At 36.9% G+C, this 144,179-nt stretch overlaps 1 protein-coding gene across 1 annotated transcript; it reads right to left on the bottom strand.

Annotated features, from left to right (window-relative positions):
- Positions 1-76,022: 76,022 nt before the first annotated feature.
- Positions 76,023-124,307, bottom strand: LOC131164585 (histone-lysine N-methyltransferase ATXR2). The gene is made up of 15 exons (XM_058121881.1): positions 124,094-124,307; positions 123,758-123,833; positions 98,649-98,734; positions 97,703-98,076; positions 96,892-97,004; positions 96,694-96,725; positions 89,340-89,491; positions 85,880-85,967; positions 79,959-80,007; positions 79,805-79,859; positions 79,548-79,617; positions 79,406-79,475; positions 77,948-78,024; positions 76,437-76,493; positions 76,023-76,369 (listed from the first exon to the last, which is right to left on the bottom strand). Exons 1-15 carry the CDS (start codon positions 124,175-124,177, stop codon positions 76,256-76,258), a joined length of 1,497 nt encoding a protein of 498 aa, XP_057977864.1. The 5' UTR covers positions 124,178-124,307; the 3' UTR covers positions 76,023-76,255.
- Between the last annotated feature and the right edge of the window lie 19,872 nt (positions 124,308-144,179).

The following is a 144,179-nucleotide window of genomic DNA, read 5'->3' as shown; positions in this document are numbered from 1 at the left end:
AAGAAACATGCAATCATAATATCATAAATAAAAAATCATCCATCGAAATACTAGAATTACTACAATCACTATATTTATATACACACAGTACACAACCCAAAAGGTATCTTAGGGCCATCCCACAAAATACATCCGACCCTATCAAACACTTACCCTTTTGGAAGGGTAGATCAACAGTACTAGATCAGTGGGGCTTTACTCGCTCTCTTATCAGGAGCTCCTGAAATGTTTATGAAATTCAAGGTGAGACACGTCTCAGTAAGAGAAATAAACTAATACTAGTGTGTGGCAACATGAGTATTTCATGTTATACATATATCATATAGAAACATATTTAGTAAACTGTCATGTCATATATGGGAAAAACGTATATATATCATCATAGCATGACAGAACATACTGCATTTTCATAATTATATTTCATCTCATAAAATATAATACAAAAACATTCTTGGTAGGTTAGCTGGCTATTGTCATGTATTACTCCTACATGACTGGGTTGCGTGGCCAGAAGGCGGGACCTGACAATGGTTGGCCGACCACTGCTAAGTCAAAAGTACACTCTATAAGTCCGATGGGTCTACTAGACTTGGTCCATACACAAGGGGCGCTCACACACTTCTTAAAAACCACATCGACCATCCAATCTTACACCACTCCATATAGCGGCATTAACACAAATATCATGATCATGATGACTATGGACACATAACAACGACACCGTGCAAGTGCTAGACGAGACCAAACCAACCAAGTTTTGATATCATATAACATATACTGAAATTGTGATACATGGATATTTCATATCATTAATTATCAAATCAATCATATCATTTTGCATATATACGTATATCATGAAAATCATTGGTTCGTACGTCGATATTTCACATTTTACTATAGCTCGGCCCGTATGCTGGCAAATCATATCCATAGCTCAGGCCGTACACTAGAAAATCATATCCATAGCTCGGCCCGTACACTGACAAATCATACACATAGCTCAGCCCATATGATGGCAAATCATATCCATAGCTTGGCCCGTATGCCGACAAATCATACACATAGCTCGGCCTGTATGCCAGCAATCATATCAAAATCTCGGCCCGTACATTGGTTTTCCATTATAAAAATCCGTATCATTAATACATTCCCAGAAAACAGTATTTCATAACAATTTCTACTCATGCCACACGAAACAGATTTTTCATATATCTAACATACCATCATTTTTAGCAATATTTCCCAAATATAAATCATATATAAATATATTTATTTTCCTGAAATCAAATGCTATAATAATATATATATTTTTTCATAAAATACTAGTTTAGTTTATCCCCTTACCTGAGTCCTGAAAAGCTCCTAAAACAAACAGCCCCACACCCGTAGGATTCCCCATTTAACACCCTGAAAACAGCATTCCCCAGAACTAAAGGTTAGTATTTCTACACATACTACACTTTCTACAACTGTCAAATAGACAAATATTGAGTAGAAAGCCTTACCCTGGATTTGGGATTTTTTCCAACACAGCCCCATCGACGATCCGCTCCGGCAGACTTGCAAAGAACTTTTCCAGGAGCGTTGTGGTGGCTTCAAATCGTCAAATTGGAGGAAATACGACCCAAAAACTTAAATAGAAGGAGGAGAAACCAAAGGATGAGAGAAAGAGGTTCTGCGCAGGAAAATGAACTGAAAAATCACGTTTAACCCTATTTATACTATGGGATTCGTCGACGAGCCATGTCACCTCATCGACGAGTCTTGTAAAAAGTTCGTCAAAGAACCTCAACCCTCATCGACGAATTTCAGGCTTCCAAAAATCCTCTCTTGGTATCTTCTCGTTGACGAGACGGAACTTCTTCAACGAGATCCTGAAGAACCCTCGTCGATGAAACCCCTGTGTTCATCGATGAAGTTGATTGCCTCCTTCTGTTCCTGTTTCCATTTCCATTTCTCTTATTATTTAAATACCATTATTCTTCAGGTCATTACATTCTCTCCTCCTTATAAAATTTCGTCCTCGAAATTTACTGTTCACGTAACTCATCATCCCTTAACAGGAAAAGGGTCTACTTATTTTATTACTTACCCTCTCTTATGGCGGAGGAATGCCGTGGTTACAGTCCGAGTCCTGGGAGATTACATATATAAAAGAAAAATTCTCCCAAAACTAAAATGCTACACTAATTAAACCATTACATGTACTTGCAAAAGAAATATTACCTAACTACTTAAGTTTCTTGAAATAGTTGTGGGTACTTTTGCTTCATTTGCTCCTCGGACTCCTAAGAAGCCTCTTCAACTGTATGATTCCTCCACAGAACCTTTACCTGAGGAATATCCTTGTTACGTAACTCCTGCAATTTCCTATCTAGAATTTGTATTGGAACCTCCTTATACACCAATGAATCATTGAACTCTAATTCACCATAATTGATGCTATGAGAAGGATATGGGACGCATTTCTTCAACATAGAAACATGGAATACGTCGTGGATCTTGGACAACACAGGTGGCAAAGCTAGCCTGTAGGCTACCGGTCCCACTTTCTCTAGAATCTCAAACGGACCGATAAACCTAGGGCTAAGTTTACCCTTCTTTCCAAATCGCATAACCCCTTTCAATGGAACTATTTTAAAAAACACATGGTTACCCTCATCAAATTCCAAATTCCTATGGTGATTATCATCATAACTTTTCTGTCGGCTTTGAGTTACACTGATTCTGTCTCTGATAAGCCGAACCTTGTCACACGCTTGCTGAACAAGCTTTGGTCCCACTACTCGCCGCTCACCTATTTCATCCCAAAATAAAGGAGAATGATATCTCCTACCATATAGAGCCTCAAATGGTGCTATGCCTATATTGACCTGATAACTGTTATTATACGTGAATTCCACCAGTGGCATCAACTGAGTCCAACTACACCCAAAATCTAATACACATGCTCGAAGAATATCTTCTAATATCTATATCATCCTCTCAGTCTGCCTATCTGACTGAGGATGAAATGTTGTACTGAAAGACAATTGAGACCCTAGTGCTTCCTGCAGAATCTTCCAAAAACGTGAAGTGAAACACAAGTTTCAATTTGACACAATAGATACCGGAACCCCATGAGGATGAACTATATCCTAAATGTAGATCTCTGCCAAACGATTGAGGGAGTAGCTGATCTTAATAGGCAAAAAGTGAGCAGTCTTAGTCAAACGGTCAGCAATCACCCAGATGGAATTTTGGTCATGCAACACCATCGACAATCCTAACACGAAGTCCATAGATATATCACCCCACTTCTACTTTGGGATAAATAATGGCTGCAACTACCCTACTGGCCTCTGGTGCCTAGCTTTTACCTGCTGGCATGTCAGACACTGGGCTACATACTCGGCAATCTCTCTCTTCATACCATTCCACCACTACGACTCTTGCAGATCCCTATACATCTTTGTACTATCAGGATGAACTGTATACAAAGATTTGTAAGCCTCATATAAAATAGTCTTCCTGATCTCAATATTGGTAGGAACACATAATCTGGGTCAGAACCGCAAAGCTCCATCATATGAAATGCAGAATTCCTACCCTGACTAGTCTGCACTCTATCTATCACCTCTGCTAATTCTGGGTCTTCTTTCTGAGCATCTCTAATTCTTTCTTGCAAAGTAGGCTGCACCACTAAATTGACAATGTGAGCTTGAGAACCATTTCCAACTAATTCAATGCCGAGTCTCTACAGATCCATCATGATTAGATTCTGGATCTCCACAGCCGCTAACACTGGTTCCCTTGATTTTCTGCTCAATGCATCAGCTACCACGTTTGCTTTCCCTGGGTGATAACTAATGGTACAATCAAAGTCTTTAATAAGTTCCAACCATCTTCTCTACCTCATATTCAATTCTTTCTATGTGAAAAAGTACTTCAAACTCTTATGGTTGGAAAAGATCTCACACCGCTCGCCATACAGGCAATGCCTCCAAATCTTCAATGCGTGTACAACTGCAGCCAATTCAAGATCATGGGTAGGGTAGTTCTTTTCATATTATTTCAATTGTCTAGATGCATACGCCACTACCCTACGATGCTACATTAATGCACAACCAAGTCCCTTCAATGATGCATCACTGTAAATGACATACCCTGACCCCCTGACGGGATGACCAATACTAGTGCTGTGACTAATCTTTTCTTCAGTTCTTGAAAACTATGCTCACAACTATCGTCCCACTCAAATCTGACATTCTTCCTCATTAGTTGTGTCAAAGGCCCCGATAATGCCGAGAATCCCTCTACAAAATGACGATAATACCCAGCTAGCCCCAAGAAACTCCTGATCTCCTGGACGTTCCTTGGTCTAACCCAATTCACTACCGCATCAATCTTACTGAGATCCACAGTAATTCTATCTCCAGATACAACATGCCTCAAGAACACGACCTTCTCAAGCCAGAAGTCATATTTACTGAACTTGGCGTATAACTTCTTTTCCCGAAGCATTTGCAGAACCTTCCTCAAGTGTGACTCATGCTCCTTATAGCTCCTCAAATAGACCAATACATCATTAATAAAAACAACAACAAATTGGTTTAGGTATTAGTGGAAGACTCTATTCATCAAGTCCATAAATACTACAGGAGCATTCGTCAAACCAAACGGCATAACAAAAAATTCGTAATGCCTGTACCTGGTCCTGAAAGCCGTTTTCGAGATGTCTTATGCTCTCACTTTCACTTGATGATAGCCAGATCTAAGGTCAATCTTCGAATACACCCATGTACCGTGGAGCTGGTCAAACAAATCATCTATACGAGGTAGAGGATATTTGTTCTTGATCAACACTTTATTAATCTCCCTATAATCTATACACATCCTCATTGACCCATTTTTCTTCTTCACCAATAGAACTGGAGCTCCCCACGGAGATACATTGGGTCGTATGAAGCCCTTATCAAGCAGATCTTGCAACTTATTCTTCAACTCTGCTAACTCTGCTGGCGCCATCTGGTATGGTACTTTAGAAATCGGCATTGTACCTAGAAGTAGATCAATAAGGAAATCTACCTCACGATTCAGTGGCAAGCCTGGTAACTCATCTGGGAAAACATCTATAAATTCCTTTACTATAGGCGTGCTAGTTTGAATTTATTCTCTGTCATCTCCTTTACAATTGCCACAAACCCCTGACAACCACTAAGTAGTAGTCCTCTGGCCTGAATAGCTGAAACTAACTGAGGTGGGGATTGCACCTGCGATCCTACAAACCTGAATTCTACTTTCCCTGGAAGTCTGAATATCATTTCTCATGCTCCGCAATCTATTCTGGAAAAATTAGCTACTAGCCAATCCATGTCGAAGATCACATCGAATCCATGCATATCTAGCACTATCAGATCAGCAGACAAAATTTTCCCTTGAACATCAACCGAACAATCCTGGAGTACCCTACTACATCTCACTATAGATCCAGTCAGTGTAGACACCAACAATTCAGTATCTAACAATTGCGTTTCTACCTTACATAATTTAACACACCCCGAAGACACGAACGAGTGTGTAGCTCCTGAATCAAACAATGCAATAACTTTAAAAGAAAGCATAATAACCATACCTATCACCACGTCACCTGCCATCTCAGCCCCACCCGGCGTCAGAGTAAACACCTTGGCTAGAGCCATATTCCTCTGCTAGTCCCCATATGGTGCCTGATAACCTCCTCGGTATGGTTAGGGAGCTGAAACTGCATCTGGTGGGGTAGGGCAGTCTCGCACCATGTGCCCCGATCTACCGCGTTGATAGCAGACCACTCCACCTACTCAACACTCTCCCTAGTGTCTCCTACCACACATCTGACAGATTGGAGGACCCTGCCCTGCCTGCACCTAGTCCTCTAGTCTCCTGTCTCCGCCCTCTGCCATGGTTTCCTCTCCTCCAATGATTCTATCTAGGACCCTGTTGGTAGCCTGTAGATGCAGATCTCTTCCTCTGTCCCTGCTCCTCTGCATTGAGACGCTTACCGATCTCTACCAAGGCTGCCCTGTCGACTAACTCAGTAAAGTCCTAGATCCGTAGCACCACCACCTGCTTAAATATACTCCGCCTCAAGCCTCTCTCAAACTGCGTCGCTTTCTTCACCTCATCAGTGACAATGTACAGGGTGAAACGAGAAAACTCGATGAAACGTGCCGCATACTGCTGGACGGATAGCTGTCCTTGCTTCAGACTCAGGAACTCTTCTACCTTAACCTCCCTGATAGTAGCTGGAAAATATCTATCAAAAAATAATTCCTTGAACCGGTCCCATATCATGGCTATCAGAGTTGCCTTATGCTGCTCCAGCAGTCTCATCGCAGTCCACCACCTCTCAGCCTCTCCCGTCAGTCTATAGGTGGCAAAGAGGACCCTCTATTCTTCAGTATACTGCAATAAGGCCAAGACCTTCTCGGTCTCCTACATCCAGTTCTTAGCAGTTGCAGGATCAACTCCACTTGAGAATGCCGGAGGATTCATCTTCATAAACTTATCTATGGTGCACCTATGGCCTATAGATGAACCACCCTGCTCCCTTGAGCTCCTAGCGATCTCAGCCATAATCTGGTGAGCCACGCTACGTAATATCATGTCAGAGTTAGTCCCAGCTGCACTTGATGGCCCTGCTCCATCACTGCCACTCACATGGGCACTACTTGCTCCTAGATCCATCCTGAAAAATAACAATTGCAGCTCAATAATCCTATCCTTATAATTTACCCACCTATCCTCACCACTTATCTTAACATTTCCAACTTATTTCTAATCCCCAGTCCTACATTCTAAGAACAGGACCCGACAATAACTTACTATGATTTTCCTGAAATCGTCACCCCAGGAAAAACAGAAAAACTACCATGGAAGTCTTCTCTCCAAATTGTAGAACAAAACTTCAAATCTTTTCCTATACTCTGGTATCGTTTCTGCTGCATTCTAAAGTCTATAGAACCTAGCAACCTAGGCTCTGATACCAAACTGTGATAACCTACTTAATTTCCATATTTTTTTTTCATAATATAATAAAATCCAGCAGATCATAATCCACCTTGACCCGTGGGTACTAGGGATACATCAGAACACATAACAGAAGCCTAAGCAGCAGAAACATGCAATCATAATATCATAAATACAAAATCATCCATCACAATATCAGAGTTACTACAATCACTATATTTATATACCACAGTACACAATCCAAAAGATATCTCAGGGCCATCCTACAAAATACATCTGACCCTATCAAACACTTACCCTTCTGGAATAGCATATCAACAGTACTAGATCAGCGGGGCTTTACCCGCTCTACTATCAGGGGCTCCTGAAATGTTTATGAAATTCGAGGTGGGACGCCTCTTAGTAAGGGAAATAAACTAATACTAGTGTATGTGGCAACATGAGCATTTTGTGTTATACATATATCATATAGAAACATATTTAGTAAACCGTCATGTCATATCTGGGAAAAACATATATATATCATCATAGCATGACAGAACATACTACATTTTTATAATTATATTTCATCTCATAAAATATCATACAAAAACATTCATGGTAGGTTAGTTGGCTGTTGTCATGTATTACCCCCACATAATTGGGTTGTGTGGCCAGAAGGCGGGACCTGACAATGGTTGGCCGACCAATGCCAAGTCAAAAGTACAGTTAATAAGTCTGATGGGTCTGCTAGACCTGGTCCGTATACCAGGGGAGCTCACACACTTCTTAAAAACCACATCGACCATCCAATCTCACACCACTTCGTATAATGACTTTAACACAAATATCATGATCACGATGACCATGGACACATAGCAACGGTACCGTACAAGTGCTAGCCTAGACCAAACCAACTAGGTTTTGATATCATATAACATATACTGAAACTGTGATACATGGATATTTCATATCATTAATTATCAAATCAATCATATCATTTTGTATATATACGTATATCATGAAAATCATCGACTCGTATGCCGGTATTTCCTATTTTACGATAGCTCGGCCCGTACGCCGGCAAATCATATCCATAGCTCAGCCCGTACGCTGGCAAACCATATCCATAGCTCGGTCCGTATGCCGGCAAATCATACATATGGTTAAGCCCGTATGCTGGCAAATCATATCTATAGATTGGCTCGTACGTCGGCAAATCATACACATAGCTCGGCCTATACGTCGGCAAACATATCAAAATCTCGGCCCGTACATCGGTTTTTCATTATAAAAATCCATATTATTAATACATTTCTAGAAAACAATATTTCATAACAATTTCTACTCATACCACACGAAACAAGTTTTTCATATATCTAACATACCATCATTTTTAGTAGTATTTTCCAAATATAAATCATATATAAATATATTTATTTTCCTAAAATCAAATGTTATAATAATATACATATTTTTCATAAAATATTAGTTTAGTTTATCCTCTTACCTGAGTCCTGAAAAGCCCCTAAAACAACCAACCTTGCACCCGCAGGGTTCCTCGTTTAACACCCTAAAAACAACATTCTCTAAAACTAAAGTTCAGTATTTCTATGCATACTACACTTGTAGTGATCCAAAAATAAATAAATAAATAAATAATAAAAAATTAAAATAAACTATAATAATAATAAAATAAATGAATCAATAAATAATTAAATTAAATTAAAATTTTTTAAAAAATTAATTAAAATAATTAAATATTTTATAATTAGTTAAATTATATAATATAGTATAATAATATAATAATATAATATATTATGTTATATATATATATAGTAAACTTCTTGAAGCAAAAAGCTTCATGAAGAAGTTTGTAGAGAGAAGCATGCCAACCCCCTCACCTCTGAGTTTTTTTTTTTTTTTTTCCTGTACCCAGTTGCCGCTCCATCTCCTGCTCTCTCTTTCTCTCAATTTTTCGATGGATTTGCGACGAATTGGGAAACGGAAGGTGTCGTTGGATTCTTGGTTCCGTTGCCAACATTTTTATTAGAGCAGATTTGTCGTGGAAGCGGTTTAGGCACCATTCTTGGGATAAGACAAATTTTCCCTAATTTCTCAATTTCTCATTAAATCTGCTGTTAAATCGACGATCGGGCACCACCATGTGGTCCTAGTCGCGATTGTCGTCATTTTGACATAAGTAAAATTCCAATTGGGTCTTTCTAGGCCCCACTCCAAAGCGAGAGTGGGATTTGAGAAATTTGACAAATTGGTTATACTTGCGGGTATAACTATTAATTTGGAAATTATGGCCCTAGGAAATATTTAAATAGTATTTTATTTAGTATTAATTTAATGGAACTAGGAATTTAATTTCAGGGTCCGGCTGAGCGCCGCATGCATCTTTTCAGGGTCCCTGTTGGTGTAGTGCAAGAAATCATGTAAGGGGAAAAATATATTTTAAACCAGAATTTTTATGAATTTAATGAAAAATGAATTGTGGTATATATACGTGTATATTTCTCGGTGTGAGTTTAAAATGCCAACCATTTAAATTATGTTTTTACGAATTTAGGGTTGTTTATTAGATACGTATATGCGAAAATGAACTGATGAAAGTGGAGAATATTTTCAGGATAATTATGTAAGAAATGAAAGGTATTTTCAGTATATAGACTTTAAATGATGGTTGGCTTATTTTGCAGGCAGTGTATGAATTTTATTGCTAAATTGTGTGGCATAAGTAAATAAGAATGCTGTGTGGAAATATATGTTAAATGTATGAGACGCAGGTTAAGTAAGTAATACATTGACAATGAAATGTGATATGAACTATGCTGCTTGTGTGTGTTAATGAAACCATGTTAACAATTGAAAAATGTTGGGTAAATAGTTGAAATATGCTAGGTAAAACGGCTGAAATATGTTGGGTAAAACGGCTGAAATATGTTGGGTAAAACAGCTGAAATATGTTGGGTAAAACAACTGAAAGATGCTGGGTAAATGTATGACACTGAAAAATGCTGGGTAAAACAGCTGAAAATGCTGGGTACGTAATGAAATGAAATAAAAAAGGAAATGAATGAAATGGAAATAAAATGTGAAATGTGAACAATGTAAAATGGGAAAGAGTCACGTAAAGTGAATTGAAATGAAAAGTAAAAGATGAGAACATGAACAGTTGAGAGATGCAGAATAATGGCAAACAAAATAATGTATTATGGTATTAGCAGTATTTATGCTAGTAGAACATGTTACATTTGGGCGATGCCAACTCTTCGCCCGAGGGTTTGCTGAGAACGGTGAGTGCCCTGGTTATATCATGTGTAGCAGTAGGCTGCATAATGTGCTAGGGCAGAGGGAAACTACTTGTATGGGCAGGTAGATTTCCCTATTCTTGGGAGCCTTCACCGGTAAACTTTTGTATGAACTGTGTGAGTATGAGATCAATTTATCACTTAAGGGCTTATTGAGTAAGGTGAGTGACCTCGTATGCTTCAGTTGTGACCTTTGGGTTGCCTAGATATCAGAGCAGAGGGGTGCTACTTGTATGGGTGGGTAATCATCCCTATTCTTGGGTAATCTCATGGGTTAAATCTTTTGCATGTGTTTGGTTAGGATCAGAGAATGATTTCATAAATTATGTTAAGGATTTTCAAATGTTAAATTTTATGTTGTTATATAAACTCATGTTAGCCACACACTGTTTTAATATATTGTTTCTTCCCTTACTGAGATGTGTCTCACCCAAATATGAACTAATCTTTTTCAGGAACTCCATGAGATCGAGCTTAGAGAGCTCGAGTTGTTATAGCACCTTTGAGGAAAAGGGTATAATTTTGATGTTTTTGGGAATGTAAATATTTTATGTATTATGTTTAAGTCTTCTGAGTGATTGATGGTTGTGAAACATACTGAAATTTAGGGATTATGTTTTGGAGATATGTATTTATGTGAATACAGGTGGATGTATGATGTATGTTAGAACGTAGATGGATGTAGAAAACTCTGGTATTGTATTTGTTGAAATATTTTAGTTATATTTTCCACTGCATAAATGATATTAGAATGTGAATTATTAGGTAAATGAATTGATTAGTTGCACTCCGGGCCCACTTAGGGGGTTGGGGCGTTACAACACTTTCTACAACTGTCAAATAGGCAAATACTGAGTAGAATGTCTGACCCTGATGTTTTCCAGCTTAGCCCCACCGACGATCCGCTCCAGCAAACTTGTAGAGAACTTTCCTAGGAGCGTCTTGGTGGCTTTAGATTGTCAAATCGGCGGAAATTCGGCCCAAAAACTTAGAGAGAAGGAGGAGACCCCAAAGGATGAGAAAGAGAGAGAGAGAGAGGTTCTGCGCAGGAAAATGAACTAAAAAATCACGTTTAACCCTATTTATACTATGGGATTCATCGACGAGCCACGTCACCTCGTCGACGAGTCCTATAGAAAGTTTTTCGACGAACCTTAACCCTCGTCGATGAAATCCCTGTGTTCATCAACGAAGCCTAGAGAATTTCTCGAGATTATCCCATTCAAAATGCAACGTCATCGACGAACGCTTCGCATTCGTCGATGAAGTTGACTGCCTCCTTTTGTTCCTGTTTCCATTTCCCTTTCTATTATTATTATTATTTAAATACCATTATTCTTCAGGTTGTTACAATGCTCCTCTCTATGTCTTCCTCCTCATAATCATCATCATCACCATTTTTGGAATCCTCTTCATCCCTTCCATCATTACTAGCAGGAACGGAACTAATATCCATACGATCAGTGGGATAAGAGGAACTGGCTAAGTGTTTCTCGATGCGACCCAAACGGTCATCATGGGAGGAATAATTAGCTTGAAGAGCTAAGAAGTTGGTTTGAAGGGATTGGATTCCTGTTTGCATGTTTTGGCCGAATCTTGTGAATTGTTGGAAAAATGTATTAAACCATGCAGGAGGATAGGTAACAAGAGGAGGACGGACTTGACCTCCGCTACCCTTAAGAATCCATCCATTATTATACTTTTCATACCCCATTAATTTAAGAGTTGTAGAATTGAAAATGTCATAATGGGTACATTTTACAAAGAAATTAGAGGATGAGAATATTTGAAGTTTTACATAAAGCATATTTAGGATGCCTCCATAGGGAATGGTAACTCGCTGTGCCTCTACACGTGATAGCATACATTTAAGCATGCAAAATGCAACGTCATCGACGAACGCTTCGCATTCGTCGATGAAGTTGACTGCCTCCTTTTGTTCCTGTTTCCATTTCCCTTTCTATTATTATTATTATTATTTAAATACCATTATTCTTCAGGTTGTTACAATGCTCCTCTTCTATGTCTTCTTCCTCATAATCATCATCATCACCATTTTTGGAATCCTCTTCATCCCTTCCATCATTACTAGCAGGAACGGAACTAATATCCATACGATCAGTGGGATAAGAGGAACTGGCTAAGTGTTTCTCGATGCGACCCAAACGGTCATCATGGGAGGAATAATTAGCTTGAAGAGCTAAGAAGTTGGTTTGAAGGGATTGGATTCCTGTTTGCATGTTTTGGCCGAATCTTGTGAATTGTTGGTAAAATTTATTAAACCATGCAGGAGGATAGGTAACAAGAGGAGGACGGACTTGACCTCCGCTACCCTTAAGAATCCATCCATTATTATACTTTTCATACCCCATTAATTTAAGAGTTGTAGAATTGAAAATGTCATAATGGGTACATTTTACAAAGAAATTAGAGGATGAGAATATTTGAAGTTTTACATAAAGCATATTTAGGATGCCTCCATAGGGAATGGTAACTCGCTGTGCCTCTACACGTGATAGCATACATTTAAGCATGAGGCTTGGTAGGTCTAGTTTCTTGCCTTTGAGCAAGCACCAGAGGACAAAGCAATCAACATAAGATATATATGCATGGGATCCAGCTTGAGGGAGGATATTATACATAATTATTTTTTGCAAAATTTGAACTTGAAGATTCAAAGCTTATATAGTGGAGGATTATCAAAAGAAATGGGCATGTGGTCTAATACCAAAGGAAGAAATTCTTCCAGAGTGAAGTCTTGTTCTAGAATTCAAGACGTGCCAAAAGTAGGACATTCAAAATCGCCATTGGTAATTTTAAAAATTTTGGTAAGGGATTCGGGAGTGAGAGAGATAGATTTTCCCATCACTTTGGTCGAGAGCCCATGTTCCTCTCTAACAAGATTGGCATAGAAAATTTTGACAAGGTTCGGGAAGTGTCCCTTAGTTTGATAGAGTACAAAATTTTTCCATCCTAGTGCTTTGAATAATGAAATAATATGTGGGAAATCAGATGTGAAGAAGGAAGTGTCAAGAACTTTACCTAGGAGTGGTTTTGTCATACTTAGATGATTATGGTAGAAACTTTTGGTGTGTGGGGCCACAAGCCATTACTCAATGGTTGGATCTTCAATGGTTTGAAAAGAAGTGGAAGGTTTCTTACTTCCAACTGATTTGATCCTCGACATTTTGAAGTTTCTCAATGAAAAATGAAGGTGGTAGTGATGGATTTCGAAAACGGAAGATAGGGTTTGGTGATTTTGGAGGAGAAGGAGCTAAGGAAAGGAAGAGGACGAAAGCAAAGAAGAGTAGAAACCCTAAGTTAGTTAGCTGACAACTTGAATGACTCGTGTTTTTACAAAAGAAATTAGAGTTTTCCCATTAGTCAGTTGGCTGACTACTTTTGGTTTCAGAAATCGCAGCTCAGTCAGTCGGCTGGGTCTCAGGTTAGGCAGCTGACTGCAATGCTTCTCTTAATTTCTTTGTTCAGTCAGTCAGATGGGCCTGTAGTCAGTCGGCTTACTGTGCAATCTTTCTTAATTTGAATTTTTACTCAATTTCTCTGCTGTGCAATAGGCCAAGCTCTCTTCTAATGTTTATAAATCTATCTTATGTGAGAGGTTTAGTGAAGATATCGGCCCATTGATCACTTGTATTAATAAATTCGAGAGTTATGTATTCTTTTTTAATATGGTCTCTTAGAAAATGATGTCTTATGTCAATATGCTTGGTTCTTGAGTGTGAAATGGGATTTTTAGATATGTTTATCGCACTTGTGTTGTCACACTTAATTGGTATTGTTTGATAATCTAGGTTGAAGTCTTTTAATTGTTGTTTCATGTATAGTATTTGCGCACACCACTACATATTTAGCCTCGGCGGTTGATAAGGCCACAGAGTTTTGTTTCTTAGAGAACCAAGATACTAAGGATCGACCTAATACGTGACATGTGCCACTTGTAACTTTTCTATTAATTTTATATCCGGCATAATCAGTATCTGAATAGTTTATCATTTCAAAATCAGTGTCCTTTGGATACCACAAGCCTAGATCAAGTATGCCTAGCAAGTACCTAAGTATTCGTTTAACTGCTATTTGATGTGATTCCTTAGGTGCTGATTGAAACCTAGTACATATGCATACACTAAACATGATATCGGGTCTACTAGCAGTTAAATATAGTAAACTACCTATCATTCCTCGATAATGTTTTTTGTCTACTTGTTTTCCCTTTTCATCTCTATCAAGGCTTATTGAGGTACTCATAGGGGTTCCTAGGGATTTTCTTTGTTCTATATCAAACTTTTTAAGCATATCTTTAATATATTTAGTTTGACTTATGAATGTTCCATTTTTGGCTTGTTTAATTTGTAACCTTAGGAAATAATTTAACTCCCCCATCATACTCATTTCAAATTCTTTTTGCATACATGTGGCAAAATTTTTACAAAGTTCTTCATTTGTATTACCGAATATGATATCATCCACATATATTTGAACAATTAGCATTTCTTTGTTTTTAGTCTTAATGAATAGAGTGTTGTCTACCATTCCTCTTGAAAAGTCATTTTTGAGCAATAATTTACTTAGCCTCTCATACCTAGCTCTAGAAGCTTGTTTTAATCCATATAAGGCTTTGGTTAATCTAAATATGTGATCGGGATGTTTTAGATCTTCAAAACGTAGTGGTTGTTTGACATAAACCTCTTCATTTATATACCCATTTAAGAACACACTTTTTACATCCATTTGATATAGCTTGAATTCCTTATGGGTTGCATAGGCTAGGAGCATTCTAATTGCTTCCATTCTTGCTATGGGGGCAAAGGTTTCATCGTAGTCAATGCCTTCTTCTTGATTATAACCTTGTGCTACTATCCTAGCTTTATTTCTAACAACTACCTCATTTTCATCTTTCTTATTTCTAAAAACCTATTTGGTTCCTATGATTGAATGTTCTTTGGGTTTAGGTACTAGTTGCCATACTAGACTTCTTTCAAACTGATTTAGTTCTTCTTGCATAGCCATAATCCAAGATTCGTCATTTAAGGCTTCTTCAATGTTCCTGGGTTCATCTTGAGATAAAAATGCATAATGGTTGCATGTATTTTTTAATGATGCTCTAGTGGTTACTCCTTTTGATGGTTCTCCAAGAATTTGATCTTTGGGATGACTTTTAACATATTTCCACTCTTTTGGTAGTTCTTGGTTTTTTATGGAGTTTTCATTTGAAGTTTCATCATTGATTTCTTCTTTTATTTCAAGATTTTATTCTTTTTGTGAGATATATTCTCTTTCATCATTCTTAATTTCTTTAACATAGTGATTTGATTCATCAAAAGTTATATGTATGGATTCAACGATAGTAAGTGTTCTTTTATTATAAACCCTATAGACTTTACTATTGGTGGAATATCCTAAGAAGATACCTTCATTAGATTTTGCGTCAAAATTAAACCTAAATCATCTTTATTATTGAGAATAAAGCATTTATATCCAAATACATGGAAGTAAACTATGTTGGGTCTTCTACCTTTCCATAGTTCATAAGGTGTGTTATCTAGACTTGGTCTAATAGATACCCTATTTATAACATAACAAGCTGTATTTACAGTTTCAACACAAAAGTATTTAGGTAAATCATTTTCATTTAACATGGTTCTTGCCATCTCTTGAAGGGTTCTATTTTTCCTTCCAACTACTCCATTTTGTTGTGGAGTCCTAGGTGTTGAAAAGTTATGGTTTATACCATGATCATCACAAAATTTATCAACATCTTTGTTTTTGAACTCTCTACCTTGATCACTCCTAAAGTTAGTTACGTTATAGCCTTTTTCATTTTGTAGTTTCTTGTATAGAGTGATTAACATGTTACAAGCTTCGTCTTTATTTGCTAAGAACAATACCCAAGTATCTACAATCACAAAGGCATATTTTTTGCCTCCTAGGCTTTGTGTTCTAGGAAGGCCAAATAAGTCTAGGTGCAAGAGTTCTAAGGGTCTATTAGTTGATATGTACTTCTTCTTTTTGAAACTTGTTTTGACTTGTTTTCTTTTTTGGCATGCATCACAAATCTTATTTTTATAAATTTTGTATTTGGTAATCCTTTTACTAAATTTTTCTTGGATAGTTTAGATAATAGGTCCATGCTTGCATGTCCTAGTTTCCTATGCCAAAGCCAACTAGTTTCATTCATGGCAGCCAAACAAGTCACATTTTGATTAACTAGGTTGTCAAGATTTATACAATATATGTTATTTACCCTATGAGCTATGAATAAGGTTTCATCATTCTTAGGATTTTGAATAATGCATTTGTCTTTCTTAAAAATTATTTCAAAACCTTTGTCACTTAATTGACTAATACTCTAAAAGATTATGTTTTAAACCATTTGCCAACAACACATCATCAATTGTAAGAGAGAGTTCTTTACCTTTTTTACCAATGCCAACAATTTTACCTTTGGCATTGTCACCGAAGGTTACGTATCCTCCATCTTTTTGTTTTAGTGTGGTGACTTGGTCCTATCTCTGGTCATGTGCCTTGAACACCCGTTGTCCAAGTATCACTTTTCCCTTGATGGTGTTGTCCTAAAGTAGACCTAGAATGAAATATTCATGGTAGTAGTTTTTGGAACCCAAATTTTCTTAACTTTCTTTGAATTATTTCTAGTTCCATTGTTTACTTTCCATTCACCTTGAACTTTAACATATTTTCTTTTGAGTGGGCAATTAAACATCACATGTCCTTTATTCTTGCACATGTAGCAAGTAGTATGTTCATGTATATTGGTTGAGGAAGTACTAGCGTAGTACTTTGCTTCTTTAACAAAATATCTCACGAATAACTTCTTACTTCTTTTATTTTTTTTCCCATTATATCCGATTCTTTCTCTATTTCCATGTAATCTTTGTTGTCTAATCATTTTTTTCAAAATTTTATTTACCTTTGGTAAAGTTATAAATGATTTTCTCTTTATCTTCTCTTGACTTCTTAAGTTCAATTATTTCTAAATCCTTCTTATTTAGATCATCTACTTGTATTTTGCCTATTTCTTGAGTCATATCTTTTATTTTCTCTTCTAATTTTTCAAAATGAGATTCTTTCTCCTTTTTAATAGATTTAGAAGATTCAAGTTGTTTTATTAGTTTTTCATTTTGTTCTTTCAAAGTTATGTTTCTTTTGGAGACTTTGATAAACCTTTTATGTAAGGCAAATAACTCAGCTTGTAGTTCTTTATAGGAGGGCATGCTATTGCAAGATTCATCAAAAGATTCATTACTAGATTCCATTGATGAGGAGTTGTAAGAATTTACCTCTTCATCATTTGCCATGAAGCACATATTCACTATCTCTTGTCCGCTTGACTCGTTCTCCGTTTCGCTTAAGCTTGAATCATCCCATGTAGCTTTCATGGCTTCCTTCTTCTTCTTTTTATCCTTCTTGAGTAAAGGGCAGTTCGGCTTAATATGTCTTGGTTTCTTGCAATGATAACATTTAGAAGGGTCATTTTTACTTTTGTTTTCTTTCTTACTTGTTTCCCATTTTTCAGATTTCTTTTTACTAAACTTTCTAGGGAACCTTTTATTTCTCCTATAGAACTTTCCAAGTATTTTTGTGATGAATGCTAATTCATCTTAGTCTAGGTCACTTGATTCACTTTCATCTTCACTTGAGCTTTTATTAGATGCTTTTAAGGCAATGGACTTCTTATACTTAGGTTTAGGGTTTCTTTATTTTAATGTCACTTCATAAGTGAGTAGTGAACCTATAAGTTCATCTAGTGAGGTAGTCTTAAGGTTCCTACCTTCTGCTATTGCAGTGACCTTTTGTTCCCATATAGAAGGAAGATCTCTTAGTATTTTTCGAATCATTTCATAGGTAGTGTAGGTCTTTCCTAAGGCAATTAGAGAATTTATTATGTGAGCAAATCTAGTATACATATTAGTGATTGTTTCATCTGAATTCATTTTGAACGCTTCATACTCACTGGTTAGCATACCAATCCTATTGTCTCTAATATCTACCGTTCCTTCATACGTTACTTCTAACTTGTCCCAAATTTCTTTGGCCGTTTTGCAAGACATGACTCTATTGAACTCATTAGCGTCTAAAGCACAATACAAGACATTTATGGCACTTGAATTTATTTGAAGCATTTTGTAGTCTATATCGGTCATATCCTTTTTCTCTTTAGGAATTTGTTTTCCATCCACTATTTTAGTAGGAACTAGATCTCCATCCATGACTACGTGCCAAGCTTCCCAATCCATATGTTGAAGATATATTTTCATTCGTTTTTTCCAAAAAGTATAGTTGTGTCCACAAAAGATTGGTGGACGGGTTAAGGATTGGCCCTCTCCAAAGGGAGCTACTCCTATATGTGTCATTAGATCTTTTTATAGCTTCTTGTTAAGATTTACTATAACTAGGTTCTGATACCAATTGAAATTAGAATAGCTTTCCTAGGAGAGGGGGGGGGGGGGTGAATTGGATTAATTAGAAATTTAACCTCTTTTCAACTTCTTACTTGTTTTAATGCAACAACTAGAAAGTAAATCAATCAGCTTATGATCATGACAAAATCACACCACAAAGTACTGAGAAATTAAAAACACAATCCAACTAACCAAAGTATGAAAATCAATCAATCATTCAACAATTTTATGCTTTTTGGTAGCAGCCCTGTAGTTGTTTGCAAACCCTGCTTTGAATGAAATTTTATTGCGTTTCTCTTAATCAAGATTTCCACAAATTAACCAACGCACTCCCTTGTGGGTTTCCGCAAATGGTTAATTAAAATGTACTTTCTAAAATCAAGAATTTTCTTTGAATTTGGATTTTAAGCTTTGCAACTTGCACTTAGCATACACAAGAATATATGGTGCAGAAAATAAAAAGAGTAAGGATGAGAAGAACACTAAGATTTACAAGGTTCTGCTTATCCCTAGCCTACATCCTCGCTTTTGGTCAATTCCACCAAAGGATTCCACTAAGTATGCTCCTTTCTAGGTGGAGCAAGCCTTTTACAATATTCCCTCTTTTTTAAGAAGAGAAATCACTCCAAGTGATCAATCCCCGCTTGGTACAATGATCCAAAATAGGTTTGAACCATCAATGATGCAATGAGAAGGCTACTATAATCCGAGTACAAAGAAACTCTCAAAACAGAGTAGAGTTGTACAAGTTAGAGCACGAATTATACTTCAATCAAATAATAATAAAGAAAGTATGAAGCTTAAGTATAGAGATCACCAAAGGTTCGTTGATTGAGAAAACTTAGTGTAAGAACTATAGTTTGATGATTCAGCAGCGATTTCAGAAGTTATCTCCTAGATGGAGTGTAGGCAATAGAGAGCTTTGAGAGATATTGTAAGCTTTGAATGCAAGAGTGCTGTGTAATTGCTTGGTGTTTGAATTATTAGGATTAAAGGAGTATTTATAGGCTATTTAGGATTAGTTTCCTTGTTCTCCAAGTGACTTGGAGTGTCCACCAAGTTTTCATAACGTTCATATTTGGAAAACTAATTTTTGAAACTTTCCCGTTGGAGTTTAAAAAATCAAAACCCATGGAGTTAGTCGGCTGACTAGGCAACTGGGTAGTATATTTCCACAGGGTTAGTTGGTTGGACAGGTGACTAACACCCTTCTGTCTGCTAGAATTAAAATAAGGAAATTGTCAGTTGGCTGGCGTGACATAATTCAAAATGGGTCAGTCAACTTGGCACTGTCAGTCGGTTGGGTGTTTTCAGTTCATTGAGTCAGTCAGCTGGACAGTTAATTTGATTGTTGTTTTTCTATCATTTGGTTGAGTGAACCCAGAGTATTTCTGGTCAGTCGGCTGACCAGTCGTTTTTTTGATTTTTCATTTTTGGTTTTCAAATTTAATTTTGCTTTCTTGTTTTGATCTTTCAGAAAACATTTTTAGGGGTTTAAAAATAGGTCTCTAAGTCTATGTATCTCCCCTAAAGAACTTCATATTTTCTAAATTATATTTGATACCAAATACTTACAAACAAATTTTATGAATATGGCATTTGAGTACTAAATCTTCAAGTCTCTTGATGATCCTCTTGACTTCAAGTCCCTTCTTAGTCTTTAAGCTTTTTGACTTGTAATGCTCAAATACTTGGTGAAGCTTTCACTTGATTTGACTTTGATTTCCGACTTGCATCCATGACAAATGTGAGTGTTGAGTTATGTATTCCTGAAATAAAGTCACTCAACAACACATGTTAAAATATCTTCATTTGTTATCATCAAAATAAGATTGAAAAGCCTAGTTAGGCCAATAAAAATAATATTGTTGGCCTTAATTAATGAATGAATCATACAAGGCTTAACTTAGAAAGTATTAAGTTTTGAAAAGAAGCATGAATATTGAGAATCCATATGAAAGAAAAGGTAAAATCAAGCTTATTGCATGAATATTTGAATTAAGAAAAGATATTTGAGAATGAGAACAAATTGAGCAATATTGTAGTACAATACACATGATAATGATATGCTCCATCCTTAAATGTTATGTTGATATGCTAAATACTTAAATGCTGATATCTTGATAATGCCAAAGACATGAAAATGATTGATGATTTATGGCTCACTATATATTGAAAATATGAGCATGAAGTTATTGAGCATGATTTAGAAACATGAATTTTGATATGAATATGAAATTAATTATTGACCATACATGCTAATGATGGATCACATGGATAAATTGAAAATTTTGCATCTAAATAATTTAGTATTCATGAGCAGTGCACAATGTGACATTAGCATTGGTATCTATAAAGTATATTGGTATCCATGAATATATAAATTAATATTTGAGCATGACAAGCATAATTATTTCCATGAGCATGTTATGACATTGACATGATATTGGTATTTGATATTAGTATCCATGAGCATATACATGATATGAATCAAATGTTTGAACCATGGATGATAAATTTAGAAAGCATAATTGGTATCAAAATTGAATGTATTAAATTCAGGGGGAGTATTATGACTCATTGCTTGTATTATGATTTTTCCCTAATTTTTCAATTGATATCATTAATGAAAATTTTCAATTGATATAATGAATTAATGAAATGTTCAATTAGTACTATTCTTTAATGTTTTAATTGGTATCACAAATTCAAAAGTTCAATTGGTATCATGAATTAATGAAATTTTCAAGGAAGGATAATGTTGTTAGTAAAGATGTTACAACACATATATGAATTACAAATATAAAAAATACATGATTATTTGACTATTAAAGCACACTACATATACTACATTGCAATATATTGGGAAGTGTGTGTTTATATGTTCATATGCTCAAAATATGATTTTATTTGAAATTAATTATTTTTGATATCTTACTCTTTTTGATTGATGTCAAAAAGGGGAGAAGTTTTGAGCAAAAATTGAGCATGATATTGAAAAGTTGAACATGATATATGTATCAAAAAGGAGGAGAAGTATTTGATGTTGAATGATCTTGAACTTGAAAGATGTAATGAGCATGATAGTAAAAGAGTTTTTGAAATTGATCTTGATATTGTTAAGTTTGTTGAGATGAGACTTATTAAAATGGGGAGTCTTTTTAAGGCTTACTCAAAATTTTTGCTCCTTATTTGTCTTCATCAAAAATTTATTTGTCTTCATAAAAAATGGGGAGATTGTAAGCCTTACAAGGCTTAACATCCTGTTTTGATGCTAACAATCAAGTGGAACATAATATATTTAGTTAAGTGATGACATTTCAGGGCTCCACTATGAGAAAGTAAGGTCAAGTGTTCAGAAGGAGTCATGAAAGCTTATATTTCAAAGAAGGATGATCATATGAAGTTTAAAGCATGGATTCAAGGATGATTTGTTAAATCTTGAAGAATATGAGAGCATGGATGTTAAAAAGCTTAAAGTATATCAAATGCAAAGAAAAGTAAAGCAAGAGAGCTTAAAGAAAAACAAGCATGAAGACTCAAGAACTTAGAATGTCAAATGTCCTAAGAAGTCTTTATGTAAGTGCTTCATATTTTAAATATCTTTTAAAATGTGTTGAAACTCATTAGGATGCAACAAAGACTTAGAGACCAGTTTTTTAAAACCCTCGAAAATGTTTTTAAAAAGTCATATTTAAAATTTTCAAATAAAAAAAGGTTTAAAAGCTTAAAAAAATAGAAGTTTTGAAAAAATTGGCTAGTCAGTCGACTAACTAGAATGATTTAAAATTTCTCAGTCGACTGAAAAAAATAACAATTGAATAAACAGCCCGACTGACATTTTTTGAACTATGTTTAGTCAGTCTACTGAAAAATTAATGGAATTAATTTCTGGTAGACAGAAAAGTCTCAGCTGTCTGTCCAGCCGACTGACCTGTATAAAATACTTATCTAGTTGCTTGTTGAGCCGACTGACCCTATGGTATTTTAAATTTTGAACCTCAATGGAAAAATTCTAAAAATTAGTTTTTAAAAAGTGAACGTTATAAAAACTTGGTGGACACTCCAAGTAACTTGGGAAATAAGGAAACTCATCCTAAAAATTCTATAAATACTCCTTTAAACCCAAGAAATCAAATCACCAAGTATACAATCAAGAAATCAAGCATCCTACCTTCAATCTCTCACAAAGCTCACTCTTGCTCGCACTCTTGCTGGGAGAATTCTACTGAACTACTGCTAATATTCATCTATAGAAGGAATTGGTGATATTTTATCTTGAGCTTTAATTCTATTTCATCTTGATATTTAAATTCTTGAAGTACATAGTGTTGAATTTGTACTAATTTACTCTGTTTGAGAGTGTTCTTGTACGCAACGTTTATTTCGTATTTCTTGTAATTCTTGGATGATTCAAGGTGTTTGGATTGTTGACCAAGTGTGGGGTATCGCTTGGAGAGGTGCAGCTTTAGCCTATTGAAGGATTAACCGAGTGTGGGGTATCACTTGGAGAGTCGGTGCTTTAGCCTATTGAAGGAGTGTGTAACGGTGTTGTTCTACCCGAAAAGGAACAAGTATAGTGGAATCCTTAGGTGGTTTGCCCAAGGCGAGGACGTAGGCTGGGGATAAGCCAAACCTCATAAAAACTCGATGTTACTCTCTTTAAATTCTAGCAAACATATAAACTGTGTGGATGTTTTAAATTTCTTAATCATAAAAATTATGTGGATTGGAAATTAAAATAAACCAAAGTTTAATTTTGATTTGGGATTGCGAAAACCGAAAGGGAGTATTGTTGACTCTATGGGTCATATCTTGTTTTGATTATGACAAATACTCAGGTATTTAATGACTGCCGAGTTGATGTGTAAGTTTATCTTGGTAGTATCCTATGATGGCACTCGGAGATCCAGAGGAAATCGAAGACTCTGAAGACCCTAGATATAATTTATTTGTTGTAATTTATAATCGGATCTGTAATATTTAAGTATGAAAGGTTTGTAATAGTAAATAGGGCTTTGATTGTAATAATTGCATGCATCACTTGCATGACTTAATACGTAAAAATCAAAATGAAAATGACCTTAGACAGACCTTAGGGATTCAGTCGACCGACACCAGACTTTTTCGGTGTCTTCAAATTGGACCCCAAGTGACCCTAGGAAACACACACTTGCACATATGTATGTTAGGCATTTAAATAGGGTTTGTATGTTTCAAAACTGGACTGAAATGCACACATGGTGCACTTTCGGTCGACCAGCCAAGTCAGTTCATTTTGGCCTGGTTGACCGAACCAAACCTGGGTCAACTGTTGACCAAGGTCCTGGTCGACCGAACCTATGTAGTTCAAAAAGGCCCGGTCGACCGAAATCCTCTCTAGTCAACATTTTGACCATCTGGTCGACCGAGCCAGGTTTGTACACCAACTATCTGGTCGACCGAGGGTCTTCGGGAAAATTCCCAGCGGTCTGGTCGACCGAACCAGCCAGTTCAAAATGGTCGGGTCAACCGAACCTTGGAAAATTGAAAAATCACTCTCTCCTAGTCGACCGAGCCCTTAGTTCAAAATTCCCTTGGTCGATCGAACCATATGAGACTTAGTCGACAGAAACATTTCTGGTCGACTGGACCTCTCGGGTTGCCCTGATTTTTACCGTAGTTAAATATTTTTTAAACAGGGTTAAAATGCTAAAAACATCATTAAACTTCCTTAATAATACCTAATAGGTCCCCAACGTTCATATTTTCTCTCATACCTATATATATGAGATCATTTGTGAAAATGAAGCATGGATTAGCCACTTTGATTAGGGGAGAATTCTCTGAAAAATCAAAAGCCTATACTACTCATTCTTGAGCCTCATTCACTCATGCTTATCGTTCATTAGAGCCCACATAATTTGTAAGTGGATGGAGTGTTTGTTTTCATAGGTTTGCTCTCCTTACCTTGTTTGATTGATCTGATTCTACTGAGGGCTAAACCTTAGTATTCTTAGGGGACTTTATTAATAAGTCTCTTCTAAGAAGGCTTTTATAAAACTTCTGAGTATTGCACACTCATTACAATATCTCGAGAAGTTTGTATTTGTTTTGGATTGCAAAAACTTCTCAAACATTTTCAAATATCTATTGTGCTTTCATCTTGAAAAACATTTGAAGAGATATTTTTTTGTGTGATAAAATCTTTGTTGTAATATTCATCAACTCACATATCCTTTGCTGAATACAAAGATTGAATATCTTTTGCAAATCGAACATATATATTATTGGAGCATCATATGATTGAGAAAACTAGCTCATTGAAATATACATATATATATATATATATATATTATCTTGCTAGTATCTTTATGTGAACTATTAGATTGAAAATATCTTGTGATATAAAGATTGCTTGTTTGACACTCTTACATAAGTATTACACTGATAGAAAACATCTTTGAGAGTTGAACTACCTAGACCACACTGAGCTTACATATTGAATCATATTGTGGTGTTTGTTATTGCGCACATTTGGGTACACGTCTGTTTTACTTGAAAGCAAATTCATTGTACCATTTGATTATAATACACATCTATTGTATTTCTAGGCACAGGCCTGAAGAGGGAGATTAGCCTTGGAATAGTCCTAGATTGGCTTAGACCCAGTTAGGAAAGCTAGGTGCATCGTCCTGTTAAGATGTGTAGGTTGAGGTCAGTCTCGCTAATTGACCTGGTTAAGGTTGAGGTCAGCCCTATGTTAATTTGACATGGTTGTAAACGGTGTCGTTCCACCCTTAAGTGAGCTATTAGTGGAATCCTCAGACTTGTGAGCTAGAGGCGCGGACGTAGGCACAGTTGGCCAAACCCTGATAACATATCATGTGCCTTGTTTATATTTCTGTACTTTATATTTACCGCACATGTATGTTATGGTGTGAATGATGCGTTTGATTTAATTTCCACATCATATTTATCTACGCATTTGGAATTGCATACACAAACCCTAGGTTGTATATATATTGTTGTTGGATAGATTAACCTAGGAGAAAAGTTTAAATTTTCAATTCACCCCCCCCTCTTGGGAATACACCAATTCTAACAAGTATGTTGGTTGATCAATACTTTGCAAAAATCTCAAAGGGAGTACGTTGATTGGTTAACACCCAAAGAAAAATTAACTAAGAGTTTATTTAAATTCTGAATTGTTGGGAATTTGAGTTGTGGTTTGAATTGAAGAAATAAATTTCATTACTACAGGGCTTGAATCAAATTTCATATACACATGGCTGCAAAAGCTGAAAGCTGAATATTACATCTCGTTTAATTATATTGTGGTTAATTGGTTTGGTTGATTGATTGAATGATTGTGTGGTTGTGGAATGAATAAAAGAACATTGAATTTTGTGTGACTACTAAATCAACAAGAAGTCAAGAAATCTTTGAAAGAATTTAAAAGAGGTCAAGAATTCATAAAAAGATTTAGATGAAATTTTAATAACCCAATTCACCCTCCCTCTTGGGACTACACCTTAGTTTTCAAAAAATCATCCTTTCAGTAATCAAAATTAGAGGCATCTACTAGGGGATTTTTCCCCTTGAGTTCAAAATACAAATCCTCTAATCTTGGTTCACCTATCTCCTCCATATGGAATCTTTACCACACCATGATCACATTCGGTAAAGAGTCCCCTATTCCTTGATTCGTATCCTTGCTTTAATGTGATTAAATTTATAGGATACTTTCCATTCTCCGAAGAGCATTGTTCAAGAAAATTCAGATACTCATAAATGCTCTTTGCCTAAGTGGTTGGACATCATGCAAATATCTTGAATCATGTCCATTTATAATGAATACTCTTCGAACTTAGCAGAAATTTAATTGTCAAGAGTATTTATCCAAACTCACTTCACAAGCTCTCAAAACTTTAAGTCAAACCATTTAGAGCTTTATTTCCTTTTGAATTTGATTGAATGGCTAAAATGATTGCTATAGGTTTTAATATATATGGAAACACAAATAACCAAGAAACCTATGCATGAACAATAAGACTCCAAAGCCATTCTGATCTTGTGCCTCTTACGCATTGAAAATCATAAAGAGGTAGAAATAGGCTTATCACACCTAAAGAAATATACATTGAGACTTTTTGGTCCAATAAGCCTAAAACATTCATCGCGAATATTAAATCATTGAAAATCTTAAAACACTTGACTAAAAATTTGAAAATTCAAAAAGGCATAAAATGAATAAGTGCATAACTCAGGGGGAGCATTTCCATTTCATGGCTATATACTTTGAATGCTCTCATGATATTTATATCCATGTGCTCTTATAATAAATGCATTGCAAATTACTATCCATAACATACTGATTGGTTAAATATCTTTGATGGATAGCATTTTTTTTTTTTTTTTTATGAACTATTGATTACTATTGGATTGCATGCTTGTATTGAAAGCCTCCTACATAGTGAATGCAGTGACGTAAATTGTATGCTCGAAGTAGAATTTAGGTTGTTGCATGCTTTATATGAATATTTTGTTGAGACCAACCATCTATCTGATATAGGTTTTATGGAAAAATGTCAAATTTACAAACGACATGTCGCCAAAATTTTGAATTTTTTTTCAAAATAAAACCTTGTACAAAGATGATTATGATAGAATAAATGTTTAAATATTTTTGAAAGGATGAGTGAAAATTAAATTAAAATTAAACTTCATCCTGACATAATCATTGGATATTTAGAGAAGCTAACCACCATCCCTATAAAAAGAGCATAAAGGACCCATATGCATCATTTTCATTCCTTTTAAATGTTGAGGCTCTTCTGAAAAACCCTGAACATTATATCCTACGCTTAAAGCTTTATAAGCTGATATGGAATGTTCCTAGGTCATGAACTACATAGCATACCTTAATATACATTCTCTGATGCATCTATGGTCTATAGGGACAACTATACTAATAAGGTGATAAATATAGTTGACAAATATTTGGTATAGTTGATTTAAGAAATGCAAAAATGTTTGCTTATTCTTTTGACATACTTAGTGAAATTAATCTTGATGAGTATAAATGGTTTATTTCATGTAAGCACAAATTCAAATCGAAAGGCGAAGCATCCAAAATCAAATTTATATCATATTATGCTCACCAATATGTTTAGCTTAGATCTTGGATAAACTTATTGTGGCATGTGCTAAAATGTATTGATTTTATTGAAAATCTAAAATTGAAATGTGTTGTCTAGCCACACTCACTTGTTCTATTATATGATTTTGTACTTAAAATTGTCTATCTTTAAGTTCATATGGTTGTAATTTTTCTGGTCACAAGTTGTTTCGTACTTAAATGTTCACCAGAAAAATTCTGCTTGCCTGAGCATGATTTTCAAAGTTTCTTTTTCAACAAGCACACCCCCCAATATCTTTTGAAAACATCAAAGGGGAATTCTTTTGTTTGTTTGGGTTGTTTAATTTTTTATGGAAAGAAACATTTTCCTAAACTAAAATTCTTTATCTCTTGCCTTATTATTTATATATATATATATATATATATATTTTTATTGCATGATTGGTTTATAATCATATGTAAAAATGCATGTTAACCTGTTAGACCCAATTTATGCTCAAACCTACATTTGCCATCATATGCCGTACATTTTTCACTTCAATCTTTTTATGGGTCTTATGATGTGTTTTTGAACGGCAAAAGGTTTGTGGATATTTCTTGTCTAACTATGTTTATCATGTGTTTTTAATCTTTGGTGACCAGTTATACTATTTTGTGTACTCAATTGCCATATTTTTTCAAAAGCAGTTATGTTTTTTTTGGTATACCCAAATTATTTTTAAATAGGGGGAGTTTTCTTAAGTTAAGAACTTCTAAAATGCCCAAATTTTATATTAAAAAAGGGAGAATTTTATTGTGCCTAAACGCTAAAAAGGGGGAAAGTTTTCAAGAAAGGGGGAGTTCTCTTAGCTAAGGGAGTTCCTTATACTCAAAATTTCTGCACTTAGCCTAACCCTTTTGTTGATGAAAAAAGGGGGAGAGGGAGAGCAAAATGATAAAATTCTGAGTGAGCTATATTGCATGCTACATGTTTGTGCCTTATTGTCAAAACTAAATGCATATGATTTGAAATGTCTTCTTTTCTTAATATGCCTGAGCTATATTGTCTATCTTTTAAATTATGCATATTCTTAGGGAAGCCTTTTCTGGCTAATTCCATTTTTCTCATGTGTGTTTGTCATCATCAAAAAGGGAGAGATTGTTGACTTTTTGAGTCCGATCCCTGTTTTGATGCTGACAAAGCACATGTATCTTATGTGTGTAATTAGTGTGTGAACAGGTTTACATGACTACACAGACATAAGATATAGGTGAAACGGAAGCCTAAACGGAACTTAAAGCTCACATCATCTTAGAAAGATACAAGAAATTATATCACAATATAAATATAAATCATGCACAAGATATGAAATAAAGAGTGTAAGGGAGAGAAAGAATAACACCACTATTTTTACATGGTTCAGCACCAAGCCTATGTCCACGCCTTAGCACCAAGCCAAGGATTTCACAATCCACTATGATCTCCTTCATCGGCAGAGAAGCCTTACAACTTGGGTACCAAACCCTACACTCGGGAACAAATCCCTACCGTGCTCACCAAGAGACTTCTCTAAGCGGTTCACCAAGAACCTTCACAATAGTTTACAAAGAACCTTACAACCAAGAAGGTGATTTACAAAGAGAAGCTCCTCACAATGAGTTGATTACAATACAATACAACCTCACACTACTCTCTCGAGGATTGAATCAAACACAATTAGAGAGCAAGAGAGAACTTGAGCACTTGTGAATGAATAACTATAATGCAAAGTGCTTAGGTTTTGGATTGAAAGATATTTTTCACTAAATGCTTGTAATAATGAATAAAAACTATGTCTAAACAAGCCTAATAACTTGTATTTATAGACAAAACACCCAACTAGCCTGTTGGAATTGGTGTATTCCCAAAATGCTTGTAATAATGAATAAAAACTATGTCTAAACAAGCCTAATAACTTGTATTTATAGACAAAACACCCAACTAGCCTGTTGGAATTGGTGTATTCCCAAGAGGGGGGTGAATTGGTATTTTAAAACTTTTTCCTAGGTTCAACTAAATTCCACAAGTAGTATTACACAGACCTAGGGTCTTTCTATGTAATCACAAACCCAAACAAATATTCAAACAATAAACATAAATATACAGGTGCAAAAAGTAAATTGCGAAAAATAAAACTAACACTAGATATGTTATCGGGGTTCGGCCAATACTGCCTACGTTCCCGCCTCTAGCTTGCAAGCCCGAGGATTCTACTATGACTCATTTAACGGGTGGAGCGGCACGTTTTACAACTAGGTCAAATTAAAGCAAGGCTGACCTCAACCTTTATACACTCTCCTTGCGGGGCGAAGAAGGCCCTAACAACTGATCCTTACGTGTTAGATCAAACCCCCTCAGACCATGTCTAGAATACAATAATCAGTATGATTTTTACGTACAATTCAAATGCTTCTTAACTAAGCAGATATTTACCGATACGCACAAGCAATAATCAATGCACTTTTATATTATAGGAAATATAAGCTCAATGAAGATATGTGAAACTACTCTCAATATTATGTCAATGTGCAATCAATGTATGAGAGTGAGCTAGCAAAGTTTCTTTGAAACAATCTATATAAATATATCAAACACAACTAATGTTTCAAAGATTTCCAAGAGCATAATAAAATATCTCAAAATGATTTTCAAAAGATTTAGCACAAAAGATATTTGCAAAGCAAGCTTGTCTAGAAAATGTTTAAAAAAAAAACACAAGCAATCTCAAGAGTCTTGCAATACAGTGCAAAGACTCACAAGCTTAACAAGTTTCCCCACAAAACGAATTTATAGATTAAATCTATGGGGAGAACTTTTGAGCTTAACTCTCCTAAAATCAACAATCAATATAAGAGTTTAAGTTAGTCTAAACAGTGTAGGATCTCTCAAAAGACTCACACCAAGTATGATTTTTCAAGGGAATGGAAATATGTGGAGTATATGGGCTTGTTTGTGGAAGTGAAGCTCTAGAAATTTTAGAGAAGAATTTTTTTTAATCAAAAACCCTAATCTCTACTTTATCTTTGTAAATGAAGACATTTTTATAGACATGGAAAAAATTATAGCCGTTGGGGACATGTTGGGTATTTTTAAAAAAGATTAATTGAGTTTAATTAAAAATAAACCAGTTTAACCTCGATAAAATTTGAGCAACCCGAGAGGGTCGGTCGACCATTTTTAAGGTTTGGTCGACTAGGTCACTCAATTCGGTCGACTAGGTTGATTTTAAACTGAAGAGTTGGTCGACCGGACTTGAGACGACTTTTGAACCATTTAGGTTTGGTTGACTAGGCTAGGTTCGATTGACTGGATTGGGATGTTCGGTCGATGAGGCCATTTTTCTTCTTCAAGTTCGGTCAACAAAGGCGTTGGGATTTCACACATGTCAGTTCGGTTGATCAGGGCATTAATGTTCATTTTAAGGACGGTCGACCAAATGGTCAAATTTTTTACCTTAGGGAGGTTCAGTCAATTGAAATGCTATGTGTGTTTAGGTTCGTTCGGCCAATTGGTCAATGGTTGACCCTAGGGAGGTTTGGTCGACCGAAGTGCCCCAAGTGTTGGGGTTTGGTCAATTGAACATGCCAACTTTGTGCATTTCGGTCTTATTTTTCTTTTGAAGTCACCCCTATTCACATGATAATTATTTCTAAGATAATGGGGGACTTTTTTATGCAATATATTGGGACCTATGGTCAGTCTAAGATCTTTGAGCTTTTTAATTAGTCCCAAAAATCTAGCGTTAGTCGACCGAAATCTATGGTTTTGAGCTTATAGTCCCTACCATGCATAACATGCATTAATTATTATAGACCGATAGATAATTAATATTACAGACCCTGAATGAATGAATATAAATTACAACAAATAAATATACTGGGTCTTTATCTTCTTCAAGTCCATGTGCACCATATGATATTGCCAATTTGATCCTGCATACAAACTCAACAAACATTAAATACCTTGTATTTTTCATCATAAAAAATGAGATCGGACTCAAAAAGTCAACATAGCCGTTATTGGAACGTTGGGAGCAATTCCCAAAAAAAACTAGCCGCTTTTGCTTGTTAGCGTCATTCTGCCTATTGGGCTCGTCGACTAGTCCCTTGCACTCGTCAACTAGTGAGACACTAAGACTCGTCATAGTACCCTACACTCATCGACGAGTGTCTTGAATAAAAAAAAGTCATAAGAATTGTTGGCCTAACATGGCTTTTGAATCTTGTTTTGATGATAACAAATAAAGGTTAATTTAACAAGTTATTGTTTAAGTGATGATATTTCAGGAAACCTAGTATGACAAAGTTCAAAAGGATCAAAGAAATGAAAGTCCAAGATCACAAGTACCATAATACTTCCTCAACAAGGTGATCAAAAGAAAGCTCAAGAGGACGAAGATGTTCGAAACATGTGGAAGCTTAAAGAATATTGAAGCTTAAGTCTATGAGGATTCAAAGCAAAGATATACATGAAGACTTCAAGCTTAAAGAGTTTTTAAGTCTTTAGGAATTCTTGTGTAAGTTCTTCATTATAAATATCATTTTGAATGCTGTGAAACTCATTATGGGTTGATATGGAATTAAAGACCTTACTTTGAAAACCCCATAAAACCCATAAAATGATTTTTAAATGTATCAAAGCAAGATGGCTAAGGATTTTGGAAACAAACCTTAAAAACAGATTTTATAATTGTTCAAGCAACTGACCTGTGTTTGGTCAGGCGATTGAAGATTTTCCTGAATTGATTTTGAATATGTAGGGAAGGATCAGGCGACTAACCCCTGAATCCTCAGGCGCTTGACCTTGTTTTGAACTAAAAACTTGTACTGTGTTCAAAAGGATCAGGCGAATAACCCTGAAGGGCTCAGGCGACTGACCCTCGAACGGTTAGTTTTTAAAATAGCTTTGTAAGTTACAAAATCTGACTCAAAGTATAGGAGGAAAGCAATATGCTTTTGTCATTGTAGATAACTGCTCCAGGTTTACCTGGGTACTCTTCTTAACCTCAAAATATGAAGCATGTAATACCTTAATAAACTTGTGTAAAAGACTTCAAAATGAAAAGGGCCATGGTGTCTTAAATATTAGAAATGATCAATGAAGAGAATTTAATAATAAAGATGTTGAAAAATTTTGCAATGAACATGGAATTAGACACAACTTTTCAGCACCTAGAACTTCACAACAAAATGGACTTGTTGAAAAAAAGAATAGAACTCTTCAAGAAATGGCTAGGACAATGTTAAATGAAAACAAACTACCTAAGTACTTTTGGGCTGAAGTGGTTAACACCGCATGTTATGTAATAAATAGAGTGTCCATTAGATCAAGCCTAAATAAAACTCTGTATGAATTATGGAAAGGAAGAAGGCCTAACATAGCTTACTTTCATGTTTTTGGATGTGAGTGTTTTGTACTTAATGACAAAGATGACTTAGGGAAATTTGATGCTAAGTTAGATGAGGGCATTTTTCTAGGATATGCAACAAATAGTAAAGCTTTTAGAATCTATAGTAAGAGAACACTAAAAATTATTGAATCAATCCATGTAACCTTTGATGAATCAAACTCTTCACAAAAGAAATTGAGAATGAAGAAAAAGATGATACTTCACAAAAACTAGAAGATCTAGAAATCAAAGAAGAAAAAGAAGAGGAAATTGAAGAAACTCAAAATGATGATGGGAAGGTTTTGATAGAGAAATGTGCACATCGATGCATCGATTCTTTCAAAATAGTTAGAAACCAAAGTGGACATTTGGAGGCCGTCCATGTGTCACCATGTCGATGAAGGAAAGTGGTAAGGCCTGCTGATCCCCATCATCTCTCCTGGGTCTAAAAGAATTCTTCTCTGAAAAATGAGAGGTGAAGTACTGGGAGTACAATTTCGAGTTAAGACGAAGGAGGTCTTCTTTCAAATTCTAGCCACGCTTAGAAAGTGGTTTACCTCTCCACTTGACCAAGAACTTTTGGTATGAACCTGCTCGTGTGAATGTTGTCTTATCATCCAAGATTTCTTCTATTTAATCAATGTTCTTGGGTATGGGTAAAGGTGGGGGTGAAGGTAATTTCGGGATTTTAGGTTTGTGAGGAGCGGAGAACGAAGTGGGATCACCTACAAGGTTAGAACTGGAGGGTTCCACAAAACAAGACGCTTCAAGAAATGGGGTTAGATCCTTAACATTGAATACATTGCTTATGCCAAAATAAACAAGAATATCACGCATGTAAGCATTAGAACTTATTTTCTTTAAAATTTTGAAAGGACTCATTGTGAGAACCCAAACCATAGTATGTGGGTTTAATATTGAAAGAAGGGTAAAAAGGTAATTGTACAGACTTCATCGACAAGGCCATCATTCGTCGACGAAGGTTGAAGGCTCCTCGTTGACGAAATTCAGAGGCTCGTCGACGAGGGAATGCTGAGAGGTCTAGAAAAAAATTGGAAATATCTGGCTCATTGACAAGGACGCCAATTCGTCAATGAATCCACCCGAGTCAAAGGCCTTTAAAAGATATTTTGCGGATTACTTCTTAGCTAAGATTGAAAATTCTCTCTCTCTCTCTCTAGAACTCTCTCTCTCTCTCTCTCTCTCTCTCCTCGATTTCTTTGTCGTTTGTCACCTGATTCGTAAATCCAATGTTACTGTGAGGATCAGAGAAGGATTCTCTACGTGCCTAGCGGATCGGAATCTCGTTTTGAGTGATTTCGGGTTTTGAGCTAAAATCAAGGTAAGAATCGATTTTCATTTCTGATTTAAAATATGTATAGTAGTACGAATTGTAACCATGTATTGTTTTGTGGTTTGTAGGTTTTGGAGTCTCAGTTCGTAGTTTTGGGGACCGTAGAGTTCGTAGTTGGAATTCGAGTTAAGGTAAGGGGATTCAGTTGATATCAGTTTATTTTCAAAATCAAGATCGGTAAGCTGGTAGGCTACAATTGTATGCATGTTTTGGTAACTTATTTGAGGAAATTTATCGGGTAAAATACGAGATTTTCGGGTTACAGTTTTCGTGAAAATTTTGGGATTTCGGGTATCATCTCTACTTTGTTTGGAAAACTGTTCGCTTTGTTTAAACTGTATTATTGAGATGACTGTTATCCATATTTGCATCAACTGTATACTTGAAATGGAAAATGATATGATTTACCGTAAACGAAATAAGTGTGGTATGTATGGTTGTATGTAATTGTTCCAGGTATTTGTGAAATAGCTATGAGGCGGCTAATTACCGTACGCTGAAATGTATAGGAACGTGAGTTCCAAAATGATTCCAGGTTTTGTGAAATCGGCTAGGGGCAGCTAATTACCATACGCCGAAACAGCTATGTGGCGGCTAATTACCATACGCTACGCCATGTACCGGTTAAATACCATGGGTGAGAGTGGCCGTCTCTATATCCGGGGTGTGAAATAACAATAGTATGTTTCGGCTGGTCATTAATGGGTGTGTTCTACACTGTATGAAGCAATGTAATCACTGTGGGCCTCGATCGTCGCAACGTAGTTGCGTATGTAGCAATGTAATCGCTGTGAGACTTAGGTGACCTTGTGTAGTTGCGTATGGAGCAATGTAATCACTGTGGGCCTCGGTCGTCGTAGCATAGTTGCGTATGTTAGGTACGAATTTTGGTATCCGAGTTGTCGGGATGGTTTTGTAGACACCTGGGGTATGTTTGGTATTATGGGAATGTGTATCCTAGCTTGTATAGACTCTGGTATGATACTGTATATGTATAAAAAGATCGTATTCTGCTGCATATTTTGATGAGTATGGATGTTTATGTGTATATATATGGGGCATCTGTTCACCCCACGGGGTTGAACCCTTTTTCTATGTTGTATCATGTATGTTTTAATTGATACAGAGACAAGTTAGGTTACTAAATTCACACCTGGGATCCATCTGCGGGTTCGGGGCGCGACAGCTTGGTATCAGAGCTAACCAAGTTAGTAGGTCTTGTAGACTTTGTTAGGAGTATTGATGTGTACATACCAAAGTATAGGACGTAGGAAAGGGGTAGTGTTGGTTGAGGGTTGTTCTGTTGCTAGACCAGGATTTGTCGGCGGTATTTCGTATTTTTACTGGGATGACGATTCCAGTAAAGGCAGGGCAGACCATTGATGACTTTCGTGTCGGTGTTATGGGACAAGCTTAGACCTGTGAGAGTAATAGTTGACATGATTAGGTCTATGATTGTGTTAACTGTATACAATATAGGAATTCTAACCTATTCCTATTATGTTTTCAGAATGGAGCCCAAGGATAATAACTTGGAGAGTGGCTCCGAGGAGACGACAAGTGATGAGTCTCCTTCTGTGTCTCGTGGTTTGGCAAGACAGGTGATCCGAGAGATTGGGCGGAGTGTTAGGGGACGCGAGAGCTCTCCTACTGATGTAGGGTGTACCATCGAGAGGTTCACATGCATGCACCCTCCAACATTTACGAGAGAACCTGATCCGATAGTGGCAGAGGACTGGGTCGAGAAGACCAAAAGGATTTTGGAAGTCCTCCACTGCACTGAGAAGCAGAAGGTTTTGTACCCTACCTTCTAGCTAATTGGGGAGGCAGGGCGATGGTGGACGGCGATGAGTCTGCTTGAGAGGCAGAGAGCTAGTCCATCTGGGATGATGTGGTGTTGCTTCAAGGAGGTATTTTTCGAGAGATACTTTCTGGTATCCACTTGGGATGTGAAGGCTGATGAGTTTTCGGGCCTGACGCAGGGAACTTCGATGGTGCAGAGGTATGCTTCCGGATTTATCAAGTTATCTCGATTTGTGTCGTACTTGGTTCCGAATGAGCACGAGAAGGCTCGAAGGTTCGAGAGGGGTCTAAGGAAAGAAATCCATCATCTTGTGGGGATGCTGCAGATCCATGAGTTCTCTGTCCTGGTGGATAAAGCCACCATAGTTGAGACTGACCTTCGGGGAGATGAAGTAGTGCAGGATCAGGGGAAGAGGCCAGTATCTTCTGGTCCTCATAGTGGTCCTTGGCAGAGTCAGTGGAAGAAGGAGAAAAACTACAGCTCTGGTTATCGGTGGAACACCGAGCGGCCGAGTTCTCAAGGGGATCTATCCTCCGCACTGTGCGCCAAGTGCTGTAAATGGCATAATGGCGAATGTCAGCCATTCTGGGGGGTCTGCTACAACTGTGGCAAGTTGGGTCACATGGCTAAGAGCTGTCAAGAACAAAGGAGAGTTATGCCTGCACAGAGCCAGAACCGTGGGAGTAATCAGATGCCTTGGGGGAACTACCAGGAAATCACGGCTCTGGTGAGAGTGTATTCACTTACTCCAGTAGATGCGGAACATGCTGGGAACGTGGTGACAGGTACCATGTTATCACTTTTGAATAGAGCTATTTTTTTTATTTGATTCGGGGGCAACCCATTCATTCATATCTGCTAGTTTTGTGAAGTTGTGTGGGGCGAAAATCGGTGTGATGAAAAGGATGTTGTCTGTGACTACGCCGACTGGGAGTGTAATGATTTGTAGTAAAATATTAGGAAACTACCCAGTTGTGATTCAGGAGAGACTGCTACCAGTGAATCTTGTAGTATACGACATGTCGGGTTTCGACGTCATACTAGGAATGGATTGGTTGTTCTCCAGCTATGTGGTGATTGATTTTTGTAAGAAGGTAGTAGTGTTTAGACCTCCTGGGAAGCAAGAGTATGAGTTTGTGGGATCGTGCGTGCGTTTGATGCCACATATTCTATCGGCATTACAGGCGAGGAGGTTACTTTTGGATGGTTGTCAGGGATACCTAGCTTGCGTGAAGGAACCGCCGCGGGAGGAGTTAAGGCTTGAGGATATTCGGGTGGTCAACGAGTTTTTAGATGTGTTTCCTAAAGATTTACCTGGTTTACCTCCAGATCGAGAGGTGAAGTTTGCGATAGAGTTGCTGCCTGGCAAGGCACCGATTTCTAAAGCTCCGTACCAGATGGTTCCAGCAGAACTTTGAGAGTTGAAGAAGCAGTTGGAGGAACTACTGGACTAGGGTTTTATTCGACCGAGTGTTTCGCTCTGGGGAGCTCCAGTTTTGTTTGGGAAGAAGAAGGACAGGTCGATGCGTATGTGCATTGACTACCATGAGATAAACAAAGTGACGGCGACAAACCATTACCCTTTGCCTCGTATAGATGATCTCTTTGACCAGTTGGAGGGAACTCATGTCTTTTCAAAGATCGACCTACGGTCAAGGTATCATCAGGTGAGGGTTAGGTCTGAAAATATAGCGAAGCCTGCTTTCCGAACCAGATACGACCACTATAAATTCTTGGTTATGCCGTTTGGGTTGACCAATGCACTGGCAGTATTCATGGATCTGATGAACCGGGTTTTCCATAAGTACATGGATCAGTTCGTAGTGGTGTTCATCGATGACATTCTAGTATACTCGAGGAGTTCAGAAGAGCATGAGAACCATTTGAGGTTGGTGCTACAACATCTACGAGAGAAGAAGTTGTATGCTAAGATGAAGAAGTGTGAATTCTAGTTGAATTAGGTCGCTTTCTTAGGCCATGTGGTGTCTAAAGGCGGTATCTCCATTGATCCTAGCAAGATTGAAGCTGTGGTTGACTGGGCGAGACCAAAGAGTGTGCTGGAAGTTCAGAGTTTTCTAGGACTGGCGGGTTATTATCGTCAGTTCGTGGAGGGGTTATCTAAATTGTTTGGACCTCTGACTCAATTGACCAGGAAAGGAGTTCAGTTTGAGTGGACCAGTGATTGCGAGCAATGCTTTCAGGAGTTGACACACCGGTTGGTTGCTGCTCCGATTTTGACCATTCCTTCGGGGGATGATGGGTTTGTGATTTATAGCGACGCGTCCCTGAAGGGTTTGGGATGTGTGCTTATGCAACAGGCTAAGGTAGTAGCTTATGCTTCTTGACAACTTAAGGAGTATGAGAAAAATTACCCTACGCATGACCTAGAGTTAGCTGCTGTTGTTTATGCCTTGAAGATCTGGCGACACTATCTGTACGGTGTTCAGTGTGAGATTTTCACTGACCATAAAAGCCTCGGGTACTTTTTCATGCAGAAAGAGTTGAATATGAGGCAAAGGCGGTGGCTAGAGTTGATTAAGGACTACGATTGCACGATCAGTTATCACCCGGGAAAGGCTAATATGGTAGCAGATGTGTTGAGTCGGAAGTCAGAGCATATAGTAATAACTACAGTTATAGCTCAGCATCATGTCAGATGGGATCTGGAAAGCCTTGGCGTGGAGTTGGTGTCTGGTGATCACTAGGCTTTCATTTCTAGCTTGGTAATCCAGCCAACCTTGTTGGAGCATATTAGAGTCGCGCAGGCTGGTGATGCGGAGTTAGCTGAGATTATGGAGAAAGTGCAGTAGGGTTTGGCTGCGGATTTTAACATCTTTGACAGAGGTGTGTTGAGATTTGGGACCAAGCTGTGTGTTCCAAGCGACAATGAGATCAGAAGGATGATTCTGGAGGAAACGCATCGTTCTTTGTATACGGTGCATCTGGGTAGTACGAAGATGTATCGGGATTTACGCGAGTCCTTCTGGTGGAGCGGTATGAAGAGGGATATTACCTGGTTTGTGGAGCAGTGTCTGACGTGTCAGCAGGTGAAGGCTGAATATCAGAGGCCGGCAGGGCCGTTGCAACCCTTGCTTATTCTGGTGTGGAAATGGGAGCACATTTCCATGGACTTTGTTACTGGATTGTCATCAGCGCTTTACGGGCAGAATGCCATTTGGGTAATCGTAGACTGGTTAATGAAATCCCCTTATTTTGTACCGATGAAGGTTAGCTATCCTTTAAGTAGACTAGCGGACCTATATGTGCATGAGATAGTGAGAATGCATGGCATACTAGTGTCCATTGTTTCAGATCAGGATTCGAGATTTACTTCTCGATTTTGGAAGAGCTTGCAGGAAGCACTGGGGACAAAACTTACTTTTAATATAGAGTTCCACCCCTAGACTGATGGACAGTCGGAGAGGAAAATACAGATCTTAGAGGATATGTTATGGGCTTGTGTATTAGACTTTGGTGGTAGTTGGATTTAGTTTCTACCACTAATGGAGTTTGCCTATACCAATAGCTTCCAGGCTAGTATAGGGATGGCACCGTTCGAGGCTTTGTATGGTTGGAGGTGTCAATCTCCTTTGTATTGGGATGAGGTCGGTGAGCGTCAGGTGTTAGGATTTGAACTTGTGTAGCAGGCGTCTAAGAAGTTAGGTTTGATCCGGGAGAGGATTAGATCGGCTCAAAGTCAGTAGAAGAGTTATGCGGATGTTCACCGCTGTGAGTTGGAGTTCGAGGTAAGGGGTAAAGTATTCCTTAGAATCGCTCTGATGAAGAGAGTAATAAGATTCGGAAGGAAGGGCAAGTTGAGCCCGAGGTATGTCAGACCATTCGAGGTCATTGAGCAAGTGATCCGGTAGCCTATAGAGTTGCACTACCCCTAGCACTCTCGAGGGTCCACGATGTGTTTCACGTATCCATGCTGAAGAAGTACGTTTTGGATCCATCTCATGTTATCAGTTATGATGAGTTGGAAATTGAAGATACTTTAGCGTATAAGGAATTACCTGTTCAGATTCTGGACCGTGAAGTTCAAAAGTTTCATACCAAAGAAATACTGTTGGTGAAGGTATTGTGGCGAAACCATGAGGTTGAGGAAGCTTTTTGGGAACTGGAAATGGAAACACGTCGGAAGTATCCGCAGTTGTTCTGAGTAGTAGTTGGATAGCAGGGTGGTGTGAGTATGTATATATGTACGTAATCCTCTGTTATTGTATTGTATTTGGTGGTTAGTCTCTGGGAGGGTCCTGTTGTATTGTAAACTCCCAAGACCACGTATGTATGTAAACACGGTATTCCTTCACCATAGGTGAGGGAGAGTATGTATGTATTGTAACGAGGCTGCGTATAAATGGCCGCCGTATTCTCTAGAGTATGTATGTATGTATCTTGATAGGGCTGCGTATAAATGCTCACCGTTTCACTTCAGAGCGTATATGTATGTAGTAGTATGAATGTGTTCGTAATAAAAGATTGCAAATTTCAAGGACGAAATTTTTGTAAGGAGGGGAGGTTATAAATTCAGCCATCGGAAGACACAAATCCTATGAACATATGTCTCACCTACTAAGCATCTTAATAGGTCACCTAAACTCCTATTAACAACCTCAGTTTTCCCATCAGTTTGGGGATGGTAAGCACTAGAAAACTAGAGTTTAGTACCTAACATTGCCCACAATGTTTTTTAAAAGTAACTTACAAACTTTACATCCCGATCAGAAACAATGGTCTTGGGAAGACCATGTAGTTTTACAATTTCTTTGAAAAAGATGGATGCAATTTTTGAGGTATCATGTGTTTTGTTACATGGAATAAAATGGGACATTTTGGAGAATCTATCCATGACAACAAACACAGAATTATTCTTCCTAGGGAGACCTAAAAAAAAAAATTCATGCTAATATCCTACCAAGCGGTATAGGGTACAGGTAAGGGAGTGTATAGTCCAATGTTATGCTTCCTACCCTTTGCAGATTAACATGTTCCAAAATGAGATACAACTCTAGCAACATCCCTTTTTAGACTAGGCCAAAAGAACCTATCCTCTACCATAGTAATGGTTTTATCCCTACCAAAGTGACTTGCAGCACCACTTGCATGCAGTTCCCATATTAATTGGTTATGTAGAGACGTAGAGGGAATACACAATCTGGTTCTTTTGAATAGGAATCCCCCTTGGATCACAAAGTTTGTATGGGATCCGAATAGTCCTTGTAACAGATTAGAAAAGATGTCACAGAAATCTGGACATTGAGAATATTCTTTCTTGATACTCTCGAAGCCTATTACTCTCACTTCCTAAGTTTATAAAGTGTCCACAACTCAGCTTAAAGCATCAGTAGTTTTTTTTTCAATGTCGGCTTGGTGTTTGAGCACAAAAGTGTACTGCTAAATGTACTCAATCTACTTTACATGCCTATGAGTTAGTTTCTTTTGAGTGCTTAGGTACCTAAGGGCTTGGTGATCAGAAAATAGTACAAACACGTACGAGGGTAAATAGTGTCTCTAGTGCCTTAAGTATTGGAGCATAACATAGAATTCCTTATCATAGGTGGAGTAACGCTGTTTGGCATTATTCAACTTTTCACTAAAGAAGGAAACAAGATGACCTTCTTGACTCGGCACTCCTCCTATGCCAACACCTAAAGCATCACAAGCTACTTCAAACAGTTTTTGAAAATCAGGGAGCTGTAGTATAGGGGCTTTTGTCATCTGGTCTTTAATGTCTAAGAAGGCTTTGGTTGCAGCTTTAGGCCACACAAACTCTTTTTTCTTTAGAAAATTTGTAATGGGTGTCATGATAGTACTAAAATTCCTAATGAATCTTCTATAGATTGTGGCTAGGAAAGTAAGGTCAAATATTGGTTCTCCTCGATTATTTGTTGTCTTGTGGTTACTAGGTTAGTGTTTGTTAACCTAGTAGGTGTCCATAATATGGGGGTTGGAATTGAGTTCCTTCCTTGCTCAACCCCTTCTCAGGGGTTATCCTAACCAAGAGTGCCATGGTCTTTGTGTTCAATGGTACTAAGAAGGGTAGCTTGGGGGTTGGTGTCACTAAAAACACCCTTTCCACTTCCTCCAACAACTGATAGCGTAATGAGTCCTACTCGAGCATGGTAAGAACAATGTTTAACCACAATAGTTATGAAACACCTTTTAAGATATAGAGTGGGTCTTTGGTTATGGAAATCTATGGAAGTTGGGTTGTTTGCTAGCCCTTGTTAGAGGTGTATGAAATTTGTCCAATCATAAAAACAATACCTTATGGAATAGGTGTTTAGAGTCATAGATATTATAGAAATTCGTAGAAAGGAGGGAGATGAATAAACTCAAATTAGAAGAGGTGAGAAGGAGATAAAAGGAAATAGAATAAAGATAGAAAAATAATGAAGAGAGAGAGAGAGAGAGAGAGAGAGAGAGAGAGAGAGAGAGAGAGAGAGAGAGAGAGAGAGAGAGAGAGAGAGAGAGAGAGAGTTAAAATGGAACTGGCCATTTAGAACTAGCCCAATTGTATTAATATGTTGAGTTGATTGAAGATGCTTTATGAGATAGAAATTACACATTTTTATCCATTTCCAAATCAAATTTGGAATTACTTATAATCCCTAGATTATGCCCCTTATAAAGTGTGACAACCCGGGTAATTTTTAAATAATTTAAGATAATAAGGAAGATAGAAGGGGAAGGAAGAACAAATTCTAAATGTGGTAGCAAACATTCATTGACGAATAGACTAGTCTCGTCAAAGAATGTTCTTCTTAGCTCATCGACGAGGGTACATGTCTCATCGAAGAGGAATTACTGAGAGGGGTTCTTCGCATGATTGAAATTTGTCGACGATTTGGTTGTCTCGTCGACGAACTGTGTACTAGGACTTGTCGACGAATCGACGTGTCTCGTCGACGAATTCTTGAGTATAAATAGTGGATTTCTTTCATTCCAGCGCGAAATTTCTGCATGTTTCCCTTCTCTCTCTAAAGCCTTCGGCTTTACCACCTTCTCTCTTCGATTTCGGGCCGAATTTAGCTCTGTTCGATAATCAGAAGCTACCACGAGACTCTTGGGAAGATTTTCTACAATATAGGTGGAGTGGATCTTTGAATTGAGTTGTTTGGGAAACATCCCAAAACCAAGGTAAGTGATTATTTTTGAATTTCTTTAATAAATATTGTCCCTATTCTCGGAAATTAACATTAAAATATTGATGGTTATGGGTATGTGATTGGATGAAAAAGACGTTGATCTTGTGTGATTATGGGCAGTTATCTGGGCTTCTTGGATACTGTATGTACACTTTAGATGGATATTTTAATTGTATAATAAACATTTAATTCACACACTATTGTAAACTATTTCTTCCTTACTGAGAGGTGTCTCATCCCGTCTTATGTTAAATCTTTTTAGGTTATTCATGAGATCAAGCTTAGATAGCTCCAGGGCAGGTAGTTTTGTGAGTGAAACTAGAACGGATATGTATTATTTTTTATAGTTTTTTTATATTTCTTTTAGGTTTTGTAGTATGGTAAACATGGCTATATGATATAAGTTTGGTTAATGTGTAAATATAGAACTCCGGTATATTATGTTTGAGGTTATTTTTATTATTATCTTTTTCGCTGCGTGAATGGTATCAGAGACGTGTGTCAGTCTCTTGACACTCTGGGCTCCACGTGGCGGGTTCGGGGCGTTACAATTGGTATTAGAGCATAACGGTCTTGCGGACTTAGGAGGATTAATACCAGAGTATAGGTTTCAATTGAATAAGGGTAGGAATGGGTAGAATAGGGTATTGATAGGAGTTTGAGGTTGTTTCGTAGCTTGGAGGCAGAAATCCTTTGACGGACTTCTGTGATTTTCTGAATCAGTCTACGGTTTCAGAAAACCTTGGTAAATCCATCGACGGTGATATTTCCGAGTTGTGAAACTGAGATTTGGAATGTAAATTTGAAAGTTTAGATGATTGAAGACAAATGGATGTTGGATGTTTAATTAAGGATATGTATATTAATTTGGATTTTACATTTTGGTGTTTATGTCAAATATATAAAGATGTGGAGATTCTAAATTGCTTTTTTTTTTTTAATACATACATATATATATATATATATATATATATATATATATATTCAGGGATGGATTCTAAAGGCAAGGGTGTGGATGAAGGAGGAGGAAGCGAGATGGGAGCTTCCAGCAGGGACGAGATTGACACCTCTCGGCTGTTACAAGGAATAGCTCGTCAGGTTAAGGAAGAAATGAGACAAGATTTTTGGGGAACAAGTTATCCATCGGTACACCATGGTGGTACCATTGATCAGTTTACACGTCTAAAACCCTCGTCTTTTGAGGGTGGCACCGATCCAATTAAGGCTGAGATGTGGATGCAAGAAATGGAGAAAATTCTTGTTGTGTTGAATTGTATCGAGGAGCAAAAGGTCCTCTTCACCGCTTTCAAACTGGATGGAGAAGCTGAACGGTGGTGGCATGCGATAAAACTATTAGAGGATCAGTGAGCTGTACCAATAGCAATGACCTGGGTTCGCTTCAAGCAGGTTTTCTACGACCGATATTTTCCCACCACTACCAAAAATGCAAAGGTGGAAAAATTCTTCAGCTTGACTTAGGGGCGCCTCACTGTTCCAAAGTACACTACAAAATTTCTGGAGTTATCCCGTTTTGCACCTTTTGTGGTTCCAAATGAATATCTGAAGGCGAGGTGGTTTGATAGGGCCTGAAGCAGAGGATCCACAAGCATATGGCATGTTTGCAGATTCAAGATTTCACGGAGTTGGTGGAGAAAGCTACGGTGGCAGAGTCAAGTCTGCAAAGAGGTATGGAGGCATCATAATGAAGGAAGAGGCCTACGTCTCCACGATCCCAAACAAATGTCAGACATGGGTCGTGGAGGGGAGACAGAGCTGTAGTAGGCCAGGGGTCAAAAAGACGTGATCAAGGTCGACAGTGTGACTCGTCACTCCCCCATTGTCCTAGGTGTAATCAACGGCATTGGGGAGAATGCAAAGGTAGGAGCGTTATATGTTATAGGTGTAGAAAACAGGGACATATAGCTCGAGAATTTCAAGAAACACCGAATAATGCACCAGCCCTGAACCAAGACTAGAACCAAAGGAACAATCCGGTGCCTCACAGCGGCGGAGGCCCATCGCGCGTCTACATGTTGGGTACACCTGAGGAGGAAAAGACTAAAGGCCCAGGTAATACGTTTATGTTAGTATGTGTATTAATGTTATTTGACTTTATGTGATTTGATGTTGCATAAATTTTGTGAGCTTTACTATGATCCCAAGAAGGGGGGGGGGGTGAATTGGTATTTTTAAACTTTAAGTCGTAGGTTAATCTCCTAACACCAGTATATTTACAACCCTATGGACAATCTAGTGCAAGCAATGTAAATGTATACCAGAAAGTAAATAAATCAATTTAATCAATCACACATGCACTAGAAAGCAGTAAAGTAGGAGTGACATGCACAAATGTTATCAAGGTTCGGCCAATTGCCTACGTCCCTGCCTTGGCTAACAAGCACAAGGATTACCACTATAACTTGCTCACTTAAATGGGTGGAGTGGCACCTATACAAACAGGTCAATTAGCACAGGGCTGACCTCAACCTTTACAACAATCCTTACCGGGTTAGATTACCACCCCCTCAGGCCACCCTTGGAATCACTCAGATTTACAATCAAATGATACAGATAAAAGTGCTTTCAAGTAAAGCAGATATGTACCCAAATGCGTTTAGCCACATACACCACAAATGGTTTAATACGTAAGCTTGGTGTGGTTCAACAGTTCAACTCTCAAATGTATTTTCTATTAGTGTAGTGAGTATGTGAGAGTGTCAACAACAATCTGTTGACTCTATGAGTCCAATCCGATTTTGATAATGACAAATCACTTGTTATTTGATCTGTGCATTGAGTTTGTGAACATGAACCATATTAAGCATGCACGGAAAGATTAAGAGTCATGGAAACCTTCAAGTAAAGCTTACAAATCTTGGAAAGTATCATGGAACTCAAAGAGTACGAGAATCAAGATGCAAGTGGCAAAGTTCAAGAATATCTTGGGAATGGGTATTTAGAACTCATTACTTACATTTTCGTATGATTTAATTTGAGGCTCAACATAACTTAGAATGATTTTAGGATTCATGCATTTCATGTACATCATTAGGGAACTTCCATGGACTTAGAAATGTTTTTAAAATCATGGAAAATTTGTTTTATAAAAGACCCAAGAAAAGAAGCAAAGCAGAATGTTAAAATGGAAATGAATAATTAAGAAAAAGGGGACTTCGGTAGCCTGAACTCAACCTTAGTCGCCTGAAGAATTTCTTCGGCTGCTTAAAGATTAAGTTCGGTAGCCTGAAGAATTAAATGGGAAAATAGAACCTAGTAGAGGTACTTCGGTCGCCTAACTCTGGAACCTCAAGCGCCTAAAGTTGTCACTTCAGGAGCCTGAACCCCACTTTAGTTGCCTAAAGTCGCGGGAAAGTCTTAAAATCATATTTTTATTAAAAGGACTCGCGAGCTATTTTATTGATCCAACGGCTGAGATCAATTCTAAGGGTTAAACACCATATATTCTGAATATCTAAACCCTAGAACAGATGTTAGACACACAAGAAAGAGAAGAACACACATTGTTGAAAGAACGTTGAAAATCTGCTCCTAATGCTATTCGATTGCCTACACTTCAATCTCTAATCTTCAAGCTTGGGCAAATCAACTACGATTCTCAAAGGGAACTTGTTTACTCAATTTTACTTCAATCTAGTATTGAGGTTTGATCTTTCAAGTTATTATTCTTAAGAACATCTCATCTCATCTTATTATGTGCTCTTGACTATCATTAGAAAAGGTTTGATCTTGAGTGTGCATATTCGTATAAAAATTGAGTTTTGAAAAGATCATTACTTAAGAAAACTTATTTAACTCGGTTGATTGATTTTTTTATTCAAGTGGGTGTTTTCTAAAGGATTTATATTTTAGATATATTAAAGCTTGATTAAATATCCTTGGTACTTATAACTATACATTTAATTGAGGGATATTTTTTGAAAAATAATATACTCAGTTTGTGTTTGAATACATGAAATAAAACTTTGTGAGTTTGATTGAGTTTGTATTCAAGACAAATTTTTTGTTAACTAGTTCACATCAAACATACTTGTGCATTTTTGCAAAGTGAACCAAGAACCCTAGTTGACTCCAAAACATTTTAAATATATCTTTACTTGGGAGTTCTGGTTAAATAGGGAGTTGTGTGTTGAAGCATATTATACATAAAACGATTGTATCATTTTTCATACATTCATGAGCTTCAAGTTATATCATATGTTAATGTATTAGGATTTTGAATTGTACTCACCAGATTTTGTTAGAAACATTGTTTTGAGTGTTAATTTTCAGATTCTATTGTATACACGGTTCGGTGTGTGAACCGGTGTGTGAGGAGAGAGTTGTATCTCTTGTAAGCAACAGAGTAGGAGGAAGTTGTGCCTCTTGTAAGCAACGGATTGTAAGGGAAGCTCCGTCCCACTTTAAGGAGTAGGGTTTTAGTGAATCCTTGAGTGGTTGCTTAAGGCGAGGATGTAGGCCAAGTCGACTGAATCTCATAAAACTGTGTTTGTCTTCTCTCTTCCCTTTACTATTTATTTTCAGCATTGCATTTAAATTGTGTATATTGCATGCATAGGTTGGATAGTCTTACACTTAAGTAAATTGAGTAACAAGATTTTATTGGTAAATAAATAAGAAGGGTTTAAGGGGTAAATAAGTGTCAAAGATTTTTTAAATACCCAATTCACCCCCCCCCCCTCTTGGGATTACACCTGATTCAACACAAGCTTTGTATCTCAATATGTTCTCAATCAAAGTGCTCAAACAAAGATATTACACAAGTTTCAAATATTCCAAAATAGCAGAGTATGTCAATCATGCAAATAGTGTATATGCTTGGTTTGCAAAAAATATGCAATCTTTGTATTCATCAAATAATATGCGAGTGAATAAATATTGCACAAAGATTAATATCACCAACACAAATATCTCTTCACAAATATATCAATGTAAATCCCACAAGATATTTGAGTAAGATTTGAAAAACGTTTTGCAACCCAAAACAAATATAGACTTCCTAAGTTATTGCAACGAGAATGCAACACTCGGAAGTTCAACACAAGTCTTCTTAAGATAGGCTTATAATCAAAGCCTAAGAGTACTTAGGTTATGCTCTCAAAAAAATTGATTCAAACACTTAACAAATAAGAGAGCAAAGCTCTTAATACCAACACTTAATACACTTACAGATGATATATAGAATTGAAGAAGGTAAGTTTGAGTGGTTTTAGAGAGAGTATGAGCAGTAGGAAGATTTTTGGCTTGAGAGAAGTTTTTCACTTTGTTTTGCTAATCTGTACTAATTTTCCCAAATGAAGGGGTATATACAGACACCCCAAGAATTACAACCGTTGGGGATAGGTTTGGGATTATTAGAAAAGATTAATGATGTTTTCATTATTTTAACCTTGATTTAAAAAATTAACCATGGTAAAAAATTGAGGGCAACTTGAGAGACTCGGTTGACCAGAACACTTTTAGTCGATCGAAGTTCATATGGCTCGATCGACTGGGACATTTTTTAACTGGGGACTCGGTCAACCGGACGTACATGTCCGAGGTGATTTTTTCATTTTACCGAGGTTTGGTCGACCATGCTATTTTGAACTGAGTGATTTGGTCGACCAAACAGTTGGGATTTCTCTTGAGGACCCTCGGTCGACCAGACAGTTGCAATGCAATTTGGGTTTGGTCGACCAGGTGGTCAAAATGTTGACCTCAAGAGGTTTCAGTCGACCGGGGGGTTTGAACTATAATGGTTCGGTCGACCGGGTTGAGGTCAAAATGTTGACCTAAACCGATTTCGGTCGACCGGGGCACAATGAACTGCCGAGATCGGTTACCCAAAAGTGCACAAAGTGTGCATTTCGGTCCTAATTCAATACACTTTCACCCTATTCAAGTGTCTAACATTTATGAGTGCAAAGGTGAGTGTCCTAAGGTCATTTCTGGGTCCTTTTGGAGACACCAAAAAAATTCGGTGTCGATCGACCGAACGGTAAACCCTAAGGTCTTTCTAAGGTCATTTTTAGTTATTCTTGGTTTGAGCTTACGTAATAGACTATGCATGTGATGTGTGTGCTTATTACAAACCAAAGACGCTAATTTACTATTACAGACCAATTACGCAAGAGAAACATATATTACAATCATAAATATAATTTGGTCTTCATGCTTCATTTACTTTACGTGCATCTTGATCTTGACGATTAAGGTTCCTGCACATAATCTCATATACTCATTAGATATTATGAGTATTTGTCATAACCAAAACTGGGCGTAACCTATGAGGTCAACATATTTGAATTGTTTGAAATTCGTAAAAATGTGGTTAATTAGCTTTTGGTGTATAAACGGGTGATTAATGAATTTCGAGGACGAAATTCTTTTTAGAGGGGGAGAATGTAACAACCCGGGTAATTTTTAAATAATTTAAGATAATAAGGAAGATAAAAGGGAAGGAAGAAAAAATTCGAAAGATGGCAGCAAACATTCGTCGATGAATAGACTAGTCTCATCGACGAATGTTCTTCTTAGCTCGTCAATGAGGGTACGTGTCTCATCGATGAGGAATTACCAAGAGGGGTTCTTTGCATGACTAAAATTCATCGACGAGTTGGCTATCTCGTCAACAAACTGTGTACTAGGACTCGTCGATGAATCCTTGAGTATAAATAGTGTATTTCTTTCATTTTGGCATGAAATTTCTGCATGTTTCCCTTCTCTCTCTAAAGCCTTCAGCCATACCACCTTCTCTCTTCGATTCCAGGCTGGATTTAGTTCAGTTCGACGATCAAAAGCTACCACGAGACTCCTAGGAAGATTCTCTACAATATAAGCGGAGTGAATCTTTGATTTGAGTAGTTTGGGAAACATCCCAAAACCAAGGTAAGCGAATTATTTTGGAATTTATTTAACAAATATTGTCCTTTGGAGCTTAGGAAGTACTATAGGAGTATTATACTAAGATTTGAGGAACCTGGAATGGATTCCAAGGTCTCGTTTTGTTAATTTTGGGTTGAATTTCGAGGAGCAGGTAAGGGAAAATATTTTATAATGGCTTTTCAATAATTTTAAATAACTAATTTCGATTATGAAGTTCTATATATATACAAGTATAACTTTCTAAATTTTATTGGTATTGAAAACGTTGTTTTTAGATAGATAAATTATATTGGGAAAAATCGTGTGGTTGAAATCATTTTTGATAAATAAATAATTTTGAATAATGTGGAATGAGGAATTGTTGAGAATGTGAATATTGATTGATTGTGAAATTCTGGTTGATTAAATATGCTGATGTTGGGTATATTGTGGTGAAATCTTGGGTATGTTGAACGGTTGATTCCTGTTGATTCGGTTGTGGTTCATGTAAATTATGATATAGCGTTGGCAGTGATATGAGGAGGTTGTTGTATCGTACCTAGTATAACCATCATATAACGTTGGCAGTGGTATAAGGAGGTCGATATGGACGCTTATATTAGGAGGTAAACGTTGGCAGTGGTATGAGGAGGTTGTTTACCTATTTACCATGAACGGAGTGTTGTCTTGTATCCTATGTGGTTTGTATAGTCCTGTGTGGACATTAATATTGTGGTTTGATTTTTCTTGTGTGGACATTGATGTTGTGGTTTGATTTGTCCTATGTGGACATTTATGCTATGTTTGATTCTGTGTGGATTGGTTGTGTTATGTTATATGTCTGGAGTCCTATGAAACAAATATGAACGACAATGTGAGATATTAAATTAATTAAGTATTTTGGGTAAGGTAGATTACTCCACTCGAAAGCTTGTTGAGGAAGGCGAGTACTCTGGTAATTATTTGTGGATACTAGAGTAGAGGGAAGCCACTTGTATGGGCGCGTGATCTTCCCCATTCTCGGTGATTTTACCTGGATACATAACCTGAGGGCTTACTGAGAAAGGTGAGTGCCCTAGTGTTAGCACTAGAACAGAGGAAACCTACTTGTATGGGCGGGTAGATTTCCCTATTCTCGAAAATTAACAATAAAATACTGATGGTTATGGGTATGTGATTGAATGATAAAGATGTTGATCTTGTGTGATTATGGGCATGTTATCTGGGCTTCTTGGGAACTGTGTGTACACTTTAGATGGATATTTTAATTGTATAATAAACATTTCAGCCACACACTATTGTAAACTATTTCTTCCTTACTGAGAGGTGTCTCACCCCGTCTTATGTTAAATATTTTCAGGTTATCCATGAGATCGAGCTTAGATAGCTCCAGGGCGAGTAGTTTTGTGAGTGAAACTAGAATGGATATGTATTATTTTTTATAGTTTTTTTTATATTTCTTTTAGGTTTTGTAATATGGTAAACATGGCTATATGATATAAGTTTTGTTAATGTGTAAATATAGAACTCTGGTATATTATGTTGGAGGTTATTTTTATTTTTATTTTTTGCTGCGTGAATGCTATCAGAGATGCGTGTCGGTCTCTTAACACTCTGGGCCCCACGTGGCGGGTCCAAGGCGTTACATAAAGCTAATCTTAATTTTCCAAGCTTTTGGCAAACATTGTTTATATAAATAGAAAATTTTTAAAAATGTGGACACTTTATTGCCATTGAGTTTTTACTTCCTTTCCTTTTTTAAGAGCCAACTTTATTTTGAATGTGTCCAACGCTGGTTCCTTTGTAATACACACACGCACAAAATGAATATGGAAACTTTAACATATATGGAAAGTTACTATCACTACCTTAGCATACACACACATTAAAACTTTCTTCTTAGGTTTAAATGAGATGTTGTCACATGTGATATGCACTAAACTATCTAAGAGTCATATGCAAATAGCATATATGGAAGCTTTAACATATATGGAAAGTTATTGTCATTGTCTCACTGTACACACACGCACGCGCGCGCATGCATTTTAATTTTAGGTTTAAATGGGGTGTTATCCCATGCAATATATGCACACAAAACTATAATTGGTTTAAAATCTTACATCCTCCCCCTTAAACTAAGTTTTTCAAATGTATTCGTACCTATCAATTCTTTGACCTTTAGTTAGGTATTCATATTAACTGGTTTTGTAAATATATCTATATATTGATCTTCAAAGAAATAAAACTTAATTGCAGTTTCTTTGTATTGTGCTAAGTCCCAAATATAATAATATTTAATGATGTTGTTGAAAAAAATTGAATGATATTTGGATACGTTCTTCGATCACGACCACCTAAAAAAGAGAGAAATAATGAATGACTTGTAGGACCCGGAGGTGTTCTCCGGGGGTCCACTCCGATGCCACAGTAAGGGATTTTATCGAGAGGTTTTATGCAACAGTAAAGAGTAGGTTGGAATGATATGCACTTACTTCTTCTTGGAGCCCCCTTTTATAGTGGTGGAGTCTAACCTTGTGGTGATACGTCATTTATGAGTACATTATTGTGCAGGCATAAATCGCTATATCCTTTAAGAGCATTGACCCGGGTGACTTGGTAACTACTCCATTAATGGGTGCTTTGGTCTTCTGCATATTTATGGAAATAATGATTGAGTCAACTTTGAGGTCTCCCTATTAATTAGGATATTTTTTTAGGGTATATCAGTTGCGCCCCCCCAAAAAAAATTTGGACTTTTGAAATTGGTTTTCGAAGTTCAAAGTCTTGGTGATTGAAAAATACATGTCTATTGTTTTGGCATTCCAAGTCGTTTTGGGATCATCTGTGGCTTCAAACACATATTTGATTTGTATGTCCTATTGACGAACGGTTTTTCTTTCACCCAAGCCATCTTGGACTAGTCTATGGCTCCACTGACTAATTGGAGCCGATGATAATGTTGAAGAGCCATATTGTACTAGTTTGTGGCTCCACTGATTTATGCAAGCCGATTACAATGTTTTTACTTCATTTGAGTCGATTGTAACTCTAACGAGTCATTTTTCTTTTATTTGAGCCGTCTGTAATGTTGATGAGCCATTTTTCTTTCATCCAAGTTGTTTGTAATGTTGATGAGCTGTTTTTCTTTCATATGAGCCATCTGTAACCGTTTTTATTTCATTTGATATGTCTGTAATGCTGACGAGCCATTTTTTCTTTCATCCGAGCCATCTTGGTCTGGTCCACGGCTACACTGACAATCTGAGTAGCTTAAATTTGAATAGCTCTACCTGAGTGGCTTTTTTAGGCACTCTTTATGCCGAGAAGCCCTTACAAGGGTCCCTCATGCTGCGCAACTCTTTGGGGGGGGTTCTATGTGCCAAGCAGCTCTAATATGAGTAGCTCTTTTCATGTCGAGTTGCTCTAATATAGGCAGCTCTTTGAGATGATCTTCGTGCCAGGAAACTCCCATCCAAGTAGCTCTTTTAGATGCTCTTCGTGCCAAGTAGCTCTTTGAGATGCTCTTCATGCCGAGCAGCTTCAATCCGAGCAGCAATTTGAGTTGCTTTTTGCGCTGAGTAGCTCTCTTTGTGTCAAGCAACTCTAATTCAAGCAGCTCTTTGAGATGCTCTTCATGTTTAGTATCTCCAATCCAAGTAGCTCTTTGAGATTCTCTTTGTGTCAAGCAGCTCCAATTCGAGCAACTCTTTGAGATGCTCTTCGTGCCAAGCAGCTCCAATCTAAGTAGCTCTCTTCATGTCGAGCAACTCCAATCCAAGCAGCTCTTTGAGACACTCTTCATGTCGAGCAGCTCTTTGAAATGCTTTTTGTGCCAAGCAACTCCAATCTGAGCACCTCTTTAAGATGTTTTTCGCATTGAGCAACTATTTGAGATGCTTTTTGTGCCGAGCAGCTCCAATCCAACCAGCTCTTTGAGATGCTTTTCATGTCGAGCAGCCCAAATCCAAGTAGCTCTCTTCATTCCGAGCAACTCCAATCTAAGTAGCTTTTTGAGATGCTCTTCATGTCAAGCAGCTCCAATTCGAGCAGCTCTTTCAAATGCTCTTCGTGCCGAGCATCTTCAATTTGAAGGCCTTATTAGCTTGGCTCATTAGTTGGGTTGATTTTATTTCGCCTTATGAGATGTGCTCATTAGTTGGGTTGTCTTGAGGCCTTATGAGCTTTGCTCATTAGTTGGGTTGGTTTTCTTCTGCCTCATGAACTGTGCACATCGGTTGGGCTGTGTCTTGGGGCCTCATAAGCTTTGCTCATCATTTGGGCTGTATTTGCAAGATTCCGAGATCTTCTTTGAGATGCATGCTTGTTTGAGATATGCACCTTTCTTGGGATGTTTGGCTATTCAGGAAGCATGTCTATAAGTACCTGTTAGATATACATACCTGTTTGGGAAGTGTGTCTGCTCACACCTATCCGATATACCTACCTATTTGGGAAGTGTGTCTGCTCACACCTGTTTGATATACATACCTGTTTGGGATCTGCATCCTTCCTGGAATGCGCGGTTGTATATTTTTTTTTAGGGTTCATACCTCCTAGTGATTCCCACCTTCTTGCGATGTGTGATTTTTTAGATTCATGCCAACTTTGCTCTATAAAAGGCACCTTCTTGTTTATTCTTTCCTTGTCTCCAACGAAAGTGTCTCTTGCACCTGCTAGATATGCCCTCCTATTTTTGAGTTTCTCTTTTGTTTGTTCTTCTTGACATATTGTCTTTGTGTGTGTATTTTATTATGCCTTGGTTCTTCATATGTTCTTCGCGATCTTTATGTGTTCTTTGTGTTCTTCACGTGTTCTTCAAATGTTCTTCATAGTTTGTTGAAAGTTTGCTTTTTGATTCTCCTCTTCCAAAAGCACAAGTTGTTTTTCCTTTTTCCCTTTAAAGTCTATCTCCCTTTATCGAGTCCTCTGAGGCTCAATACGCGCCCCTACTAGTGTAAGTAATGCTAGGTCGTACCTAACCCAAGGAGATTTGCATGACCTATGCCGATTGTATTATATTCCAGACAATATCCACCTTAGGCTGCCTACCAATTCTGAGTCTGTCCAATAGTCAGGCCCCAATGAGATCTGCCTATATATGGACTATATTGATCTTGGTCTATGACTACCTTTCCTCCCTTTCATTCTAATGTATTACAATTCTATAACATAGCCCCTTGCCAACTGGCCCCAAACTTGTACTTGACCCTAGTGTGCTTTGCTGCGCTTCTCGTCCAAAGGGGCTACCAACCCACAGTTGCCTTGTTTTGGTGCTGTTATCAAATGAGAAAACATACCATAGAAAAGGAGGTGTTCTACTTCAACTGCCTCCCTGATTTCAAACTGTTCACCCCTGGTAATTCGTCTATCCACAATTGGAAATTCAGGTTCTTCTTCGCCTCAGGGGAACTAAATTTTCATGGGCCCCGCATCTAGTTGACACCTCTTGATGGTGATGTCTATCGTCCTATCCTCCCCTTGATTTATATATATATATATATATATATATATATATATATATTACTCCCCTACTCTCTATCTAACACTATAATTCCTTTTCAGCCTGACAGCGCCACTTCCTTCCTTCCTTATCTCCCCTGGAGCAAGCCATCCGTAAGGAGCTTTAAGTTAGTGCCCAGCAAGGGATTGTTCCCCACTCCAAGCTGCTCAAGGAGCGAGTCTTTGTGAAGTGTAAACTCAACCCCGTTTCACCTGGTCTTTGCCTCTCATAAGCCTTTTGGTAATCTATATTCCTTTTTTATCTGGTCCTAACTTCCTTTTCTCATTAGGTATGGATTGGAATCATTTTTAAGAATGTTATTTCTCAAAAGAAAAGGCAGAGGGCGAGCAAGAGGAATAAGAAGGGCTCACCAGGTAGGTCATCTTAGGTGGAAAATGTCCCTGCAACAGATGATAAGCAACTTCCAGTCCTGGCACCTCCATCCGTTGCTGCTGCATCTGAGTTGGGGCTAATTTCGCATGACCCTTTGCTTTCTCGTCATGCTCTTTGACATGTTGTACCTTCATAGGATGCTTTGGAGTTGAAAATGATGCTCCCCGAAAGCCTTGCAACTTCTGCTCGACACACTGCTTACTAGGTGACCTTTGATATTGTTTAAAAGTTCATTTTGCTACTCTCTACTACATGCTTATTGTTTTATTGTTATTTTTAGCTGGTAGTCATAAACCTTACTATGGAAGATAAGGTAGCCAAGATGCATCGGGTCTCCAAAAAGGCAAGGGAACAAAACCTGGCTTTACAGAAAGACCTAAACGATGTTGTTGCCCAAGAGAAAGTTCTTCAAGAGAAAATTTTTCGGATCAATAGTGAAGAGCTTCTTGCTGGCAATGCTGCGGTGTCAGATTACTTCAACTCTGACCAGTTCATGTTGGACAACTCCTAGTTGTACCAAATGGGCTTCTATAGGTGTTGAGAATAGGTCAGGACCATGCATCCTGACCTTTGCTTGACCGACGTCTCTTCACTTGGTTACGGTAGTGAGAGTCCTCCGTCGGGGGAAGATATCGAAGGGAATGATGAAGACGGTAGTGAAGCCGGTGACTAAAAGATTCATGCTAGAATTTTATTGCTATGTAATTTTATTTTGAAGCATACAAATTTATGAATAGTATTTTTTCAACATTTCAAAGTTCCATGTGTTTTTAATCTCGTTCCCTTCTAAGTCTCTCAATGTGCATGCCTTTGGCTTGATTTTCATTGCTATATGGTATGACCCCTCCCAATTAGGCTTCAACTTGCTCAGTCCGGGTTTTGTAGGGGTTTTTCATACTTTTCTTAGGACTAACTCTCCTACCTTGAATGTTCACGCTTTTTACTCAGGTGTCATAGTATCTAGCCACCTTCTGTTGATAAGTCATAACTTTGATTTGTGCTTAATCCTACTTCTCTTCTAATAGATCTAACTCTACTTTTAGTTCTTCATTATTCCCTTCTTCGTTGAAATGTTGTATTCTCCAAAAAGGGATTCCTATCTCTATTAGGATGACGACCTCTGTTCCAAAGGTGAGCAAAAAAGGGGTCTCTCTCGTAGTTGTTCGTTGGGTTGTATGGTATGCCCATACGACTAACGGGAGCTCTTCTACCCACCTACCATGTGATGACTCCAAATGTGTTTTTTAGGCCTTGCAGGATCATTTTGTTCATATTTTATACCTGCCCGTTACTTTGTGGGTGTGCTATGAATGCAAAGAGCAGTTTTATACCAAGATCAGTGCAAAAGGCTTTGAAACGGTTGTTGTCGAACTATCTCTCGTGGTCTATCACTATGGCGGTATTCTGAATCTGCAAATCACCAAAGTCCATACAAACTTAGTGATGTTATGCTCTATTATATGGGACATAACCTCAACTTCTACCCATTTTGTGAAGTAGTCAATGGCCACTAGTTGGAACTTCCGTTGTCTAGCTACTTGTGGTAACAGCCCCAAAATGTCAAGTCTCTATTGGGCAACGGGACATGGACTTGTTAAGGGTGATAGCGTTCTGGCAAGTAGGTGTGGTATGCTGACAAACTTTTGACACCTGTCGCACCGCTTTATTAGTTCGATCGCATCTTTTCTCATAGTGGGCCAATAGAACTCTTGTCGAAGAGCCTTATAGGCCAGGGCTCTCCTGGCTAGATGGTTCCCGCACACCTCTTCGTGAATTTCCCTCAGTATGAACCTCCCTTCCTTGATACCTAAGCATCGTAAATAGGGTAGCATCAAGGATTTCTTGTACAACTCTTGGTCTACAAGTGTGTACCTGGCTTCTTTCCTTCTTATCCTTGGTGACTGCTTCCTATCATCTAGTAGAGACCTTTCTCAGAGATATTGCATCAAGTACAATCTTCTTCATTTCTTCTACTACCACCACCTTAATGCTAATCTCCTCGTAAGTTGGTCTCCCTATTCTTTCCAGGTAGACAGAATTCTCCTAATTTGGTTTTGAAGCTAAGGCTAATTTAGCTAATGCATTAGCTTTAGTAGATTCTGCTCGGGGTATGTGTTGGATATTGAACTGAAGGAACATTTGGATGTATTCCTTGCCCTTACCAAATATCTTTTCATCTTCTAATCTCTAGCTTCTAATTCAATTTTTACCTGCTCGACCATAAGTTGGGAATCATTTGATACTTGAATTCATTCCACTCCAAGAGATGCCGATAACCGTAGCCCTGCTAGCAAGGCTTTGTATTTAGCATCGTTATTGGTTGTCGTGAACTCCAACCGCAATGCATACAAGATTTTAGAGCCATATGGGGCCGTGAGGATTAATCCCGCTTCTCCTCTAGTTTCGTTGGATGATTCGTCCATGTGTAGCATCCTAACATCTAACCCCTCCAAATTTTCCCAAAATTGCTCCACCATGAAATCAGCTAAGACTTGGACTTTAATTGTAGGTCTTGGCTTGTAGTGGATGTCAAATTCTCCCAATTCAATCGACCATCTTATCATTCTTCCTAAGGTTTTCGGCCACTAAAGGATTTGCCTTAGTGGCAAGTTGGTCAGCACAATCACCTCGTGTGCCTGAAAGTATGGTCTCAAGCTTCGGGTTGCGTAGTTGATATCAAAAGTTGCTTTCTCTACTATTATATATTTGACCTCTGCTCCACATGACACTTTGCTTGTATAGTATATAGGCTAGTGTTGCCTGCCTTCTTCTCGGACTAGGACTGCACTTACCGCATGCTGAGTAGAGGCCAAGTATAAGTAAAGGTATTCTCCAGTTTTTGCCTTCGTCAAAACGGGTGGAGATCCAAGGTATTACTTAAGTTTTTCAAAAGACTTATCTTTCTCTTCTCCCCATTTGAATGCTCTCACCTTTCGCACTGCTTTAAAGAATGGCAGACACTTATCTCTCTAACAAGAGACAAACTTGCTCAGTGAAGCAATACTCCTTGTAAGGACGTGAACCTCCTTTTTCGTTTGAGGAGCTCTCATCTCCATCAACACTCATATTTTGTCAAAGTTAGTTTCTATCCCCCTATGGGTCTCCATAAACCCTATAAATTTTCCTGCAGAAACACCAAACACACATTTAGCAAGATTTAATCTCATTTTGTACCTGCGCAGCAGCTTAAATGCCCCACTCAAATATCTGCAGTGGTTCTTCACCTTTAAACTTTTTACTAGCATATCATCAACATAAGCCTTCATGGTATTTCCTATAAGATCTTTGAATACTCTTTTCACCAGCCTTTGGTATGTTGCTCCTGCATTCTTTCATCCAAAAGGCATCACTTTCTAGCAATAGAGCCCCCTTTCGGTGATGAATGAAGTTTTCTCCTCATCATTAGGATGCATACCAATTTATTTGTAACCTGAGTATGCCTCCATAAAGCTTAGGAGGTCATGTTCAGATGTGGAGTCCACCAACTGGTCGATCTGTAGAAGGGGGAAACTATCCTTGGGGTATGCTTTGTTCAAGTCTGTGAAATCAATGCAGGTCAACCATTTTTCATTTGGCTTTTTTACTAGAACAACGTTGCTGAGCCATTTTGGATAGTTGACTTCCCCGAAAAAGTTAGCTTTCGAATTTTTTTTTTCACCTCTTCATCAATTACCTTGACTCACTCAATGGTGAAGCTCCTATTTTTCTACTTCGCAGACCGATGGTTTGGGTCCACTTGTAATTTGTGCTTAATGATTGTGGGGTTGATCCCCAACATATCATCGGCTAACCAGGTGAAGATGTCTTCATATTCGCCCAATAATCGGATCAGTTCTTCTTTTAGGGACTCTAGTAAATGGCTTCCAATTTGGACGCACCTCTCCTGGTCGCCCTTTATTGGAACACTCATGAGATCCTCATCTAGCATGTTGATCTGTGAGTATTCTCCTCTTATCTCTAGATCCTCAATGGCTAGGGTCTCACGTGCCTCTGTCTTCCCCTTTAGTGCCTTACATAGCAGTTGCGAGTCGTTGTTGAATCCACTTTCACCACTCCAACTCCATGTGGGATAGGGGATTTTACCTTCAAGTGATAAGTGGAGGTCACGGCCTGGGCTGCACTGAGTGTTGGGCGGCCTAGTATGATGTTGTAGACCAAAGGGTGATCAAACAGCAGGAAGTATGTCATCAAGCTAATCTACTATGGAGATGCCCCCATTGCTAAAGGGAGCATTATTGTGCCCATGGGATGGACTACGTCTCCTCTGAAGCCTACCAAGGGTGTGGAGATTGGTTTTAGTCGCTCTCTTCCAATCTTTATCTCCTGTAGTACCGACCAGAAGATTATATCGGCTGAACTCTGGTAATCCACTAGCACCCTCCTTATTCTATAATTGGCCACCAATAGTGACACTACCAAGGCGTCATCATGAGGCTGTTGCACACCTTCTTCATCTTATCTAATAAAAGTGATAACATCCTTTTGCCTCTTTTTTTTTTTTTTTTTTAAATTCTCATCCTTTCCTTCCGTCAAGAGCACCTATTGTGCATACCTTTTTCGGGCACCTCCACTATCTTCTCTGTTGGCTAGTCCTCCAAAAATCACAGCAATCTCTCCCACAATTTGCTCTCCCTTTTGTTCTACTTTTGGCATTTTATGCTCGTGAACTTTTGTTCGGGGGTCTTCTCTTTTCACAAACCTAGATAGATATCCTCTCCTTATCAGAGCATCGATTTTGTTGTTGAGGTATATGCATTCCTCCATGTCATGCCTATGATCTCTATGGAACTGACAGAATTTGGACATGTTTCGCTTATGCGATGGTGCATGCATAGGCTCGAGCCATGAGACATGCCCTCTTTCTTTGATATGCATTAGGATGTTGGCTCGTGAGACATTTAAGGGAGTGTAGGACTAGAACTTAGTTTCATGTCCTAACCCTTTGGAGCTACTCTGCAGCTTGCCACTCTCTTGCTTTTTTCCTATTCTAGAGGTTTCCTCCATATCCCTTGAGCTTTTCCTTTTCAAGTCAGTTCGGTTTCTCCATGTGTCCATCACTTCCTCCAGGTTGATGTATTTTTGAGTTTGTGCCATCAATTCTCCTATATTGGCTAGGGTTTTCTTCCCCAGTGAATACAAGAAGTCCCCTAGCTAAAGAGCCCTTGTTAGGGCCACCACTGTCACCCTATAATCCAAGTTTTGAATCTCCATGGTTACAATGACAAAGCGGTGTATGAACTTCTTCAACATTTTCCTTTCTCCTTGTACCAAGCTTATTAGATAAGCTGAGGTTTTGATTATCCTGCAGCTGTTGCTGAAGTGTCCTGTGAACTGTTGCCCCATTTTGAAAAAGGAACCGATAGAACTAGGCTTCAGGTTCCGATACTATGCCCTGGCATTCCCTTTAAGAGTGGCTGCAAATGCCCGACACATGATAGCATTTGGTGCACCTTGCATTTGCATTAGCACTATAAAGGTATCCAGGTGGTCAACGGGATCGAACGAGCCTTCATACCTTTCAAAACTAGGCATTTTGAACTTACTAGGCAAGGGGACACTCATTAGTGAGGACTCCTCAAAGGATAGGTTGGTGTGAGCCTCCTTTATCTTATTTTCTAGTTGATAAATCTTCTTGATCATTTCCTCTAGTTCATTTTATTGCTGCTCATTGATTCCTACACTATTTGCATCTTCCAACTTCTTTTTAGGGTCGACCTTTTCGTCGATCTCCTGCGGGTTTACAACATTTTCATGTGACTTAGGATCTACTTGCTTATGGTGGAGAACAAGTTCTTTATGATCCTTTTGTTGCAGGATCATATTGAACATGTCCTCTATCTTATTTTGGGAAGCCACCATGTCTTTCACCCTTCTCTAGAAAGCAAGGAACTCACCTCTTGTCATGCTAGAATGGTTGCCTGGCGCAAAGTATATGGATTGGGGCGACTCATCACCCATGGCAAGCTCATACTTTGAATTATTGGACATGGTCATGATCGAAAAAAGAAGAAACCTCTCAAGAAAGTTCCCACAAATGGCGCCAACTTCTGGTGAACAAAATTGAATGATTTTTGGAGATGTTCTTTGATCACGACCACCTGAAAAGAGAGATAAGAATGAACGGCTTGGAGGACCTGAGGTGTACTCCAGGGATCACTCTGATGCCTTAGTAAAGGATTTTATCGAAAGGTTTTATGCAACAGTAAAGAGTATGTTGGAATGAGATGCCCTTACCTCTTCTTGGAGCCCCCTTTTATAGTGGAGTTTGACCTTGTGGTGATACAACGTTTATGAGTGCATTGTTGTGTAGGCATAAATCGCTATATCCTTTAAGAGCATTGACCCAGGTGACTGGTAACTGCCGCATCAATGGGTGCTTTGGTCTTCTCGCATATTTATGGAAATTGTTATAATGAGCGAGTCAACTTTGAGGTATCCCTGTTAATGAGGATATTTTTTAGGGTATATCAGATGAAAATGTGCTTTTTCCTAACATGAAAATTAGATTCTTTGTCAAAGTAATAATAGACTTGTTATAAAAAAAAAAAATTATAGGACTACCTTTGTGTAATATTGTAGTATGCCAAGCTCCCCCGTGAAACCTATCCATAGTTACAATGCCAATGCACTTATCTGCTGATAAATGTAATGAAACTAATTTAATTTCAATCTACCTTTAAAACTAAAGAAACTTGTGTCACTAACAATGTATTTTATGTTATATCATATTGTATCACAAAATCACCATAAATGTTAGTTGGTGGGGTCCATTTGACTCTAGAAAGAGATGAATTTGGTGTGAATCATGTACAGAAACTTTCATGTTCAAACAAATTAAAAACATGAAGTTCAATAATGATCATAAATATTAACAAAAATAAACGAGAAAAAATAACAAAAAAATTAAGAGGAAGAGAGTGAAACTAGATTTATACGATCACTAATTGACCTACATTCACTCCCATGAACATGTCGAGATTCATTGACAATTAAGTTTATTAACACATACATTGAAAACACATATCTTCAATCCTTTAAACAAGTTACAAATTCTTGATCCAAAACTCAAGCCAAAGTATATCTTTCATACACATAATGTGCATGGACTTTTGCACAGTTACACTATTCCTTGTACAAAAATATTGCAAAATCAACATAAATTCAATTCCAAGGCTTCTCCTAAACACGGTGTTAGCCTTAGTGACTACATAATCATATTTATTGTGTTTTGATAACATTAACCTAGTTGTGGTTCCTAGTGTATTCCATCTTTACAGATCATGTTTAGTATAAGTTCCAGTGACGAATAAATGAAGTACTGGATCAAAGGCAAAGATCGGACTGAACAGACATCGAGTAGGAAAGATCATACAGACACTCACTCGAAAAGGATTCAAACACACCCAAGGAAGCTTAATGTAGAATTTTTTATTTGTAATGGGGAGTGTTTGAGGTAGTTTATTTTATAACTCGTGCGATTTTGTTTCTTGTATGATTTTTTAGCAAGAGTTGAGCAATTTGAATATGCATATTAGGATACTTGAGTTTATAGGTTTTCACTAAGTCACAAACTCAACTTTCATAGTTTTCAAAGTTAAAATCAAAGAGTTTACTAAAAGAATCTATTGGAATTGGTGTGATCCCAAGAGGGGGTGAATTGAACATTTAAAGCATTTTGGATAAATTAAACAATTATGCCGATTCACCACATCTCATATCTCATTCGAAATAAAATATGTATGTGAAGTAAGTGAACAATGTGTGCATACATACACGTGTGCTGCATATCTCATTTAAATTAATTTTGTGTGCATGTAAGATGGTTATAATAAAACATTAACAGGCATACACATACTGAAATTAAAGAGCAAAAATTAAATGAGATAAGGAGAGAGTGACACACGATATTTGTTATCGAGGTTCGGCCAAACCAGCCTACGTCCCCGCCGTGGGCATACTCCCCAAAGATTGCACTAAACCTGCTCACTTAAACGGGTGGAGCAGAATCCGTTTACATCATCTCCTTACGGGGTGAGGAAAACCCTAGCTCAATTACAAGGCTAAGCCCAACTTGTCTCACTTATAGGGCTGAGACTTCCCAGTTCAAATTCTAGGCTAAACCCAACCGGTCTCACTTACGAGGCTGAAACTCCCTAGTTCAATTAATGGGATGAACCCAACCAGCACAATGAAAATATTTTTGTACATTATAATGCTTTTGAAAATACAAGCAAAGATGTACACGTTTATGTAACGACCTGAATAAAAATGGTATGTAAATAATAAAGAAAGGGAAATGGAAGCCGAAAACAGAAGGAAGCAGTTGACTTCGTCGACGAACGTGACGACATTGAACTTTGGAAGGAATAATGGAAAGGGAATCGGCAGAGTTTTGTAAATGAATATAGGGGATTCGTCAACGAAGGCTTAAGAAAATTCATCGACGAATACATGGATTCGTCGACGAAGAAATACCGAGAGGGGGGCTTTGAGCCGACTGAATTTCGTCGACGAGGATTGAATTTCATCGATGAAATTAATAAAGGATTCATCGACGAATGACGCTGCTGATCGACGAAATCCCTTGTTCTATAAATATGGGAAAATATGGATTTTACTTAATGATTAAGAAATTTATCCTCTCTCTCTCTCTCTCTCTCTCCTCTTCGGTTCTCCCTCTTTCTTTCATCAATTTTGGGCCAGATCTTTGCCGGATCGACAATCCGAAGTCACCACGACACTCCTGGGGAAGTTCTCTCCAAATCTGCAGGAGCGGATCGTTGGTGAAAGTTAGGTGGAAACCATTCCAAATTCAGGGTAAGGCTTTTTACTTATTATTTGGAGTTGTGACAGTTGTAGGAAGTGTTATATGCTTAGAAATACTAAACTTTAATACTGGGAGTTTTCATTTCTAGGGGTGTTGAATTGGGAATGTAGGAAATCATCCCTAAGTTGAGGTAAGGCTTTTAAGCCGAATTTGACTTAGTGGTAGTTATAGAAAATGTTATACGTACGAAAATACTGAACTCTAATACTGGGATTTTTCGTTTCCAGGGTTGTTGAGTTGGGAACCCAGCGGGTGCAGGGAAGATTTTCTTAGGGGCTTTGCAGGAATTAGGTAAGGGAATAAACAAAGCTAATTTCGTTTTGAGAAAACGCATGTATATGTATATATAGCATCTGGTTTCAGGAAAAAATAAATATATTTATATATATATGATTTATATTTGTAAAATACTGTGAGAATAATTGTATGTTGAATATATGAAAATCCATTCGTACATGAGTAAAAATGTTGTGAAATACTATTTTCTGGGAATGTGGATGATATGGATTTTTATGATGGAAAAACTGGCGTATGGGCCGAGATTTTATATGATTTGCCGGCGTACGGACCGTGCTATGTGGATGTGATTTTCCAACGTACGGGTTGTGCTATGATTTGCCGGCGTAGGGACGTGCTATGTGATGTGATTTGACAGCGTACGGGCTGTACTATGTTTTGCCGGCATACGGGCCGAGCTATGATAAAATATGTAATATCGGCGTATGGGCCGATGATTTTCATGATACACGTATATATGCAAAATGATATGATTGATGTGAAAATTAATGATATGAGATATCCATGTATCACCGTTTTAGAATATGTTATATGATATCAGAACCTGGTTGGCTTGGTCTAGGCTAGCACTTGCACGGTACCGTTGCTATGTGTCCATGGTCTTCGTGATCATGATATTTGTGTTAACGCCACTGTACGGAGTGGTGTGATATTGGATAGTCGATGTGGTTATTAAAGAAGTGTGATGTGATCACCCCTGGTGTACGGACCAGGTCTGTCAGACTCATCGGACCTACAGACTACTGTTTGACTTGGTAGTGGTCGGCCAACCATTGTCAGGTCCCGGCCTTCGGGCCACACAACCCAGTCATGTGGGGGTAATACATGACAACAGCCAGCTAGCCTACCAAGGATGTTTTTATGTTATTATTATTATGATATGAGATGAGATATGTTTATGAAATGCAGTATGTTCTGCCATGTTTTGATATACATATGTTTTCCCAGATTTGATAAATAGTACTGAATATATTATATATGATATATGTAGAACACAGAATACTCATGTTGCCACACACTGGTATTAGTTTATTTCCCTTACTGAGAGGTGTCTCACCCCTAAATCTTATAAACTTTTCAGGAGCCCCAGATAGGAGAGCGGGAAAAGCCCCACTGAGCTAGTATTGTTTACCTACCACTGCGAAGGGTAAGTTTTGTAGGAACAGTTAGATTTTGTGGGAAATGTCCCTAGATATGATTTTTGGGATGTATATATAAAGAAATACAGTGGTATAGTGACTCTGGTATATTGTAATGCATGCTATGGTGAGATGTATATGATTATATGCTTTCTGCTGCTTAGGCTTCTGCTATATATTCTGTTAAATCCCTGGTACTCACGGGTCCAGGTGGATGGTGACCTACTGAGCTAGGATGTATGACGTTGATATTATTATTATAAAAAAAAAAAGTGGAAAATGAGCAGGTCGTGACAATTTAAGCTCTATAATGCACTCTCTAATATGATATGAAATTAATGCTCAGTAGAGTAAGAGTGTTTTCAAAATAATTGTGCAATCTTTTAGTATGATGTATAAATGAAATTTTTTGCACAAATGAAAGGTATATGATCGATTTAAAATAGAGTATGCAATAAAATACTTCAAAGATCTTAAAGCCTATAAAAAGTTTTTCCGAAAATATTTATCAGGAAAATAATCAAGAGAAACCAAGATTTACTCTCAATAAGGATTTTAAAACAATGAAAGAATTTATGAGAGTAAAATGCTTTTCATAAAATAAATGCCCAATCAAAAATGAATACTCTCTTTCAAATGATTTTCCAAATAGTAATAAAGAGAGTTTGGAGAGTATTAAAATTTACTGCATAAAAGATTTTGAAATAGAAATTGAAATGGGGGAACTTTGATTAAAAAATATTTGAGAGAATTTTAAAGTTAATCAAAGTTACTAATTAAACAACTGAAAGGGGTATTTATAGTTTTTCTCAAAAATATGACTGTTGGGGACCTATTGGGGATTTTTAAAAAGTTTAATTAAAATTTAACCCTAATTACCATAGTTAATTTTTGGCAACCCGAGAGTTTCGGTTGCCCGGTCCTTAGGGGCGGTTTCTCGAACAGAGACAAAGAGAAAAGGTGAGTTATTGGGTTCGAGTGCCCGAGGGTGAGTTCGGTTGGCTAGAGCCATGGCGATTCTCCAAACGTTCGGGTTCGGTCGCCCAGCAAGTGGTTCGGCTTGCCGAAACTCATAATTCAGTCGCCCGGGCCTATTTTGAACTACAAGTTCAGTCGCCCGGGGACAATGGGAAAAGTTTACTTTAAGGTTCGATCGACCATGGACGGTTAGTTCAAATATGGTTCGACATCTGAGCTTTAGTCAACTTGTTGACTTCTTACTAGTTCAGTCGACTGAGGCATTTATAATCTCCTAGGTTTGGTCGCCTGAAGCTCTTTCAAAGTAGATTTAAGTCCAGATTTTGATTAAAAGTTTCCCCTTTTCATATAGGTATGGCATTTTAGTTCAATGGATGTTTCATGAAATGTTTGGGGACCTAAGGTCACTCTAAGGCCTACACTTTTAAAATAAGCCCAAAGAATCTAACATCGGTCTACTGGCCCTAAGGTCAAACTATGGCCTTTTTTTCCCTTCCATCAGTTTACAGTTCTGTCTGATCATTCAAGTCATATCATGCTGATGCATGCATTATTACAGACCAAATAATGAAAAACAAATGCATATACAATTAAAATATATATGTCTTCTTTTCCTCTTTGCTCTTCATTTTCCATGGAATTCACCAGGAGGTGTGAGCTTTATGTTCCTGCTGGCTTCCATTTTTCGATATCTTATGTTCATGCTGAAATGATAACCTGTTCACACACTAAATGCACACATAAGATACTGGTGGTTTGTTAGCATCAAATAAGAGATCGGACTAAAAAAGCCAACAGAATCCTAAACTCAAATATGATTTGCTAAAGGGACAAGTTTTCAACATCTTAGTTTTATGAACTTTTACTTGATCTCGGTTTTATCAAAATGAGTCTTAAGTCTAAAAGCTTCATAAGTCGAGCATATTTTCATCAAAGGACATATTGACATATAAGATATCAAAACAAGCTTCAAATGTGTTTTCATTATTCCAGATATCTTATATTCAAAGGGAAACTCTCTTGGATAAGTTTTGAACTTCATTAGACTATATATTTCATATACTTTTGTCCAAAAATGTTTTAAGTCATTAAAATACTTTTTGATAAGGAAAAACAAAGCACTCGACAACTAGTGCATATCACTCATTGACTAGAAAATCCAATAGCTAGATCCTATCTCGCAGCCCAGGTGACTAGTCGACTAGTGCAGGGCACTAATAGACTAGTGGGTGGGACTAGTCGATTAGTGAGTGGGACTAGTCAACTAGTGAGTGGGACTAGTCGACTAGTGGTCTTGAGCCTAGCGTAATAATGGCTATAAAACGACTAGATTATTTTGGGATTTACTCCTAACGCTCCAATAACAGCTAGCAAGGGTTTTTGACTATAAATACAAGTCCATAGACTTGTTTAGCATGGTTTTGATTATTATTACAAGTTCTTAGTGAAAAATATCTTTGAATACAAACCTGGGCACTTGTATTTTAGTTTATCATCCACAAGTGCTCAGTCTCTCTTGTTCATTTATGTTGTTTGAATCATTCCTTGAGAGAGTAGTGTGAGATTGGTTGATATTAGCTCATTTGAGGAGCATTGTCTTGTATTATCCATCTCTTTGTAAGGTTATTTGTGAACCATTAAGTAAAGGTTCTTGGTGAACCGAACGTGCAAGGTATCTTGGTGATCCTTGTGGCTCTTTGTGAGCACGATAGAGATTTGTTCCCGAGTGTAGGATTTGGTACCCGATTTGTAAGGCTTGCTCCGCCGGTGAAGGAGTTTTATAGTGGATTGTGGAATCCTTGGCTTAGTGCTAAGGCGTGGATGAAGGTTTGCTGCCAAACCACATTAAAACTCTGGTGTTAAGTTTTCTCTCCCTACAAATTATTTTATTATGTGTTGACTCTACGAGTCCAATCTTGTTTTGATAATGACAAATCACTTGGTATTTGATCTGTGCATTGAGTTTGTGTACAGGACCTATATTAATCATGCACGGAAACATAACAAGTTATGGATGCATTCAAGTAAAGCCTACAAATCGTGGAAAGCATCTTGGAACTTAAAGAGTATGAGAATCAAGATGCAAGCGGCAAAGTTCAAGAAACTCTTAGGAATGGGTATTTAAAGCTTATGTATTTACATTGGCATATGATTTATTTTGAAGCTCATTATAACATAGAATAGTTTAAGACTTATGCATTTCATGCACATCATTAGAAAACTCTCATGGACCTTGAAATGATTTCAAAATCATGAAAAATATATTTTATGAAAGACTCAAGAAAAGAAGCCAAGCAGATTTTTTTAGTTAGAAATGAAAATTTGAGAAAATTGTGAGTTTGGTCACCTGAACTCAAACCTCAGTAGCCTGAAGAATTTCTTCGGTTGCCTGAAGATTAAGTTCAGTCGCCTGAAGAATTAAATGAAGAAGACAGAACCTGGCCAAGGCTCTTCGGTCGCCTGACCTTGGAACCTCAGGCGCCTAAAGTTGACACTTCAGGAGCCTGAAGTTGAGTTCGGTTGTCTGAACTCATGGGAAAGCCTAAAAATCAGCTCTTTATTAAAAAGACACGCGAAGTATATTATTGATCCAATGGCTGAGATTATTAATATAATATATATTATGAATATCTAAACCCTAGAACATAAGCTAAGGGATACAACAAGAAATACATACTTCTCATTGCAAGATTTTAACCCTAGAGCCGGTTTTCTGCACTTCAATCTTCTTCCATATTTGTTTGGAAAAATCTCTACTGAAATCAAAAGAGCATTCATTCATCCAACTAAACTTTGATCCAGTATTAAGGTTTGATCTGTCAAGTTATCATTTTTTTCAAGAATCTCTCATCTCTTTACTTGTTCATCGTTTGAGAGAAGTTTTGATCTTGAGTGTGTATTCACATATAAAAACTGAATTTCGGGAATATCATGTTTTGAGAAAATCTTGTTAGCTTGGTTGATTGATTTGAACTTCAAGAAGTAGATAAACACATATTCATATATATTGTTCATTGGGCTTCTTATTGAAAAACCTATTTTGATTAAATACGAATTTATGTGTTGACACATAGCATACATCAAACGATTGTATCGTTTTTCATACATTATTGAGCTTCAAGTTTTATCATATGTTAATGTACTAGGAAATTGAATTGTACTCACAAGCTTTTGTTTAGAAGCATTGTTTTGAGTGTTATTTTCAGATTTCATTATAAACACGGTTCAGGTTGTGAACCGGGTGTGAGGAGGAAGTTGTACCTCTTGTGAGCAGCGGATAAGGAGGGAGTTGTACCTCTTGTAAGCAGCGGTTTGTAAGGGAAGCTCCGTCCCACTTTAAGGAGCAGGGTTATTAGTGAATCCTTGAGTGGTTGCTCAAGGCGAGGATGTAGGCCAAGTCGGCTGAACCTCGTAAAATCGCGTTTGTCATCTCTCTCCCTTTTACTCTTTATTTTCTGCATTGTATTTAAATTGAGGATATTGCATGCATAGATAGGATTGTCACACTCACACAAAATTAAGCAACTAGAAGCATTTGGTGAACTTATAAGAAGTGTGTGAAAGAATATTAAGTGGTTTAATTTTTTTTTAATATCCAATTCACCCCCCCCCCCTCTTGGGACTACACCTTAATCAACATTATGCATGATTTATATTTTGTATATTGTAATTTAATTGCTTGAATATTGCCAAGAGTTTTATTTTGTAGAGAAAATCAAAATACGCGAAAAGAGTCCATTCACCCCCCCCCCTTGGACTCTATATACTCTCGAGTGGGACGATTAACAAGTGGTATCAGAGCAAGGCACTTGCATTTTTGGAGTAAAATCCAGAGCATAAAGATCAAATGGAGTATTTGGTGGGCACTTCTTCGCAAGGACAATCCGTGACCAAGCCACCATTGTTCACCGGCTCCAACTACTCAACTTGGAAAAATCGAATGACCATCTTCATCCAAGCACACAATCTCAAAATTAAGTGGGTCATCACCAAAGGAGATTATGAGTTCAAAAATGCCAAAGGAGAACCAAAACAACTTGAGGAGTAGTCAGACACAGAAACAAGGTTAATTGAGCTTAACTTCCAAACCAAAAATTTTCTTTATTGTGCTTTGAGTGGTAATGGATATAATTGGATTTGTGGTTGTGAAACTAGCAAAAAAATTTGGGACAAACTTGAAGTTACATATGAAGGTACTTCTCATGTTAAGAAGTTCAAAATATATAAGCTAGTTAATGAATTTGAAATGTTTAAAATGGATGGGGGAGAATCCATCACATCCATGTTCACTCGGTTCACACACATCACAAATGGTTTAAAAGCACTTGCTAGAACTTATTCTATGGAGGATAATGTTCAAAAAGTTCTCCGATTTTTACCCGAGTCATGGCATGCAAAATCAACCGCCATTGAGGAAGGAAAATATTTAACCAAAGTCACACTTGATGAGTTGATTGGGTCACTTATGACCTATGAAATTAAGAAAAACTCGACTTTGGATCTGAAAAAGCCTAAGAAGAATATGGGTATGACATTAAAATAACCTAGTTTAAAATATAAAGAAATGCTAGAAGATGATGAGGATGGTAAAGAGGAACCAAGCAAAAATGATAGCATTAGGTGTTACAATTGCAAAAAAGTAGGGCATATTATAACAAATTGTCCCTTGATCAAACACAAAGGGAAATTTTAAAAAGAAGATTATAATGTTATGAATGCTACTATTTGCAATGAAAGTGATGATGAAGAAAAAGCACACTTGTGCTTCATGGCTAATGAATAAGAAGTGATGAGATCGGATGAGGAGGATTATGCACCTTCTTATGATGAAGTTATCAAAAATTGTGTTAAATTATTTAAAGAATTAGTTTTAGTAAAGAAGAAGAACAAAAATTATGAAAAGAGCTTACTTTGCTTAAACTAAAGGAATCCTCTTTGAATGAAGAAAATGAATCTTTAGTTGTAAAAATCAAAGGCTTAGAAGATAAATTATCAAAATCCAAAGGAAAAAAACCTTGCCTTTGTTCAACTTTAAAAGGAGAAAATAGTTCATTGAAAAAGGAAAATGAGGAGCTTATTTCAAAAGCTCAAAAAGACCATGATGCTTTTCAAGATGAGGTAGGAAAATTGAAAAATCAAATTGCAAATATTTTAAAAGAGAATACTCTCTTGAAAAAGGAAAATGAAGATCATGGAAAAGTCATAAGAGGAAAAGAAAACTCAAATAATTCTTTAGGAGTTAAAAGAAATATTGTTTCCAAAAAGAATTTAAAATCCTCTTATAAATCACAAGATCATGCCTCAACAAGCAAAAATAATGGAAATAAGTCAAGACCCTCACACGAAAACAAAATTTGTTTATATTGTGAAAGAAAGGATCACATAAGATATTCTTGCCCTTTTAGAGGAGTTAGAGGCAAAAAAAGAAAGATGGAATGGGTAGTAAAGAAAGACCCCTTGGCACCCAAGGAAGAATGGGTACCAAAAGGAAACACATGAGTTCTTTGAATTGAGCTTCGTTAGAAGCTAGGATTAGGAATTAGGCTTAGGTAGACCAAACCTAGGAGAAATAAAATAAGTGTTGAACAAGTGAATTTATATTGTGCTAAAATAGAAACACTTATTTTGTGGATAGAGCTCAAAATGAAAAAAAAAAAAAAAAAAAAAATTTAGTTTTTTTAAATTTGTTTAAATTATTTTGATGGGAATTTTAGAGAATCAAGCCAATGTTGATGAGTTCAAAATTAAACCAATATGATGCTTTAATTATATATTTCCTTATTTGATTGGTTTATTTCTTTTTGAAATATTGGTTATTGTTTATAGGATGAAATAGCATGTACTTAAAGCTTATTATTTAAGAATAAATTTTTGAGTGGCAAATGGAAAAACCTTATTTTTCTCATATGAATTACTAAGGTTTTGAATATTAGTTCAAAAGCATGCTATGATAGGCGAGTCCATCCCTTTTGGAAAAGAGATATGTTTTTTATGACATATGCTTAAGCTTGGATATATAGTTAGAATATCTAAAACATAGCATCCATGAAGTTGAGCTTTAGTGGAGCTAATCATAACAACAATTGGAGAATTCATATTGAATGATTGATCCAACAACAAGTGGTAATAAACCTCTGAAATCATCATGCATGAATAAGTAAGAAAGCCAATCTAGGCTTTTCAAATGTTGTGGTCTAGCACCAAAAATTTGGTTTATGTGTCTAGCACACACTCACCTTACCACCATGGAAACATATCTTAAGGAGGAGAAATTTTAGTCAAATGAGTTGTGTCTCTCTTTTTGATGATGATCAAAGGGGGAGAAGATATTGGGTGTCCTATTTGTTAGGAAGAAGATGTTTGGAGTTATGTGTGGGGGAGAAGTGAAATGCATGAGAAATGCATGCAAGGGAGAAATGCATGAGAAATGAAATGTATGAAAGTTCAACTTGCTTATTACTTGTCTTATCTTGAATGAACTTTCTATTTATTATTGCATGATAAAGCTCCAATAGATATGAATTATCTTGTTGAATGGTTTTATGCCTTATATGCATATAGTGAGGCGGAGCAATTTTAAGTCTTATTTAAGAATATGCATAATTTGAAGGGAAGTTTTGAATTGTACCCTATAAAGAATACTAATGGTTTGTCTTCATAAAAAACGGGGAGTGTTAGCCTTGGTGCTTACATAAGCCTAATTGTCTTGTTTTGATGATAACAATCCATTAGTGGTTCTAGGTAAGCTTTTTTGTGCATGTTAAGTTATGGTAAGTATAATCACAAATGTAAAGATTAAGTAAATTCTTAATAGGTTAGACATCATTAAAAATGGGGAGATTGTTAGGCTTAGTGACTGCATAATCATATTTATTGTTTTTTTGATGATATTAACCTATTTGTGGTTCCTAGTGTATTTCATCTTTACAAATCATGCTTAGTATAGGTTCTAGTGACGAATTCATGAAATACTAGATCAAAGGCAAAAAGGTCGAACCGAGTAGACGCTGAGTAGGAAAGAACATACAGACACTCACTCGAAAAGGATTCAAGCACACCCAAGGAAGCTTTAATGTAGAATTGTTTGTTTGTAATGGGGAGTGTTTGAGGTCATTTATTTTGTAACTCTTGCAGTTTTGTTTCTTACATGATTTCTGAACAAAAGTTTAGCAATTTGCATATGCATATTAGGACACTTGAGTTTATAGGTTTTCACAAAGTCACAAACTCAATGTTAATAATTTTCAAAGTTAAAATCAAAGAGTTTATTAAAAGAATCATAAACTCAAATATGTTTTGCTAAAGGGACAAGCTTTTAACATCATAATTTTACAAACTTTTACTTGATCCCGATTTTATCAAAACGAGATTTATGTCCAAAAGCTTTAAGAAGTCGAGCATATTTTCATTAAAGGACATATTAACATATAAGATATCAAAACAAGCTTCAAATATGTTTTCATTATTCAAGATATCTTATATTCATTGGAAAACTCTCTAAGACAAGTTTTGAACTTCATTAGACTAAATATTTCATGTACTTTTGTCCAAAAATGTTTCAAGTCATTAAAAAGATTTTTGACAAAGAAAAACAAAGCACTCGACAACTAGGGCATATCACTCATCAACTAGAAAATCCAATAGTTAGATCCTATCTCGCAGCCCAGGTGACTAATCGACTAGTGCAGGACACTAATAGACTAGTCGACTAGTGGTCTCGAGCCTAGCACAAGAACGACTTGAAAACAACTAATGTTTTTTGGGATTTACTCCCAACAGTCCAATAACAGCTAACAAGGGTTTTTAACTATAAAGATTACAAGTTCTTAGGGAAAAATATCTTTGAATACAAAACCTAGGCACTTGCATTTTAATTTATCATCCACGAGTTCTCAATCTCTCTTGTTCATTTATATTGTTTGAATCATTCCTTGAGAGAGTAGTGTGAGATTGATTTATAATTGATATTAGCTCATTTGAGGAGCATTGTCTTGCATTATCCATCTCTTTGTAAGGTTCTTTGTGAACCATTTGGTAAAAGTTCTTGGTGAACCGAACGTGCAAGGTATTTTGGTGATCCTTGTGACTCTTTGTGAGCACGTTAGGAATTTGTTCCCGAATGCAGGGTTTGATACCTTAGTTGTAAGGCTTGCTCCGCCGGTGAAGGAGTTTTATAGTGTATTGTAAAATCCTCGACTTTATGCTAAAGCGTGGACGTAGGACTGGTGTCGAACCACATTAAAACTCCGGTCTTAAGTTTTCTCTCCCTACTCTTTATTTTATTTGTCTTGTGCATAATTTATATTTTGTATATTGTGATTTAATTGCTTGAATCTTGCCAAGAATTTTATTTTGTAGAGGAAATCAAAATACGCGATAAAAATCCATTCATCCCACCTTGGACTATATACTCCCGGGTGGAACGATTAACACAAATCAGTAAACTTTGGCATCAGGGACTATTTTCTCACAAAAAATGGCATATGGTTTCTACCAAGTCTTTGAGCGAGGCACAAGCATCAGTATTATTCACCATAAATTATCAAACATAGCCAAAAATAAATAAATAAATAAATACACTAGATAAGAACCCCGCAGGAGCATCAGTATCTTTCAAAGCCTATGCTTGAAACTCTCATGATGCCCGCTTAGCGGATACAAGTACTTCTGGGGGTACTATATTTTGGGAATGTGTTCATTGTCGCCTTTCTTTCAAGCACTTGAGGCAACTACACCTGAAACCATAATCTGCAAGCAATGCCTGTCTCTCTTCATATGGAAGGTCCTCATCAATATAGGATATGGTAATCTGAAATATGAAAATGTCAAATATATGTTTTAGAGCAGGCCAAGCAATACCAAGATGAATATATCACCTCTTCTCCCTTGAAAATGGGCCGCAGTGAAATTATAGTTGCTTGGCCATCAATGTCCTGAAATTAAGAATGAAAATGAAATGAGAAACAGGATCTTGGGATAAATATAAAACATCCCCATGCTATGAGAATTGCCAAGTAACATCATTAAGCCAATCCTTGATGGATAAATATTAAAACTACTATTATTACAACTTCCAAAAGAAACAAGCTAGAAACCATGCTATGCTGGAGCAATTGCAGGCACGAGCAGATCAAGAAGCAAGAAGTGGATACGCTGGTTTTATTGCCAGAAGGCAGAATACATAAAATGAAGTAGCCTATTGAATTTAAATAATTTCTTCCCAGAGTCCAGTTAGTAAGATATCTAGTTGGAAAGAACCATACCAGAATGCACTAACACAGTTTTAGGGAGCTTTGAGAGCTAAATGAGGACCCAACTGATAGTCTGAACAATCCACTGTTTGGTCCAATCAGATTTGGGAAACATTGTGTAAGATTATAGACTCTAGAATCCAAGAGAGTCAAATGTGCAGGAATAGCTCAGCCACATCACTGCTGATTTTCTACCTCATGATAGGCTGCATTCATTTCTCAGCATAGCACTAAAACATGCATGAACATCATTTTTCCCTCTTCAGTTCAAAACGTAAAATTTGAATATCATGGGAATAGAAACAGAAGTCAAATGAAGATGTGCAATTCAATTAATAAAAATAAAATTTTGGTGACTCTTAACAAATCAGAGCACCTAAAAAAAGCAAGACCAAGAGTATGATAATGCTCACATATCTAAAAAAAAAGCCTCCAGATTGCCTCCATAGGGAATGATAGCACGTATTTCCATTCCTCTATATAGTATAAATATTACACATAAAGCAGCAAAATCTAATAAAAATAGAAAGGGTATAACACTGTCACTTGTACTAGTCATGGCCTGACTTCAGTTAAAGAGGCCAAAGTTCAACTCTGGCAACTGCTCTTTGGTAGTTCCACCACCCCATGCATGTAATCCATGAGGGCATGCAAATTTGGGAACAATTTGGTTTGTGCTGTTTTTTTTCTCCCCCCTTTTTTCTGTTCCTACAAATTTTAAACACCTACCCATGCGAAGCATTATTGGCAAGACGTGCTTTGACTCCCAAATTTTGAAAATGTGTATCCAACATGCTTCATAACTGTGTTTTAACCTTCTTTTTTTTTCTGACAGACATCAAAACAAGGAAACAGTAACAAAACTAAAATTTTCCCAAATGCAACCAACTGCAATGTCAGTATCAATCATTTCAGCATTACTTCACAACCTAATCCATCTATTGAAACTAATAAATACAGTTGGGAAGATTAGGGTATTAAGTGTCGAACAGATAAATAAAATGGCACACATTACAACATATTGTTGTACATATGAATACAAAAGTTGAATTTTGCAATAGAAAAGAAAAATTAAAATTTGATAGATCTGAATGCTATAAACTAGAAGAGCAAAAATCATTGCGAGTCATACAAACCTCTTCTCTTTTGAAAGCTTTTGCATTAGGACAGCAGGAATGATTCATGCAACTCTGCAAAGGAAAGAATGCAGTGCCTGATACAAAATTTTTGTCAAATGAAATCGCATTTAATGTGTCAGTTCAACAACCAATATAGATTTATAGCATTTTTTTAAAAAAATTAAATGCACAGATAATTGCATAACCAAAATATACTTAAAAATATTTTTTTCAAAAACAAAGTAGCAAGCCAAGAGTAAAGAGAGAAAAAAAATTTGGACAGCAAAAAAATTTCATTAATAGGAAGAAAATTTATACGAGAATGAGACATCTCCCAGAAAAGGCCTGGACCAATCCAGGGAAAAAAAAAACTAAAAACTGATCAATAAAAAATAAGATAAGATCAACAAGCCAAAAGGTTCCTTCGATCTCTTTGTAACTCCTGGAAACTAATTCCACTGAAAATTTCAAAATCGACGCACCACAGTGAGGCTAAATACTGAATTTTATCCCATACTAGCGCCCAATTTTAATTTCTTTCAACTAAATATCCGTGAAAAACACAAGAAAGCGTGCATGTTCAATGTATAGAAATACAAGAAATAGTAAGTGTGCTGATCTTAACTGAATACACTCGATTTATTCCACATATTTAAAGCTGAGATACTTTAAAGTTAGTTATATTTTATTTTGTTTTATTTTATTCAGATACAAAATAGATTATAAGCTTGAGGCAAATAAATTAAGAGCATCATAAGATCAAGCTACAAATCAAAGAACACTAAATTGGACAATTATATTACAATACAGGAAAGAAAAAAAAATAAAAAATAAAAAGAGAAAAAGGTATTAAAAAAAAAAGCATTTATTATGTTTTATTTTATTCAGATACAAAATAGATTATAAGCTTGAGGCAATTGAATTAAGAACATCATAAGATCAAGCTACAAATTAAAGAACACTAAATTGGACAATTATATTACAATATAGGAAAGAAAAAAAAGGAGAAAAAGGTCACAAAAATAAAAAAGCAGTTTGCTTAACATGTTAAATCATGCACACTTCATTTCAATCATAACAGCAATAAAATAACAGTGTCATGTTTTTCACATGACAATATATCCAATAATGCATCAAAGATATTTTCACAAAACTCTTTAAATATGTTATTCGCTTAACAGAAAATTATTTTAGGTAAACTACTGAAACGCATCAGTTATATAAAAGTAATAAAACCGAAAACATCCTTATCACCAAACAATATTTACAAAGTAAACATATTTTGTATTACAGAATTTTACCCCCAAAAAAAAGGGAAATCTTTAAAAACAGACAAAAAGAAATGAGCATCCAAACATCCCAACGCAGCCCAGCTTCTGAGTAACTAAAAATAATACTGGATGCTTGAAAGCAAATGGACTAAACTAATTAATTCTCACATCTTGCAAAATGCTTGCACTTGCAATTAAATCGTACCTTCACAAGTAACTGAATAATCATCACCAAGAGCATCTAGAACTGGTTGTGTGATTTCTTCAGCTTCTTCCTGCCAATAGGAAAGTAATTATAAAGCTGTTTATTCAGTGAGGCACACACACACAAGGTCATCCATACAAACCTTTTCAGGGTCTGGAAGCTCATCAATGTACAAAAAATAATCCTCCACCGGAGATGCGACCACCAAATCGCTGTCACATATGAGAACAGGTTTTAGTATCAACTTCTAGAAAAATTTGGAGTGTGTGTGCGTGTATATAGCCCGCCACATTTTTTCTTCAGGTGCACTGCTCTGCCACTGTATCATCATTATTTCTGCATGCATATTTACATGCGCAGACAACGACAGGAAGAAGCTTTGCTAAATGGTCCACTTACAGATTATTTAGCTCAAACATGCCAATAATGTGACCATAAATTTCAAGGGAGAACACTAAGCTTAGTCAAGGATTTCAATGTGAAAATTGGTAAAAAGATTAGAAAGCATAGTCACTTTGAATGATAATTTGGTTTATCCAGCAATAAAGGATACATGGCTCACATTCCTTGTCAAAGATGGCCGCCTTAAGTAGCTGCAGGGACTGAACAAAAATATGTATTGCACATCACATTGCCATCCACACATGTAAACATCCATGAGCTTAAAAGCATAATCAGAGTGTGCGCGTTCAACATATGTTTTCCCCAAAATTGCTAAGCATATTAAGTCGACAACAACATCAATAAAGAATTGCAAGCCTAATTGTGCGAACTGTAAATATAATGTGTTATTCCAGTTGAAGGACGTTAAAATAACATATCTAACATCTCTAGGCTAAAGAAATGTATTTTCAAATCAAAACAAAATTTGTGTGTTAACAAACCCATATAATTTGGATGGAACATTTTTATAGCAACCATGAAACATGGTTTGGCTGGATTAAAATAGTAGAAAAAACTAACGAATGATTTTTTGTATTATGTTGTGTGTAATAAATAGAAAAAAATCAACTCACACTCTATACAATTAATTCTAGGAAATTATAACTAATGAGGCAAGTCTAATTTCAGACACACTAATTGTGATTCCCGGCACACTCTATATTTAGAGTTTCCAAGAATGGTAGCTTTCCATATGCAGCAGATCTTCAACACTCCCACTCAAGCTAGCGAATAGATGTCAATCATTCCAAGCTTGTCCACCGGAGCTTCATAAGTCTTCCTATCTAACCCTTTAGTAAACATATCTGCCATTTGTTGAGCTGTAGTGATATATGGCATACACACTTCTCCAGACTCAATTTTCTCTCGAATGAAGTGTCTATCAATCTCAAAAAAAAAAGTTCTTTCATGTAGTACCGGATTGTGAGCTAATGAGATTGCTGACTACTTATCACAGTAGAGCTTCATGGTTCCATTGATGTTCATTCGCAGGTCCTTCAGGATTAGTTTAATCCATAGTATCTCATCTAATCCTTTAGGCTCAGAATTCTGATTCTGTACTGGATCTAGCAACAATATTTTGCTTCTTACTCTTCTATGTAACCAAGTTTCCTATATACACATAGTATCCTGTAGTGGATCTTCTATCATCCGGACATCCTGCCTAATCTGAGTCGGCATAGACTTCTACAATTAGTGTATCATGTTTTTTGTATAGGATGCCCTTTCCTAGACACGACTTCAAATACCTTAGGATTTGATTCACAGCTTCCAGATGTTCTTTACCAGAACACTGCATGAACCTACTCACATAACTTACAGCAAAAGCAACAGGACTAGTCTGTGATAGGTACATTAATCTACCAACTAACTGCTGATATCTTCCCTTATCAACTGCTTCACCCCCATCATTCACTCATTAGTTTGGCATTTACTTCAATTGAATTTCCTGCTGATCTACTTCCTTCCATTCCAACCTCTTTTAATAGATCAAGAACATATTTCCTTTAACAAAAATACCCCGTTTAGATATGGCAACTTCTATCCCCAAAAAATACTTTAGATTTCCGAGGTCTTTGATCTCATATTCTCGGGCCATCCTCAGTTTTAGATTCTCCATTTCTTCTTTATCATTCCCTGTAACAATAATATCATCTACATACACAATCAGGACAGCAATATTGTTACCTGTAGAGTGTTTGATGAATAAAGTATGATCACCTTGACTCTGCCTATAACCCATTCCTCTCATGAACCTTGTAAATCTCCCAAACCATGTTCTAGGTGACTGCTTTAGTCCATACAAGGATTTCTAAAGGTTTTCCCTTTACATTTTCTTCTGTTAGCCCCGGTGGAATTGCCATGTAGACCTCTCCCTCAAGTTCTCATTGAAGAAATGCATTCTTAACATCATACTATTTCAGCTCCCAATCCAGATTTGCTGCTAGAGACAGTAGGATTCTAACTAAATTAATCTTAGCCATTGGAGAAAAAGTTTCAAAGTAATCAACACCTGGAGTTTGAGTATATCATGTAGCTACTAGGCGTGCTTTGAACCTTTCAACACTCATCTGGTTTATACTTCACTGCAAATACCCATCTACAACCAACTGCCCTTTTTCCTCTTGGTAGTGCGCACAACTTCCACGTCTGATTCTCTTCTAAGGCTCCCAACTCTTCAAATACTGCTTTTCGCCAATTGTCCTGTTGAAGTGCCTCAGTGACATTCTTTGGAATGGAAAGACTTGTTAGGCTGGTAGTGAAAGCTTTAAACACTACTCCTAGTCTATTATAGGATACATAATTTGACATTGGATGTTTAGTGCATGTTCAAACCCCCTTCCTAATAGCAATAGGCATATCAAGTTCATTGTGTAAATCTAAAGCTGAGTTTGTACCTGCAGATATACTTTCCTCTATCGCATCCAAGGGATCTTGTGAGGAATGAATGGGTTCAGTTGTGCCTGGTTCTTTGTCTGGTGTAGGTAGTGTCTTTCTCCTTCTCTGGTAAGTCAAAAACTTTGCTGTTTTTGGCAATTTAGAAGTTTCAGTCTGCTGCAGGCTGTTTGTGGGTTCAGGTTCAGGTTGCAAAGTGTCTAGTGGTAGGATGTCTCTAGGTGCATGTTCAGGTTGCAGGAGATCAGGCCGCAGGTCAGGGTGGTCAAGTTGTTCAGGATGCAGTAAGGGTGGTCGAGCTGTTTAGGTCGCCGATCAGGGTGTTCTGTGATAGTTTCATATTCCTGCACGTCGTAAGCATAGCAATTGGCATAGAGACTTGATCTAGACCTTGATTAGGACTCCAGAACTACTCAGGATTGACCCTATTCTCCCCCATCCGAGCAGTAGGGAGAAAATGGGACCAACTCGTGGAAGGTGACATCTCTACTAATAAACAGCTTACGAGTCTGTGGACAATAACAAATGTACCCTTTGTGAAACATCGAGTACCCAAGGAAAATACACTTCGTTGCATGAGGTTCTAGCAGACTAATATTGCTTGACACATTCTGAACCAAGGCAACACACCTGAAAACATGTAGTGGGAGATCAGAATAGAATTTAAGCGTTGGGTAAATAGCTTTGAGTTTGTCCAATGGAGATTCAAAGTCTAAAACTCTAGAAGGTATCCTGTTAATAAGAAAGGTAGCAGTTAAGAGCGCATCACCCCAAAAATGGGAACATTATGATTAAAGAGTAAGCTGCAATTGACATCTAGAAGGTGCCGATTTTTTCTTTCCATTAGACCATTCTAAGGAGAGGCGTGTGCACACGACATATGGTAAATGATGCCTTTTTCGGTAAAGAATGTTTTGAAGTCATTATTGACATATTCTCTACCTTGGTCACTATGAAGAATTTTGATTTTTGTGTCAAAGAGATTTTGGATCATGTTGTAAAAAATAACAAACAGTGAAAAAACCTCAGATTTGTCACACATCAGATACACCCACATATGTCTAGTGTGCTCATCTATGAATGTTACAAACCAATGACAACCAAAGACAGAATATATTCGACAAGGTCCCCACACATCTGAATGAATAACTGAAAAAGGAGTAGATGCTTTATTAGTACTTGAAGGATAAGACACTATGATGTTTAGCTAATTCACAAGTAGAACAATGAAACTGGGATACATCAGAGGGCTTTATTAGGCTAGGAAACATTTTACTAAGAACAAGAAAATATGGATGACCAAGTCTCATATGCCACAGCCAAGCTTCAGGAGGATCACTAGGTTGTTGCATTCCATGAAAACTTGTGGATCGTATCTGCTGTTGGTGCCCATTGTGCATCTTCACCAAGTACAACCCATTTTCTTATTCACCCAGACCACTCGTTTGCATTGAGGTCAGATCCTGAAGAAAACCAGATTTAGAAAAACACACTAAACAGTTAAGTTGCCTACATAACTTTTGAACAGAGATTAGATTTGCTGATAGTCGAAGCACATGCAGAACATTAGGTAAAGTCAGTTTCCCTCCAAGATGAACTGTTCCTTTTCTTGCAACTACTGATGCTAAACCATCAGCAATTTCAACTTTATGGTTTTACCAGGGCTAGGTTTATATGAGATAAAAACAAAGCTATTTCTTGTAATATGGTCTGAAGCTCCTGAATCAACAATCCACGTGTTACAGTTATTTGTAGTAGAGAGAGCATATATAGGAAGTTTTACCACCCCCTGTGGAGCAGTCTCGGCACAGATTTCTAGTAACTTCATTAGTTCTACAAGCTGCTAGTTAGTAAAAGCTGACCCAGTCTCCTCTTGTTGTTAAGCACCTTCAGCCATATGGACTTTATTCACCTTTTTACCTTTATCTCTATTAGCTCCTGGTCTTCCATGTATCTCCCAACAAGTGTCAATAGTATGCCTCCATTTATGGCATCAGTGTCACCAAAGATTGTCCTTGTCGTCCCTTTCTTCCCCTTATTTGGAGGTCTACGATCTCTGTTGACTGCCATAGCCACGGATTCTCCACTCCGATCCTTAGTCATGGCCTTTCTTCTGCTCTCTTCACTTCGTACCATCGAGAAAGCTTCATTAGGGGAAGGAAAAAGGAGTTCTACTAATCACCATGGAGCACACATTATCAAATTCAAATTGTAAACCAGCCAAGAATTTATACGTCCTACCCTTCTCCATAAGGGGAGTAACTCTAATTGGCATATGAGTATTTGCAAGTTCTAAATTTTGATAATAATCCAATTCCATCCATAATCCCTTTAGAGTACTGAAATAGGAATTAACATCGGAATCACCTTGTTTAGTGTCTCGGATCTGATTCTCCAAATCATACATTGAATCATCATATGAGTATTCGCAAGTTCTAAATTTTGATAATAATCCAATTCCATCCATAATCCCTTCAGAGTACTGAAATAGGAATTAACATCAGAATCACCTTGTTTAGTGTGTCGGATCCAATTCTCCAACTCATACATTGAATCATCATTACCTCTACTTGAAAATTCCTCTTTCACAGCTGCCCATAGATCGCTTGCCTTCTCCATGAATAGGTGGTTACGCCCAATGTTTGGCTGTATAGTGTTGATCAGCCAAGCCAACACCTGTGAGAGAATCTTCCCATCTCTCTGCTGCAGCTTCATCTTCTTCTGGCCACTTCTTAGAGCCGTCTAGATATCCCAATTTGCTCTTCCCTCTGATGGTCATCTTGACTGATTGTGCACAATTGACATAATTGGTGGAATTCAGCTTCTCAAACACCATCGGGAGGTTGGATTGATCATTCTGTCTGTTGAATTTCATACCTGACACGAGATGTTTACTGTCAACAGCCATGGTGATTTTTGAGATTTCTGGTTGCAGGTGGGTAGGGACGTGCAGCAGCTAGGGTTTTGCTTGAGAAAGGGGTGGCGGCTGAACTTCTTTCTCATCCTGAGAGGGTGGGAGCTGAACCTCTTTCTCGGCTTGAGTCTGTGTGCTCAAGAAGCTGATGGTGGTTAGGGTTTTCCCAGGGATAGAATGTGCGGCTAGGGGTTTTTTAGGATTGTGAGGCTAGGGTGTTAAAAATCTTAGGCTCTGATACCAAGTAGAAAAAACTAATGAATGACTTTTTGTATTGTGTTTTGTATAATGTCATTATGTACTGCTGCTCTTATACATAAAATCAAATCAGGTGCCCATAAATAGAAAGAAATCAACTCACTCTATACAATTAATTCTAGGAAATTATAGCTAATAAGGCAAGTCTAATTTAGGACACACTAATTGTGATTCTCAGCACACTATATTTAGAGTTTCCGAGAATGGTAGCTTTTCATAAGCGGCAGATCCTCAACAAAAATGGTAGAAGAGAATTTACAATGCCCTCAAATGGTTAGTAACCATGACAGAAGTTCAATTACTGTATTCAGAAGCTGATGATTTTCTCAAGTTGTGACATATATTAATAGTTTTAGTTGTTAACACACTATTAGAAAAGAGTTTGGAAGCACTAAGCAAAACTAGCACATTTCTTTCACTCATTCTAAATATAGATACACTGTGGCCATGAGAGGAAAATTTACCGTGAATGCCAGCTCCCTTATTTGCATCCTGAATGCAACCGAGTCACAATTGCCAACATCATCTGGCAACGCAATGCAATCCCACCACCTGAAGAAGGATGCTGACTGGTGAATATCCTAATATAACTATACCTAAAAATACTTTTCCTCAGCAAAGATTAAGCAATCAAATATATAGAATGATAATAGACCTTTCATCAAAGAAGAATCAAATTTCAAACTACTTAAAACATGATATGATCATATTGCAATTCAATATTACCCCGGATCACATTAAATATAAGATGTATAGAATTTTTTTCTTCTGAAACTTCAGGAAACATTAGAACTTTTTTAAAAAAGAATATGCAGGCACTTGCTTTTAAAGAAAAATAAACTTCATAAACAGAAGGAAGAATGTACAAGGAGTAAAAATATTCCTCCACAACAAAACAAAAGGGAAATAAGAACCCAATAAAAAAGAACATCAAGCTAAAAAGCCAACCAATCATGCTGAAAATGAGAGAAACAAAACACTCAAAGAACCAGAAGAAAATGCCCATAGCAAGCAAAAAATGAAAAAATGAAAAAGAAAAAAATGATCCTGACCCAAATCAAAATGAATATGTAAAGAGCCATCATGAAAAATATGAGCATTTGTCAGACTGCCCCAGAAAACAGCAAACACTGTACACCACCATAAGCCTCCCAAAACCTCAAAAAGACGAGGCCTCCAAAGAACTAGTGGACACCCAGCATTCACCAAACTAGCCAAAAGGCTTATTTCACAAATTCCAAGACAAAAGCAATGGAAAAACAAATGAGCATGAGATTTATCACTATCATAACACCTTACATAGCCTTGTAAGGTCTCTAATCTGCAGCAGATTGTGGTGTCAACTCTATTAAGGATGGCCATCCACACAAAAGGCTTAGCAATAAAGGATACCTTGGAAAAAGCCTTAACCTAGAGGGTACCTTAGCCTTCCACAACGATTAGAAAGAGGGAAAAAAAGGGATTAGATAAACTAATCAAATTGGAATTAGAAGATTTACTAGGGACAACCAAACGTCCAAAGTCCAATTCCTAAAATCCCCTCTATAAAAAAGCTGGAAAGATTCCAACAAATTAAGCAAAGAAATTTCCTCAGCCTCCCCATCATTAAGATTCTTGCAAAAGTGAAATATGTGCATTATAATGAGTTATAAAGTCAAAAAAACACTCCCCCTACCAAAAGATCTCCCCAAATACACACCTGAGAATTGTATCCCACTTTATAATAAACGTAAAGAAAGAAAAGGGTTGAAATTAGCAAGATGAATTCCCCACGAGCTTTCATGAGAAACTCTAGTTTCAACTTTAGCACCAAACGACTCTCTTGCAAGCTACTTTGCTTTTCGTTACTTTGTGCTACATAGACTAAATTTCTACGAGAAACACTATAACCAATTTCCAACAAAAGCAATGCTCTTAGATACCAGATACCGAAGACCCAGGCTGCACAACTAACAAGATTATCCCTCTTCTCATCCACAAGATTATCACAAGAATATCTCTTGTACCTCTCTCCAACTTGGCAGCTACCTCAACAGGAACCTTTTATTAAAAAAAATAAAATAAATAAAATAAACCCCATAAAAAACAAAGGGAGAGGAAAAAGAAAGACAAACTTAGATCAAAGTAATTTGACCCCCAGGGAATAAAGAGCAACTTCCAACCATCAAGACACTTGCACACCTTAGTAACCACCAGATCACAAAACTGCACGAAGGATTACCACCTTCTAAGACTCCAAAAAATGTCAAAGGCCTTTGCCAAACCCCATAACCCATGAGAATAGCAAAACAAGAAACCACATTTGAGTCCAGATTAATAGCACCTAAACCACACTCGCCCAAACTAATCTTAAACCTTGACACTAACTCAAACATGTAAAATGGCTATAACATTACAAAAAAATGAACTATCATCAAACAAGGGGAAAAATATGGTGTCATCAGCAAACTAACAAACTCATCCCTCTCCTCTGAGAGACACAAACGAAACCCTTTCAACAGCACCATGAGTCATTTTACTCAAAACATCAACAACCAAAATAAAATAAAGGGGACAAAGGATCCCCTCCAGAGACTGAAAACCAATTCTTAGGTTCTCCATTTATAATCTTAGCCAAGTAGAAGAAAGACGACCGCTAATCCAACCTCTCCATCTCAAACCAAAACGAAACTATCTAAAAGCCTAGTCAGAAAGTCGAGTTCACCATATCATAAGCTTTCTCAAAATATAAATTTAAATAATAACCCTGTTCCCCTTTATCCTACCAACTTCTTCGACAATCTCTAGCCAAGAGGGCAGCATCCAAACTCTTATCTCCCCACATTATCTCTAGCCACATCCCAACGCTGCTCAAGAAACCAAATTAAAACATCACATTCCCCGGGCTCCTTCACTACACTAAAAATTGCATTCCTAACCTCCTTGTCAAAAAGCCTCTCCAACCACCAACACCTTATTACCCGAAATAGGGGCCCCCGTACTACCTCTTCATCATAGGTCTAATCTTAACCTCCTCCAAACAAATTCCTAAAAAAGCCAGTATCACCCTATAATTGAACTCAAATCCTAACAACATCCCCTCCACTAATCTCCAACTCTTTAATCACTCTTCCTCCACCTGCTTGTACCTGCCTATGAAAATCCTAGTATTACAATACCCATAATTTAATTCATTTGAATAATTGAATCTAACCTTGACTCAACACATACCTTCCTTCAACAACAAGTCCTCGAAATCATTCTTAAGAGACACTCTCCTCTAGGCAATATCCCAAGAAAATGTGCCCAAATTCTCCAAACAATCAATAGCCTCTATATCTACTCAGAACATTAACCTTCTGAATTATCACATCACCAAAAAACCCTGGCATTCCATTTCTTCACTGCCTCCTTGAGATGTTTCAAGTTCTTCATAGACTTAAACCCTAGCAGGAACAATTCCACCAAATCTTTTAATGAAAGAAATGGATATATTAAATTTATGCACAAAATTAGCTTTAGTAGTTCAACCATCATCTGATATATTAAATTTCCCAAAAAAATTCCAAATTCTCATGGCTACAATGTAATATTTTTGAAGTAGAGATATATTGTGATCTTTAAACCTTATTCACCAAAACTTTCAAGCACAATACCAAGGTATGCATAAATACATCTTGCCTCGTAAAGATTAAAAAAAAAAAAGGGGGGGGGGGGGGGGGACCAGCCCAGAGCCCAAAGCTCCTGCATATGCAGGATCCAGGGAAGGGGCATACCACGATGGATCTATAGTACGCAGCCTTACCTTGCACTTTTGCAAGAGGCTGTTTCCATGTCTTGAACCTGTGACCTCCAGGTCACACCCAACAGCTTTACTGCTAGACAAATATTGTATTCAGATGAACTACAGAATACGCTGCTAGAGCACTGAAATTAAATAATTACCTTCTTTTGTATCCCATTGATACAGGCTTCCATGCCTCCAAAAGCAAAGACATATTGGAATTGTCCAAATCATTGGGCATGGCATAGTTCTCTTGTTCTTTGAGACTAGTAGCTTTTAGCTTCCTGTATTTTAAAATAGTAAAGGAAATTGCCTGAAAATAGAAGCCAAGTAGAATTTAGTCATCCCAGATTGACACCATGTCCCAAAAATTGTAGGTACTGCAGGGGGAAAAAATCTAATTTTTGGTATCTATGATCATTTAGTTCTGCATTATTTCAACTGCTACAGGGCATGTCAGATCTCATCAAATATTACCTTGTCAAAATAATATCATCAAAAACTGGATCAATTGAGATGTAGAATAGGCTGGAAATCACATTAGAATCTCCCATATCAAGAAAAGCATTTTTTTTTGCACTAGCATTAATTTGTTTGTGATTTTTTTTTCTGAGACAATGCATTTGCAGAGAGGAGCATTTCACTGGATGCAAGGTTTTATTAGATTTTGATTAAAATTTTGAAGCCTCAAAAATAAGGAAATTTTAATGAAAATTTTGATTTCAATATCAAATTTGACTTTTAAAAATTATTTAAATAATAAATAAAACATGGGAATTTTTTTATGGAACTTTGGAAACTGTGAATGCTGAATGGACAGCAATGAATGATTCAGAACTGAAATGTGCAAATAAAATGCATAAAAGACAAGCATATGGTGTATAATGTGCAATAACCAATTCCTTTAAATAAAATTCATAAACCAACTAGACATTAGTTTCTATGCAAATGTAACTTACAAAATCTTTTCTGAAACTTGAAACAATTAAAATTCAATCTAAATCAAGAGACTTATTTAATGAAATTCTTCAAAGTTGTTAAAATTTGTACAAGAAGTACCAAACAGAAAACTCTCAATATTTCCATCAAAGTTTTATGAAAATGGCACTACATTGAGTATAATATTGGAGGGTTTGAAACTGGCATTTCAATTTCAATGAGATTTCCATACCCATATATTTGACAAATTTCACCAAAATTTCAATATTTTGATAAATTTCAGATGATCAGTGGAAATTTTGTAAGAGGAAAACGGGCCTGCCTTACGATTTCAACAGTGATGGAAAGAGGAACTTTTGACAACTTCATGGAAATTTAAGACCATGACCATATGAAATGAGTATGGTGAGTACCTATACAAATACAAGTGCAAGTAAAATATTAGTTACATTACATATATTTAGGTCTTGAAATGCTATCTTTTTCTGTGGCATTGAGAATGTATTGACTCTAGATAGCATTAAGAATGTTTGTTGATATCAGAGTTCCCGATTATATCATTGATAAACACTACTAATTGTTAAATGAGGGGACTTCAGGCAAAAAATTATAAACATTGTTACTGGTTACCTCAGTTAGCATTATTGGTGTGCTAATAAACGTGAGTGCGTTAGTAAGGGTATTATGGTCCTTGTTATGTACTCGGCATATAATATAAATAGAGGGAGAGACCGATCACTGTGACTAGAACTTTCAGTTTACACAATACTCCGACATAGTATCAGAGCATGATCTGACCTAAACCCTAAGTGCCATAGCCAACGCCACACTAAACCCTAAACATCATAATCCTATGCAAATCTGCCACTGTAGGAGGGTCATCCACATCATCAAAGACTAGAAACAACTCAAAGAGTCCCCAGAAAACACAGAAATTGTCAGAACTCTGGACATCACCACCACTTCAGAAACGCAAGAATCCCTTTAGATTTTGCAAAACCAACCACACAAGTAGTCACTAACACTGCCAATCTGAAACCCTCTCAAATTTCATCGCTGGAGAACTAGCCAAGCACCCACAAATGCCGTTGAAGGCCAACTTTTCCAAATGTCAGATGCCAGTGCGCCAGGCTTCGTTGAGCATTGTTTTTGCACCAATTTCTTCCAGCATGTCTTGAACCCCTCTATACTCCATAATATTCAGTTTTCGGTCATGTTCATCCAACCTTTTTTTGCTTGGTCACTTGCACACTTTGTTCATGATTGTTTGGTATCATTAGAGTTGCATGGCAGCGGCAACTGAGTTCCTCACTTCCTCGAGGCTGTGGCAATGATAAGCTAGTTTATTTGTGACTCATTCATGCTTGTTCCAACTGTTCACCTTGTTTGTGCTTGTTCGGTTGTTCCACTAACTGTGTTCCTTGTTGGTCTTGTTTGTGGGAGCTAGGAGGGAGTCCATGAATCCCAAAAGTATGTTCCCTTCATCACTGTCGCAGATAACAACCAAGAATTTGGATGTAAATAACTATGTGCAGTGGCCTATGGCTGTCAAGATCTATTTAACATGCGTAAATTGAGCACTTGTTTCAATCTAAGCCCAATGACGACCAAAGGAAAAATGTATGGATTTAGAGAGATGTGTTGATTGTCTCCCTATTGTGGAACTCAATGAAACCCCATATTGCATAGATGTGCATACAACTATATGTACGCAAGGAGATTTGGGATTATATCAAGCTCTTATATTCCAATTAGGGGTGAGCATAATTCGGGTTTAACCGAATTAATCAACCGAGTTCAGTCAGTTCAGTTCGGTTGATATAGAGGTTCGGTTTGGTCCGGTACAGTTACAAATTTGGATAATTTCGGGTTTTTGGTTTTTAGTTCGGGTATAGGGAATTTTAAGTCGGTTAACCGAATTACCCAAATTACTAATTAATTAAAAATTAAATATAAATTAGTAATATTAAATATAACTTTGAAAGATAAATTAAGGAAGGAACATATTCACAATAAGTTAGGTGTAGCTCCTATAGAAGATAAGATAAGGGAGAGACAACTCAGATGGTATGGACACTTGCAACATAGGCCACATAGTGCACTAGTGAGGAAAACCCCACCTAGGGACTTAAGGCTTGGTTTTGTTGCTGTTATTGTTGTTGTTGTTGTAATATTAAATATAACTGATATATTATATATTATATAACTGTTCGATTTTCTTAATTTATTTATTAAATCAATGTCATTCTAGTAACTCCGCCTGTGGTGCACTTAATGTCCTAATTTTTTCACACATAGTCGATCCCAAGCCCGGGTAAAGGAGGAGGGTTGCAGTAGATAGCTAACAATCAACGTAAAATTTGTCAAATCACTATGATATAAATCCTTACCGAATATTTATTATGTCATTATCCTAATTCGGCTCTTACAATTAAAAGAAAGGGTAAACACTACTTTTATTATTAATTTTAAAATTTGCAATCATATTTTGTTTTTATAATTAATTTTAAATTATTTCAGTCAAATTCGGTTAACTGAATTACCTGAAAAGTTGGCTCGATCGAGTACGGTTCGGTTACAACACCTAATTCGGTCGGTTCAGTTAGAGATTATTGTTAACCAAAATTTTTGGTTAATTCGGTTAATTAACCGAATTTGGCCAAATCGACCGTTTGCACACCCCTAATTCCAATAACAATACACATGTACCATTAATCTCTGGAGTAATTTCAATTCTAATAAGTAAAGTACTTTGCAAATATGAAGCGCATCCACAAGCAACTTAACATCATGTAACTCATATGTCATAACAACTGATATCTTGGAGATGCAAAATCAGAGGGAACAAATGACAGTCCTTCGAGTCCTAGCCAATTCGGAACCCAAGTCCCACGTCCTTGGTTGTGTTGCCATTCTTTCCTAATGCTTATTCTTGTGTCCTTTATGCTTTCTAAGAAAATTTCTTTTGTTGCATTAGGTGATTATGGTTTTCCACCAAGTGGTCGCAGAAGTTCTTGGAGCGGCTTGAATGGTCATGGTGGAAGGATGGAGGTGGTAGAGCCCCATACACAAGTGCACTCATTTTGGGTCATATGATTGAGCAATGTTGGGATCTTCACATTAAACTGCCATGCATCACCCAATGCAACCACCACAAATTCTACTATTTTGGGTCCAGTATGTAGGGATAGCATTGCTTGCTCAGATAGGTAACCCTATAGCTTGCCTATTGTCCAGGATTTCTCCTACTAGTCCTTGGGTTATAAATTCAGTTGCTACTGACCATATAAGATGCATAACCAATTTTTTTCCACTCTCAAGTATTTTTGAAAGCTTAACTCATGTTGCCCTTGCCAATTGTTCCACTATTACCAAGGGAATAAAAAAGGCAGCCCGGTGCACAAAGCTCTTGTGTATGCGAGATCCAGGGAAGGGACGGACCACAATGGGTCTATAGTACATAGCCTTACCTTGCATTTTTGCAAGAGAAAACCCATGACCTCCAGGTCACACAACGACAACCTTACCATTGCACCTAAGCTCCCCTTCTATTACCATTAAGGGAATATGTACAGTAAATCCCACCTCCACTTTCTCTCTTTCTTGTGTTTTGTGCATTCCTAACTCCTAAGTTTCCCGTAATCTTATATTAGTTAGCTTACAATATCCATGAATTGTCAATAACACTCTACCCTCATTATGTTGTCATTCAGAGTTCGAACACAAGAAAAAGATAGATGGAAAAAGATATAAGGCTGGAGGACTTTATTGCTTAGAGTCACTATCTCCTTCTGCCTACAATGTAGCTCTTACACCACTCCAAATCCATTTGTCACCATGATCATCCTTTATTAAAGAAGTTAAAACAACTAGTTCCAGTATTGAGTTTCTATGTCTAAACATGAGTGTGGTTTGTCAATTGGGAAAGCATCACTGTGTTCCATTTACTTCTAGCATCAATAAACGGGCAATAAGTCCATTCATGTTGGTCCATTCTAATGTTCAATGTCTTAGTCGGGTTGTGTCAAAGTTGGGATTCCAATATTTTGTAAGCTTTGTTGACTATTCCAAGGATAAAATGGCTTTATCTAATAAATGATTGATTTGAGTTATTTCATATCTTTTGTGCTTTTTTGTTCTGAAACAAAGATTCAAATTGATTTGCTTGTTTTGATACTTCACAATAATAACGCTAAGAAATACTTTAGTACCCAATAGACTACCTATATGACTTAAAGTGTAGTATGATTTATTTGTCATCTTATGCCCACACACTCCCAAAAAAAAAAAAAAATGGAGTTGTAGAGAGGAAAAATAAACATATCTCATAACCTATTCTATTAGATTAATGTCCCTAAAGCACTTTTGGAGTGACCTCGTACACATTGCTTACTCCCTTATCAATAGATGAATGCAATTCTTTGTTTTTGTTTGAATTTTCCCTACTCTATTTTCTTTCCAAATGCTCATTTATTCTTTTTACCTCAATGCATATTTAGGTATATGTCATGTGTCCATCAGTTAACCCCAAGGGTGGATAAGTTGAATTCTCAAGCTATAAAATGTATTTTTTGAGCTACTCATGTACTCAAAAAGAGATACCATTGTTATAGTAATACCTTACATCGCTTTTTTGTTTCTATCAACATTACCTTCTTTGAGTCCACACCTTACTATTGTGATTCCTTCAGCTTTTTTGACCTTGACAAGTCCCTTTACCCAACCTTCCAAATTCTAGCTTATTATCCCTACCTTATCATTCACCTGCATCTTCATCTAGTTTGATTCCTTCTCATCACCTCATCATCTTAATGCAGGTGTACATATGACCAGAGTCTTAAATTTCAATTTTGACTAAAATTTCAATGCTTCAAAGTATGGAAATTTTGATTTCAATTTTAAAAAATGATGAAAATTAGTAGCAATGCTTGGAATTCTAAAACCTTAGAACATGGTTAATAGACATAATATAGCAAGTTTTAGAACTAATATATTATAAATTAAATACATCGGTGACAGTCATGTTGTGTATGAGGTGCAATACCTATATTACAATATTCATATTAAACATATTCAATATTATAAATGAAATTCACAAATAGCTAGATATTATTCATTATATAAATAAGATAATTAGACATAAATGGTTAAATAAAATGTTCTAGGCTTGTATGTAATATCGAAGTTTAATTTTTAATATTCCAAAAAGCTTTTGCAATAATCTTTAGTTTCAATAAAGAAATAAGATAACTTAAGAGAAAAATGACACTTTGCATTTAAATATCACTCTCCCCCTTAGCCACCACCTATCATTGGCCTTTGCATCAGTTTGATGTGAGAATATGCCTTCCAAGAAAGACTATATGGAGCAACCGCCTGGATTTTTTTCTAATCCTAGATTTTGCTCATTGCATATGTGGATGATATTGTGCTTCCTAGTGATGATGATCAAGGTATCCAAAGCTTCAAACATTTTCTACAAACTAAACTTCAGACTAAAATTTAGGGTCATTGGAAATACTTCTTGGCTGTAGAAATATCAAAATCTCGTACAAACGCCGTTTTGTGATAGAGAAAATATGTTCAAGACCTTTTAGATGAAACTTGGCTGTTGGGATCCAAACTTGTAGATACGCATATGGATTCTAATAACAAGTTCGTGCCAAATGTGGGTGATTTGTTGAATGACCTAGAACGATGCAAGAGACTTGTTGCATAGTTGAACTATCTTGCAATCACTATTTTTCACAAGAAGTCTTGAGAGCTAATATCTTGATTTAAGTAAACACTAAATGGTCATTCTCATCTTAAGATACCTGAAAGTGCACCAAGGAGAGGTCTCTTATATCAAGATCAAGGTCACACTTAAGTTCAGCAATATATGAGTGCAGATAGGGCTAGGTCACCTTCCCACAACCAAGTATTTATTTTTTCTGGTGGTAACTTGGTAACCTGGAAGATGAAGAAATAAACTACGATGGCCCAGTCAAATGATGAGTCCGTCTATCAAGCATGGCCCACACAAGTAAACTTGTTTGGCTAAATAACATGTTAGAAGAAACTTGGTTTTTTGCATCCTCGAACTATGGAATTTATGTGTGGCAATCAAGTTGCTTTTCATATTGCCTCCAACCCAATCTTCATGAGGGAACAAAACATATTGAAGTTGATTGTTAATTTGTTGGGGAGAAACTTGCATAGAAGCTCATTACAACCACCCATGTGAAGTATGAATTCCAACTTGCTATTTTATTCACTAAATTCTAAGAGGATGCTCATGTTAAATGCATTTGTAACAAGCTAGAAGCATAAGATACTAAGCTCCAGCTTAAAAGGGGAGTGTTGAGGTTATTTTAGTTATTTTAAGCATTGTTGTTGGTAAGTTATTATTGTGTTGGTAAGTGTGAATGCAAAAGTTAGTAAAGATATCATGGTCATTGTTATGTACTTGGCATATAATATAAGCAGAGGGAGAAGCCTATCATTGTGACTAGATCTTTCAATTTACACAATCCTTCAACAAATAGAAAGAAAAAATTATAAGGAAAAACTAATAACATCAGCAACAAAGCGTACCTTTGCAGCCACAAGGAAAATATCATTTGTTTCTGCAGAAAATAAAAGAGAAAAAGTAATCTGAAGCAAGCAAGTACAGAAAATCAAACAAGACCGTAGATAATATATATATAAACACATACATACATGTGTATTTTGGTCGTGTGAGTGTATCTAAAGATACGAGTCTTGCCATTTAAACACCACAATGTTCCTTACCGTTGGCATGTTGTATGAATTTTATCAGTGCCTCCCTGCACAGTGATTCTGATTTCTCCCCCATACAAAGTAAAGAATGAAACATATTCCAATCAAGCTCTGCACATGATTTGCTACAAAAGTTCCACCAAGATTATTAGAAGTCGTTCCATTGAAGGAATCACTGAGCTGTCAAAAAATTGTAAAGGGTAGAATTGTGAAATAGACCATGAAAACACTTGCATATATTTAGAAGGTTTAAGAGTTTATTAGCTTTATGCAAGTAAGTTTAGACTTTAGATTTTTAGCTAGATACAGGGTTAGTACCATTTAGGCAGTCTGCTGCATTGTTCATTTTGATAGGTTTGTTGGCTGTATTATTTCAAGCAAGCCACAGAGGTCCTATATGCTCATTGGACAAAAACTAGCTGTGGCCTTGTTATAAATATTTCTAAAAGCATTCAAAAGACAAGAACAAAACAGATACAAACTCAAGCACACCAGCTTAGAGGCAAGGAAATATTAAGCTCTAATATATCAGTCTGTTAGAGACAAATAAACTACTCACAGTTTCAATTGGAAATAAGTACCATTTCATAGGTATTGACAAAAGACATATCACGATTAATTTTATAGTAGAATATATAAAATTGTTGGTTGCATGTACAGAATTATAGTGACAAGAAAATTACTAGAAACCCTAGAAAGTGTGGTAGTTTTTTATTTGATTAAGCAAAAGAAAAAAAATTATTTTTTTTCATAGAAAAAGGAAAATAGTCAACAAAAACACACAAGAAAAAATTTACAATTTAAAGTTATTAGGCAGCCTCACCTGCAGTAGTAAGCTTCTCTGCATCCACCAGGACATGATACAACAGAAGGTAAGGAAAACTGTTTGGAGTGTGGTAATACTATTTCACCATTCATTAATGACTTAACAATCTCTTTGGGGAGAGGAGTCTTATCTCTGGAAGTGCTGGAAGCACATTCTCCCCAGTTTTCATGATCCTTCATGCAAAAATTGTCTTCACTGGTGGGTAATTCAGTTTGGAAACAATCATCTGAAATGTGCGAGATGATCTTTCTATCACATTCACTTTCACTATCCACTGAAGTACCTAATTCTTGGAAATAGAGTTTCCTCCCAATTTGAAGCTCTATAGAGCCAATAAAACGGAAGCAAAAGCTACACACTAGACATTCAATCTGCAACAGCACAAGGGGAAATTAGCATGAAAACTTAAAGGAACAAGTTAAAGAAAATAAAGGCACATTACACTTGAACACCTATAGTTTGTGTCAGTCTCACTATAATCCTTAACCTTTCAATTTTCAAACAAATATTAAGTCAATGATTTGTTTCCAATCATAACCTGACTACATTAATTTATAGCCAAAAAAAGAATCATTTAAGCATCAAGTGACCTTCTAAAACTGCAATTCGCTACACAGATTATGGTCATAAACACCTGAGTAAAACTTAGTTTCCTATTCCTAACTAGAAAACAGAATAGGAACCCAGTAGTCAAATGTAGAATTAGAAAAAATTGGTATACTCAACAAGATTTCATGGACACAATTTATCCACTAAGCACACATTGACAAGTCACATGATGCTCACATAAGTCTTTTCCATCCATGAGTGGAACACCTATAATCTCTTATTTGACACCATGGGGATTAAAAAGGATAACTAACAAAACAAAACAAAAAAATAACAGTGCTAGCTTTAATTTTTAACGAAAATGTAGGATAATAATGCCTCATATTTTGCAGACCTTGTTTGAAGAATGTTGAGCACCCACAAGCATTTGGTCTTTCAAAAGAAGATCTCCCTCTCCAAAGTCCAAGTCAGCATAGACACCTACAATTCACCATGTATAGTTTAAAAAAAGAAAGAAGTCATAAAATCCATATAACTAAAACTGAGGCAGGCTATTCTTTAGCCATATCACACGCACAAAAATGCATATCTACAAAGTACATTGCTAAAAAGTACCATCACCAGTGATGTAACATAAATATAAGCTTCACTTTAACCTCAGAAGCGTTGTGCAAAAGACCAAAAAAGAAGAGAAATTGACATTAATATTCATTGGTACATGTTTCTAGTTGAAATGTAACTTTCACCATCCTAGTAACCTAGTAAATGTTCCTAGTCGAAATGCAACTTTCATCATCTTAATAACTACCCATTAAAATGGAAATCAATGATGGCACACCCCTAATGCCTATAAAAGGGATCCCATAAGAGAGGCAAGAACATCCCATTCTCATCCATATTCTTACTGTTGCAAACATACGATCCTTCCAGACTCTCTAACTTAGGCATTAAAGTGATCCCCAAAATACACCTTGGATCCTCCAAGCCTCCTTTTCTTGATTCTCGCAAGTGGTCAAGATCGAGGTCAATCTATTTTTTTCAACCAAATTTTGGCTACAACAGTTGGCATCGTCTATGGGACTCCCTAGAAGGATTTCCCTTTTTCACCTTGATCATGGCCACATCACACAACTCTGAGTCAGGACCAACCGCTAGGAATTATTCACCCTAGTCGGTCTACTCCTTGCCACTAAACCATCCACCGCACCAATTGCTAGCTGCTTTCCAAAGGAGGGTGGAAGATATGCTTGGAATGATCCTACAACAAAAAAAGGATCCAACAGAGCCTAATCAAGAAGCAAATCAAATAGAAACGACACCTAAAGAGAAATCAATGGCACCAGATGAAACAGCCTTGAAAACTCTAGACCTAGTGAAAAAAAAAAATAGAAGATGCTAAAAGTGTAGGCATCAACGAACAACAATCTCAAGAATTTGAAGAAAAATTCAAGAAACTTGAATAGTTGGAGAAATTGGTAAAAGAGGCTCACAACCAGCCTTTGACAAGAGAATCATCAATTAAACTTTTAGATCCCCCTTTTACCAAGCAAGTAATGGACATCCCTTTGCCTAGCAAATTTAAAATGCCTGCCATGGAAGAGTATGATGGATCATCAGATCCCTTACATCATCTTGACACCTTCTGAATAATGATGCAACTGCAAGGTGCACATGATGTTGTAATGTTTCAAGCATTTGCATCAATCCTTATAGGAAACGCCAAACATTGAAACTTGGTTTGATTAGGTCCTGTTGACTTTTTGAGTCCGATCTCTAGTTTTGATGCTGACGAAACACAAGGATCTTATGTGTGTATCTAGTTTGTGAGTAGGTTTACAATACAGCACACACATGAGAGTGGATTTATGGAAAAGCCTTGGGAACTTAAGGATCATACTCCTGACATATTCAATGAGAAAATGAAGAGTAAAAGTAGAAGACATATTTATGCTTCATTTGTAAATGCATTTATTATATTTGGGTCTGTAATAATTTATATTGGTCTGTAATAATTAATGCATGGCATGCATGGTAGGAATATAAGCTCAACATGACCGTAGACAGACCATAGGGAACCACAGGACCTTAGGGATCACCCTTCGGTCGACCGACGTCGGATTTTTTTTGAGTTAGCTCAAAGACCATAGATTGACTTTAGGTCTCTAAACATCACATGACAAGGCCCCTATAACTTAGAAATTACAAATCTATGAATAGGGGTGACTTAAATTTCAATCAGGACTTAATTGCACACATTTAGTGTGTTCAGTCGACCGAACCAAAACCTTCATAGACCATTGGGTCGACCGAACCTCCCAAGGTCAACAAGTCGACTATTCAGTCGACCATTCTTAAAATGAACGTGAATTGTCTGGTCGACCAAATTGGCACGTGGCTGATTCCCAACGCCCTGGTCAACCGAACTTCTAGTTGAAAAATGGTCTAATCGACTAAACCTCGGATCACTCAAAATCGCCCTCATTACGGTCGACCATTTTCGCAGTTGAAAAAGGCAACGGTCGACCGAACCTCCAAGAGTGGTCAACCAAACCCTCAGTACGGTCGACCGAACCTCACGGGTTGTCTAATTTTTACCGAGGTAAAACAAGGGTTATTTTTAGTTAAACCTCAATAAACATTTTCCAAAATTCCTCTTATGTCCCCAACGGTTATTTTTTTTAGTGTATCTATATATATGGGTTCATTTGCAAAGGTTAACAAGAGATTAGGGTTTTTGATTAAAAATTTTCCTCGAAAATTTTTAGAACTTCACTTCCACATATAAACCCATATACTCTACCCTTTTTCATTTCTTTGCTAAAACCAATTTGGTAATAGTATTGTGAGATATCCCATAGTGTTTACACAAGCTTATACTCTTATTGCTTTGATTATTTGTTGATTTTTATTGAGAGTTAAGTTCGAAAGTCTTCCCCCTTGATTTAATCAATAAATTCTTGTGAGGGGAAACTTTTTACTAGCTTGTGAGTATTTGCATTTTTATTGCAAGACTCTTAAGTTTGTCTTGTGATTGTGAAGCAAAAATCTTTTTGACAAGCTTGTGCTACAAATATCTCTTGTGCTAAATATTTTTGAAAATCATTTTGAGATATTTGATCATATTATTTGAAATCTTTGAAACCCTATTTGTGATTGATATATATTGGTATACATTTTTTCAAAGATAGATTGATAATACACTACACTCTTGCACTTGATTGCTTAGTGACACTACATTGAGTGTTATTGCACATATCTGCACTAACCTTATAGTTCTTATCATTTGGAAGTGCATTAATTATTGCTTGTGCGCATCGGTACAAATTTGCTTAGCATAGAAGCACTTGTATTGTACACGAAATTTGTATTGCTTAACTGTTGTATTCCAGGCGTGGCCTGAGGGGGTATTGATCTAGCCCGTAAGGATCGATAGGGTCTTCTCCGCCCCATAAGGAGAGTTTGTAAACATTAAGATCAGCCTTGGTAATTTGATCTAGTTGTAACCGGTGCCACTCCACCCGTTAATCATCGGGCTTGCGAGCTGAGGCGGGGACCTAAGCAGTATTGGCCGAACCCCGATAACATTTTTGGTGCCTGCTTTTAATTTCTGCATTTTACATTTCAGCACTTGAATGTTTGTGTATTATTATTGTGAATGATTGGGTTTATGATTATATAGAAAGACCCTAAGTTTGTGTAATACTGTTTGTGGAATTTGGACCAAACCTAGGAGAAATTTTTAAATACCCAATTCACCCCCCCTCTTGGGAATACACTAATTCCAATAGGTCCTTTTTTGAAATGGAACAACAATTCATCGAGGCATTTCATTAGCAATCGAAAGATTGGTAAAAACCTCAGCACATCCAATGAGCCTTGTTCAAGGAGAGGAAGAGTTGAAAGAGTTCATGCGATATTTAATCAATGCAACTTTGGAGAGTAGAAACCTAGACCACGTAGTAATAATGGCTGCCTTGAAAACAACTGTACAACCTTGTGGCTTCCTCAATTCCATAGGGTAGAACGCCCACTGATATGGGAGAGCCAATGGCACTAACCCGCATATATACCAACCTAGAGGAGGTTATCACCACAAAAAGAAGCAAATTAGATTTGAAGAGAAAACATACTAAAGATGCTAATGAAATCGTCGATGGAGGAGTAAGGAAGCATACCTCTAGTAAAGAGTTCCCTCCTAAGTGTGGAGAATAAGAGAACAGGAAAGGGACTATTTACAGGAGAAATAAAGGTGGCATGAACCACGACGCTTCGTGAGATGTCAATCATGCTGAAAAAATCTACCCAGAAAGTGGGCTCTGCTCGCTGAGATATGGTCCATCTAATGAACACCGCTCATGAGGCCCTAAAACGCACATCTAATGAGCACTGCTCATGAGGCATCAAGAAGCAAACTCTATTCGCCAAGATATATCCCACCTAATGAGCACCACTCATGAGGCCCTAAAGTGCCCATCTGATGAGCATTGTTCATGAGGCATCAAGAAGCAAGTAGACCAAGATATGGCCCATATAATGAGCACAACTCCTGAAGCCCTAAAGTGTCCATCTGATGAGCACTGCTCATGAAGCATCAAGAAGTGAGTTCTTCTTGCCAAAATATGGCCCATCTGATGAGTATCGTTCATAAGGCCCTAAATGTCCATCTGATAAGCACTACTCATGAGGCATCAAGAAGTGAACTCTTCCCGCCAAGATATGGTCCATCTAATAAGCATCGCTCATGAGGCCCTAAAATACCCATCTGATGAGCACCACCAAAAAGGTCCTCAAAGATGCCCACTTGTCAGCTTGGGTTAAGCAAAAAACAGCTTGGCTAAAGTCGTTTACACAATCTGCACCTCAAGTGAAACAGCTTAGGTGGAGTCATTGTAAAGGAAAGCGACTCGATTTTTGAGAAACGGCTTGGAGAAAAGCATGTTGGGCAAGTAGCCAACGGATAATTGCATATGGACTCAAATCAAGCAAAAAACGGCTCTGCTGAAGTTGTTTACACTGTTTGCGGCTATGATGAAACGACTCAGATGAAGTTGTTGTAAAGAAAAGCAGCTCGAATTTTTGAGAAGCAGTTTGGAAAAAACCTATTGGACATGTGTTCAGCTCAGATAATTGCAAGTCGACTCGGATGAAGCCGTGTATATTGAAAAAAATGGCTCGAGTGAAGTCGTCCTGTTGAATGCGACTCAAATGGTTAAAAACAGCTTGAATGAAGCCATCTAGGTGAGAAAGGGCTCGAACTATTTCAGATCGGCTCAAATTAAGTCATTTGATGGGATCGGCTTGGATCAATAGTAGGCAGCTCTCGTGATAATTGGTCCAAAAAAATTCAGAACCCATTTCACTTCAATTCTTCTAAGTAAAGCCAAGAAAGCATCTCAAGCCGAATTTCTTGATAATGAAAGGACTTAAGGCAAATCCGATATATTCTTGAATCAAAAGATAGCTCTAAGACTTGAGAGTAGGGGGCAACTAATACAGCATAAAAGTAAGCTCCATGTCAACCTCAACAATGTTATGCATGAAACCAAAAAAGAAGAGAAACCGACATTAACATTCCCCAGTAAATGTTCCTAATGGAAATGTAACTTTCACCATCCTAGTAACCTAGTAAATGTTCCTAGTCAAAATGCAAATTTCCCCATCCTAATAACAAAATAGAAATCAATGAGGGCACACCCCTAGTGCCTATAAAAGTGATCCCGTAAAAGCGTTAAGGACATCCCATTCTCATCCATATTCTTACTGGTTGTGAACATAAGATCCTTCCAGACTCCCTAACTTAGGTATAAGAGTGATCCTCCGGAGTACACCCCGGGTCCTCCAATCATCCTTTACTTGATTCTTGCAGATGGTCAAGATAAAGGTCAATCTGTATTTTCCAACCAAATTTCAGCTGCAACAACTAGAATTAATAGAAAAAACCACAAAGTTATGGAAAATACCAATTATTATATTTTTCAGCCATTATTTTCTCCACTTTCAAATGCATGGTAGATTCCTATCAAGGAAGCTGAGAAGGACCTAAGATTGTTGTGATTGGAATGAATCTGCACTGTCTTGCAGTCATGAACTTTGGCCACTCCACAGGAAATTTCTCCCTTTGGGGAACAAGACCTTCAAGATCTCCATGATTAAATAGGGTCATAAAACAAGAGAAAAAGTTAATCCAGTTTACTAAAAAAGGAAGCACAATGGATGAAAAGATATGTTCAAATAGAGCTCTAGGTTGCTTTGTTTAAGGGTTGCTGCAATTTGGGGTGTAATCGATTTGCTTTGGCTTGGTTTTTCCCAAAACCACTGACTGATCGAATTTATCGATTATCATATTTGAAGACCGAAGCCAAACCATAAACCGTAGATTTAGCAGAAACCATCAACTATATTATTAATTTGGTTCATTTTTTCCCAGTTTTTCTTTAGTTTTAACAATTATCAAATTCTATGCCCAACAGGTCCAAGTTAAAGACAGCTCAAGATGTTCTTAATGGGTTCCTGGGCTCATGCAGGCTTAAGAACAGCCAGCTACTAGCAAGCATGCAATATTTCACCACAAGCTAGTGTTGGTTACAGTCTGTGTAACATGCGTGAAGTGGGTTTCACAAGAAGGGGAAGGATCTTCCCTTCTTCCTCTTGGTCGATGTGGGACGAATTGTTCCACAAGACAGCTCCCTTGTCCATGGTTATTAAAATCGCAATCTGGATCGTAAGATCGTACGATTCTATGGTCTAGATTCACCCAAAAATCCAAGTTGCAATAAAAATCGGAATCAAGTAGAATCATAAAAGAATTGATAGAATCGTAAGTAGAATCGTACAAATCCAACTCTGTTACCTGGATTGGGATTTTTTTCCCTTTTTGGGCTTCAACAATGTGGCCCAATACATGTTTTTATTCACCCAAAGGCCTCAAAAGATTTATGTTGGGTCCAAAGTCTTCTAAAACTGGCGCAAAATGGCTCCCAGCCTCCCATCAATGAACAAATTCAGAAGAATGTGTACCTGACTTCCCTGGAGTTTGACACCTCAGTCCTCTACTCATTGAAATTCAGCAACCCAGCACCTGAATTTCTCTCTTGTTCAACAACCAGAGAGCCCTCCATCTAGTGACTGGTGTTTGATCAGCAGCAGCTAGCAGTCTTGCTGTTTGATCAACAGTTCTTTGGTGTTCAACAACTACAGTTCCTGAGATTCAACAAAAACTCTGCCCTCAGTCCTCAGTCCTCTTCCTTCTTTGGTGTTTGACAAGAACACGTCAATCCTCTTCAACTCAGAGTTCTTGTTTGATCAACAGCAGCCAAGAAAAGAGCCAAGCCAGCAGGCCCAACAGAGCTGCAGAGGTATGCTTTGAAACAGATTTTTCGCTTCTTGAACAGACTCAATAGTGAGCATTGTTTTTCTCCTTCCTCTTCTTTTTATTGTTTGAACTTTTTATTATATTTTTAACTTCTTATACTTACTAAGTTACAAACAAGTTTTTAGTCTCAAGACTTGTTATAAAGTTTCACATATATAATTTTTTTAATATTTACTTTACATTGAAAGTAGAATCTTACAATTCTCGATACGATTCGATCCTGCAGAGCCCTCCAACAATCCCACTTAGAATCCCGATTCTAACAACCTTGCCCTTGACCCACATCGAAAAAGAGGAAGTTTGGGGAGCCCGCCTTTCTCTCTAAAAGCCCAATATCTCCCATTTATTCCAGTTACGACTCCAACTCTCCATTAAATATAAAAAATTAAATCTTAATTATCAATATTTCAAGTTTTCAACAGAATAATAAATAGATGCAAGAATATATAAAAAATTAAAACAAATAGATATTAATTAATCAATTTTTTTGGTTCAGAACCCGAAACCGTTTTTTTTTTTTTTAAATTAAAATCGAAACTGAAAAACTGAACCAAAATGTTAAACAATTTGGTTTTGGTCTAATTTTCAGTTTTTCAGAAATTTTTGTACACCCCTAGCTGCAAAGAGCATCAGAAATCTCCATCCTTCCATCAATTTAGATGGAGAGTTGAGATTTCAATGGAGATTCCAGGCCAGATGAGATTTGGATGACTCCTGGGTTTTCCAATCCACCTCTGGGATGAACAAGTGTTCAGTAATATTGGAGAATTTTGTGGAGGGTTTGTGGAACTTGATGAAGCAAGTTCCAGTCGAAAAATACATTGGACTTTCAGTGTTCCAGTTGAAGATAAAAATGGGCAGTAGCCCAATTCCCTAGGCAGCTGTGTGAAGGCTGAAACAACTCTCAGCTTCTTTCTTCTTCAAAGGGAGACCAGCTTCTTCTTTCTTCTCCCAAGACAGACCAGGGAGGTTGTCCTCATCTTCTTTTTCATCATTTCCTTCTTCTTCTTCAAATCTTGAGCAGATCAAAGTCACTAAACTTCAAAATTTAGGCATTGCTTCTTTCTTCTTCTTCTTCTTCTTCTTCTTCTTCTCAACCAGATCAGAGGCAAGGTCTTAAATTTCAAGCCTTTAAAAGTACAGAAATTTTTATTCTAGTTTTAAAAATGATGAGAATTAAGAATAAATCATGGAGTCCTTCTATGAAACTTTAAAAACTATTTATAGACGTAATATAACAAGATTTAGAACTAAACTATTATAAATATAATACATCAAGGAAAGGTATGTGGTGTATAAGGTGCAATAATTGTAATATAATAACGGTTTCAATTGATCGACAGTGTCATTGTAGGGAATCCCTGTCTTCTTTACCACATCATTATTTCCTCCATGATATACAAAACTTATCTAGCCTTTCTTCTTCTTTTTTCTTTCAGTTTTATATCATATAACATAATAGTATGACACATTCAATTAATATAAATAAAATTTATAAATTAATTAAAGAATATTATACAAGTACAGATAGAAGACACAAGACATAATTATAAATGGTCAAATAAAATGTTGTAGGCTTGTTAAATAATATCTAAGTTTAATTTTTCATATAATTCCAAAATTCTGAAAGCTAATCATATCCTTCATTGTAATTTCAACTTGCGTTCTGAATCTCATTTATCTCATTCAGAACAATTTGAATTTCAAGGAAATTCTATAATTAAAATACCACTAATATTTAAAGATTTCAATGAATTTCGAGTGATTCGTGCAAATTTCAATGGGAATTTTGTAAAATGGAAATTGATTACCATTTTGATTTTGAGCCTGGCAAAAAGTGAAAATTTTGATGGAAATTTAAGACCATGATCTGAGCGCAAAGGCTCAGCTGCTAAGCATGCTTCTTTCTTCTTCTCATTTTTTCTTCTCTATGAGTCGTCTTCTTTTCTTCTCTTCTGGCCTGGCAAGTGGTGACCTGGTCTGCTGCTCTTGGTCAGACCAGCTCTACCTCTGAGGCTGTTTTTTTTGCCCTTTTTCCTTTTTCATTTTTTTCTTTATTTTTTGGGAGATCTCCCGAAATTTATGGCGGATTGGCATGAACACTGTGCCTGCAATGCTTGGCATTTATTTTGTTCTGCATTTCTCTGTTTTTGTGCTGCATGTATTTTGCTTCAACTCTCTATGTTTTCTGGAATTTCTGTTCCATGCTTGTGTTGAACCATGCTTGGCAGTCAATAATTTCTATGCATTTACGTTTTGGTATTGAATATTTTGATATTTTTAAATTCAAATACTAGTGCTAATGTATTCATAGATCAAGAATCTATTATAGAGGACAGTGTAGATACAATGTTAATAAATGTGCCCCTCACCTTTGCGAGGCACACACCTTTGTCTAGCACCTCATGCCTGGTTCCATGTACACTTTGCGCCTTGGAGCACCTTGTGCCTTTGACTACTATGCTTATTGAAGAAGAGTATGTTAAAAGCCTAGGAGCTAAGGGTAAGCTGGCTTGGATACTATAGAGGAGATCTATCAGCAGCAAAAGTCTAGACCTCTTTGCCTCAAGGAAGGAGACAAACACAAATCATTTTCATGTAATGACCAACAGTCACAGGATGTTTAACATAATAAAAACTGTGAAGATTAGCAGGGAGCTGTTAACAGAACAGGTGGCATTAGGGAAGAAATTAACGCCTTTTATGTGAATCTTTTAAAAGATGTGTGTTTCAGACCATGACTAGAGGGTTTGGAACTGGAGAGACTGAGTTATAACTTATAACGAAGCAGGCAGTCTGGAAACTCCTTTTGTTGAGGAGGCAGTCATGGCAACCATAAAGAGATTAACAAGGATAACGCTCAAGGTTGGTTCTTTTTTAATAACAAAAGAGGAGATTTCTTTACTAGGAGAAAAATTTACAATGATGAAACGAAGACATCTCCTGTCAAAATTATTGAACAAGCCAGAAGAAAGAAACTTAAAAAAACAAAAAAAACAAAAAAATGAAGAAAGAGGAAAAATAAAATCAAAAGATTCCTCCATTCCCACTGAACTTCCGTAAAGCTAACTCCCTTGTAGCACCCAAAACCAACGCAGCATAAAGAGGCGAAGTATTGAATCTTTTCCCAAACCAGCCGCCAGTTCAATTTCTCCAAAAAAAAAATCTGCACATTACACTCCCAACCATAATCCCCACAATACTGCAAAAACACAGCACTTCCAAAGTACAGCCCTATCCTTCCTCCTAAAACCCTCAAAAGAAATAGTCAAAAGTTCCTCCACCAACACTGAGCAAACCCAATTTTCTCCCAACTCGCCAAATAACTTGTTACAGATTCTCCAAGCAAAATCACAGTGTAAGAAAGATGAGATGCCGTTTCAGAATTCAAAGAACAGAGCACACCACATCCAGAGATAAATCCTTCAAACATCTCTTGATTTGCAACAAGTTTTTATTGATTTTATTAAGCACAACCAACCAAAAGAAAGCCTTTATTCTTCGGGGGAACTTTAGCCTTCCAAATAAATAAATATATAGAGAAAAACAAAAGTTGGAGCGGATCAAAAACTCAGAAAACGATTTACAAGAATACACCCCCTAAATGATCCAAAGACCAAGACCAAGACCAAGCATCCCCATCCAAAGATAGATGATAACTATTCAATAACAACAACGAGTAAAGTTCCATGAGCTCTCTATCATTTAGAGATCTTCTGAAATGAAAGTACCAAGAAACCAAAGAGCTAATGGATCAACCACAAAGAAGGAATTCATACCATTCTACCCTGAGCTCAACCAAAAAGATATGAGGAAAAGATGGGGACAGAACATCATTCCCCAACCACAGGTCCTTCCAAAAATGATTCCAAGAACCCCTCCCCCCACAAATTTAATGTGCGGAGTGAATAAGGGATAAATTTGAGAGATAGATCTCTATGGACTCTCAGAAGAACATCCCAAACTAACATGGGTCACCCATCCATTTTCACCCAACCCATACTTAGAATCACTCTATGCCAAAGGGAATCTTCTTGGAGAAAACACCATAACCATTTAAGAGAGTGATGTTTTTAGACACCAATTTTCCAAGACGTAGCCCTCCCTCCAATTTAGACCTGCAAACCTCTTCCCACCTTACTAAATGATCCCGAAGACCCCCGACTCCCAACCACAAAAAATCTCTCATTATTTCTCTATCTCATTCAATTTTTTTAAAATCAGAGTGAACCGGAAGGCTTTCCAGTTTCCGGTTTTTCTGGTTGGACCACTGGTCAGACCAGTTAACTTTTTTAAAAAATTATAGTATTTTAGTTGTATAAATATTTTGTGAAGCAAACTTTTCATAACCAGGTTTGTGGTGCAGTGGTCCTGTTTTTTTGTTTTAATGTTTTGCCAGCTTAAAGGCTGGGGTTCAAATCCTTCTTCAGACACACTGGACCACCTTTTTTTTTTCACTTTTTTGGCCTTTTGCCCAATGGCATTTTAGTACATCAATTCCTAAATTTTTTACTGGGTTTTTTGCTCCCATCTCTTCCCCTTTTATTCCCCAGTCCAGACTCCAGATCCTTGGTCCAGACTCCAAATCCTTCTCCTTCTATGGGAACAAACAAAATAAAGTGGACAATTTAGGAATTAGAATGATGGATGGAAGATCCAGGATCCAAGATGGTTGTGCACACGAGCCCAATTTCTCTTGTGAAGAGCTTACAAGCTGCAAGGAAGAATGAACAAAGAAAAAAATTTTCTGGCACAATGGCATAGTCAAATTGAGATTCGAATCATGAATCGAAATTCCAATTTTGGGAATTGAGAATTGAATTGAATTGCAAGATTTGGTAAAATTTCCAAAATCAATTCTAAATGGCATGCATATATTGATATACAAACATGCAAAATGGTAAAGTACATTAAAATTTTGACAATAAAAATAAAAAAATAAAAAAAAAAACATATTTCATGTGTATGCTTTCCCTAAGCAAACGATAACTAAGAGAAAGAGTCAATAAATATTAATCAAAAATTTACTTATGCTGTTTAAGGGAAGGAATCAAGAAAAAATAATAAAAAATTGAACTTTTGGTGTTTATCAACAAATAAAAATAATAACATTTCATGCATATTCTTTCACAAACTAAATAGAAAAATATGATAATAACTGAATAGTCTAAATAAACTACCACAAAAACCAATTCTTGAATCTTAACACAATGAAACATGAGTACCACCTCAGCCAGTGAGTGTTCTTTCCCTTCTTGTTTATACTCCTAGGGTAAAGAATGGTTCTATGAAGGCAACATAAGATGTGAAGTTCTATTTCTTCTCTTTTTTAAGCACAAAACTAACATAGACAAGGAATGGAAGGTAATTGTGTAAAAACAAAAGCAAGAAAAAAGAAAGAAATGTTGTTTTGAGGTTTTAAACAAGTCAGGTTTGTCAAGATATAATAGGTCTCAAATCATGCAAATTGATAGATTATGATTGGTTCGTTAGATCCACAAGGTGAATCGATAGATTCGGCAACAATATAATAGTTTTTAGATTCACTAGTAAGATTTGAATCGATTTGGTGTGGAGTTGATACGAATTGTATGAATTGAGTTGAGAACCATAAGATCCTAACAACTATGCACATCTGCACAACTTGCAAAGTGCAAGATACAAGCAAGAAGGACCTACAAGCTGCAAGAAGAAAGCTTTTAGTTTGGTCATCTCCATGTTTCTCTCTCTTTTCTTGAGCATCCATCGCCGAAGATGAGATTTGTTTCCGAAATCCCCAATGCATGACAAACCCAGCTTGCCAATTTTAGACAATCTTATCTAGGTATTATATCCTTAGATATACATCTACAAACTAGATAATGAGAGCACAGTTCCCAATTCAATTGACTGAACCAATCAGTCTGGTCCAGTTTTCAAAACATTGATCTCATTTGCAATCCCCAGTGGAATCTTGAAAATAGACAAATAATATGTGGGATAAGGCTCAAGGTCTTGATGGGCACTCCATAGCTTTTTTCCAACAAAATTAACTTATTGTCAAAGGAGAAGAGATAGCCATGCTGAAGGAGTTCTATCATTCAAGAGATCTATGACCAGCCTCAATGCTTATTTTATTGCACTATTTACAAAGAAGAAAGGGCCTTAAATTTTAAACATTACAGATCAATAATTCCAGTGGGAAGTGTTTACAAATTGTTGGCCAAGGTGTAAATTAACATAGTTATAAAAATATATAAAAATAAAAAAATAAAAATAAATAAAATAAAAAAGTGGGGTTATAAGGGTTGTATATGTTACTCAAAAATGCATTCGTAGAGGGGAGACTTTGGATGCAGTTCTTCTTGCCAGTGAGGGTGATGCAAGGATCAACTGATCAAGAAGGAAACCCAGGTGTGATTTGTAAGCAAGACATTGAAACAGTTCACAACTAGGGTCGTTGGGGGCTTATTTTTTCAAAAAAATGGGCTTCGAATTTAACTGAAGTTGGATCAGGAGGTGCATCTCCACAGTGAGATTTTGTGTGTTGGTAAATGGCTCCTCCACTAGTTTCATCTCTTCTAGCAAAACAATATTGTTCATTTTTGTGTTGGAGATGCCTACTAAGTTGATGAGGAAAGTTGAGGGGATTGTCACTAGGAATCAAGGCGAGTAAATGTCACATGCTCCTAGCTTGCTAATAATAACATACTAACACAATAATAATACTAAAAGACATAAGTAACCTCTAACACTCCCCCTCAAGCTGGAGCATAAATGTCACATGCTCCTAGCTTGCTAATAATAAATTTAACACAAGCATCCCCCAAAGCTTTGGTAAACAAATCAACAAGTTGCACATCAGACTTCACATAAGCAGTAGTAATGAGCTTCAGCAAAAGTTTTTCCCAAACAAAGTGGCAATCAATTTTAATGTGCTTCATCCGCTCATAATAGACTGGGTTGAATGCAATATGAAGAGCATCTTGATTATCAAACATCAATTTTATAGGCCAAGAATGTGAAAAACCCAATTCTTCCAACATGTTCTTCAACTAGACAAGTTCACAAGTAGTGTAAACCATAGCTCTATATTCTGATTTAGCACTTGACCTAGTCACCAGAGTTTGTTTCTTACTCGTCCAAGAAACCAACTTACCACCAACCAAGATACAGTACCCGGTTGTTCATCTCCAGTCGAAAGGCAATGCAGCCCAATCTGCATCTATATATCCATGCATACAAGTGTGACCCTCATCATGATATAAAAGACCTCTCCTAGGTGCACCTTTGAGATATCTCAAGATGCGAATTACTGCATCCCAATGAAATATCCTCGGAAAATCTAGAAATTGGCTCACAACACTTTTTGAAAAAGATATATCAGGCTGAGTGACTGTGAGATAATTCAACTTTCCAACAAGTCTCTACTATTGTATAGGATTAGGTAGCAAATTTCCCATATTCGGCACTAACTTGCTCTGTGACAAAACAGTTCCCATACGAGATCTAGATACACAGGATGATCCACTGCACACCGTCGAAGACCAAACTCAAGTACTACAGCATTGAAACGACCAAATCATGCTCTAGGAGAATGTTTTAAATCATAGAGTGCCTTCTTGAGCCAACACACTAGGCTTGACTTCCCTTGAGCAACAAACCCAAGTGGTTGCTCCATATAGACCTCCTCCTCAAGGTCACCATGCAAGAAGACATTCTTCACATCTAACTAATGCAAAGGCCAATGACAAGTAGTAGCCAAAGAGATGAACTGATTTAAGTTTGGCAACCAAAGAAAAGGTGTTAGAATAATCCAAACCATACATCTAAGTATACCCGTTAGCAACAAGCCTTTAGACGAGCCACAGAACCATCATGGTCAACTTTTACAGTGTATACCTAGTGACAACCAACATCAGACTTGTCAGGAGGAAAAGATATCAAGTCCCAATGTCATTGTCCTATAAAGTATTCATCTCTTCAACCATAGGATTCCTCCGCCCAGAGTGGGCTAAGGCTTCCGAAACAGATTTAGGAAAGGTAGTAGATGATAAATTAGTAACAAAAAAAATAATAGGAGGGTGATAAGAAGTCATAACAAACATAGTTGGAATGGGATGTCAAGTACATGTGCATTTACCTTTCTAAACAGCAATGGGATGGTAAACATGATAGGAAATATGATCATCAAACGAGGAAACCAAAGGCGAGCTAGTAGAAGCTAAATGGGACTCTCTTTCTTGGAGTCATCGTCATGAATACACTTGCAAATTAGGATGATCAAGATGATGTGAAGGACTCAAACTACATGGAGACTCAGATGGTTGGTTGGGCAAGGACAACAAAGTAGAATGTAGAAGATTAGACTGAGGAAGTGACTCATTTATCTCAAAAGTACTCAGGGACTGGGTGTAGTAAGGTGTAGACTCAAAGAAGGTAACATCGGCAAAATCAAAAAAGCAATGCAGCACAGGACTATAACAACAAGGTATTCCACAAGTACCTAAATCAATTTGTGGTGGTATTCATCGATGACATCCTGGTTTATTCGAGGAATCCTGATGAATATGCAATTCATTTGAGGTTAGTACTCTAGGAACTTAGAGAAAAGAAGTTGTTTGCGAAGTTCAAAAAATGCAAATTCTGATTAGAGCAAGTGGCATTTCTAGGACATGTAGTGTCCAGGAAAGGTGTTTCGGTGGACCGGAGCAAAATAGAAGTGGTAGTTGATTGGGTGAGACCGAAGAACGTGCATAAGGTCAGAAGTTTCTTGGGTCTGGCAAGATATTACCTCCGGTTTGTAGCGGATTTTTCTAAACTATCAGGTCCACTAACATGACTCACGAGGAAGAACATGAAGTTCGAGTGAAATGATGAGTGTGAGTAGAGTTTTCAAGAACTGAAGCAGCGTCTAGTTACTGCTCTAGTATTGACCATTCCATCAGAAGATGGTGGAATTGTGATCTACAGTGATGCATATAAGAAAGGGCTCGGGTGTGTATTAATGCAACGGGGAAAAGTTGATCAAATGAGTTGATTTCTAGAACTCTTAAACCTCAAGGGGAGTCAGGCTTAGTGTGTCGGCTCAAGAAGTCACTATATGGTTTAAAACAGTCTCTAAGAGCATTGTTTGATCACTTTAGTGTTGAAGTACTTGAGTTTGGCCTTCAACGTTGTGCAGTAGATCATTCAATATTTTGTCACCATACTCCATCTGAAAGGATTCTGATTATTGCGTACATGGATGATATTGTGATTACTGGTGATGATGATCAAGGTATTTAGAGCCTAAAGCACTTCCTGCAAACTAAGTTTCCGACAAAGGTTTTGAGACCATTGAAATACTTCTTGGCTATAGGAGTATCGAGATCTCACACTGAAATCGTCTTGTCACAGAGGAAAAAAACATGTTCTTGATCTTTTAGATGAGACTGGACTGTTGGGATCCAAACTTGTTGATACACTCGTGGATACCAATAGTAAGTTACCGCCAGATATATGTGATTTGTTGCCTAATCAAAACAGTACCGAAGACTTGTTGGAAAGTTGAATTATCTTATAGTCACTCGACTAGATATATCCTTCGCAACAAGTGTTGTGAGTCAGTTTCTCGATTCCCCAAGAACAAGTCACTAGGATGCAATAATTTGCATTTTGAGATATCTCAAACGTGCACCAAGGAGAGGTCTCTTATATTAGGATCGAGGTCACCCTCATATTCAAGGATATACAAATGCAAATTGGATTGGGTTGCCATCTGACCGAAGATCCATAACCAACTATTGTATCTTTGTCGGTGGTAATTTGATGTCTTGGAAAAGTAAGAAACAAAATGTTGTGGCCAGGTTAAGTGCTAAGTCAGTGTAAAGGGCCATGACGCACACTAAATATGAACTTTTTTGGTCGAAGAACATGTTGAAAGAACTAGGTTTTCCACATTCTCAGCCTATGGAGTTAGTGTGTGATACACTAAGTTTGCAATGTTCACCATTCAAATCTCATCCTTGTCCTCCAATTCTTCCCTTACCACAGCTAAAGGCAACACTAAATAACTATTCATAGGAAAAAAGCTTGAGAAGAATATTGAGAGCCATCCTTGGTGACTGCTGGAATCTGGCATATGCTTCATTCATGGATGGTATATCAAGAATATGATCACAGATGGGTTGAAGTCTATGACTCGACCCATCCACAAACTTGGCAGCCAAGAGCTATGCGTCTTGCCTCTTAATCATCTCAATGTCAAAACTAAGTAAGTTTCTCCCACATACCCTTCACAGTGCTAAAATACCGACCAATGGACCTACCAAGTTGGTCATACTTGAAAACTTCTCATATAGGCCAAAAGCATAAGTTTGACTTTTTTATCTTGAGAGAAGCTTTCACAAAGATCATCCCATATAGCCTTGGCTCTTCTATGACATCATGTTTGTAGCAATTCATGATTCCACCTTGTTCCATAACCACAAAAACAATGTCAATTGTTTCCATCCAATCATCATAATCCTCGGAGTTTAGAGATAAAGGAGAATTCAATAGATACCTGAACTTTCCTTTTGCATTATGAAAATAGGTATGGAGGGTCCAACAAATTCAATGGTTGTGGACCTGTGGTTTGTACATTAACAATAGAAGGAAGGAAGGACATCAAAACCACTCCCACTAACCGAGAAAAAGAGTGTCTCTAAATGAATCTTAAACCAAATAAAGAATCATATTTGAGAACCAAGAAGAAGAAGAAGAAGAAGAAGAAAGAATGTACATGTCAACAATTACTAAAATAGCATATTCTCTTATAATAACAGAACGTACAGCTCCAAATCTGCCCTCATATCTGTCAAAAATAAAATGAAAAAAAAGGCACAAAAGATAAAATGCCCCCACTCAAACTAGATAATTACTAAAATGGCATATTCTCTTATAATAAAACCAAAAGGAAGCAACAAAAATATATAACTGCCCACTAGATCATTTCCACTTTCTCCAAATCCACTCCAATCTTGAGATATTTTCTCTTCCATCACAATAACTAAAAAATAAATTCCAAAACAAAAACACTCAAGCACTTAATTTGCCATTTAAGAGGTCAAAATAATGACTCTGATGATTGACTTGATGGTTTTATCGATCAAAAGAGGAATTCTATGAGCAGTTGCTTCATGCTGTCTCTTTATACACACGCCTTGTAATTGGGCCACTAGGCCATTTTTCTTGAAAGATAATATGAGATAATCGTTTCAAATTATGTTTATTTTAAAAAGTAAATAAAAAGTAGAAATAAGAAGGAAAAATCTGAATGGGAATTGAAAACCCAAACAGGAGAGATACAACAATGGCCAATTTATGTTTTTGAAAGAAATGCCAATTGTTGTCATCATAAGCCGAATCTACATAGAGTTGACTGCTCCTAGCATTCCCATCAAAATAATCATCTACCTACTAACTGCACAAATCAGAACAACCACATCAAATTGACAATGGCAATTTACTTACCTCTTGCATTCCATGAGAAATGGTAACAACAAATTCTCCAAAGTTTGAATAATTGATCAAGCAAAAAAATTCATAAATGCTCCGCTGGTTTTGGACTTACTGCCCATGCAACTCAAACTCCACCAAGACCAAATGATTGCAAAATAACCATATGGGATTATGGGGGGTGTAGGAACTTAAAGAGTATTTCTTTAATTGACGAGAACCATCATCATGCCAGAATCAGTCATGTCAAATCATCAAGAACATTAAACTGAATGCGGAAGCGTACTTGAATCCATAGCGTTCCAAGATGTGTCGAACCGTGCGGATGACCTTCCAGATCAACACGTAATGTCCAGAGAATTCTTTTTGTGTTCTCTGTATTCTCTTTTGGCGATGGGATGACAAAAGAGAAATTATAGAACCGTCCATGTGATCCGAGAATCATAACCACTATATATATAACCGTTGGCCATATATGTGTATTTCTGTTTTCGATCATCATAATAAACAGAAATAACCATCAAAGTATCTACACATTAAAGGTCCACAACCGTTTCGAATGCATTAAAGCCCATTATAATCCAAAATAACCGATCACTTTTAAACAGGGTCTTTCCTTATTAGGCAGTCCACAACACATAATTATTTCACATATATGCCCATAATTGAATTTTGATCCAACAATCTCCCACTTGGGCTATATGTGTAACCTCATAATTATGTATTGCAAAAAATAACCAAATGAGCTCAACTTTGCTGCCATACCGAAATGTATCTATAACCAATCCAGTCCATCAATTATACTAACATAGGATCAAAGCGGCCTTTGTTACAATATTCGTAACTCGACCCATCAATAGTCACATATGTCAATACAACTGAATGACGTGGATTATGATGTGGATGTGTAGCATGGAAATTTCATGCAATGTGATCTTAACATGCCTATTTCCAATTGGTCCACCTTAAACCTTAGTGAGATCAAACCATAACATAAATCAGAGTGTGAAAACCAAACTTTATTTCTGCAGAAAATAACCTCAAAATAATCCATAAACTGGAGTAACTAAAAACATGTATATATCGAAAAAACATCCATAAATTACAAACTCCCACTAAAACTGAACATCATCTAAAAATATGACACCCATCTGAGTAGTGTGCTCATGAAACTGTCTGGATGGCAATCCCTTAGTAAGCGGATCCGCAACCATGGAGTTTGTACTAATGTGCTCTATAGACAAGTGACCACTCTGAACTCTTACTTTGACAACTAGGAACTTGATGTCTATATGCTTCAACTTCCTCGAGCTCATGTTGTTGTTGGAATATAAAACTATAGATTTATTATCACAAAATAACTTAAGTGGCCTATCAATACTATCCACTATGCGCAGCCCTGTGACAAAATTCCGCAGCCATACTCCGTGATTAGACTCCTCATAACACACTATATACTTTGCTGCCATGGTGGAAGAGGCTATAAGAGACTGTTTAGCACTCTTCTAGGAGTTGGCACCTCCAGCAAGCAGAAAAATATAGCCTGATATAGATTTCATACTATCTCGGCATCCCGCAAAATCAGAGTCAGTATACCCGATGATCTCAAGCTGATCTGACTTCCGATATGTGAGCATGCATTTTTTTGTTGTCTGTAAGTACCGCAAGACCCATTTAGTTGCTTTCCAATGGTCTGCTCCTAGATTACTTAAATACCTGCCCAACATCCCAGTAACGTACGCAATATCCAAATGCATACAAACCTGAGCATACATTAGACTACCTATAGCCAAAGCATAGGGAATCTTCTGCATTTCCTTTACCTCAAAATCATTCTTAGGGCACTAATTGAGACTAAATTTGTCTCCCTTAGCCACAGGGGTATCACCTGGTTTACAATCTTGCATGCCATATCTTTTAAGAACCTTTTCGATATAACTCTTTTGTGATAGTCCTAAAGTAGCCCCGAGAACGATCCCGGTGTATTTGTATCCCTAACACAAAAGAGGCTTCACCAAGATCTTTCATTTCAAAATTCTTAACTAGAAATCTCTTGGTTTGGTGCACTAAGCCTATATCGTTGTTGGCAAGCAAGATGTCATCAACATACAAAACTAGAAAAATATACTTGTTCCCACTGAACTTATGATATACACAGTCATCAACTGAATTCATCTCAAAACCAAACGAGATAATTACCTGATGAAACTTAATATACCATTGCCGAGATGCCTGTTTGAGTCCATAAATGAATTTCTTTAGTTTGCAAGCCATATTCTTTGAGTCTCCTGACACAAAGTTTTCTAACTGCACCATATAGATTGTCTCATCAATGTTACCATTGAGAAACGTTGTCTTTACATCCAGCTGATGTAACTCAAGATTGAAATGCACCACTAATGCCATTATAATCCTAAAAGAGTCTTTCGAAGAAACCGGAGAGAAAGTCTCTTTATAATCAATGTCTTCTTTTTGTGTAAAGCCCTTCGCAACAAGACGAGCCTTGTGCCTTTCCACATTGCCTTTTGAATCCCTCTTGATCTTAAATATCCATTTACAACCAATGGGTTTCATACCTTCTGGCAATGGAACAAGATCCCACACGTCATTGTCCTTCATGGACTTAATCTCCTCATTCATGGCATCAATCCACTTCTAAGAATTAGAACTTTGCATGGCTTGACAGAAGTTAATAGGATCATCTACCATCACTCCAATGTCTACCTCATGTTCTTGAAGAAATACAATGTAATCATTTGGCACTACACTTCTTCTCTCTTTAGTGGATCTTCTTAATGGCATAGGTTCTTGAGGTGTAAGGGTTTGTTCTCTTGAAATAATTTCTTGGGTGGGAGGTGCTACAACATTGTCTTGAATTAATGTGTCTTGAACAGGGTCAGGAATAAAATCCTAATCAATGCCAACAACACCTATGGGAATATCTACATATTCCTCTTCAAATACAAAGTCCCTAATTGTATCTCCCCCCGCAAACTCGACATCCTCAAAGAACCGGGCACTTCCTGACTCAAAAAACAACTTAGTTCTGCGATCATAAAATTTGTACCCCTTGGATCTTTCAGAGTACCCGACAAAATAACAACTCACCGTCCTTGAATCTAGTTTATTTTCATTAGGCCTATAAGGTCTTGCCTCAGCTAGACATCCCCAAATATGAAAGTGGTTTAGACTAGGTTTTTTACCTATCCAAAGTTCATAAGGGGTTTTGACAGTTGCTTTAGTTGGGACTCTATTAAGTATATATGCTACGGGCTTAAAATGCTTCTCCCCAGAGTGATTCTGGCAAGGTGGAATGGCTAATCATACTCCTCACCATATCCTTAAGCATCATGTTTCGTCTCTCAGCAACACCATTCATAGTGGGCGAACCCGGCATAGTTTACTAAGGGGCAATACCGCATTCTTCTAGGAATTTAGCAAACGGCGCTAGACGTTGTTCACCTGAACCATCATTTCTACCATAGTATTCACCAGCACGGTCAGATCAGATGGTTTTAATCCTTTTTTTGAGTTGATTTTCAACTTCAACTTTAAAATTTTTGAACACTTCCCGTGACTGTGACTTTTCATGAATGAGCTATACATAGCCATATCTAGAAAAATCAATCTATGAACGTTATAAAATATTGTTGACCATTCCAAGCAACCGTAGGGAATGGCCCACAAATATCCGTATGTGTAAGTTCTAAGACGTCCAAGGTCCTATTGGCTTCAAATCTCCTTTTATTGGTTTGTTTTCCCTTAATACAATTTACACAAACATTAAAATCAGTGAAATCTAAGGGGTCTAGAATTTCGTCTGACACAAGTCTCTCTATTCTCCGTTTGGAGATATGACCTAATCTCTTGTGCCATAACGTAGCTGAATTTTCCTTGGTTAATTTTCTCTTGGTACCACGTGTACTAAAATGCAAGGATTCATTAAATGAAGCAATTGAATCTATCATATAAAGATTATCATAACCTGATAAAGAACCAAAACCAACCAATTTTGAATCATGAAACAAACTAAATTTTCCATTCCCAAATGAACAACAATAACTAGACTTGCCCAAAGTAGAAATAGAAATCAAATTCCGTCTAAAAGACAGTACAATAAATGTTTCAACAAGATCCAAATAAAATCCAGTTTTTAACAATAATCTAAATAGTCCTATTGCGTCCTATTGCCTCTGTCTTGCCATCGCCCACATAGATGTTTCTTTCAGCATCATTTGGCTTTCGGCAATTCAGGCAACCTTGCATAGACACACTGATGTGAGTGGTTGCACCAGAATCTATTCACCAAGTGTGTTCAGGTACCAAAATTAAATTAACCTCAGAACAAACCAAATTAAGAAGCATACCTTTCTTAGCACGCCAAGCGTGATAGTTGGTGCATTGCTTCTTCCTATGCCCTTCAGCTCCACAGAAGAAATAACTTGTACCTTCCTATTCGGTAGGTTTCTTTTGCTGTTTCTTTTGAGGTGTTGTATCTGCAACAGTCTTATCCTTCTTCCTCTTCTTCCCTTTTTCCTTGAAAGTCAAGGCTAGGTGAGCACACTCTGCCTTATCTTGCTTAAGTCTTTCCTCTTCCTGTACACAGTGTGAGATGAGCTCATTCAGAGACCATGTCTCTTTTTGACAGTTATAACCCACCTTAAACTAGCTAAACTGTGCCGAAAGGGATAATAATACCAAATGCACTAACAAGTCCTCAGAGAGTTCAAGCTTAAGTGCTTTCAACTTAGAAGCAAGATGAAACAGCTCTAAAATGTACTCCTTAATGTTACCCTTACCCTTATACCTCATTGAAATTAGGCTTTGTCAAGAGTGTACTAATTTCAGACTTTTCATTCTTGACAAACTACTTTTCAGTATCAATAAGGAAATCCTTAGCTATAGTTATTTTATCTAACATAGTGCCCCTAAATGCTTCTGGAATGGCTCTCTTCATGATCATCATACACATGCGATTTGATTTCTCCCACCTTTCAAAGTTTCTTTTCTCATCAGAGGTAGTTTTTTCTATAATAGGTGGAGAAGAATCAACCATTAACGCAAGGTCGAGATCCATGACTCCGAGAACAATTAAAAGGTTCTCTTTCCATGACTTAAAGTTCGAGCCATTTAGCATAGGTATAGAATTGATGTTAGATGTAATATTAGTAAGAGTCATAGCTGAACAGATGAATAACAAACAACCATTAAAAAAAATAAATTAAAACAAGCTCACATAAATCATGAACCAAAATTAAATCCAAAAATAGGTAATTCCCATCTCAAGATATCGTGTACTCCGTTAATATTTTATCTTTGGACAAATATATTAATTTGTAAGTGATATCTTGGTGCAGTAATCAAATGTTGATAATAAGAATATGTCGAATAATAAATCTTCCTTTGGGTTGAATTATTATTCACATGTTAAATAGATCAAAAAATTGTCACACATTTATTACCACAAGTGCACCTGCAATTCTGTCAAAAAAATTTATCTTCCTTTGGGCCAATCAATTTTTACATACGTTACACGCACACAAGCTGTTTATATTTTAAAAGAAAATTGATTGCCACAGGAGTGGTCACTTTGACGACTTGCTGTTTTAATCAACTTCGTTTCAAAACATATATATATATATATACACACACACACATATATGTCCTTAAAAATACCTATATTTGAATTTATTTTATAACTTCTATCCTTTGACCATCCTCCCTTTAAAAAAAATTGGGTCCAAACCCAAAACGAATATCACTACTTGAAAAACTGTTGGGCCATAATTTAAATTTAGTTCAAATTTACTAAAAGATAAAATAAAAATTCAAACCAAATCTTTATCTCAAAAAAATAATAACTAAATTTAAACTGCAACTAAATATCTCATGATCCCTGCAAAGAATAAAATTTCCAAAAAAGTTCTTATTATTATTATTTTTTTTTTTTTGTAAAAAAAACAAAATTTATTCAAACCAACCCAAAATTGAGAAACTATTTCCTAATGATTCAACATGAAGCCACTTTGATACCACTTGTAGGAACTTAAAGAGTATTTCTTTAATTGATGACAACCATCATCATGCTAGAATCAGTCATGTCAAATCATCAAGAACATTAAACTGAATGTGGAAACGTACTTGAATCCATAGCGTTCCAAGATGTGTCAAGCCGTGCGGATGACCTTCCAAATCAACACGTAATGTCCAGAAAATTCCCTTGGCGTTCTCTGTATTCTCTTTTGGCGATGGGACGACAAAAGATAAATTATAGAATTGTCCGTGTGATCCGAGGACCATAACCACTATATATATAACCGTTGGCCATATATGTGTATTTCCATTTTTGCCCATCATTATAAACGGAAATAACCATTAAAATATCTACACATTAAAGGTCCACAACTGTTTCGGATACATTAAAGTCCATTATAATCCAAAATAACTGATCGCTTTTAAAGAGGGCATTTCCTTATTAGACAATCCACAATACATAATTATTTCACATGCCCATAATTGAATTTTGATCCAACAAAGGGTCCCCTCTAAGAGCTCAAAACCTTTTTGTTTCTTTTTTGGAAGTTTAAATGACATGCTCAAATTTCAATGTAGTCTTGGTCAAGAACAAACAGCAGAATAAACATCAAGAGTTCATGCGAAAGAATGAATACCTTTTTCAAACTTCGCGTCGGGTTTTACTCTAATTCCACAGTGTGGCCGTGTGCTTACAAGATGATCGAAATATTCCTGAAATTTAGATTATATAGGAAATAATATATGGAAATAACGATAGACAATGGAGGGTTTGCGAATCAAATGAGCTCTTCACATTTACATTCAACAAAGTTCGAGAAAAATGCAATAAAGCAAATAGAAAATCCTTTCTTGCAGGAAGTTAAACCAGTTTTCAGTCCTTATAAATCGTGTGTATGTGTGTGTGTGTGTGTGTGTGTGAGAGAGAGAGAGAGAGAGAGAGAGAGAGAGAGAGAGAGAGAGAGAAGATTTGCCTGGACTTGGCGAGGTGATGGAGGGTTGAGAAGAGCCGAAATTTGGCCTTTGAACTGTACATCGACCGGGCAGATGCTTCCCATTACCACCGCTCCTGCTCTAGCTCAGTTTTTGCGAAGAACCCACTTGGGCTGCAGCAGGTTCATGAACGCATCATGAACAATATAAACGGCGGCTTTATAAAGGAAAATTAGAAATTGCATACTCTCCAGCAGAAGCCTCTATGTTAAAGATAAATTATATATAAAATAAAATTATATTCAAATTTAAATATAAAATTTAAAATTTGTGCTTCAAAAATACTTCCCAAATCTCTAATCATATAAAAAGGACAATTTTAAAAAATATATATAGCATTTAGTTACATTAAAGTCCATACAACAACAACAATAACAAAACCAAGCCTTGGTCCCACTAAGTGGGGTCGGCTATATGAATCCTTTTCCGCCAACTTATGCGATCATGGACCATTTCTTTTTATAGATTCAAAGATATTAAATCCTTACTCACTATCTCCTCCCAAGTTATTTTAAGTCTACCCCTACCCCTTCTACTGCCCCCCACAGTAACTAAGTCACTCTTCCTCACAGGTGCACTATAAGGCCTACGTTGTAAATGTCCATACCATCTGAGTCGTCCCTCCCTTATCTTATCTTCTATAGGAGTTACACCTAACTTACCACGAATATATTCATTCCTTAATTTATCTTTCAATGTTATACCACTCATCCATCTAAGCATCCTCATCTCGACAACTTTTACTTTTTGGATATTATGTTTCTTCGTCGCCCAACATTCTGATCCATATAGCATGGCTGGTCTTATAGCTGTTCTATAAAATTTCCCTTTCAATTTTAAGGGTATTCTACGATCACATAGAACACTTGAAGTACTTCTCCATTTTACCCAACTTGCTTTAACTCTATGCATTACATCATCTTCAATTTCTCCTTCAGCTTGCATAATAGATCCAAGGTATCGAAATCTACAAGTGTTATTTATTTCTTCATCATCAAGTTTAACTTTGTCTCCAATATTCCTCCTATCATTACTAAAATTACATTTCATATATTTTGTTTTATTTCTACTTATCTTAAAGCCTCTAGATTCCAAAGCTTCTCTCCATAATTCTAACTCAGCCTCTACTTCATCCCTAGTTTCGTCAATTAATACAATATCATCTGCAAACAACATACACCATGGAACCTCCTTTTGAATACTCTTAGTTAATTGGTCCATCACTAAAGCGAAAAGATAAGGACTCAAAGCAGATCCTTGATGTACACCTATGGTAATTGGAAATTCTCTAGTTTCTCCATCTATAGTCTTTACACTAGTCATTACTCCATCGTACATATCCTTAATGACATCGGTATACCTACAACATAAACCCTTTTTTTCTAAAACCCACCATAGAACTTCCCTAGGTATCCTATCATATGCTTTCTCAAGGTCAATAAATATCATATGCAAGTCCCTCTTCTTTTCCCTAAACTTTTCCATTAATCTTCTTAAAAGATAAATAGCTTCTGTGGTAGATCTCCCAGGCGTAAAACCAAATTGATTTTCTGAGATCTTCGTTTCTAACCTTAATCTTTGTTCAACTACTCTTTCCCATAGTTTCATCATATGACTCATAAGTTTAATTCCAAGATAGTTATTACAATTTTGAATATCTCCTTTATTTTTGTATATAGGTATTAAAGTACTTTTTCTCCATTCATCTAGCATTTTCTTAGTTTTTACAATTGTATTAAATAAATTAGTTAACCATATAATTCCGTTATCACCCAAGCATTTCCAAACTTCAATTGGGATGTTATCTGGTCCCATAGCTTTCCCATTTTTCATCTTTTTTAGTGCAAACTTAACTTCGTTAACTCTAATTTTGCGAATAAATCTTATATTTTTAGTCTTTTCCTCATTTGATAATTCTAAATTTAAGTCTTCTATTTGGTTTTCATTAAACAACTTACTAAAGTAACTTCCCCATCTTTCTTTAATATCTTCGTCCTTAACCAAGACAATATCATCCTCACTTTTTATACATTTTACATTTCCTAAGTCCTTCTTCCTTTCTCTGGCTTTAGAAATTTTAAATATATCTTTTTCCCCTTCTTTTGTACCTAATCTATCATACAAACTATTAAATGATCTATGTTTAGCTTCACTAACGGTCCTTTTTGCATCTTTTCTTGCCTCCTTATATTTTTCAAAGTTATCTCTGTTTCTACATTTTTGCCACGTTTTATACCAAATTCTTTTTGTCTTTATGATTTTTTGTACATCTTTATCCCACCACCAACTTTCTTTGCTATTTGAGAATCTTCCCCTTGATTCGCCTAAAATCTCTTTTGCTATCTTTTTAATAGAGCTAGCTAATCTATTCCAAAGAGTATTTGAATCTATCCCATCCTCTAAGGTCCAATCCCCATCTTTGATCATTTTATCTTTAAATTTTATTATATTTTCTCCTTTTAGGTTCCACCATCTAGTTCTCTTACACTGGTTTATTTTATCCTTTTTCTTCCATTTTTTAATGCATATATCTAACACTAAGACTCTATGTTGTGTGGTTAGACTTTCACCTGGAATAACTTTACAATCCTTGCATGATAAATGATCTACCCTCCTAGTTAAAAAAAAATCTATTTGACTTCTATTTTGTCCACTTTTAAAGGTTATTAAGTGTTCTTCTCTCTTCTTAAAGCAAGTATTCATCATACTAAAATCATATGACATAGCAAAGTCTAAGATCATCTCCCCAGACTCATTTTTGTCTCCATATCCATATCCTCTATGTATCCTTTCATAATTTTTATTATCTCTTCCAACGTGTCCATTCAAATCTCCTCCTATAAATATTTTCTCAGTCCCTGGTATCCCTTGTATAATACTATCCATATCTTCCCAAAATTGTCTCTTGAGATTTTCTGCTAAGCCAACTTGAGGAGCATAAGCACTAATGATATTTATTATCTCTTGTCCTAATACCATTTTGATTTTTATAATTCTATCTCTTACTCTAGTTACATCTATAACGCTATCTTTTAAGTTTTTGTCTATAATAATGCCTACTCCATTCTTATGTTTTTCTTTTCCAGTGTACCAAAGTTTAAATCCTGATTTATCGATTTCTCTAGCTTTCTCCCGCACCCACTTAGTTTCTTGAAGGCAAATTATATTAATTCTTCTTCAAATCATTGTATCCGCAATTTCCATGCTTTTACCTGTAAGTGTCCCTATATTCCAAGTTGCTAATCTAATCCTAGTTTCCTGAACTAACGTCTTTACCTGCTCACGTCCAGAATGATGCAGGAACCCTCGCATATTTGACACCGTACCCGGGCGCTGACACGGCCCGTTGCTTCGGGGTGACGACCTAGCCCACCCTCGCCCACTTTTCACTACACCTGGGTGGTTCAAGTGCAATGCGTCGCTCGTAGGGGACGCCCCAGCAAATATTCGGTAAGGATTCATATCATAGTGATCTGACAAATTTTACGCTGGCTGTCAGCTACCTAACGCAACCCTCCTCCTTAACCCGGGCTTGGGACCAGCTGTGTGTGAAAAAAATTAGGACATTAAGTGCATCACAGGCGGAGTTAGTTACATTAAAGTCCATATCATATCCCTTTCCACTTTTTTCAAAATTGGAAATCAAAAATCCCAATAAGAATATTTTAAAATTTAACCACTTGGACGTCTTATAAAAGATTTAGAGCATGAATTTCATATCTTAAAAATATATTTATATAGATTTGAGAGAAATTTAATATAATTTTATATTATATTTATTCAAATTCATATAAATTCATATTAAATATCGGCCCCCGGCCGTCATATCATACTGTATATTATCAATAAAAACATTCTACTCATATATATTATTTAAAAATTGTTCTCATGCCACACAATTTTTATTTGATAAATCATAAAGAAAATAAACTAATGGGAAAAGACATAAATTGCTGAAAATAGCGTCTGAGCATCTACAGGATTTTATTTAACTTAAACTATTTGTTTTATAGAAAATAAGAGATTTCAAACCAACACATAAATTTTCCCCAAAATATATAATAGTCAAAATCATTCTTTTCATATACCCGATTCGTTCAGAAAAATCACATATTGCAATTTAATCGATCCATATTCCAAAATTAACTAACATAATATAATCCCCTTACCTGGCTTACTAGGAACCCTAAATCCACGCCCTGCGACATTCGAAGATCAAAACCCTGAAATTATATTTTCCCCAAATTAATCAACTTAACTCACAGCATATTTCTCATTTAGCATTTCTTAGGCCTCATATACTCCAAATTAACAATAAAAATCCTAAAATACCCTACTTACCTTGGTTTTGGAGTGGTGCTTGGAAAGCCCAGTCAAAAATACGTTCCGCTAAACTTGTAGAGAATTTCCTCTAGATCCTCGTGGTAACTTCCGATCGTCGATTCGGGCGACAAATGTCAAGAAATCGAAGAAAGAAGGGGTGAGGGTTTGGGTTAGAGAGAGAGGGAGAGATTAAATTTCTTAATGAAGAAGCAACCTAAAATTCTATTTATAACCATTTGACCCGACAAAATTCGTCGACGAAATGGGACCTTCATCGACGAACTGTAGAAGAACATTTGTTGACGAAAGAAAGGTTTGTTGACGAAGCTTAAGTTTGATATTTTCCTATCTTTTGGGATCTCCTCATCGACGACGCCTGAATTTCGTTGATAAGTTATAGAAGGGAATTCGTTGACGAAAACAGCGGATTCGTCGACGAGTCCTGTTGTTGGCCCCTTTTTAAATTCCCTTTTCTTCTTTTCTTATTTCCTCTTTATTTTTTGGGTTTGGGTTTCTACAATCTCCCCTCCTATAAGAATTTCATCCTAGAAATTTACTAATTGGTTTCCATTACATTATCTGAATTATCGCTAATCTGCTGATCTAACTTTAGGAAGAGCCGGCAACCACCCACATAACAGCTCGTCCCAAACTTATTAAATACCCTCACTTATGGTGGAGGAATATCGTGGTTACATATACTGTCTCGGAAGATTACAATATCTATAGAAAACTCTCTCAGAGACCATCCATAAACCACAACAATAAACAATTGAAAAAACTAAACAACCTACTCTAAGAAACCTATATACAAAACCAACACTTACCTACTGCTTTACTTACCTGTTTAGCACTGAGCCTCTCCAAATAGTTGTGGATACTTCTGACATATTTCTGTCTCTAATTCTTATGATGCTTCCTCCACTGCATGATTATGCAAAAATACCTTTACAAGTGGAATCCTTTTTGTACGCAGCTCCTGTTCCTTATAGTCTAGAATCTGTACTGATACTTCCTCATATGCCAACGTATCCCCGAGTTCCAATGACTCGTAACTAATCACATGTGAACGATCTAAATTGTACTTCCTTAACATGGACACGTGGAATACGTCGTGAATCCTAGACAGTGCTGGAGGTAAAGCAATTATGTACGCCATCGAAACAACTCTTTCTAAAATCTCGAATGGCCCGATGTATCTAGTGCTTAGCTTCCCTTTTTCCCAAATCTCATTACCCATTTCATCGGAGCAATTCTCAAAAATATGGCATCACCTACCTTGAACTCCAGCTCTCGTCGGTGTGTATCTGTAGAGCTCTTCTGCCGACTCTGTGTTGTCTTTATTCTCTCCCTGATAAACTAAACTTTCTTAAAGGTTTGTTGAACAAGCTCCGATCCCAAAATTTGCCACTCACTGACCTTGTCCTTATACAATGGAGATCGACACCTACAACCATACAGTGCCTCATACGATGTTATCCCAATACTGGCTTGATAATTGTTATTGTATGCGAACTCAACAAATGATAGATATTTAATTCAACTATCCCCGAAATCCAATACACATGCACGTAGCATATCCTCTAGAATCTAAATGGTCCTCTCTGACTGACCATCGGTCTACGGGTAAAATGCAGTACTGAAAGTGAGTTAAAATCCCAATACTTCCTATAGACTCTTCCAAAATCGAGAAGTAAACTGTGGGTCCCTATCTGAAACGATAGACACAGGCACCCCGTGCAGTCTGACTATCTCCTGCACATAATGCTCTACCAACCTATTCATAAAGTAACTAACTTTAACTGGAATGAAATGAGCAGTCTTCGTCAGCCTGTCAACCCAAATAACATTTTGTCCCTAAAGTGTCGATGGCAATCCCGTGACAAAGTCCATGGAGATGTGCTCCCACTTCCACTTAGGAATGAGAAGTGGTTGCAACGATTTTGCTGGCCTCTGGTCCTCAACTTTCACCTGCTGACATGTCAAGCACTGCTCAACAAAACGAGTGATCTCTCTTTTCATATTAGACCACCAAAAAGATTCTCGCAAATCTTTGTACATCTTTGTGCTCCCTGGATGTACTGTATATAAAGAGCGATGTGCCTCTTCCAAGATGGTTCGTTTAATCTCCGCATCAGTCGGTACGCATATCCTAGTGTGAAATTTCAACGCCCTGTCATCTGATACATTGAAATCTGTATTCAACCCATCCTATACTCCACTCACAATCTCTGTTAGCTTTACATCTTCCATCTGAGCTGCCCTAATCCTTTCCCATAAGTTCGATTACAATATTAGGCTAGCAATGAATGTCTGGTGATTTCCTTCCACTAACTCCATACCCAACCTTTCTGGGTCAATCTTGATCTGATGCTGAACTCCAACCGTAGAGACTAACGCAGGCGCTGACTTCCAACTTAAAGCATCAACTACCACATTAGCTTTTTCTGGGTGGTAATTAATGGTACAGTCGTAGTTGTAATGACCCAGCTCATTTAATGGACCTAGATTGCTATCAAACATATAGAATACCTGTACCAGATAAACATACATAGACAACTCGCCCTAAACAAGGACATACGAGTGTAACTCATACAAAATGGTAATGTAAATGTTGCGGAAAAACATAAACATCCATCGAGATTTCCTATTAGACATATACTAGAGTTTACAAACCAAATTCCCAAATATAGACATTCGTAATTAAAACATAACCAATTCTTACAAATCTCCCAAAAAGAAATACCTCCAGCTAAGTTTATTACACAACTAGAACACTTACATAAGCTAAACTCTAAAAAACCACCTTCCCAGTCTCTATAGAAACTAGGATCGACGTCCAGAAGGACTTGAAAATGAAGGTTGTATAATGGGGTGAGACACTTCTCAGTAAGGTGGAAGATATTACAATCAGTGTGTGACCACACGCTTTCATTTCAATTTAAACTAATACATGAAACGAATATTTTCAATACCGATAATGCAACAGATATATATATATAAACATAAATACCATAAATTTTTCCATAATAACTTTTAAATCGTGTATATGAGTGTTAGAACAATGACCAGCTTGGTATGACATATTCGCCTATTTTACCCCGTGGCACGGGTTGTGCACCAATAACTCTAACAATGCCCTGTTTGTGCAGGCACTGTCAAGTATCTATATATATATATATAATCCAACTGCCCCCCATCTCGTCTATTATTTCACCAGTGGTTTCAATATTCCTACAAGCCGAATATCTCTGTACCCACACTGATTCACATGTGTAGTTGCACTATATGTAATAACCCAAGAAAAAAAAAATGAATAATAATAATAATAGTTAGTATTAAAAAAGAAAGTATTTCTCTGTTAGGATCCTTGATTCCATGTTTGATGCCTAAGAAAGACCTTGTTTAAGCGAGTGCTCAGAGACCATTGCGGCTCAGTCGCTCCCTAGAGGTCGGCCTGGTCAAAATGGAATTTCATAGGATAAACAAGGTAGACACTGTTTATATACGTAAATAAGTACATAAAATAATGTTTTGACTGACATAATTTGTAGAAATATATGGTAAAATAATAATAATATAAGTATCATATGCGGGGGCTCACAAGACTGTGTGGGCCCACATGAGTCCCGAAGCCGTATGGAGGTTTACACGAGTCTCAAAGCTATGTAGGATGCATAAAATCATATGAGAGTTATTCGAGTGACGTAGGATCCATTTGGGTCTCGAAGTTGTGTGGGGCCCACAAGACCATGTGGGGCCCACATGAGTTTTTAAAATTCAAATTTAATTCTTATTCAAAAAATAAAATAAAGAAATACTAAAAATAGTTTAAAAGTAATAACAATGATAATAATATTGATAATAATGATTAAGAAAAATAATGAAATAGTAAAATAATTAATTAACTAATTGATTAATTAGGTAAGTAATTAAATAAAAAAAAAAATATTTAATGGGAATGGTGGCAAGCACTCCCACATGGTCTCCATCCCCATCCCATACTCAACCCATACCTTGCCCATCCCTTGCCCATTCTTTAATTTTTAAAAATTATAATTTCACCCATCTCCCCACACTTTTATAAATTTCATTCTTTCCCCAAAATTTTCCTACAAATAGGAAGCTCTCAACTTTCATTTTTCACAACAATTTTTTAAGGAAGAGAAGGATTAGTGAGTGAAAGAAATTGTGGTGGAGAGAGAATTTTTAAATAAATTATCAATCACCCACTCTTTCCGATCTCATTTCTTAAAGATAGTTATTGTGTTCGTAGCACGCGGTAAAAGAAGAAGGTAAGTAAATTTTGATTATGTTAGTTTCTTTTTATTTTAAATTCATACCCGAGTTTATTTTGTACGTAAATTTTAATTATGTTACTTAGTTCCACAAAATTTCTATGAGTTTATTTTTACGCATATTTAATTATACCAGTTCTATCTTTAATATACTTGCATCTATATTTGGGTTAAGAAATGTTCTAATCCCCTCGGGTAAATTTTCAGCATTTATTTCTATTCAAAAATAAAATTATATATATTTTTAACACAAAAATTGTGTGGCATGAGTTTATTTTTACGTTACATTTTTTTATGAAAATATGAGTAAAGATGAGATTTTCACGATATTATTTTAAATTGCATAAATTATAATAAGATGATTTTAAAACCCCTTATGGCAACGAAAGTTCAAAGTTACAGATGCTCGGTACCGCAGCTTAAAGTTTATACGGATCAGAGTGCACCCACACTGTTTACAGAGTGGTTATTTATGTTAGTGGATTTCTCCTGAGTGCACACCTGGTTCCGGACCACGACTTAATAAGGAAAATCTCACTTAAAGTTTACGTACGTTGATTTAGTTTGGTCGGCCAGCCAGCTAAGTCCAGTCTTCGGACCGCACAACCCAGTCATGGGGGTAAACATGACTTACGGCAAACAGGCCTAAGGGTGGATTTTTACAATATATGTTTATACATATTTAATTACGTGTACAAAGTTACTGATGATTTGAAGGAAAAGTGTAAGTTTACGTGAAAAGGATCATTTTGGTGCTTATATGACGATCTAAGGAAAACGTATAAGGAAAAGTATATGTATGTTTATCATTAAATATTTTTACAGTTTTAAAGTTAAAAGTTTAATTTAGCAGTTATAGTATATGATTTAAAAATTTACTGTTGAAATTGATGACAAAAGTTTTATGCAGAAATTTTTAAATTTATGTTTATTCTAAAAGCAGTCTTGAAGTTATAGTATTCATTATTGTTTTACGAAATTCTTTAAAAACTCATTTTGGCCACACACTAATAATAATCTTATTTACTTACTGAGCGTCGTCTCATCCCAATCATATTTTATTTCAGATAACTCTGAAGGACATGTCGGGAATCAGGCTTAGCAAGCATGCGGGTGGGGATTAGAAAAATAAAGATTTATTAGAAATATTAGTATGGTTTCAGATATTTATATTTGTGTAATTTGTCTTCTTTTGAAATAAATGATTGTAATATGAATAATTAGCGCTCTGGTTTAATAAAAATTGAGTTTATTTTGCTTCCGCTGTAAATCAGTAGTAAAAAGTTAATATCCCAGGCCCCTCAAGGTCGGGGTGTTACATTTGGTATCAGAGCATAGGTTATAGGTTCTGTAGACTTTAAGAAATAATTTTACTAGAGCATAGACATAACCATAATGTGGGTAAGAACGGGTAAATTAGGATGTTTTTCTTTTACCTATAAATTTGATAAAATTTTTAAAATGAGGTTATGATTTTAAAATAACTATGAGGTTATGATTTTAAAATAACTCTAGCCCTTTCCCTCAGAATGGACCCAAGGAACAACAACGTAAGTGTTGAAGGAAATGAGAATAATACGAGTACTCGCAATGGAGAAGACATCAATGCTACTACAGTGTTGCGTGACGTGGCACAAGTCATGAAGGAACTTCTGCGGAACTCCAAGGATCGGAATGATCCACCAACCCGTGAAGGTTGTACGGTTGAACAGTTCGATCGAATGCACCCTCCGACTTTTGAGGGAAAAGCCGATCCAATTGCTGCAGAAGATTGGATGCAATCAATGGAAGAAATACTACGAGTCCTTCATTGTACGGATGAACAGAAGGTGCTATATGCAGCCTATAAAATGATTAGTGAAGCCAAACGTTGGTGGAACTCGAAAAAGTTACTCTTGGAGGAAGGACCAAATCCAACCATCCTCACGTGGGAGCGTTTTAAGGAAGTCTTCTTTGAACGATTTTTCCCCAAAACCACTAGAGATGCCAAGGCCAGGGAATTTTTGGAATTGAAACAAGGAAATATGAATGTACAACAATATGCAGCAAAGTTCATTGAATTATCTCGTTTTGCATCTTATTTGGTTCCGGACGAATCAAAGAAAGCTCGAAAATTTGAAGAAGGATTGAACTCAAGGATTTATGAGATGGTAACAGTATTCGAGCTCGAAGACTTCTCCCAATTGGTGAACAAAGCAACGAAGGCAGAAGAAATTCTACAAAGGAGTGCAGAGATATCCGAGCAAAGGAAGAGGCCCATGCCACAAGGGTCTCACCCTAGTAGAAATCAAGGACCTTGGAAAAGGAGCAACAACAACAACAGTAGCAGCAGCAATGTGGGGCGAGGGCAAACAGCGAGAAACCCAAACAATGCACAAGGCACCCCTTGTCCAAAATGCAACAAATTACATGGGGGAGAGTGTCGAGCTGGACTAGGGGTATGTTATCGGTGTGGTGAACCTGGTCACATGCAACGAGAATGCCCACAAAATCAACAAAGAGGAGGCAACCAGGCACCTCGAAGCAACAATCGACAGAACACCACTCAGGCACGTGTCTATGCCCTCACTCCAGGAGATGCCGAAAATACTAGTGATGTGGTGACAGGTATTATTCCCATATTCTCCAAGAAAGCAGTAGTATTATTTGATTCTGGAGCCACACACTCCTTTATATCTACAGCTTATGTTAAAATATGTGGGGTAGAGACTCAGCCATTAGAGACTGAGTTATCTGTGGGTACACCAATGGGAACATCGGTAGTATGTAGAAAAATACTTAAAGGCTACCTAATTTGTATTGAGGAAAGAATACTACCGGTTAATTTGGTAGTATTTAATATGCACGGGTTTGACGTAATTCTTGGGATGGACTGGCTAACTTCTAGTTATGCTAGTATAAATTGCTATAATAAGGAGGTGGTGTTTAGACCTCCTGGAGAACAAGAATACAAGTTCAATGGAACTCGTGTATACCCTTCACCACAAATATTGTCGGCAATCCAGGCAAAGAGATTACTCTTGAATGGATGTCAAGGGTACCTAGCATGCGTGGTGGAGGCACCAAAGGAAGAATTGAAGCTCGAGGATATCCCAATAGTAAGGGAATTCTCGGATGTATTCCCTGAGGATTTACCTGGGCTACCTCCTGATCGTGAAATCGAGTTTGTTATCGACCTACTACCAGGGACGACACCGATATCTAAAGCTCCATACAGAATGGCACCAGTAGAATTGAAAGAACTGAAGGAACAATTACAAGAGTTGCTGGACAAAGGATTCATCAGACCCAGCGTGTCACCATGGGGAGCACCAGTATTGTTTGTTAAAAAGAAAGATGGATCGATGAGAATGTGTATTGATTATCGGGAAATAAATAAAGCGACCATTAAGAACATGTACCCAATACCTCGCATAGATGACTTGTTTGATCAACTCCAAGGAACACAAGTCTTCTCAAAAATTGACCTCCGATCAGGGTACCATCAAGTGAAAATCAAATCAGAAGATGTTCCAAAGACCGCATTCCGAACGAGATATGGTCACTATGAATTCTTAGTCATGCCATTTGGACTGACCAATGCTCCTGCTGCCTTTATGGACCTTATGAATAGGGTTTTTCATGAATATCTAGATCAATTTGTGGTGGTCTTCATTGATGATATTTTGATTTATTCAAAAAGCCCCCAGGAACATGAGAACCATTTGAGACTAGTACTCAAAATACTAAGAGAAAAGAAACTCTATGCCAAACTTACGAAATGTGAGTTCTGGCTAGAAAGAGTTGCATTCTTAGGGCACGTGATATCTAAGGATGGTATTTCTGTGGACCCAAGTAAAATAGAGGCAATAGTGGATTGGGCGAGACCAAAGAATGTTCATGAGATCAGGAGTTTCTTAGGTCTGGCAAGATATTATCGTCGATTTGTGGAAGGGTTTTCTAAAATATCTGGTCCTCTGACGAGATTGACAAGAAAGAATGTGAAGTACGAATGGACTGATGAATGTGAGCAAAGCTTTCAAGAATTAAAGCAACGACTCATCACTGCCCCGGTGCTGACAATTCTATCAGGAGAAGATGGTTTTGTGATCTACAGTGATGCATCTCGGAAAGGGCTCGGGTGTGTATTAATGCAACAAGGGAAGGTCATTGCATATGCTTCTCGACAACTCAAGGACTACGAGAAGAATTATCCCACACACGATTTGGAGCTAGGAGCTGTGGTATTTGCATTAAAGATTTGGAGACACTATCTCTATGGTGAAAGGTGTGAGATTTTCACAGACCATAAAAGTCTCAAATACTTTTTCACACAAAAGGAATTAAACATGAGACAGAGAAGATGGTTAGAATTAATCAAAGATTATGATTGCGCCATCAACTATCACCCAGGAAAAGCCAACGTGGTAGCAGATGCATTAAGTCGAAAGTCAATGAATGCGTCAGTCTCGGCAATGGTGACCCAACATCAAATTATGATGGACCTAGAAAGAGTTGGTGTGGAAATAGTGGAAGGAAATCATCAAGCTCTTACTGCTAATCTGGTAATCCAACAAACCTTGCAAGAAAAGATTAAGGCTACACAGATGGAAGATGCAGAGCTAGTGAAGATTATGGGTAAGGTACAGAGTGGACTGAAGGGAGACTTTAACATCTCTGACGATGGAGTTTTGAGATTCCAAACTAGATTGTGTGTGCCCAATGACAAAGATATCAAAAGAACAATCTTGGAAGAAGCTCATCGATCTCTTTATACAGTGCATCCGGGAAGCACGAAGATGTATAGGGACTTGAGAGAGTCTTTTTGGTGGAATAACATGAAGAGGGAGATTGCACAATTTGTGGAACAGTGTCTTACTTGTCAGCAAGTAAAGGCTGAGCACCAGAGACCAGCAGGACCACTGCAACCACTCCACATTCCTGAATGGAAATGGGAGCACATCTCCATGGATTTTGTAACTGGGCTACCTCCAGCACTCCATGGACAGAACTCCATCTGGGTGGTTGTTGATCGTCTAACAAAGACCGCTCACTTTATTCCAATCAAAGTTAACTACTCTATGACCACGCTTGCAGAATTATATGTTCAAGAGATAGTTAGACTACATGGCGTGCCCGTTTCTATCGTATCAGATCGAGATCCACGATTCACATCACAATTTTGGAAGAGTTTGCAAAGAGCCTTGGGATCACGACTTACCTTCAGCACAGCATTTCATCCTCAAACTGATGGACAGTCAGAGAGAACCATTCAGATATTGGAGGATATGTTGAGAGCTTGTGTACTGGATTTCAAAGGAAGTTGGATTCAGTATCTACCGTTAGTTGAGTTCGCCTATAACAACAGTTATCAATCCAGCATAGAGATGGCACCGCATGAAGCGTTATATGGCCGAAAGTGTCGATCCCCATTATATTGGGATGAGGTTGGCGAACGACGAATTTTAGGTCCCGAGATTATACAAAGAACCTCTGAGAAAATTAAGCTCATCCGGGACAAAATAAAAACCGCTCAAAGTCGGCAAAGGAGCTATGCGAATACTTGTCGACGTGAGTTGGAGTTTGAAGTGGGGGATAAAATATTTTTAAAAGTAGCTCCAATGAAAAGAATCATGAGGTTTGGGAAGAAGGGCAAACTAAGCCCCAGGTATATTGGACCATTCGAGGTATTAGAGAAGATTGGTCCAGTCGCTTACAGAATTGCCTTACCTCCTGTACTATCGAGAATTCTTGATGTATTCCATGTCTCAATGTTAAAAAAGTACGTCCCAGACCCTTCTCATGTAATAAGTTATGAGTTGTTAGAAGTTAGTGACACTCTATCATATGAAGAAGTACCAATCCAGATTTTAGACAAGAAGGATCAGGAGTTGCGCACAAAGAAGATTTCACTGGTAAAAGTGCTCTGGCACAACCACGACATCGAGGAAGCATCATGGGAGCTAGAAGCAGAAATACGCCAGAAATACCCACATCTTTTCAACGATAGCAGGATCGGGTAAAAGCACAACATTATACAAGGTACTCATTTAAATCTTTGTAAATTTCGAGGGCGAAATTTTTATAAGGAGGGGAGGATGTAATAACCCAAGAAAAAAAAATGAATAATAATAATAATAGTTAGTATTAAAAAAGAAAGTGTTTCTCTGTTAGGATCCTGTTTTCCATGTTTGATGCCTAAGAAAGACCTTGTCTAAGCGAGTGCTCAGAGACCATTGCGGCTCAGTCGCTCCCTGGAGGTCGGCCTGGTCAAAATGGAATTTCATAGGATAAACAAGGTAGACACTGTTTATATACGTAAATAAGTACATAAAATAATGTTTTGACTGACATAATTTGTAGAAATATATGATAAAATAATAATAATATAAGTATCATATGCGGGGCCCACAAGACTGTGTGGGGCCCACATGAGTCCCGAAGCCGTATGGAGGTTTACACGAGTCTCAAAGCTATGTAGGATGCATAAAATCATATGAGAGTTATTCGAGTGACGTAGGATCCATTTGGGTCTCGAAGTTGTGTGGGGCCCACAAGACCATGTGGGGCCCACATGAGTTTTTAAAATTCAAATTTAATTCTTATTCAAAAAATAAAATAAAGAAATACTAAAAATAGTTTAAAAGTAATAACAATGATAATAATATTGATAATAATGATTAAGAAAAATAATGAAATAGTAAAATAATTAATTAACTAATTGATTAATTAGGTAAGTAATTAAATAAAAAAAAAATATTTAATGGGAATGGTGGCAAGCACTCCCACATGGTCTCCATCCCCATCCCATACTCAACTCATACCTTGCCCATCCCTTGCCCATTCTTTAATTTTTAAAAATTATAATTTCACCCATCTCCCCACACTTTTATAAATTTCATTCTTTCCCCAAAATTTTCCTACAAATAGGAAGCTCTCAACCTTCATTTTTCACAACAATTTTTTAAGGAAGAGAAGGATTAGTGAGTGAAAGAAATTGTGGTGGAGAGAGAATTTTTAAATAAATTCTCAATCACCCACTCTTTCCGATCTCATTTCTTAAAGATAGTTATTGTGTTCGTAGCACGCGGTAAAAGAAGAAGGTAAGTAAATTTTGATTATGTTAGTTTCTTTTTATTTTAAATTCATACCCGAGTTTATTTTGTACGTAAATTTTAATTATGTTACTTAGTTCCACAAAATTTCTATGAGTTTATTTTTACGCATATTTAATTATACCAGTTCTATCTTTAATATACTTGCATCTATATTTGGGTTAAGAAATGTTCTAATCCCCTCGGGTAAATTTTCAGCATTTATTTCTATTCAAAAATAAAATTATATATATTTTTAACACAAAAATTGTGTGGCATGAGTTTATTTTTACGTTACATTTTTTTATGAAAATATGAGTAAAGATGAGATTTTCACGATATTATTTTAAATTGCATAAATTATAATAAGATGATTTTAAAACCCCTTATGGCAACGAAAGTTCAAAGTTACAGATGCTCGGTACCGCAGCTTAAAGTTTATACGGATCAGAGTGCACCCACACTATTTACAGAGTGGTTATTTATGTTAGTGGATTTCTCCTGAGTGCACACCTGGTTCCGGACCACGACTTAATAAGGAAAATCTCACTTAAAGTTTACGTACGTTGATTTAGTTTGGTCGGCCAGCCAGCTAAGTCCAGTCTTCGGACCGCACAACCCAGTCATGGGGGTAAACATGACTTACGGCAAACAGGCCTAAGGGTGGATTTTCACAATATATGTTTATACATATTTAATTACGTGTACAAAGTTACTGATGATTTGAAGGAAAAGTGTAAGTTTACGTGAAAAGGATCATTTTGGTGCTTATATGACGATCTAAGGAAAACGTATAAGGAAAAGTATATGTATGTTTATCATTAAATATTTTTACAGTTTTAAAGTTAAAAGTTTAATTTAGCAGTTATAGTATATGATTTAAAAATTTACTGTTGAAATTGATGACAAAAGTTTTATGCAGAAATTTTTAAATTTATGTTTATTCTAAAAGCAGTCTTGAAGTTATAGTATTCATTATTGTTTTACGAAATTCTTTAAAAACTCATTTTGGCCACACACTAATAATAATCTTATTTACTTACTGAGCGTCGTCTCATCCCAATCATATTTTATTTCAGATAACTCTGAAGGACATGTCGGGAATCAGGCTTAGCAAGCATGCGGGTGGGGATTAGAAAAATAAAGATTTATTAGAAATATTAGTATGGTTTCAGATATTTATATTTGTGTAATTTGTCTTCTTTTGAAATAAATGATTGTAATATGAATAATTAGCGCTCTGGTTTAATAAAAATTGAGTTTATTTTGCTTCCGCTGTAAATCAGTAGTAAAAAGTTAATATCCCAGGCCCCTCGGGGTCGGGGTGTTACACTATACCCTTCCAGCTACGGATTCTGTGCCATTGGGAGTACGTATCTTTCAACTCCTTTTGTTTGAAGTATTTTTCAACTCCATCACTGAAGTCTTTTTCAACTCCTTTTGTTACAAGTTGTGGTTCCATTTTTCATATATACAATTTATAATGAAGATGTAATAACTTGTGCAGTTCAAGTATTTTTCACAAACTTATACAATTATATCGGGTATAAACCAACACACACCTTCTTGGATTACCCTTTTTATGTATATAGCACAATATATAACCGACACCTGTTTTCCACATTTTTAATTTAGCAAAAATGGAACTCCAGTTCCCATAATTCACATAAGTAGTATAAAAGATTCCCACATTCCATTTTAATACATATGTCACACTAGGTTTGATCAAAAACCCGTTATATAGTATATAATACATAAACATCATTTATCTAAGAAATAAGGGAATCAAGCATCTCCTACATAAATAATAAAGCAAATAAGGTAGTTTTGAAAAGTTTGGAGATCATATGCTAACACCCGTATTTTTATCAAAACTGTAACATCGTAAAACCGACATTTCTGTCCAGTGAAATTTAGCAAAATAGCAGTCAAATCAAAATATAAACATAAACTATCTTTTTAGCGGTTTAGTTTTACGAAAAAACTTATGTAAACAAATTCCCTTACCTTAAATTCAGAAGTAGAAACACATATGGATTGGTCCAAAACTACGACCCTAGATCCTCGAAACCTAAAAACCACGGAACATTACCTCACTGCAATCCCGAATACTGTATAAATACCTAATTGAAAACGGAATAAGATCCTTACCTCGATTTTGGGGACAAACCCAAAAATCTTTAAGATGACGATCCGATTCGCTATAACTGTAGAGTTTCTCCTTCTGATCTATGCAAGAACCTTCGATCGTTGAAACGGACGACGAACAGTGGAGGATTGTAGAGAGAGAGAGAGAGAGAGAGAGAGAGAGCTTTTAGGTTTTCTTAACCCTTAAACAACTCAAATGGATATTTATAGGGCCTTTGACCAAGTCAACTTCATTGACGAGGTGGCACCTTCATCGATGAGCCAGCCACGCAGTTCGTCGATGAAGCCCTACCTTCATCGACGAACCCCGCCCGGGTATTTCTTTGGCTTGCTTGTTATTCCTTCGTCAACAATGCTCTGAGTTTCGTCGACGATTCTCTGAAGGGACCTCGTCGACGAACCCTGCTGAAAAAACCCTTTCCCTTTTTCTTATTTATTTATTTTTCCTTTGTTTATGGATTCAGGTCTCTACAGTAGTCCTTTATCAACTCAAGCCATCTCCATTGCCTTATGTTTAACTGCTTTTAAGTGAAAAAGTACTTAAGACTCTTGTGGTCAACAAAGATCTTGCACTTTTCACCGTATAGGTAGTGCCTCCAAATTTTCAATGCATAGACTATTGCTGCCAATTTCATGTCATGCGTCAAATAATTTGTCTCGTACTCCTTGAGTTGGTGAGAAGTGTACGCGATAACTTTTCCCAGTTGCATTAATACACACCCGAGCCATTTCTTATATGCATTATTGTAGATCACAAATCCACCCTCTTCTGATGGAATGGTCAATATTGGAGCAGTAACTAGACACTGCTTTAGTTCCTAAAAACTCTGCTCACACTCATTATTCAACTCAGACTTCAAGTTCTTCCTCGTGAGTCATGTTAGCAGACCTAATAGTTTAGAAAAACCTGCTACGAACTGGCGATAATATCCTACTAGATTTAAGAAACTTCTAACCTCATGCACGTTCTTTGGTTTCACCCAATCGACTACCGCTTCTATTTTGCTCGGGTCCACTTAAACACATTCCCTAGACACTACATATCCCAGAAAATGCCACTTGCTCTAACTAGAATTTGCATTTCTTGAACTTCGCAAACAACTTCTTTTCTCTAAGTACCTCGAGTACTAACCTAAAATAAATTGCATGTTCATCAAGATTCCTCAAATAAACCAGGATGTCATCGATGAATACCACCACTAACTGATTTCGGTACTTATGGAATACCTTGTTCATTAGGTCCAATAATGTCGCGGGAGCATTGGTTAATCCAAACGACATAACCAGAAATTCGTAGTGGCCATACCTAGTGCCGAAGGCCATCTTTGATACATCCTCTGATTTTACTCTCACTTGATGATACCCACATCACAGATCGATCTTGGAGAAAACCTATGGGTCTTGTAACTAGTCAAACAGATGGTCAATTCGAGATAATGGGTAATTATTCTTTACTGTCACTTTATTAATCTCTCTATAGTGGATGCATATTCTCATCGACCCATCCTTCTTCTTTACAAATAACATTAGTGCTCCCCAAGGTGATACACTCGGCCTGATAAACCCCTTGTCAAGAAGTTCTTGTAGCTGCTCCTTTAACTCCTTTAGTTCAACTGGAACCATTCTGTATGGAGCCTTAGAAATAGATGTTGTACTTGGAAGCAACTCAATGGCAAACTCCACCTCACGCTCAGGAGGCAATCCCAGTAAATCTTCTAGGAAAACGTCAGAGAACTTCCTTACTATAGGAATATCCTTTAGTTTAAGTTCATCTCTCGGTGCTTCTTTTATGAATGCTAAATACCCATGGCATCCCTTTAGGAGTAGCTTCCTCATATGAAAAGCTGAAAGGATACATGGTACAAAGCGCTCACACGACCTGACAAATATAAACTCTAGCTCCTCCAGAGGTCGGAATACTACCTCCTTCTTGTGGCAGTCAATACTCGCATAGTTGGCTACTAACCAATCCATCCCCAGAATAAGATCAAAGTCATGCACATCAAATATAATCAAGTTAGCAAGTATCATTCTCCCCTAAACTTCTACTGGGCAGTCTCGGATCACTTTAATACACACTACCATTGACCTTGTTGGTGTGACTACTTCTAACTCGACATCTAACGGTTGTGTTTCTACCACGCACAATTTAATGAAACCCCCAGAAATAAAAGAATGCGTCGCATCTGAGTAAAACAATACAATGGATTTATTTGAAAAAATGG

The sequence above is a fragment of the Malania oleifera genome, chromosome 9 (assembly GCF_029873635.1).
Source record: "Malania oleifera isolate guangnan ecotype guangnan chromosome 9, ASM2987363v1, whole genome shotgun sequence".
In the NCBI taxonomy this organism is placed as follows: Eukaryota; Viridiplantae; Streptophyta; class Magnoliopsida; order Santalales; family Ximeniaceae; genus Malania; species Malania oleifera.
The sequence above is the reverse complement of the archived record's forward strand: the minus strand, read 5'-3'. Positions and strand labels throughout refer to the sequence as shown.

Coding starts and splice junctions, on each gene's coding strand:
- LOC131164585 (XM_058121881.1), bottom strand. CDS start 124,177: ATGGGAAGCATCTGCCCGGTCGATGTACAGTTCAAAGGCCAAATTTCG. Junction 97,005..97,702: donor AGAGAAGCTTACTACTGCAG/GTGAGGCTGCCT, acceptor GAACTTTTGTAG/CAAATCATGTGCAGAGCTTG. Junction 96,726..96,891: donor ATTCATACAACATGCCAACG/GTAAGGAACATT, acceptor TATTTTCTGCAG/AAACAAATGATATTTTCCTT.